Below are 141924 nucleotides of genomic sequence, written 5' to 3'. Positions count from 1 at the left end.
GAATTGTTCCCATTACACCTCTTTGTAGTATACCCCAACTTCTGGAGATAATGCTTACAAGCAGCTACGCCTTCAGAGAGCTTTTGCAGTCTTACAAGCACTTTGATTCAGGATTTTGCTTTGGAAATAGAAAGCAAGCCAGAGAGATTGCTCCTATTTCATAATGGAGGTGCTGAGGCACAAAAAGATGAAATGACCCACTATTTTTTTTTAAATCATGTTTTCGGACTGATGTTCCAGTTGTTCTCCCTGTCTTACCATCACCTCTACCCATAAGAAAACTTCAGCTTATTAAGGTTGTGAGTTTGGGGTACCTATTCCCCAAGTCCTAAGATTTCCTCCTGAGAGTAGCTAAGAGTTAGCAGGCTGCCCAAGCAGAGCTAACTTATATTCAACAGACCAGAGAAGGTAATTTCACTTTTGAACTGCTCTCTACTTTTCTGAAGTGGGACTCAATTGTGCTTGAAAAATGTCAAGCACAACCTAATTGCTCTTAGCCATCTGTCTAAACCCTGCTCACAGCAATGGGCCAGGGAGTTGTAAAAACACGTGATTCTGCCTGAGGGAGGCCTTGGGGGAAGCCCTTCAGAAAATAGAGACCTCTAATCACTTATTTCTTTATTCAAATATTTATTGAGCACTCACAAATTTTAAAACTTCAGAGTAGTAATAGCATAGGGGTTACTAGCACAGGTTCTGAAGGTCAGCTGCCTGGGGTCAAATCCTGGCTCTAATGACTGCTTATTGACTTTAGAGTCCCTCTTGGTAAAACAAAAATAATAAAATTACTCATGACTTAGGGTAGATACAAGGATTAAATGAGAGCTACATGTGAAGTGCCTAGCACATTGGCTGGTGCACTGAAAATATTCAATAAATGTTAGCTATTGGTGCTATTTGTGTAGAATCATAACAAACCTGTCAAGGATCAATGGATAGGAGTAAAATTTTACAGCTCTTCAGCCAGTTTCATGGGCCCATTGCTGGAACTGCTCTGGGGAAGAATCATGCCCCGAGAAGAGTGGTTGTAAAGGTACCATGGTTGGAGGAGTTAAGTAGAAATGATACTTAGATGCCAGAGAACTGCTTGTTGCACCACTGAAGTTTTAGAAGATTATCAACACTGAAGAAGATATTATTGGGGTGCCTGGGTGGCTCAGTCAGCTGAGTGTCTGACTTTGGCTCAGGCCATGATCTCACAGTTCGTGAGTTCGAGCCCCGCGTTGGGCTCTGTACTGACAGCTCAGAGCCTGGAGCCTGCCTCAGACTCTGTGCCTCCCTCTCTCTCTGCCCCTCCCCTGCCTGTACTCTGTCTCTCTCTCAAAAAATAAATGTTAAAAGAATTTTAAAAAGAGGAAATTATTGCATGCCAATACATTGTATTCTAAGGTAAATGATTCCTCTAATGTAGCCAGGCCTCGACCAGTCCTGTTTTCTATCACATGACAAGGAGCACAATGCAGACGTAGGGCAGTGATTCTTAGGTGCAAATCCCAGAACCTGACAAATCATTCCAACTTCTCCCAGTAGCATTTTACCTGGGATTAGTCCTGCAAGTTGGGGTACTCTAACTGACCCCAGGAAAAGGCAAAATTGTGGCCAAGAGAAGATCTAATCGATGAGCCAAATGAAGAGATGACTTATTTAGGACTACCTTGAGCAGGTAGAGGGTCTTTTGCTGGGGCATGGTTTGAAAAGAACTAGGGAGGGTGGAGAGTGGAGGTAATAACTGTTTTGACCAGGCTAATGGCTGTCAGGCAGGAATCTTTAACCCCATTCCTGGCTTTCATGTTTATCAATCATCTACTCTGTGCACAGTAGTGTTAAGTTTCACGAGAGGCACAAACGTAGCAATAAATGAGCTTCCTGCTTCCAACCTGTGATTAAACTGAAGTGGAAAAAATATTCTGTATTTTCTACCTATAGCTTAATTCCAGATTGGGGAGTACAATGATAACAGCTGCACTAACTGCTTTTATTTCACATGCAGCACTTAGAGTTAGGGCTTCTTGAACTCAATTCACAGAGTGACATTAAACCGTGCATAGGCACTTCTGTTTGTTTATAGGATTGTAGCCAGAACTGTACAAAATTCTACATTTATGTTCTCTCACTGGATGGGCATTCTATAGTTTTTAAACAACAACCAACCCAGTGAAGTATCTCGAGTCCTCCCAGTAAGGGCTGGAGGGCCCAAGGACATACACACAGTGGATTAACATCATCAGGCATTCCTGTGCTAGATGTGCTGTTTTCCCTTAAGTCCTTTTGCCAGTCGAAGGTCCTGTTTTTGTTTTCCACTCCTGATGGGCTGAACCTCAGAAACAGTGGGCTAGTGAACAACCATTTGTGAACAATCTAATTGTGAGGGAATCCGGGCAATGGCAGACTGAGCATAATGAACCCTAAGCACCAACCAGCTACCAACCCACGCACTGATACACTCTCCAGATTCCTGTGCCCAAGTTCCTCGTACCTCCCACTTAGGGTAAGAAGGCTAACAGTGAGGGGAGGTACCAGGCGAGGCAAGTACTTTTCTATGATTATTTTTCTCTTCTACAAGACATTCTCAAAAAGTTCTCCTTTGCTAGTCTAGGGTGGGTTAGGTGTAGTTCTGCTGAAAGCAAAGAGACCCTTTCTTCCAGCTACGTGAATCTCTGGTTCTGTTTCCTGACTCGCACATAGATGAGCCAGGTTTAGCACTCATGCTCTCTATCTAGTCTTTTCTTCTGTTCAAAGCCACCAAGGCCAAACTATCCAAAAGGTTTCTGCTTATTAAAGGTTGCTGCTACTGGTACTACTACTATTTCTGTTTATCACTGTTTCTCCTCTTAGAGAGAAGCTCAGCCTGATAGCACAGACTGAGAAATTATTTTTTTTAATCAAAATATATGTATATATTTTTCAGGAATAGAATTTAGTGATTCATCACTTACATATAACACCCAGTGCTCATCCCAATGAGTATTCTCCTTAATGCCCATCACCCATTTAGCCCATCCCCCCACCCAAAACCCCTCTAGTAACCCTCAGTTTGTTCTCTGTATTTTAGAGTCTCTTATGGTTTGTCTCCCTTCCTGTTTTTATATTATTTTTGCTTCTCTTATGTTCATCTGTTTTGTATCTTAAATTCCACATATGAGGAAACTCATATGATATTTGTCTTTCTCTAATTTCCCTTAGCATAATACACTCTAGTTCCATCCACGTTGTTGCAAATGGAAAGATTTCATTCTTTTTGATCACCTAGTAATATTTCATTGGATATATATACCACATCTTCTTTTTCCATTCGTCAGTCAATGGACATTTGGGCTCTTCCCATACTTTGGCTACTGTTGATAGTGCGGCTATAAATATTGGGGTGCATGTGCTCCTTCAAATCAGAATTTTTGTATCCTTTGGATAAATACCTAGTAGTACAATTGCTGTGTCATAGGGTAGTTCTATTTTTAGCTTTTTCAGTCATACTGTTTTCCAGAATGGCTGCAGCAGTTGGCATTCCCTTTAAGACTGAGAAATTAATTCTGACCTCAAGGAGTCACTGTGGGACTTCTAAGAGGGGCTGATATTTAAACTGATCACCAGACAGAGAAGGGCATTCCAGGGCTAAGGGAGCAGCATGAACAAGGGTACAGAGGCATGTAAGTGCGTGGCATGTTCAAGAAAACAAATAGCTGAGTTGGGGTGACAATGGAGGGTATTAGAGCAAGGAGAGTGATGTCCAAGAGACTGGATCAAGGTAGGGTGGGGGCAGATTGTAAAGAGCATTAAATGCCATGTTAAGGGAGAGGTGGACTTACTCCTCTAGGCAATGGGGTGTTCTAAGCAGATGAAACACAATCCAATCCACATTTATAAAATGAGCTCTGGTGGCAGAATGGAGGCTTAACAGGCAAAGGCAAGGAGGCCATTTAGGAGGCTCTACCATAGGGCTAGATAAGAAATAAGAGCCATATATAGAATAGTAATAGTGGGAACTGAAAAGTGGCAGATTTGAATAACACTAAGAAGTACTGGTATGCACGGGGGGGGGGGGGGGGCCCGGGTGGCTCAGTCGGTTGAGCGTCTGACTTCAGCTCAGGTCATGATCTCACAGTTCGTGGGTTCGAGCCCGCCTCAGGCTCTGTGCTGACAGCTCAGAGCTTGGAGCCTGCTTCGGGTTCTGTGTCTCCCTCTCTCTCTCTGCCCCTCTACTGCTCATTCTCTGTCTCTCTCTGTCTCAAAAATAAATATAAGCATTAAAAAAAAGCTTAAAAAAAGAAGCAGTGGTATGCTGGTAAACAACCGGCTCAGCAGAAAAGGAAAAACCCTTAATTTATAGTGTTTGCTGATTTCCACAGTGTAAATACTTCCCCGTAGCTGATTTCGAGCTATCAACTGGATGTCACTGGATGTGGAATTGAGAAGATCTCAATCAGCTCTTTCGAGCCAGCCAGTGTGCCACTATGAAGTGACCAATTAGATGTGGGGGGAGGGTAGCAACGTGGATGGAACTGGAGAGTGTTAATGCTAAGTGAAATAAGCCATACAGAGAAAGACAGATACCATATGTTTTCACTCTTATGTGGATCCTGAGAAACTTAACAGAAACCCATGGGGGAGGGGAAGGGGGAAAAAAAAAAGAGGTTAGAGTGGGAGACAGCCAAAGCATAAGAGACTCTTAAAAACTGAGAACAAACTGAGGGTTGATGGGGGGTGGGAGGGAGGGGAGGGTGGGTGATGGGTATTGAGGAGGGCACCTTTTGGGATGAGCACTGGGTGTTGTATGGAAACCAGTTTGACAATAAATTTCAAAAAAAAAAGATGTGGGGGGAGGCGAGGGAGAGAAATATCAAAGATTATGGATGTGTCTAATTTGAATGACTCCTTAGGCGTCAAATTAATGGAGAGAGGGAACTCAGAAGGAAAAACAGATTTTGTTTGTTTGCTTGTCTAGGATGGGGGAAGATAAGAGGTAAGAGGCATACCAGGAGGGAATTAATGACTTTGGTTTTCGACAATGTTGAGTTGGAACTGTTAGCCATGAAATCCAATTTTCAGTGAGGCTCTGCCTGGTAACAATAACTCATACTAATGGAATACTAACACTATACTAAGAACATTATGTATTTTTATGTTCTTTCCCCTTCATAATAACCCTATGGGTCTGGCAAAATAGCTGGAATATAGTAGTTGTTCAACAAATATCTATTAAGTGAATGAATGAATTAGGCACTCTTATTTTCTTTGGTTTATAAATAAGGGAAATGAAACACAGATTCATTAAGTAACTTGTACAATAGCACACAGCTGGGCTCAAGCCTGGATTCCATCATTTTTTTTAATGTTTATTATTTTTGAGAGAGAGAGACAGCGAGCAAGCAGGGAAGGGATACAGAAAGAGGGAGACAGAGAATCCAAACCAGGCTCCAGGCTCTGAGCTATCAGCACAGAGCCCCATGTGGTACTTGAACTCATGAACCGTGGGATCATGACCTCAGCCAAAGTTGGATGCTTAACTGACTGAGTCACCCAGGAGCCCCTAAGCCTGTGTGATTCCAAAACCACTTTGCGATACTATCTGTGTGCTGTGGAGACAAACCATGGCATGGAAGTTTTCTTTTTTATCTTTCTAACTCTAGCCCATCACAATGTCTATACATAGTGTTATGGACTGAATGTTTGTGTCTTCCTAAAATTCATATGTAGGAGCCATATCCCCCAGTGTGACTGTATTTAGAGATAGGGCTTTTGTGGAGATAGTTAAGGTTAGATGAGGTCATAAGGATAGGTCCCTGATCCAAGGAATTAGAATTGTCCTCATAAGAAGAGTAAGAAAGACCAGAGCACTCTCTTTCTCACTCTCCAATCCCTGCCTTCATGTATATCCGGTGAGGGAGGGCTTTTGAGGACAGAGCAAGAATGTGGCTGTGAACCAGGAAGAGAACTCTCATCAGAAGCTGAATCAGCCAGCACCTTGATTTTGGATTTTCCAGCCCTCAGAACTGTGAGAAAATAAATGTCTGTTGTTTAAGCCACCAAGTCTGTGGTATTTTGTTATGGTAGCCTGAGTTGACTAATACACAAGTACAGGACCATAAATATTTGTTGAATGAATGAGAACTGATCTTAACATTTATATTGGAAATACTATTTTTCAGAGATAGGACCTAGTAGGACATAAGGAAATTAGGAGTTAAAGAAAGCCCCCACATGATCTCTTTGATGGTGGACTTTTCTTTGATGAAAGCTTTGCTCTGTAGGATTATTAAGGGGTTTCTTGCCAGAATTTACAGCGTTATCCATAGCCAAGCCTCAGAAATATCTTCTCCTAAGGATCTTTGTACTCTATTTCCTCAATTCTTAATTTTCTTATGTCACTAGTACAATGGGAGAATTACAAAACTATTTATTACTTTAATAAAAATGGATTGAGTATCTTCTGTGCCATACAATATGTCCATTATAGTATTCATTTTTTACCACAAACCTTGGCGGTATTTCATGTTACCCCATTTATCCAGTGAGAAAATTGAGGTTGGTAGAAGGTAAGTAATGTGCTCAACGTTCTTATAAGTGAAATCACACATTTAAACTCCTGTTTGGCTTTTCAAAAAAATATCCTCTCCCTTTTTTTACCCTTACTAAACAGTAGGGTGCGACCTCTGATCAATAATCTTTTCTCTACCTCTTGGCTTCTGGTTATTTCCACTTGGGGGCACAGTGCTAACTATTAATGCATTCTCTTATTTCATTCTCACAACAACCCTAGGAATCTAGCCCAGTATCTAGCTCATAGTAAGTATTCAACAAATATTTTCTGGAAGGATTACTATGTAATAATAATAGGAAGCAATGGGTCAGCATCCATTCTAAATATTTTACATGCATTCACTTATTTAATTTCCACAACAGAATGAGTTAGTGACTATTCTTTTTCCACCTTTTAAATATGCCTACTGATAACTTTTTGGGTGTTTCACGGGCATCTCAAATTCAACATGCTTAAAATTGAGTACCTCTTCCCATAGCTCCTTTCCATACAGCCACCCTTCCCTCCCATCTTTCTCCTTCCCTGAGTAGACATCTCTCTGCCTAACATTCTATCAGCCCTGCTTCTAGAAAAAGCATGTATCAAGGCGCCTGAGTGGCTCAGTCAGCTAAGCATCTGACTCTTGATTTCAGCTCAGGTCATGATCTCACGCTCACGGGATTGAGCCCCATGTGGGAGATTCTCCCTCTCCCTCTCCCTCTGCCCCTACGGCCCCACCCCCCCCTTAAAACAGAGAAAAGCATATATCATTCTTTGATATTTATACGTATCAATGAATGATGGAAATTGGCCCTCCACCATTTCATTGGTTCTTGAGGAATTATGGATACATTACCTCCACTTTCCACCATAGCAGTGGACATGTGATCCAAGCAAGGTTGGATTCTCTTAGAAAAGTGATTCTCTTTTTGGAACAGCTTGCGAAGGATAGGTATTATCTCTGCTTGAAATGTCTGATAGAATTCCCCAGGGAAGCCATCTGGTCCTGGACTCTTATTTGTTGGGAGATTTTTGATAACTGATTCAATTTCTTTGCTGGTTATGGGTCTGTTCAAGTTTTCTATTTCTTTCTTTTTGAGTTTTGTAAGTGTGTGGGTGCTTAGGAATTTGTCCATTTCTTCCAGGTTGTCCAGTTTGTTGGCATATAATTTTTCATAGTATTCCCTGATAATTGCTTGTATTTCTGAGGGGTTGGTTGTCATAATTCCATTTTCATTCAAGATTTTATCTATTTGGGTCATCTCCCTTTTCTTTTTGAGAAGCCTGGCTAGAGGTTTATCAATTTTGTTTATTTTTTCAAAAAACCAACTCTTGGTTTCATTGATCTGTTCCAAAATATAGAAAGGGAAGGAAAACTTCCAGACTCATTCTATGAAGCCAGCATTCCTTTGATTCCCAAACCAGACAGAGACCCTGCAAAAAAAGAGAACTACAGGCCAATATCCCTGATGAATATGGATGCAAAAATTCTCAATAAGATACTAGCAAATCGAATTCAACAGCATATAAAAAGAATTATTCACCATGATCAAGTGGGATTCATTCCTGGACTGCAGGGCTGGTTCAACATTCGCAAAGCAATCAATGTGATACATCACATTAATAAAAGAAAAGATAAGAATCATATGATCCAGTCAATCGATGCAGAAAAAGCATTTGACAAAATTCAGCATCCTTTCTCAATAAAAACCTTCGAGAAAGTCAGGATAGAAGGAACATACTTAAACATCATCAAAGCCATTTATGAAAAGCCCACAGCTAATATCATCCTCAATGGGGAAAAACTGAGAGCTTTCCCCCTGAGATCAGGAACAAGACAGGGATGTCCACTCTCACCACTGTTTTTTAACATAGTGTTAGAAGTGCTAGCATCAGCAATCAGGCAACAAAAGGAAATCAAAGGCATCCAAATTGGCAAAGATGAAGTCAAGCTTTCACTTTTTGCAGATGATACGATATTATACATGGAAAACCCAATAGACTCCACCAAAAGTCTCCTAGAACAGACACATGAATTCAGCAAAGTCACAGGATACAAAATCAATGTACAGAAATCAGTTGCATTCTTATACACTAATAATGAAGCAAAAGAAAGACAAATAAAGAAACTGATCCCATTCACAATTGCACCAAGAAGCCTAAAATACCTAGGAATAAACCTAACCAAAGATATAAAAGATCTGTATGCTGAAAACTACAGAAAGCCTATGAAGGAAATTGAAGAAGATATAAAGAAATAGAAAAACATTCCATGCTCATGGATTGGAAGAATAAATATTGTTAAAATGTCAATACTACCCAAAGCTATCTACACATTCAATGCAATCCCAACCAAAATTGTACCAGCATTCTTCTCGAAGCTAGAACAAACAATCCTAAAATTTGTACAGAACCACAAAAGACCCTGAATAGCCAAAGGAATTTTGAAGAAGAAGACCAAAGCGGGAGGCATCACAATCCCAGACTTTAGCCTCTACTACAAAGCTGTCATCATCAAGACAGCATAGTATTGGCACAAAAACAGACACATAGACCAATGGAATAGAATACAGACTCCAGAATTGGACCCACAAAAGTATGACCAACTAATCTTTGACAAAGCCAGAAAGAATATCCAATGGAAAAAAGACAGTCTCTTTAACAAATGGTACTGGGAGAACTGGACAGCAACATGCAGAAGGAGGAAACTAGACCACTTTCTTGCACCACTCACAAAAATAAACTCAAAACGGATAAAGGACCTGGATGTGAGACAGGAAACCATCAATACCCTAGAGGAGAAAGCAGGAAAAAACCTCTCTGACCTCAGCTGCAGCAATTTCTTACTTGACACATCCCCAAAGGCAAGGGAATTAAAAGCAAAAATGAACTACTGGGACCTCATGAAGATAAAAAGCTTCTGCACAGCAAAGGAAACAATCAACAAAACTAAAAGGCAACCAATGGAATGGGAAAAGATATTTGCAAATGACATGTCAGACAAAGGGCTAGCATCCAAAATCTATAAAGAGCTCACCAAACTCCACACCTGAAAACCAAATAATCCAGTGAAGAAATGGGCAGAAAACGTGAATAGACATTTCTCTAAAGAAGACATCCAGATGACCAACAAGCACATGAAAAGATGCTCAACGTCACTCCTCATCAGGGAAATACAAATCAAAACCACACTGAGATACCACCTCACGTCAGTCAGAGTGGCTAAAATGAACAAATCAGGAGACTATAGATGCTGGCAAGGATGTGGAGAAACGGGAACCCTCTTGCACTGTTGGTGGGAATGCAAACTGGTGCAGCCACTCTGGAAAACAGTGTGGAAGTTCCTCAAACAATTAAAAATAGATCTACCCTATGACCTAGCAATAGCACTGCTAGGAATTTACCCAAGGGATACAGGAGTGCTGATGCATAGGGGCACTTGTACCCCAATGTTCATAGCAGCACTTTCAACAATGGCCATATTGTGGAAAGAGCCTAAGTGTCCCTCAACTGTTGAATGGATAAAGAAATTGTGGTTTATATACACAATGGAATACTACTTGGCAATGAGAAAGAATGAAATATGGCCTTTTGTAGTAACCTGGATGAAACTGGAGAGTGTTATGCTAAGTGAAATAAGTCATACAGAGAAAGACAGGTACCATATGTTTTCACTCTTATGTGGATCCCGAGAAACTTAACAGAAGACCATGGGGGAGGGGAAGGAAAAAAAAGAGGTTAGAAAAGAATTTTTTAAAGATGAATGCTGATCAAGAACTTTGGAAATATGGCCTTTTGTAGCAACGTGGATGGAACTGGAGAGTGTTTATGCTAAGTGAAGTAAGTCATACAGAGAAAGACAGGTACCATATGTTTTCACTCTTATGTGGATCCTGAGAAACTTAACAGAAGACCATGGGGGAGGGGAAGGAAAAAAAGTTAGAGAGGGAGGGAGCCAAATCATAAGAGAGTCTTAAAAACTGAGAATAAACTGAGGGTTGATGGGGGTGGGAGGGAGGGAAAAGTGGGTGATGGGCATTGAGGAGGGCACCTGTTGGGATGAGCATTGGGTGTTGTATGGAAACCAATTTGACAATAAATTTCATAAAAAAAGAAAAGTGTATCTCAAGTGTATATGGAGATGAAAGTTGGCTAGGATTTGGTAATCTAATATTAGCACTCTAAAGAGACATTCCATAATTTCCTGTTGCAGAGAAACTCATAGTTGCTTCTTTTTATTCTGTACTTTCTAAGGTCTGATCCAGCTCTTCCTTCAGTTGTGACCTACCCTTCAATGAATTCCATTTTTTGTTTAAGTGAGTTAGAGACTTTTCTTTTTTAATTTAATTTTTTTGCTGCTTGCCACCAAAGGATTCTGTTTAAACCAAACTCAGTGAATGGTACCATTTTATTTACCCAGTAGTTTAGGTTAGAAATCTGAGAATACTAGGCTGATAATGTATTCATCAGTCTCAAAGTCTGATATTAATTTTATATCTTATATCTTTTTAATCTTTCTATTTTTATTGCTACTGCCTTGATTCAGGCCTTTGTCTTGCCTTAAATGCAGCAAAAGTCTTCTTCTGGTTTATTCCCCTTCTGATATTTTCATGCTATAGTGAATGCTTTCTAAAAACCCAAATCTGATCATGTTAATCCACTATTTAATACCTTTTGTGCTTCCCCATCCCGTTGAAAATGAGTTTTAATTCCTTATCTTAATGCAAAGGGCAACTTATGACTAAGCCCCTGCCTACAATTCTGCCTCTAGAATAAAAGAAAACAAAACCACTATTTTTGTGTTAACATTCAACTACCCCTCTACCACATAGTGCAAACCAATAGGCAGGAGATATTTTCAAAATATTTCCTCAAAAGCCCTTAACTCCTGGAGGAGAATTTTTTTCATCTTTGTAATCACAGTGCCTATTCATAGACACATGATACTTAATTCTCTTCACTCTTTCTTATGCTGGATATTCTCCAATAATTCCTCACTGGAATTATTTCATTCTATTTCTTTGTTGCTTTGACCCTTCTGTACAAGCCAAAATGTATACATTATTTTCTTTCCTTCCTGTGGTGGTCCCCCAATGAGTCCATGCCTCCCTATATTCATGCCCTATGTGACCCATCCCATATCCCTTGAATCTTGACTGGTCTTGTGACTTTTTTTTTGACCAATAGATAGAACTGACTGTGTGAATGCTGAGGCAAGGTTAGAAGAAGCTTTACGGCTTTTACCTGAGCAACTTGGACCACTCCCTCTCAGAGCCCAGCCATTATGCTAAGCTCAGGCTGCATTGAAATGGCACATGCAGTTGCTCCAGTTGACAGCCCCAACTGAGTTCCTAGCCTACAGCTAGCATCAGCCACCAGTGATGTGAATGAGCTACCCTGAATATCCAGCCAATCAAGTCCTTTGATGAATCCAACCCCAGCCAAGAATTGCCCAGCTGAGCCTAGTCAGCTCACAAGACTGTGTGAGACAAAAAATAGTTTTAACTTTGTGGTGGGTTTGTTATACACCAAGAGATAATTAGAACACCGTTCTCATTCCAGCCTCTATCTAAAAAAAGTCTCATAGATAAACTAGCTCATGTTGTAGGATTGAACCTTCTTTCCTGGTTATACTATTGTCCAATCTACTAAATTTTTCCTCCTAGGACAAGCATTCAGAGAAACTAACCTAGATGACTCAGCCTTACTGTACATCTACAGTTCTGAGTTTCTCTAAAAGAAGTAATATATTCATTGAGATTGACTGATTGATTTTATGAGATAGAGAGAGGGTGTAAGTGAGCGAGGGCTGAGAGAGAGAGAGAGAGAGAGAGAGAGAGAGAGAGAGAGAGAGAAGTGGGGCTCACCTGAAGCGGGGCTCATTTTCACATGAAGCGTGGCTCATGCTCACCCAAAACAGGGCTCATGTTTACCTGATTTGGAGCTCAGGCTCACTCGAAGTGGGGCTCGATCTCACCCCATGTGGGACTCAAACTCATGAATCATGAGATCATGATGTGAGCCAAAGTTAAATGTTTAATCAACTGAACCACCCAGGTGCCCTGATTGGATTTTTTTAAAAATTAGGAGTATTACTGATTATGGAACTTCTGACATTCATCCTAAGTAATGGCTAGGTACTTTTTTCTTTCATCTCTAAATGTCTGTTCTTGAACTCTTCTATCGGTAGCTATAGAATCCACAGACATCTTTATCCCTACACTTGGTCTCCAGGAGTAAATCCCTCTTCTCTTTGCAATAGAAAGATACTGAACAAAAGTAGACCACTGACATCTCATTCCCACATTAGAAAAGATCTAATGCTTCCCTGTTTTTTCTTAGTGGCTAGTCACTGAATTGTCAATTGTGTCTTTGTGTTTTTTTTCTGGCAATATATATCAATGGCAACAATTAATAAGAACCAAGTTAACTATTTTCTCAATCTCACAACTTCTCCCTGCAAATCCTCAGCATCTTAACTAAAGATTCTCACTTCAAAGGAGAATTGCTAGATAAAGAATCCAGAGTCTATCCACTACTATCACTTTAGGCAAAATGTTTCCTTAGGTACTTATTGATGATAAATTGGGTGAAGAAGTGATAATAATAATGGTTAGCATTCATCAAGTGATCATTATATACTTAGCACTGTTCTAAGTGCTTTACATATATTAATTCATGTAATTCTTGTCACAACCCTGAAAGGAAGGTGGTATTATTATTCCTATTTTATAGATAAGGAAACTGAGACACGGATAGATTATTTAGGCCACATACCTAGAGTATGGCAAAGTCTAGATTTGAACCTCGGCAATCTAGCTTCAGAGTCCACTTTTTAACCACTATGCTATTAGGTCAAGATTTTGTTCAAAGCTTTCAGACACTCAAGCTTTAAAGAACGAATAGTGAAAGCAGAATTACCCAGTACCTAGTTTTTCTTCTATTTTCTTTGTGTTAGAAAAGGATTATTCATTGTTCTGGAAAGGGTAGAACAATTACTGGTATGAATGTTATATCCAAAAATGAGTAAGCAACCCTAAAGACAACATCTAAATTCTAGGGACCTGTGCCAGTAATTTACCCTCTGCTCCTCAACTTTACTCCTACCATTCTGTATTTGCTCTCTACAGTTCCCAGGCTTTCTTGCCAACTTAGGTCTTAGGGTCTGCCAATAGGAGGCATTAGCAGGAGATCAGAAGGCAGGAGGAAGAGAGATGCTTCCTGCTTTTGGCTCTGATGGGTAATAACTGCTGGCAGGAGCTGCAGTGCCAGCAATACCAGAGTTTCTAGCCTTGGTTAAGGTGATACTACTTTGGTAGATATATACTTGATTGTAATAATGTCTCTAACAGTGCAATAGTAGGAACAAGCTTATGAACTTCACTCCAGAAATATCAGTTTCTGATCTCTGTATCATCTCTTCCTCCTTTTTCCTCCGTGTCTCCCTTTTGCTCTACCATTCTTTTCAAAATCTTTGTAATTAATTCATTTTATTAAATTTCCTGTTTGAAACACTAGAAATAATTTTGCTTTATCTGGCTAGACCCTAAGACCTCAAAGAACTTACAGATGAGACTATTGGATCCCTATCAAAGATCTTTGAGAAAGTGACAATTACAGGAATGGCATCAGAAAACTGAAAGCAGTGAAATATTGTACTAAAAAAAACCCTTTTGTATTGTGAAGAATAACACATATAGAAAAGTGAGCATACATAAATATATAGCTTAATGGTTTACCAAGAATCAGCCATAAACCAGCACTCAGGTCATGAAACAGAACATTATCAACACCCCAGAATCCCTCTGCCAATCATTAGATTGTCTTTCTTCCACAAAAGCAATCATTAACCTGACTTTTATGACAATCATGTCCTCGTCTTTCTTTATAGCTTTACTGTCTAAGCATCAGTTAATCTTCAGGTAATGCCTGAACATTAATATTCTGTTTTTTTAACTATTATATACATGTAATCAGGGGCACCTGGGTGGATCAGTCGGTTGAGCATCTGACTCTTGATTTCAGCTCAGGTCATGATCCCAGGGTGGTGGGATCAAGCCCACAAAGGGCTCCACACTGAGTGTGGAACCTGCTTAAGATTCTTTCTTTCCCTCTCCCTTTGCTCTCCCCTGCCTGTGCTCTCTCTTTGTAAAATTTAAAAAAATAAAAATAAATGAACTATTATATACATGTAATTAAACAATATGTATACTTCTGTGCTGGCTTCTTTCACTCAACATCACATTTGTTAAATTGATCCATTCTGATGCAAGGAACTGTAATTAATACATTTTATTGCTCTATAACATTCTATTTTATGAACAAACATGGCTACCAAACAAGGTTTGATCTGAGGCCATATCAATAAAGTAGGAACCATTTGGTAAAATATCAATGAACTAGATGGCATGCTGTGAAGGATGACCAAGACAGTAAAGGTCTAGCTGTATATACTGGTTTGGAAAAAGAGAAGGCTTAGGGCATAGAAGGAAAGGAGCCACAGCTGTCATAAAATTTTTAAAGAGCTACCATGTATAAGAGGAATTGAACTTATTTTATGCAATTTCAGAGGGCATAATTAGGACCAATAGGTAGATGGTGTAAAGATTTCAGCCATCTTATCACTATATTCTTGCCCTTGTCTTCCATAAAGTTCTTGGAGATAAATAGGGATAAATTAAATGATCTTTATGGTTAGTTGCCTGAGCCCAGGGTTTTTAAATGCAATTAAATAGTTCTAGAAATAATCTTTATCTCAGCATTTTCTGCAAACTTTCTGTTGACAGAGACTTTTCAGCTGAAACAAGCAGAGGCAAATAAATATTAAAGATAAGCCAAAAACTGTATTATATACTGACCATATGAATCATGAGAACTAAATGATGTGAAGACTTCTGATTTGGAAAATTGCCATTTCAGTACTAATCTTTTTTTTTTTTTTTCAGTTTTACACTAATCTTAAAAATCAATTCCTATACTAGGTAATGCTGGGAACTTTCTAACAAAAAGGTTATCTCAAATATGAAAAGTTAGAGGAAAGCCAGCAGAAATTTCTGGGAGCTTCTGTGTGAGCATGTTTGTCTAACACTACTTGCTTTACAGAGTTACAAAGTTCAAACAAGATAAGGCATATATAAATACTTTATAAACTCTAAAGTGTATTAAACTAGAAGATGGGATTTAAAAGAAAACAAGGTTCTAAAGAACTCTCAGAAGAATCAGCCTAAAGTTCCAAACCAGGGCTTAGTCTGAATAAGTTTTTCAGAAATGAGGCTCCTAAAAATTTCCTGATGAGATTCTTAAACACAATTAAACACATAATAAGAATTAACCTCTAGAGAAGGAGTTAATTTGTGAATAATGAATAAACACAAAAGGATATACCATTAAACTTTAGACCCTCAGGTCAAAATTTTGCTAAGAAAAAGCCTCTTCTAATCTAACATCTCCTTAAATACAATATCAGAGGTTTTTCTTTTATAAGCTGGCCAAGGTACTAACAGGGTTGTTTAAGTGGCTATTGCAGAGATAACTAATAATGAAAGTGGTTTTTGCTAAACTTTATTCCCCAAATCTAAGCATATTAAAGAAAGATATGGAATCTGATATTATTAGCAAATGCTGGAGGAAAATCTCAGAGCTGTCAAATTCTATCTTAAGATTAAAAAAAATGTTTATTGGTGTGCCTGGGTGGCTCAGTTGGTTGAGCGTCTGACTTCGGCTCAGGTCATGATCTCACGGTTTGCGGGTTCAAGCCCTGCATCAGGCTCTGTGCTGACAGCTCAGAGCCTGGAGCCTGCTTCAGATTCTGTGTCTCCCTCTCTCTGTGCCCCTAACCCACTCGCATTCTGTCTCTGTCTCTCCCCAAAATAAATAAAAAAACATTAAAAATTTTTTTTAAATGTTTATTTATTTATCCTTGGCGGGCTGGGTGGAAGGAGAGAGAGAGAGAGAGAACAAGCGGGGTAGGGGGAGAGAAGGAGACACAGAATGTGAAGCAGGCTCCAGGCTCCAAGCTGTCAGCTCAGAGCCTGACCCGGGGCTCAAACCCACAAACCATGATATCATGATCTGAGCTGAAGTCAGACATTTAACCAACTGAGCCACCCAGGCGCTCCTATATCTTAAGATTTTTGATGGATGGGAATGCAAACGGGTGTAGCCACTTTGGAAAACAGTATGGAGGTTCCTCAAAAAATTAAAAATAGAACAACCTTACAACCCAGCAATTGTACCACTAGGTATTTATCCAAGGGATACAGGTATACTGTTTTGAAGAGGCACATGCACCCCAATGTTTATAGCGGCACTATTAACAATAGCCAAAGTATGGAAAGAGCCCAAATGTCCATTGGTGGATGAATGGATAAAGAAGATGTGGTGTGTATACACACACACACACACACACACACACACACACACGCGCACACACAAACATACATACATACATACAATGGCAATCAAAAAGAATGAAATCTTGCCATTTGCAACTGCATGGATGGAACTAGAGGGTATTATGCTAAACAAAATTAGTCAGAGAAAGACAAATATTATATGTTTTCACTCATATGAGGATTTTAAGATACAAAACAGATGAACATAAGGGAAGGGAAGCAAAAATAATATAAAGACAGGGAGGGGGACAAAACTTAAGAGACTCTTAAATATAGAGAACAGAGGGTTGCTGGAGGGGTAGTGGGAGTGGGGATAGGCTAAATGGGTAAGGGGCATTAAGGAATTGACTCCTGAAATCATTGTTGCACTATATGCTAACTAACTTGGATGTAAATTAAAAAATAAATAAATGATTAAATGATTATCAGCAAAATAAAATAATAATTAAAAAATAAAAATAATAAAAATACTTAGGAATATTTTAACATAGGAAGTTTAAGATTTGCACATTGAAAACCATAAAATATGGGGCGCCTGGATGGCTCAGATGGTTAAGTGTCCAACTTTGGCTCAGGTCATTATCTCACGGTTCATGGGTTCAAGCTCCATGTCAGGTTCTGTGCTGACAGCTCAGAGCCTGGAGCCTGCTTCAGATTCTGTGTCTCCCTCACTCTCCTCCTCCCTCACTTGTGCCCCCCCCCCAAAATAAATAAACATTAAAAAAAAAGATTTTTGATGAAGACTTTGTCATTTGTAATGAGTACAATGATTTCAGTTATACCTCTCTCAATTTACTATTAGCCATAGTATGATGTCTCATTGTGATGGGGAAAAGCCAAGTAGATGTGGTTGGGTGTTTTGATTTTTGTTTTGTTTTCTTGAAATTAGAAAAAAAAATGATTAAGACAAAATAGAAATAAAAAAATGTTATTTGAAAGTTACAGAAGACAGAAAATGACCAAATATTGCTGAAAAAACATTTTAAAACCTAAATAAATGGATTGATATACTATGTACATGGGTCAGAAAACTCATTATTTTAATATGTTAATTTTACCAAAATTGATATATAGATTTAATACAATAGCGATAGAATTGTCAACAAGGTTTATTGTGAAAATCAACAAGATGATGCTAAAATTTATATGGAAATGCAAAGGTTCTGGAAAAGTCAAAGCAATCTTAAATAAAAACAAACCAGGAGGGCTTACACTATCAGACATCAAGACTTGTACTATAATGCTAATAATACTATAATACTATAGTTAATAATTAAGACAGTGTGGTACTCACGGGAAGACAGTCACATACACAAACAGGAGGAGTGAAGAGTGACATCAATAAGATGGCCACATAAGATGTCCTTTGCTCATATTCCCCTCTCAACATCAGTTCAGAATACATCCACAGACAAAAGTGCCTTGGTGGGAATATGGGTTCCAAGTAAGAGACTGAAATCCTGATACAGTCTATGAATACAGACAGCTGGTTTGAAAAGACAGGCCCACACCCAGGCTGTTGACTCATCTACTATGGCCCCACCTATAGAACTGATACAGTTGTGTACCCCTAAAGATTTGGATACAGCCCCGTTTAGGTTTGGTTCTAACACCACTACCATACATCAAGGGACTCGAAAGGAGTCTTACTGTATCCATAATAGGCATACTGATTTTGGTCCAGACTGGACCTTGATGTGGCTTGTGAAATGGATCCAGCCCCTCTTGGTCACAGTCTGAGAACCCCTAGAGAGCACTGATTTAGATAATTACCTATGGATAAGAGAGCCTTTGTGAAAGTCAAGGAGTCCAGTGGAGAAGTTCCAGCATACCATTTAAGCAAAAGAAAAAAAAAATCCAAGATTGGACACAGTAGAGAGAGTAAGATAAACAATAGAACTTTACCTGCATTATTCCTCCCTGAAGACAGTATAGGTTAGGGCGAGAAGAGCACCCTTCAGCTCATGATTTCTCCCACAAGGGAAAACGAGAACATGTAAGTGAGCACTGATCTTACCCACCTGTGCAGGACACTGCCAAAGAGGCCCACATCTCTTTCCCTCCGCCCAGAGTACCAAGTCATGAGTTGTAAAACTTGGGGTTTGGTGAGTAGCTGGGAGAATAGGAGCTGGAGTTAAGAACATATCAAAGGGACATGGATCCTAATAACTGCGTCAGGAGTCTGTTCCCAAACTGCTAAGGACTACTCACCTGCAGATCATCCCAACTGGCACATAGACACCCTCAAAGCTCCATGCACTCCATGCACATTTCTCCCTAACCCCTTAGTTGGTTCCCTGTGCAAATTCCCAGTGACAGTGAGATCAAGCTTTTTCAGACAGCTAGTGAACACGTGCAGAAAGCCAGCCTGAATCACAGAAAGACAATTCAACAAAATCAGGAAAATAATATACAAACAAAATATAAAGTTTAATAAAGAGATAGAAATCATACAAAAGAACCAAATAAAAATTCAGGAATTGAAAACTACAATGAATGAAATGAAAACTGCAATAGAGAGTGTTAACATTAGACTAGATCAAATGGAAGAATCTGTGATGTAGAAGAAGGGACCTTTGAAATTATCCAGTCACATGAGAACAAAGAAAAAAATGAAAACATCCAACTTGAAATATGGGATATCATCAAAAGAAACAATCTATGAATTATTGCAATGAGTCCCAGGAGACAAGAGGGAGAAGGGAGCATAAAGTTTATTTAAGGAAACAAATGGCTGAGAACTTCCCAAATCTGGGTAGACATTTGGCTATCCAAGTTCACGAAGTACATAGGCCTTCAAACAAATTCAACTCAAAGAGATCTTCTCTAAGACACCTTATAATAAAACTGTAAAAAATCAAAGACAAAGAATCTTAAAAGCTGCAACAGAAAAGAATCTTGTCACTTATAAGGAAACACCCATAATGCATTCAGTGGATTTCTAATAGAACCCTTATAGGCCAGGAGAAAGTGGCGTGATTTATTTAAATTGCTGGAGAAAAAAACCCTGCCAACTAAGAATACTTTATCTGGCAAAGATATCCTGTTGAAATGAAGCATATATAAGGATTTTACAAGACAAACAAAAGCTGATGGAGTTCATCACCACTAGACCTGCATTATAAGAAACGTTGAAAGGAGATTTTCAAGTTGAAATTAAAAGATATTAATAGGTAACGTGAAAACATATGAAAATATAAAACACACTGACTGGTATAGGTAAGCATATGTCATATTCAGAATATTCTAATACTATAATATGATGCTGTGTAACCACTTAACTCTAGCAAAAAGGTTAAAGGACAAAAGTATTAAAAATAACTATACCTATAGTAATTTGTTAATATACAATTTAAAAGGGGGTAAATTGTGACATCAAAAACAAAAATAAGGGAAGGAGTTAAAGGTGAGAGTTTTTTTGCAAAAACACTAACTCAAAAAGATATCTGCACCCCCATGTTCATAGTGGCATTATTTACAATAGCCAAGATATTGAACAAGACTTAGGAGACAACTTAAGTGTTCATCAATGGATGAATGGATAAAGAAGTTGTGAAATATATATGGATGGACCTTGAAGGCATTATGGTTAAGTAAAATAAGTCAAACAGAGATGGGTGAAAATAGGTGAAGGGGATTAAGATGTCCAAACTTCCAGTTATAAAATAAGCCACAGAGATACAAAGTACAGCACAGTCATTTAGTCAATAATATTGTAATAATGTTATATGGTGACAGATGGTAACTATACTTATCATGGTGAGCACTAAGTAATGTATATAATTGTTAAATCACTATGTTGTACACCTGAAACTAATATAACATTATATGTCAACTATATTTCAATAACAAAAAAGAGAATATATAACAATCCTATATATGCACCCAACATTGGAGAACCTAAATATATTAAGAAAATACTAACAGATCTTAAGGGAAAAATAGACAACAATACAATTATAGTAGGAGACTTCAATACCTCACTTTCAACAATGGATAGATCATCCAGACAGAAAAACAATTTGAAAACTTTGAATTTGAACTACACTAAAGACCAAATGGACCTAAAAGACATATACAGAAAATTCTATCCAACAACAGAAGAATATACATTCTTCTTAAGTGCAAATGGAACATTCTCCAGCATAGATTACATTACAGTTCCCCAAACAAGCCAGCAAATTTAAGAAGACTGAAATCATACGAAGAATGTATTCCAACTACAACGATATGAAACCAGAAGCCAATTATAGAAGAAAAATTCACAAATATGTAGAAATTAAATGACACATTCCTGAACAACCAATGGATCAGAGAAAAAAATCAAAGGGGAAATTAAAAAAAATCTCACAACAAGTGAAAATAGAAATACAATATATCAAAACTATGGGATGCAGTGGAAGCAGTTCTTGGGGGTAAATAATAAATGCCTCCATTAAGGAAAAGAAATGAAAATAAAGGACCTACCTTTACACCTTGAAGAACTCAAAAAGAAAGAACAAACTAAGCCCACAGTTTGCAGAAGGATGTAAACAACAGAGATATATGAAGTAGAGACCAGAAACATAATAGGAAAGAGCAACAAAACTAAGAATTGGTTTTTTGAAAAGGTAAATAAAACTGGCAAGCCTTTAGCTACACTAACCAAGAAAAGAAGAGAGAAGACACAAATAAAATCATAAATGAAAGAGGAAACATTACAACTGATACCACAAAATATATAGCATCATAGAAGAATACTATGAACAATTATATTCCAACAAATTGGATAACTTAGAAGAAAGGGATAAATTCTTAGGAACGTACAACCTACCAAGAATGAATCTTGAAGAAATAGAAAATTCTGAACACACCAACAATGAGTAAGGAAATTAAATTGGTAATCAAAAGCCTCCCAACAGAGAAAAGTCCAAGAGGAGATGGCTTCACTGGTAAATTCTAAAGAATTTAAAGTATCTAATGATTAAATTAATTTAAAGAGTTCATGCCAATCTTTAACAAACTCTTCCAAAATATAGAACACTTCTTAACTCATTCTATGAGGTCAGTATTACCCCAATATCAAAACCAGTCAAAGATATCACAAGAAAATACAAACCAATATCACTCATGAATACAGATGTTGTAAATACTCAATAAAATACTATCAAGTCAAATCCAACCACATATAAAAAGTATTGCATTCCATGACCAAGTGGGATTTGACACAGGAATGTAATGTTGAGTAAACATATAAATATCAACCAATGTAATTCATGGTATTAATAAAATAAAGTACAGAAACAAAACCATATGATCATCTCAACAAAAGCAGAGAAACCAATACCTTTTTATATAATAAAAGAACTCAGCAAATGAGGAATAGAAGGGAATTTCCTTATAAAGAACATCTACTAAATGTCCATAGCTAACATCATACTTAATTCCAAAACAATGAAAGCTCTCAAAGGGGCGCCTGGGTGGCGCAGTTGGTTAAGCGTCCGACTTCAGCCAGGTCACGATCTCGCGGTCCGTGAGTTCGAGCCCCGCGTCAGGCTCTGGGCTGATGGCTCAGAGCCTGGAGCCTGTTTCCGATTCTGTGTCTCCCTCTCTCTCTGCCCCTCCCCCGTTCATGTTCTGTCTCTCTCTGTCCCAAAAATAAATAAACGTTGAAAAAAAAAGGAATGAAAGCTCTCTCCCTGAGTTCAAGGAACAAGAAAAGGATGTCTACTCTCCCCATTTCCATTCACCATTCTACTGGAGGTTCTACTAGCCAAGATAAGTCAAGAAAATGAAATAAAACACATCAGATGGGAAACGAAGTAGTAAAAAAAATCTCTATTTGCAGATAGCATGATCTTGTGTATAGATAATCAAAATAAATCATCTAAAAAACTATCTGAGCTATTAAACAAGTTCAGCAAGGTTGCAAGATACATGATCAAAATACTAAAATCGGTTGTATTTCAAAACTGCTACAACTGAACAGAAAAAAAAAACAACCCTGATTTTTAAAAAAGGGCAAAGAAACTGAATTGACATTTCTTTGAAGACACAGAAATGGCCAAAAGGCATATGAAAAGGTGCTCAAATCACTAATCATTAGGGAAATGCAAATCAAAATCATAATGAGATATCACCTCATACCTATTATGATAGCTATTATCAAAACAAGCAAACAAACAAACAAAAACCCAAAGATAACAAATGTTGTCAACACTAATGGACAAAAAAGAACTCTTACAAAGTATTGGTGAGAATGTAAATTGTGTACTACTATAAATAACAGTATGGTGGTTCTTCAAAAACTTAAAAATACAATTACTATGTGATCCAGCAATCCCACTTCTGGGTATATATCCAAAGGAATTGAAATCAAGTTCTTGAAGACATACCTGCACTTCCATGTTCACCGCAGCATTATGCACTATAGCCAAGACATGGAAACAACCTAAATATCTATTGATGGATGAATTGATAAAGAAAATATGTTATATACATACAATGGAACATTATTCAGCCTAAAAAAAAAAACAAGAAAATTCTACCATTTGTGACAACATAGGTGAATATAGAGGACATTATTCTAAATGAAATAAGCCAGCCACGGGACAAACACTACATACCATATATATGAAGAATCCAAAACAGTCAAATTCATAGAAGCAGAGAGTAGAATGGTATTGCCATAGGCTGGAGGGAGGGGGAATGGGAAGGTAATATTCAAAATGTACAAAGTTTCAGTAAAAAAATAAAATACAGATAAAATCAGTTGTATTTTTATATACTGATAATGAACAATAAAAAATGAAATTAAGAAAACAATTCCATTTACAATATCACCAAAAAGAATAAAATACTTAAGAATAAATTGAACAAAGAAGCATAAGACTTGTACGCTAAAAACTACAAAACATTGTTGAAATTAAGTAAAGCAGACTTCAATATATGGAAAGATATCTGGTGTTTATGAACTGAAAGATTTAAAATTGTTAAGAGGACACTACTCCCCAAACTAATCCACAGTTTCAATGCATTATCACAATTCCAATTGTCTTTCTTTGCAGACATTAACTAGTTAATCCAAACTTCATATGGAAATGCAAGGGACCCAGAATAGCCAAAACAACACTGAAAAAAGAGAACAAAGGGGATTATCCATACCTCTCAATTTGAAAGCTTACCACAAAACTACACTAATCAAGACAGTGTGGTACTGACATAAGAACAGACGTATAGATCGTTGGAACAAAATTGAAAGTATAAACCCATACTTCTATAGCCAATTCATTTTTGACAAGGATGCGAACACAATTGAATGGGGAAATAATAGCCTTTTTACTAAATGCTATTGGGATAAATGTGTATCTTCATGCAAAATAATGAATTTGAACCTCTAACTCAGACCATATAAAATAACTCAAAATTGATGAAAGGTCTAAGACTGTAAAACTCTTATAGAAAAAAATATTGATGTAAGGGTAGATGGGGAGGTGGGGGAGAGTGGAAAGCAGGTGATGGGCAGGGAGGAGGGCACTTGTTGGGATGAGCACTGGGTGTTGTATGGAAACCAATTTGACAATAAATTATATTTAAAAAAATATTGATGTAAATCTTCATGACCTTGGTTTGGGCAACAATTTCTTAGACATGACATCAAAAGACAAGCAATCATGGGCGTGTGGGTAGCTCAGTCAGTTAAGTGTCCATCTCTTGATTTCGGCTCAGGTCATGATCTTGTAGTCATGAGATCAAGCCCCGCATTGGGCTTGGTGCTGGGCATGAAGCCTACTTAAATTTCTCTCTCCCTCTCCCTCTCCCCCTGCCCCTCCCCCATCTCTCTCCCTCAAAAAAAAAAAAAATACAAGTAACCAACGAAAAAAATAGATTGGACTTCATCAAAGTTGAAAAATTGTGTGTACTAAGGGCACTATCAAGAAAGTGTAAAGGCAACGAAACATTTGCAAATCATATATTTGATAAGCATCTTGTATTCAGAATATATAAAGAAGTCTTCCAACTCTACAACAAAAAAGACCAACAACCCAATTTTTAAACATGGGCAAAGGACTCAAATAGGCATTTCTCCAAAAGATACAAAATGGCCAACAAGACACAAAAAGAAGCTCAAATTCATTAGTCATTAGGTGAATGAATATCAAAAGCCACAATGAGATACCACTTCACACCCACTAGCATGGATGTAATTTTTTAACACTGAAAAATAATAGGGATGCCTGGGTGGCTCTAGTCAGTTAAGTGTCTGACTCTTGGTTTTGGCTCAGGTCATGATCTTGTGGTTCATGGGTTCGAGCCCTGTGTCAGGCTCTGCACTGGCAGCATGGAGCCTGCTTGGGATTCTCTCTCTCTCTCTCTCTCTCTCTCTCTCTCTCTCTCTCTCTCTCAAAATAAATAAATAAACAAAACTAAACAAAAATGAAAAATGTTAGTGATTATGTGGAAAAAATGAAACCCTCATACATTACTGATGGGAATGTAAAATGGTGAAGACTCTTTGGGAAACAGTTTTGCAGTTCTTCAATAAGTTAAACATAGAATTACCATATGACTCTGTAATTCTATTCCTAGTTATATACCCCAAATAACTGAAACACAGGTGTTCAAATAAAAATTTGAATGTTCATAGCAGCACTATTCACAACAGCCAAAGGTGAAAACAACCTAAATGTCCATCAACTCATAAATGGATAACAAAAGATGGTATATCCATACAATAGAATATTATTCAGCCATAAAAAGTAATGAAGTACTGATACATATTGCATAATGTTGAAACCATTAAGCTAAGTGAAAGAAACCAGACCCACGTATTGTATGATTACATGAAATATCCAGCATATGCAAATCCATAGAAAGAGACACAGATTGGTGATTGCCTGGGGCTGGGAGAAGAGGGGAAAATGAGGAGCAACTGCTTAACAAGTACATTTGGAAGGGGTGATGAAAAAGTTCAGGAACTAGATATTGGTGATGGTTGTATAACATTGCAAATGTATTTGTTGCCACTGAATTGTACACTTCAAAATGGATAATCATAGATTTTGTAGTAATAACATGGAATTCTAAACATGATTAAGATTTTTTATACAGAGTATATTAGAAACTGGGTTAACTTTTTGAAATAAGCGTAATTTTTACAAAAAGATGCTCAACATCACTCGTCATAAGGGAAATACAAATCAAAACCATGATAAGATACCACCTCACACCTGTCAGAATGGCTAAAATTAACAACACAAGAAAAAACAGATGTTGGTGAATATGTGGAAAAACGGGAAACCCTCTTACACTGTTGGTGGGAATGCACACTGGTGCAGCCACTCTGGAAAAAATTAAAAATAGAACTACCCTACAACCCAGCAATTGCACTACTAGGTATTTGTCCAAAGGATACAAAAATACAGATTCAAAGGGGTACATGCACCGTGATGTTTATAGCAGCACTATCAACAATAGCCAAACTATGGAGAGAACCCAAATGTCTACCAACTGATGAATGGATAAAGAAGTGGTATATATATATATATATATATATATATATATATATATATACACACACACACACACACACATACACACATATACACAAAGGAATATTACTCAGCCATAAAGAAGAATGAAATCTTGCCATTTGCAACAATATGGATGGAACTAGAGTGTATTCTGCTAAGCAAAATAAGTCAGAGAAAGACAAATACCATATTATTTCACTCATATGTGAAATTTAAGAATCACCTGAAATCAAATATATACAATTATCCATCTAAAAACGTGAGATAGCTCCCCAATTTTATACAAAATACCATTCACTGGGACACCTGGGACTTCCTGGTTCATAGACAGTCATCTTATAACTTTACTTGATGAAAGAGGCAAGGGAGTCCTCCAGGGCTTCTTTTTACAAGGGCACTTAACTCATTCATAATGGTTCTACCCTCATGACCTAATCACCTCCTAAAAGTCCCACCTCCAAATATCACATTAGGTTTCAACATCTGAATTTGAAAGAGGGGGGCACAAACTTTCAGTGTATAGTACACCCCATTATCTGCCTCCCTTTCCCCATCAGCCCTATAGTCAACCACATTATTTTCTGTCTTTATAAATATTTGCCTATTTTGGACATTTTCATGTAAACAGAACCATACAATATGTGCTCTTTTGTGAGTGTCATGTTTCACTTCACGTAAGTTTTTGAGTTTTTTTCCATAGTATAATATATATCACTTCTTCGATCCTTTTTTTGTTTTGTTTTGTTTTGTTTTGCTTTGTTTTTGGCCAAACACTATTCCATTATATGGAGATAGTGGGTTTTATTTATTCACTCATCAGTTGGACATTTGGGTTGATTCTTTTGGCTATTATAAATAATGCTGTTATGAACATTTGTGCACACATTTTTATGGGGACATGTTTTCATTTCTTTTGGGTTATATACTCAGGAGTGGAATTACTCATACAGTATCTCTGTTAAAAATTTTGAGGAACTGCCAAATTGTATTTCAGAGTGGCTATACTATTTATAGGTTAGTCAGCAATGTATGAGTCTTTTAATTTTTCCACATACTCACTTGTTCTTTTATTATAGCCATCCTAATGGTTATAAAGTGGTACCTCATTGTGGTTTTGATTGAATTTACCTAATGACTTTTAATGTTCTTATTATCCATTCACAGACTTTTCTGGGGAGAAATATCTATCTGGATCTCTTGCCCATTTTTTAATTCAGTTGTCTTTTTACTATTGACTTACAAGAGTATACTCTAGATACAAGACACTTCTCAGATACATGATTTGCAAATTTTTTCTTCCATTCTGTGCATTTTCTGTGCACTTCCTTGGTGGTCTCATTTGAAGCACAAAGTTTCTAATTTTGATGAAGTTCATGAATTTTTTCTTTTACTGTTTGTGCTTTTGTTATCTCAAGGTCATTAAGATTTACAGTTTTTATCTAGTTTTACAGTTTTAGATGTTACATTTAGGTTTTTGATCCATTTGAGTTAATTTTTGTATATGATGTGATATAGGGGTCCAACCAGATGGTTTTGCATGGGGATATCCAATTGTCCCAGCACCACTTTCTGAAAAGACTATTCTTTCCCCATTGACTGTTTTGTCATACTTGTTGGAAATCAAACTGACCTTACTTGAATGAGTTTATTTCTGGACTCTCAATTCTATCCCATTCTTCTATGTGTATCCTTATGCTAGTATAATACTGTCTTGATTAGTGTAGCCTTGTAGCAAACTCTGAAATAGAGAAGTGTGAGGACTCCAACTTTGCTCTTTTTCAGGGTTATTTTGGTCATTCATGTCCTATTTCCATTTGAATTTTAGAATCACCTTGTCCGTTTCTGCAAAAATGCCAGCCAGGGTTTTAATCGGGCTTGCATTGAAACTAGATCAGTTTGGAGAGTATTGCCATCTTAACAATATTCAGTCTTCTGATCTATAAACATGGAATATCTTTGCATTTATTAGATGTATTCTTACTTTAAACCGTTTTGATAAGGTGTATAGCACTGATGTTAAACCAATCTTACAGGACTGGCATATATCCCAGTTGGGGAGTATAATCCCTTGTATATTGCTGGACTTGATTTGCTAGTATTTCCCTGAGCTTGAATGTATAGACTGTTTTCATCAAATTTGGTGTATTATCAGCCATTATTTATTAAAATATTTTTCTATCCCTTTGTCTCCTCCTCTGCTATACCCATTATGAGTGTGTTTGTGTGCTTAATGATGTACCACATTTCTCTAAGTTTCTGTTCATTTTTCTTCATTCAAGTCCATGATTTCCACTTGGAGTGCGTGTGTATGCATTCTATCCCTTACAGACATTTTCCTTTGGATGTCATTATCATCATATATTCCTTTTAATTATTTTAAACATGGTTGACGTTCCTTTTTTTTTTTAAGTAGGCTCTATGCCCAATGTGGGGCTTGAACTCATGACCCTTAGATCGAGTCGCACTTTCTACTGGGCCAGCCAGGCGTCTCAAATATGGTTGAAGTTTTTTAGACATATTTATAATAGCTGCTTTGAAGTCCTTGTCCACCAAGTCCAGCATCTGATGCTTTCAAAGGAAATTTCTATTTTTCCTGTGGATGGGTCACATGTTCCTATCTCTTTGCCCCTTATAACAGTTTAGATAATATATTGTAGCAGCTCTGGATACTGATTGTCCCTGTTCTGGGGCTTATTGCTGCTGTTTAGTAACTTGGCTAGACTAATTCTGTGAAGTCTGTTTCTCCACAGTATGCAGCCTTTACTTTTCCTGTTTGGATTTTTTCTTGCCTTTATCTCTAAACCTGGCATCCTAAGGGTCATCCCTGGGTCATTACAGTTTAGCAGTCAGTTACTGATTGACCAGAATTGTGTTTAAGTTCCTGAGCCAGTAAGGTTTTCATTTTTTGCTGTGTGATCTGTGTGGCTTGGAGACTGCTTTCACATTACAGGAAGTTTACAAGTTTGTTCCACTGAGGACTAATAGCAAAGCAGTTTCCTCTCCAGTTGCTGCTGAGAGAGTGTGGCCTTAGGTATCAGCACATTATTCTATATCAGGCCTCCTTTGCTGTCTCTTTCTGATCTCCCTGTTAAACTTCAGATCTGCTTCCACTGGTATTACACCATGCTTTTGCTCTCTGGTAACTGTTACCTGATTTTTATTTTGAACAATTCCTTGGAGGCATATATTGCTCCACTATCCAAATAAAGTCAGACCCCTCAGACAGGGCCAGGATGTTGCCAATCTTTGAGGTTTTCTCTTACCTCTCCATGGCAGAACCTCTGTATTATAGACCAGTATCTGGGACTGATGGGAGTTGCCATTTGGTTTCTAAGTGCTAGAACACCTCTTCTGAAACAAATTTGGGAGAGAGAATGGGTGTAGCCTCTACCACAAATGTTATAGCCTCCCTACTACTATTACTGAATCCTATATGTTTTGAATAAATTGTTCTCAATTTGTTGTAAATCCTTTTATTATTCTCCAGAGACTTTGCATGATTGTCTTTGCTAATTGTGACCAATTAGACAGATACTCCTCTGGGAAGATATCACAGTTCGTGGGTTTGGGCCCTGCATCGGGCTCTGCTGACAGCTCAGAGCGTGGAACCTGCTTTGGATTCTGTGTCTCCCTCTCTCTCTGCCCCTCCCCTGTTCATGTTCTGTCTCTCTCTCAGAAATAAACAAACATTAAAAAAATTTTTAAATGTAGTCTTGTTCAATATCATGTAATATTAACTGTGTTATTGTATCCAGGGCTGGAATACTCACAAATGACCAGGATATTAAACTCTTGAATAAATGCTTATTCATAGTTTCAGCACTTTTTCCAGAAAGGGTCAGGCAACCTGTGTTCACCCAGAATGTAGAGTATAACAAAATGCATATTACTTCAATATGCTACTACCTTCTGTGACAGTCTTCAATTGCATTCTGTAAGTTATACTTTGATTACATACACTTCAAAGGTAAGAAAAACTTTGTATCTTTTTTCCTCCTTTATGGCTTTCAATGAAATTTCACAGGTTTTCTATCATTTTATATGCCAAATCTTTGAAAGACATACATTAGAGTCTAAATTTTGCCAAAGAGGGAATCAAGATGCAAAGTACTTAAGTGACTTCCAAGGTCATACAATTCATTAATGATAAACGTAAAACTAGAAGCAATGAAAGGATTCCTCAATATCCAGCCTTCACCTCTGCGCACCAAATCTAGTTAGATAAGCTAAGATTCCTCCTAGAAAGATAAAAAAAAAATTGCTCTTCTGCTACATAACTAAAAGTAGACTTTAGGGCACCTGGGTGGCTCAGTTAAGCATCCAACTTCGGCTCAGGTCAGGATCTCACAGTTCCTGGGTTCGAGCCCCACATCAGGCTCTGTGGTTACAGCTCAGAGCCTGGAGCCTGTTTCAGATTCTGTGTCTCCCTCTCTCTCTCTGCCCCTCCCCTGCTTGTGCTCTCTCTCTCTCAAAAATAAATAAATAAACATTAAAATAAATAAATAAATAAATGTTAACTTTAATTCACATGTACTTATTATGCTTCTGGGGAAGACATCCTTTTCTGGTATTATAAATATAAAGCATTGATTATTCAGATCAAAAATATATTCTGTTAAACATTGTTGGCCATTGTTGCTATAACATTATTTCTCACAATTCTGGAGGCTGAAAGTCCAAGATCAGGGTGCTATAACATGGACAGGTCTCGTCCTCTTTCTAGCTTGTACATGGCTACCTTCTTGCTGTATCTTCACAAGGGGGAGAGAAAAATCGGTATCACCCTTGTTTCTTTTTTTTTTTTTTTTTTGAGAGAGAGAGAAAGCACGCGAGTCAGGGAGGGAGAGAGAGAGAGAGAGAGAGAGAGAGAATCTTAAGCAGGTTCTACACTTACTGCAGAGCCTGACGTAGGGCTTGATCCCATGGTCGTAGGAACATTACCTGAGCCAAAATGGAGTCAGACGCTCAACCAACAGAGCCACCCAGGTCCCCTTCTTGTCTCTTCTTATAAAAGTACTAATCTCATTTATGAGGACTCCACTCTCATGACCTAATTACCTCCCAAAGGGTCCACCTCCAAATACGATCATGCTAGAGGTAAGGGCTTCAATGTCTGAATTTGGGGGAAAAAACATTCAGTCCATAGCATCCATCTTTATCAAAAATAGAATTCTTATGTGACAAAAATATAGGCTTTCTATAATAAAAAATTAAGTAAAAAGTTACATCAATTGAAAAGAGATGGTAAAAGTATAATATCAATTTTAGAGAATATTTTTTCTTATTTCTAGTAAACCATTGTGTGACATAAAATGTATCTGATTTAGAGAGAATGTCTGCTATGTTAACAGAAATTATGTGAGATATCATAGACTTATCTAAACTTTTCTTTCCAGGTCATCCTCAAGACCAAGAGGAAGAAGTTGTGATAAAAAGAAAAATAAAATGTTAGAAATCTAACAGAAATTTAGTATTGAACATTATTAAGTCAATATTTATAACATCAACAATGTTACATAAATACTAGGTAAAGAAAATTATTGTTATTTTTGTACAATTGGGATAATAAACCAAATTTTCTACTTTTCTCTTCTAGACAACTTTTGCACTAAAGCAAAATATTCTTATTTAAATCTTATTTTTGTCATGAACATTCTTCAAAAAAGAGTTTTTAAATAACTAGATTTGGCTTATCTGCACATCCATTTATATAATCTTAAGTGGGTTAAAAAAATTGATCAAGAGAATAATATGGACTAAAAAGATCCCCAGGGAATCCTTACTGAACAAAAAGACAAACATAAAGGAAAATAGTTTTTTTCCTGGGTCAAAAACTTAGGTTTAGAAATTTCTTCCATGACTGGAAGACTGTTAGGGGTTAAATTTTAGGAAAAATAATCAAATCCCTTCTCACAATTGAAAGTTCCACATGACCTTAAAGACAAAAATATCATGTCCTGAGTAACAATATGGAAAGTTATTTAGAACACAAACTTAAAAACAAAGAGAACTCTCTAAATGAGAAAGGGTATCTATTGGGGATGCTATCACATTTACTTCAAAGTGGCTAAAACTTTTTTACCTGGGTATATAGGCAATATTCCACACCAATAAATACTCCTTCTTGTTTGACACACTTTTTTCACTTGGCTTCCAGTCTCCGACTTTTCTTTAGCCACCAGTGGGTCTTTCTGTCATTTGCTGGTTCCTCCTTTTCTCTTCTACTTTTTAATGTTGGCATATACCATAGGGCTCAGTCCTATGCTGTCTTTATCTGCTCTTTTCTAGCTGCACTAAATGATCTTATATGATGTCATGTCTATTCACTAATGACACCAAAATTAAGTCTGCCAGTCCCAACTTGTACCCTGAATTCTAGACTTGGGATATCCAACTGCCTACTCCATCTTCAACCTAACATGGCCAAAACAGAACTTTTGATTGAACACTCCTCCAAATCTGTTCCTCCTCCAGTATGCCACATCTCTGCAACCCAGAATTCACCCAGTTGCTCAGTCAAAAACCTAAGAGTCACCCTTTTCTTCTCTCTTTCCCTCTCATATCCAAGCTAACAGCAGATCCTATCTTCTCTACCTTTAAAGTAGAGCCTAAATCCAATACCTAACCATCTCCTCATCATTTACCATACTAGTCTAAGACTCTTTCCTGGAACTCTAATAAACTTAACCGGTCTCTCTGCTTTAACCCTTAATTCTCTTCAGTCTAACTAACCTTCAAACAACAGCTCCCATACAGGTAAGCCAAAGTATATCACTCTGCTCTCAATCCTTCTAATGACTTCTTATTGTATACCACATTATTAGGGCCTTTATGAACTACTCGATGGTTTCTTTCCTATGTCATTCCTTACTATTCTTCTCCTTTAATTACTATGTTGTAACCTGACTGGTCTCTCTGCTAGCTCTCAAAAGTATGCCAACTAAGTTAACATTTTTAAGCCCTTCACAACTTGCCTTTGACTCTGCCCAGAATGCTCTTCCCCCAAATATTCACATGGCCCATATACTTATTTCATTAGGGCTTCTGCATAAGTCACCTCCTCCAATAGGCCTTAGTCCCTAACCACCTTATCTAAAGTAGCAACCCTCTAAATATTCTCTCCCTATTCCTTGTTTCTTCTTTATAGCACCTCATGTTATATTTCTGCTTACATTTTTATTGTCTGCCTTCTCCAAAAGGACGTAGTAAATTTCACAAAAGCAATACTTTGTATTGGTCACAGCTATATAACCAGCACACAAAAGAATATCTGCCACATAGTAAACTAGATAAATATGTACTGAACCCCAAAAATGAATGAATGGGATTCGAGTCTGAGCACTACCCAATAATATAGTTTTATTTTGCTTTAGAGGAAAAACAAAAGCCACAAGAATGTGCCCTTAAAACCAAAAGTAAACTCAGCTTAATTTCTCTCAAATGACATGAAATTTATTAAAAGGAGAAGAGTTACTCAGTAGCAGTGAATTTTAATTTTCAGCAAAATATTCTAGCTATGATAAAATTTTTTAAAAGCTTCAGAATGATCCCCCCAAATAAAGTCTCGGTTTATTTAAATGAGCCTGAACATGTAAAAATGGGACATGTAACATATACATATATACACATACACAAAATAGTACAGTTTTATGAAATCAAAGTGGAATAAATGGGAACATTTTAGATTATCCCACAATCCTCTCCGCTTCCTTCTCTCATCAAATTGCTACCAGTGAAGGCCCAGGAAGCTACCAATTAGCTAGAGCTGGCTTTAAGCATTAGAAATGTATCCTGTTAACTTGATGCTGACATTGTTGTTCACAATAAGGAAAATGGCAATATCCCCAGAGGTTTCAGAAGCGGCAGGGCTTTTTGCACGAGTATGTCTGTGGCTTAACTGCCACTATATGTTATCTGCTCTCTTCCACTGATGCAACTTAGAGTCCACAAGAATGTGAAAAATTCCACCACCTAATAGATGAATCTCTTTATGTATAATCTGGTGGAAGGCTGAGCCTGAAGATGAAGTCGGTTTTCACTAGTGGGCTAAAGAATCTAGATCTTGAAAAATAAATTTAGCCACACTGAGGCTCTCCTGAGCCATGCACAGAAGGCCAGTCCAAGTGCTCCGAGGATGGCAGTCTGTTGGTGAACAGATTATGGCAACTCAAGTTGAGCCACTTGGCCTCTCTAGCAACAAGGAAAAGAATTTAGTCCGGTATGGTCAATTTGTTTCAGTCAAAACTCATTTAATGTTGATGATGTGGTTTATGCTCTCTGGTCAGGGGGGTAGAAGAACGATGAATACTACTCCTTATGAAAAGTTTCAAGCCTTGTAACCCCTCTGAAAATAAATAGTCCAAATACCAGTTCCATTTCTTTCCCTGCAGGCACAAAAAGGGGAAAATTACTTATCAAATATTTACTAGGCTTATTCTCTACCTCCTGATCTTTGCCTAGGAAAAGTTCCCAATGTCCTGAATGCACATACCAAGAGTTAGCTCAGAGGAGCCAGGTTTATAACTGGAACTCAGGCACTAAGTAATATTCAAACCAGAAAGTACCCATAATTTAAGGGCTAAACATTCCTTTTATTATACTGGCAAAAAAATTTTTAGCTGTTCAACTGAACAAGTACTATGAAATGGAAATGGGTCATCATTCGCACATTCTAGAAATTTAACATTTAAAATAGCTAACATGGGAGCAGACATTATGTTACTGCCTACATTAAATATGTACACAACAGAGTTTCTGTAACAATGAGACAACTATGTTAGGTTATGTTGAATCAGCCTCATTACAGTCACACTTTGAATACATGCAACTGTATTATAAAATGAGAAAATGCACAGATACAACAGCAAGAGTCAAACTATGAATAGCTGTATCTTAGAGAAGACTGTATAGGGTATGTGACAATAAATGCACATCAAAGTCACTGGAATGAATTCAGAAGGCAAACACTTCACTTTGACTTTGTGGAGGCAGCAGGATTAAGGTTGGGAGAAAAGTGAAGGTATAAATTTTTTGATGAAATGAAACTGTAGTAAATCCCTGAACATGATGAATATAAATTTATTTACCCGAACAGAGCTCATGTTTACTCTCCTTTCTTCTGGCCATTCCTTAAAAAACAAAAGCAAAAAAGAAGTGGGGAGATATGAGGATGGAAATATTTGGTTAGTAAAAATTACTAGAAAATTAAGATAGCTCTTCATTGTCTGATTCATTTGCTACATTTTATTCCTGCTATCGCTTTTGGATTCCTTTTGAATAAACACCCACAATAGCCTTCGATATTGCTCCCTAGAGCACACACAGAAGGAAAATAAGATCACAGTGAAGAAAGTATACATCATTTTGCTAATTTATGGCCTCAAATATGTACTCAGTCACTGGGGTGAAGATGAAAGATGTTAGAGAAGGCTTCTTCTGAGGTATAGGACACCCGAACAGAGTCCTGAAGGATGAGAAGGAAGTCTGGTGAGGCAGTCTCTGTACACAGTAGATTCTATAAAAACTGTGATTCTTTATGAAAACTCAGATCTAGGTGATCTCATTTATTTCCTATCTTTAACTATAACCCACTATACTTCAATGAAAAGTCATTAATTCTAAAACAAACATTTTTATATATTACTAAGAAAAAACTATGCCTATTAAACTATATATAACACAACGTCTTCTAACACTTAAAATTTAAAATATTTTTATTTTATAATGATTGAGTTTTAGATGTAGGCAGATTTTGATCATATATCCTTTTTATAAACATGAAATGATAAATATAAACAAAATTAAGTAGGGAAAGTATTCAGAGTCCTACTCTTCTGAATTATTTTTCTACTCAAGAGCTGTAGATAACTATGTTTTTTTTTCCCACACAAAGTCATCTTCTGTGCCAGAGTGTTGGCAATGGAACATTTCTTATAAGAACTAAAAGATACTGGTACTGGGATCCCAATTACATAAACCTAACCTACTTTTGGCACCTGCTTCTAAGAAAGTCCATAACATGTATGGTTTACTTCTTCCCTCCCCTCTTCCTCCAGGACATTTGGTTTTTGGGGCTTAAAAGAGTGTTCCAATATTTCCTGAAAGTTTTTTCCCCAAGCTTCTGACAACCATCCCACAAGGTCTGATTTTGGCAACCCCCCGGGGCACACTCAAAAACAGCAAATGATGGGGCACCTGGGTGGCTCAGTAGGTTGAGTATCTGACTTCGGCTCAGGTCATGAACTCGCGGTTTGTGGGTTCGAGTCCCATGTCAGACTCTGTGCTGACAGCTCAGAGCCTGGAGCTTACTTCCGATTCTGTCTCCCTCTCTCTCTCTCTCTGCTCCTCCACCCTTGCACTGTCTCTCTCTCTCTCAAAAATAAATAAACATTTAAAAAAATATAAAAAAAACAGCAAATGACAACTATATCTTGATTGCTGCCTGGCTGACACTGATCACAAGACTCATCCTGATCTCTAAGAAGTTCAAAAGTGAAAAAAAAATGTGTTTTTACTGATTAAATATACTCTCAACTCCATGCTGATGAATTCCATATTTATATCTCTAGTTCTAACTTCTCTCTTGTGCTGCAAGTCCAGCTACAAACTGACTACTTACACTTCTCTTAGATATCTAACAGGTATCTCAAACCTAAGTAGGTCAAAACAGAACTTGAGTCTCAACTTGCCCTCCCCCAAAACCAAAATAACTTCTCCTATTCTTTCATCAGTATTCCTGTTATTAATAAGTGGAACCAACATCAACCCAGTTGCTCAAGTAAAAAAACTCAAAAGTCCTTTTCTTTTCCTCATTCCCACTTCCAATAAAATCATCAAGTCCTGCCTGTTCTACCTCTGCAATATATCTCAAACCAGTCCACTTCTATCCATCTCCACTACCACCACATATATACAAATCTCTATTGCTATCTCCTGTATAGACTCCACCAACAGCCTCCTAATTGGTGCCCCTGCAGCCACTTGGGCCTCCTCTTATAACTCTGTCCTCCACCAAAAAGCCAAAGTGATGTCTATTAAACATAAACTCAGACCATACTACAACCCTGCCTTAAAATTTTTTAATTGTTTCCCATAACACTCCTAACAGACTCATAAGAGAGATGGCCCCCGAATCTCTGCCACCTTATTTCATTCCATTTTCCCTCTTTTCCTTAAGCTCTAAGCCAAACTGGCCTTCCTTTTTCCCCTGAACCTCTCGAGCCATTGTGCCATTCCCACTGCCTAGAATGCTCTTCTTCCAGCTATTCTTAGGCTGGCTTATTCTCATCTTTTAGAAGAAATCTCAGACCAAATACCACCTTCTCAAAAAGCCTTCCTTAAACACCCATTCCTCACAACTCCCCAGTCACTTTCTCTCACCCCACCCTGTTTATGTTCTTCATAGCATTTCTCAAAATTTATAATTATCATGTTTATTTACTCATTACTTGTTTATTGTTTGTTCTCATTAGAATATAAACTCCATTTAGGCAGAGATATTGGTATTTGTCTCCATAGGCACTATACTCCCAGTGTGAGAAGCACAGTAAACACAAAATAAATATTTGTTGAATGAATAAAGAAACAACGATTGATTCAAAGGTAATTATGATAATAAAATGTAGAGCTTCAGAACTGCCTGAAATGAAGGCTCTACAAATGTTGAAAATATTTTGACTCATTAAGTAAACAGAGCTCTTTGACACTGAGAACTGATTGGTCAAATTATATTTACTAAATTATCTCTAAAAAGCTGACTAATTTGAAACATTAACAATGTTAAAATTCAGTAAAATCAAAATGTCAGAATCAAATCATACTACCATGGTATCAGAGGTTATTTTTACCATCTCAAAGGTAAGATACTTAGATAATGAAGAGTTAGTTGGTGACAAGGGCTCAAAAAGGCGCTCTTTTTAACACAAAAATTGACATTAAAGCCTAGTACTTTCAGAACCATATAGAAACATCATCAGTTTAAAAACTGGCAGTTTCAGGGGCGCCTGGGTGGCTCAGTCGGTTGAGCGTCCGACTTCAGCTCAGGTCATGATCTCGCAGTCTGTGAGTTCCAGCCCCGCGTCAGGCTCTGTGCTGACAGCTCAGAGCCTGGAGCCTGCTTCAGATTCTGTGTCTCCCTCTCTCTCTGCCCTTCCCCCACTCATGCTCTGTCTCTCTTTGTCTCAGAAATAAATAAACATTAAAAATTTTTTTTTAAAAACTGGCAGTTTCACATTTTGCCAAATGTGCTCTATGCCACTAGAATTTAAATCTTCTAGTCAGAACCAACCTTCCTTAATAAACATTTTAAAAACTGTTTTCTGCTTTAAAAGAATGTATCAATTCCTGATCTTTCAAAATGAGTTTGCTCACTTATGTTCTAGTTAATAATATTTACTACTTTAGAGACTGAATTTTATAACACACACGGTCTAGAAGAAAAAATTGTTTGACTTATGAAAATCATTTCTACTTTATCTATGGTTTATTACATGCTTTGCCAAATAAGAACTGGGTGCAACATTATTGACTGGGTATGGAGAAACCAACAACCATTCATGGTTAGCAGTAATGTAAATCTGTATGAATTCTACTGAAAGGAATTTAACAACACCCAACAAAATTAAAAAGACATAACCTTTGAGAACAATTCCACTTGAGAGCAATTTTATCCAGACACACATGTATATGTATGAAATGATGTATATGGTTTAAGAATATTCATTAGAGGGACACCTGGGTGGCTTAGTCAGTTAAGCATCTGACTCTTGGTTTCAGCTCAGGTCATGATCTCACAGTTCGTGGGTTCAAGCCCCGCATCAGGCCCTGTGCTGACAGTGTGGAGCCTGCTTGGGATTCTCTCTCTCTCCCTCTCTCTCTGCCCCTCCCACAGTCAATCTCTCTCTCTCAAAAATAAATTTTAAAAATTAAAAAAAGAATATTCATTAGAGTATAATTTCAAAACAGAACTAGAAACAACTTAAATGCTCAACTTACAACTTACATGCTTAACTTTAATATAGATTCATATGATGGAATACTATGGAGACAACAAAAAGAATGAGGCAGCCCTTTGCATACAAAAATGAAACAAAGCCAAGATATTGAGTCAAAAATTCAAGAGGCAGTAGATATCATATATAATGTTGTAAAAGATCATTTACACAGAAATATACAATATATCTCTAGAAGGATATTCAAGAAATTGAATGTGGGTGCTTTATGATAAAAAGTGTCCATATGGAGTTTCACTCCCAGGAGAAGATCATGAGTTCTATGGACACACTCCCCAGAAAATGAGAAAATTTGGCAAAGACCATTTTTAAAAACCCAGCACTTACAGTATCTGGAAATTGTCCTAAGGGTATATTAATGTACAAATATAACAATATTTATTCAAGAAAATCTACTAAAATTCTGTAAGAACAGCAAGTGTCTGGGGCATGTGACCTGATCTTTCCTATGTGAGTGTGGCTGAAAGGTCAGGGCTGTAAATACCTACATTAAGAATGAAGGAGGGCCACCTGGGTGGCTCAGTCAATTAAGTGTCTGACTTCAGCTTAGGCCATGATCTCTCGCAGTTTGTGGGATCCAGCCCCACACTGGGCTCTGCACTGGCTGTGTGGAACCTGCTTGGGATTCCCTCCCTCTCTCTCTCTGCTCCTCCTCCACTTGCACTCTCTCTCTCTCAAAATAAATAAACTTAAAAAAAGAATGAAGGAAGATTTCAATTCAATAATCTAAACTACTGCCTTAAAACACTAGAAACAGGAAGGCAAACTAAACTCAAAGCAAAAAGAAATTACAGGTGACCCTTGAATACAGGGGGTTAGGAGTGCCAACCCTGGCACAGTCAAAAACTCTGTGTATAACTTTGACTCCCCAAAAACTTAACTACTAATAGTATACTGTTGACCTGAAGTCTTACCAATAACATGTCAATTAACACATATTTTATACACATTATATATTGTATTCTTACAATAGAGTAAGCTAGAGAAAAAATGTTATTAAGAAAACCATCAGGAAAATACATTTACAGTACTGTACTGTTATTGAAAAAAAAGGGGGTGCCTGGGTGGCTCAGCTGAACCAAACTCTTGGTTTCAGCTCAGATCATGATCTCACGGTCGTGGGTTGGAGTGGGCTCTGTGTTCACAGAGCAGAACCTGCTTTGGATCTTCTGTCTCCCTCTCTCTGCCTCTCCCCCACTCAGGTTCTCTCTCTCTCAAGAATAAATAAATGTTAATTTTTTTTAATTAAAAAAAGAAAAAAAGAGAAAGAAAAAAATTCTGCATTTAAGTGGACCCATAGGAGTCTCAGACTTCCTAATTCCAAAACTTACTCCAAAGTTACAGTAATTAAAACAGTATGGTACTGGCATGAAGACAGACCTATATACCAGCAGAACAGAACAGAGAGCTGAGAAATAAACCCTCATGTAGAATATGGTCAAATTATCTTTGAAAAAGGTTTCAAAATCATTTAAAGGGGAAAGAACAGTCTCTCCAACAAATAGTGCTGGGAAAACCAGATATACACAAGCAGAAGAATAGAGGTGACCACTTTATACCATATACAATAATTAATTCAAAATGAATTATAAACCTACACATAAGACTTAAAACTATAAAATCCCTAGAAGAAGACATAGGAGGAAAGCTTTATGACAATGTATTATGCAATGATGTCTTGGATATGACACTGAAAGTACAGGCAACAAAAGCAAAAACAGAAAAAAAGGCAAATGGGGCTACCTTAAACTTGAAAACTTCTATATATTAACAGGCACAATTAAAAGAATGAAAAGGCAACCTATAGAATGGGGAGATATTTTGTAAATCATTTATCTGATAAGGGGTAAATATCCAGATTTTTAATTTTTATTACCTTTTTTAAAAGTTTATTTATTTATTTATTTATTTATTTATTTATTTTTTAAAGTTTATTTATTTTTGAGACAGAGAGAGACAGAGCATGAACAGGGGAGGGGCAGAGAGAGAGGGAGACACAGAATCTGAAACAGGCTCCAGGCTCTGAGCTGTCAGCACAGAGCCTGACGCGGGGCTTGAACTCATGGACCGTGAGATCGTGACCTGAGCCGAAGTCGGACGCTTAACCGACCAAGCCACCCAGGCGCCCCAAAAGTTTATTTATTTTGAGAAATACAGCATGTGATATGAGTGGGGGCAGGGGCAGAGAGAGAGAGAGTGAGAATCCCAAGCAAGCTCCATGCTGTCAGTGCAGAGCCTGACACGGAGCTCAATATCACAGGCCATGAGATCACGACCTGAGCTGAGATCAAGAGCCAGATGTTTAACCAACTGAGCCACTCAGGCACCCCCAGACTTTTTATATAAAGAACTCATACAACTCAACAACAAAAAAATAAATAACTTGATTTGAAAAAATGGGCAAGGGACTTGAATAGACATTCCTCCAAAGAAGATATACAGATGACCAATGAACACAGGAAAAGATGCTCTACATACTAATCATTAGGGAAATGAGAATCAAAACCACAATGAGGTACCACTTCACATTCATAGGATGGCTATTAAAGGAAAAAGGGAAAATAAGAAGTGTTGGTGAGGACATGGAGAAATTGGAACCCATGTGCCCTGCTGGTATGAATATAAAATTAATATGGAAACACCTATGGAAAACACAGTGTTTCTTCAAAAAAATATAAATAGAATTACCATATGATCCAGCAATTCCACTTCTGGCTATATACCCAAAAGAACTGAAAGCAAGGACTTGAACATACAATTTTATAGCCATGTTCATAGCAGCATTATTTTCAAGAGCCAAAAGTGGAAAGTAATCCAAATATCCATCAAAGAGCAAACAGACATGGGTGGATCTAGAGCGTATTATGCTAAATTAATAAGTCAGACTGAGAAAAACAAATACCATATTTCACTCATATTGAATCTAAAAAACTAAACAAATGAACAAACAAACAAAAAGCAGAATTAGACCTATAAATACAGAGAACTGATGGCTGCCAGAAGGAAGGGGGAATATGAGGGATAAGCAAAATGAGTGGTGGGGAGTGGGATATACAGGCTTCCAGTTATCAAATGAATTAAGTCATGGAAATAAAAGGTACAGCATTATATGGTGACACATGGTAGCAACACTTGTGATGAGCATAGCATAATGTATAGAAAGACTGAATCACTATGTTGTACAACTGAAACTAATGTAACATTTTGTAAACTGTAACCTGCTTCAGATTCTGTCTCTCTCTCTCTCTCTCTCTCTCTCTCTCTCTCTCTCTCTCTCTCTGCACCTCTCATGCTCATGCCCTGTCTCTCAATAATAAATAAATGTTAAAAAAAAATTTAAAGGAAAAGAAGTCTTTTCAACAAATGGTGTTAGGAAAACTGAAGCGCCACATGCCAAAAAAATAGAGTTAGATACCTATATCACATCCTATGCAAAAATTAACACAATTTTTTAATCTAAAAAAATCACAATTTTTAATCTAAAAAATCTAAATATAAGAGCTAAAATTATAAAACTCATACACACAACATGGGAATAAATTCATGATCTTGGGTTAGGCAGTGATTTCTGAGCTATGACATCAAAAGCACAAACAATACACTAACAACCAATTATCCAAAAAGGAAATTAAGAAAATCCTATTTATAATAGTTTTCAAAAGAATGAAATATTTAGGAATAAACTTAACCAAAGGATATGAAAGACTTATACACTGAGAAACTATAAAACACCAATATAAGAAATGAAAATATATGTAAAAATGTTTGAAAGACATCCTGTGTTCACGGATTCTGAGAATATTGGTAAAATATACATACTAGCCAAAGTAACATACAGATTCAAAGATTCAATGCAATCCCTACCAAAATCCTAATGGCATTCTTTACAGAAAGAAAAAAAAACTATGAAATTCATAGAGAACTATAAAAGACCCTGAATAGTCAAAAGAATTTTCAGCAAGAATAACAAAGCTAGAGAAATCATACTTCCTGATTTCAAAATATATAGCAAAGCCTCAGTAATCAAAACAATATGGTACTTGTATAAAAACAGACACAAACCAATGGAACAGAACAGAGCTCAGAAATTACAAGGGTGCCAAGAATACACACTTGGGAAAGGAGAGTCTCTCCAATAAATGGTGCTGGGAAAACTGGGTATCCATATGCAAAAGAATGAAATTGGACCCCTACCTTACACCACTTACAAAAACAAACTCAAAATGGATGAAAGACCTAAATGTAAGACAGGACGACATCAAAATCCTAGAGGAAAAAACTGGCAAAAACCTCTTTGACCTTGGCTGCAGCAACTTCTTACTCAACACGTCTCCGGCAGTGAGGAAAACCAAAGCAAAAACGAACTACTGGGACACTTCATCAAAATAAAAACCTTCTGCACAGCGAAGGAAACAATCAGCAAAACTAAACGACAAGTGACAGAATGGGAGAAGATATTTACAAATGACCTATCAGATAAAGGGTTAGTATCCAAAATCTATAAAGAACTTACTAACTCAACACCCAAAAAACAAATAAGCCAGTGAAGAAATGGGCAAAAAACATGAATAGACACTTCTCCAAAGACATCCAGATGACCAACCGACACATGAAAAAATGCTCAACATCACTCATCATCAGGGAAATACGAATCAAAACCACAATGAGATACCACCTCACACCTGTCAGAATGGCTAACATTAACAACTCAGGCAACAACAGATGTTGGCGAGGATGTAGAGAAAGAGGATCTTTTGCACTGCTGGTGGGAATGCAAACTGGTGCAGCCACTCTGGAAAACAGTATAGAAATTCCTCAAAAAATTGAAAATAGAACTAGCCTACGACCCAGCAATTGCACCACTAGGTATTTATCCAAGGGATACGTAAGCTGTTTCAAAGGGGCACATGCACCCCAATGTTTATAGCAGCACTATCAACAATAGCCAAAGTATGGAAAGAGCCCAAATGTCCATCAATGGATGAATGGATAAAGAAGATGTGGTATATATACAGATAAAGAAGATGTGGTATATATATACAATGGAGTATTACCTGGCAATCAAAAAGAATGAAATCTCGCCATTTGCACCTACATGGATGGAACTAGAGGGTATTATGCTAAGCAAAATTAGCCAGTCACAGAAAGACAAATATCATATGACTTCACTCATATGAGGACTTTAAGATACAAAACAGATGAGCATAAGGGAAGGGAAGCAAAAATAATATAAAAACAGGGAGGGGGACAAAACACGAGACTCTTAAATATAGAGAACAGAGGGTTGCTGGAGGGGTTGTGCGGGAGGGATTGGCTAAATGGGAAAGGGAGGGGCTTAAGGAATCTACTCCTGAAATCACTGTGGCACCATGTGCTAACTAACTTGGGTATAAATTTAAAAAAACAAATAAATTATAGAAAGAAAAATTAAAAATTAAAAAATCTATAAAAAATTTTTAATTAAAAAAAGGAAGAAATCCTGCCATTTATGACAACATGGATAAACCTGAAGGAAATTATGCTAGGTGAAATAAGCTAAACACAGAAGGACAAATATTACATGGTACCACTTATATGGTGAATCTAAAATAATCAAACTTGGGACACCCGGGGGACTCAGTTGGTTGAGTATCCAACTTCGGATCAGGTCATGATCTCTCTGCTGCCAGTGTGGAGCCCGCTTCAGATGCTCGGTTTCCCTTTCTCTCTCTGCACCTCCCCCACTCGTGCTCACTCTCTCTCAAAAATAAACATATAAATAAATAAACAAACATACTCCTAGAAATTGAGAGCAGAATGGTGGTTACCAGGTGCTGGGGAGACAAGGACATACAAAGTCATTTTTCAAAAGCACAAATGATAAAGGAAAAAATTCATAAATTAAAAGTTCAACAAAATTAAAAACTTTTGTCCTTCAAAAGATAGCAACAATGAAAAGACAACTCACAGAATAGAAAACTTTTATAAATCATTTCTCTGATAAGTAATCTAGAATATAGAAATGATTCTCAATGAGTCGATAATAAAACAAATACATTAAAAATAAACTAATTTATTTTTTATTTTTCTAAATGTTCACCTATCTTTGAGAGAGAGAGACAGAGCACAAGTGGGGGAGGGGCAGAGAAAGAGGGAAACCCAGAATCTGAAGCACGCTCCAGGCTCTGAGCTGTCAGCACAGTGACCTTTGCAGGGCTCGAACCCACAGACTGGGAGATCATGACCTAAGCCGAAGTCACACGTTTAACTGAGCCACCCAGGCACCCCCAGAATAAACCAATTTAAAGTAAAAGTAAACCAAAAAATGGTCTGACTCTTGATTTTGGCTTAGGTCACGATCTCATGGTTCTTGAGTTCGAGCCCTGCATCTCGCTCTCTGCTGTCAGCACAGATCCCGCTGCACATCATCTGTCCCCCTCTCTCTCTGCCCTTCACTTGCTCATTCTCTCTTTCTCTCAAAATAAATAAACTTTAAAAAATGGGCAAAAGGTCTGAACAGACCTTTTTCCAAAGAAAATATATAATGGGCAATGGGCAATAAGCACATAAAAAGGTGCTGAACATAAAGAGCTATCAGGGAAATAAAAACTGAAACCACAATATGGTACTGTATCACACCCTCTAGGATGGCTAGAATAAAAAAAAGAATAACAAGTCTTGGGGAAGATATGGGGAAAACAGAACCCTCACACACTGTTGGTACAAATGCAAAATGGTACAGCTACTTTCAAAAACAGTCTGGAAGTTCCTCCAATAATTAAACATGGATTATACCATATAATCCAGTGTTCCCACCTCTAAGTATATCCCCAAGAGAAATGAAAACATGTTCACACAAAACCTTGTATACAAATCCTTATAGAAACATCATTCACAATAGCTAAAAAGTGGAAATAACCCAAAAGTCCATCAACTAATGGATAAGCAAAATGAAATATATCTGCCCCAAAAATATATTATCTGGCAATAAAAACAAATGAAATACTGATACATGCTATGCCATAGATAAACCTTGAAAACATTATGCTAAGTAAAAGAAACCAGTCACAAAATAACATATATTTTATGAGTTTATTTTTATGAAATTCCAGAATAAGTGAATCTACATAGATATAAAAATAGATTAGTATTTGCCTAGGATGGGGGCAGGGAATGGGGAGACAGAAGTGACAGCTAAGGGGTGCAGATTTTCTTTCCAGGATAATAAAAATATTATAAAATATATTGTCATGAAGGCAAAGCTCTGTGAATAATCTAAAAGCCATTGAACTGCATACTTTAAATGTGTGGATTATACTGTATTTGAATTATATCTTAAGCTGTTTTAAAAAGACTAATTTTTTTAAAGTGTCCTATCTTTTAGAGGTATATAATGAAGTATTTACAGCAAAATTGTATAACATTTGGTATTTGCTTCAAAGTAACTGGGTGGGGTGAGAGGGTTAAAACCGGTTGGGAGTAGAGTCTGAACTGGGTGATGGGTATGTGGGGATTTATTTTACTATTCTCTTTACTTGTGTATGTTTGAAATTTACAACATGAAAAAAGTTTTGTAAAAAAAAGTAACAAAGACCTAATGCTATGGTAAGGAATGCCAAAATCTATGGAAAGGTAAGCCAGTATCTAGAACATGAGAAGCCAGATGGGTAAACCTCATTCTCAAAGTCGCTCTTGGCTTTTCTTCCACAGCTTCAAAGGGTAAAGGTAACTAAAGTCAAAGCACAGGTTCCGCCAAAGTAGGAAGTCTTATAACCCAACCCCCAATTTAAACTAGAGACCCAAAAGGCTATACCTTCAAGGTAAGAGTTTATCAGAAGTAAATTCGCCTTCTCAAAGGCTGGTCTATCCACCTATGATCAAGGGAACCTTAGGCATAGTACTTGGATTAGGGTAGTCCCAGACAAAGAGCACTCCTAGGTATCTATGGAAGTAAATGAAAAGTTCTCTCTACAGGAAGATCTCACTCTAATCTGATTCCTTCTACAGATAATATTCCAGGTATCCAGCACATGGCCAAAGATAACCAGACACACAAAGAAATTAAGCAATATGAGGAAGAAGCAGCAGAAAAAGGAGGCAAGCAGTACACACAAACACTTCTGATACTGGAATTATCAGACAGATTATAAAACAATGTTTACTAAGTTAAAGAAAGGAAACACTGGATGGTTAAAACAAGAAGCAATAAAAATGGCTACCTAAAGACAAAGAAGAGAGAAGAAGAAGGAGACAAGGATGGAAGAGACATTTCTACAGTTTAGATTTGGAACTAGGTAAATGTTTTACATATTCTATGTTAAAAGTAACCTCTAAAGCATGAAAAGAAACTGAAACAAATATACCTAAATGTATATAAAATACAGTACATGCTCTGTACAGTTTTAGGATTTAGTCCAGAAGCAAAAAGAACTAAAATTATTTCAAATTTCATCCAGTAGTCTCATTATTAATAGTAATATATGAAGATGAGAAAAACAGAAAGAGAAGAACGAGTATCAGAAAATCACTAAACTATACACCTCTGAAATCCCTCTATGTACTTAAAAATATAATTTTAATTCAAATACTGAAATCATTCAATATGTTTCTGAAGGCCTACATACTAATTTTTTCACCATCTGGTCCTTGACTACACTTCAAAACCTCATATCCTATAATGCTACAGTCTAAACTAGTGGTTCTCAACCCTGGTTGTATATCACAACAATTATATTAAAAAAGCAGATTCTGGATGTCACCACATTGTTATTAGATCAGAATCTCAGGGTGGGAGCATCAAGGATGTATACTTTAGAAAAGCACCCTGGGTACTTCTTCTCAGTTAAGGGAGAATCCCTGCTCAAGCCCTACAATTCTACTTAAGTTCCCCAAACGTGGTAAGCTCTAAAAGAGGGGTCAGCAAACCACGGCCCAGGTCTCACATCCAACCCAATGCCTGTTTCTGTAAATAAATTTTCATTAGAACACAACTCAGCCCATTTGTTTACCTACTGTCTATTGCTACTTTCATGCTACAATGACAAGGCTGAGTAGTCTTGATTGAAACAACATGGCCTGCAAAGCCTAAAATATTTACAATCTGGGCCTCTAATGGAAAAAGTCTACTGACCCCTTATCTATCTTTGCATTTTTCTTCAAATACTTCATCTTGGCAAGATCATGCTCATCACTCAAAGCTCTGACTGGCACCACTTCTGTAAAGCCTGAACTGGGTTAGTACCCCTGTATATTTTTTTCAATGTCCTCTGTACTTTCCCTATATTACTCATCATTCTTTATTCGAAGATGTCTATTTAATGACCACCACCCTATCTAGACCACAAACACTGAGGACAACACCCAGATGTGTCTTGTTTACCACATTGCCTGATTCATTACATGCATATATTAAGCATTTATTCAATAAATATCTCCCCCCTCCTGTACATTTCTTTTCCATCTTATTAGATTTCTCAGTGTTCCAATCTGTTAAGGGAATTCTGAATTTAGATTCTATCAGTGTATCTGTAATCCCATCATATTGTGTCATTTACACATTTGATATGCACACCATTTGAATTCCTCAAGTCACTGATAGTGGTGAAAATGACAAGGCTGATAAAGTCCTAAGAAGACTGGACCCCCTCCCTGCCAGCACAGTGACAGCCATCAAATCAGCAGTCTTTAGTGTAGCCTACATTTTCCATCTTGTCTAGAAGGATTTTATGAGAGTTTCCACTTCTTCACAGCCATTTCTTACCTGGTACCATCTGTACCCAAGTAGAACTGAACTAACAATCACTCCCCCATCTTTCTCACAACGGTACCTTTTTCTCATTTCACCTCACTATATTGTAATAATGTTTATAAGTCTGTCTTTGCCACAAGCCCAAGCCTGGAGGATAATCCTCCTTGGGAGGATAGAAACTTACTTAAATTAACTTTGAACCTCCAGAATGTCCAAAAATCGAGCTGACACCAAAAAAGGAATGAATGAACACGTCTTACAATTCAGACACAATTTATTGCATTTCCTATTTCTGCCATTATAGCACTCCTATATAAAATCTAAAAATCCTTTAAACGTCCTTACCTGGAGCAGAAAGGAAACTGTATAACTCAATAGAGCTGGGTGATGAACTAAATTTAAACTGCTTTTATACTCTGCTACTCCAGCTTTTTCTATGACTTCATGGTCAATATACAATCCTTTCTGGAAAGGTTTGGATGTCCACAGGCAACCAACCATCACTGTCAAATAGTGATTAAATTCTTTATAGGTCTTGGTACTGAAATTGAACTCTGATTTTGTCTGTTGGGAAAGAAAAGAAATATTCTCATTATAATCTTTTCTTCCTTTCCTTCTTATTCCCAATAGATCATATACATCCAAACTCAATTTTTCAACAATGGTGATTTAACACAGAGCTTTGTCATCTATACCTTTTGTACCAACTCATTTTTCTTTGCAGCAGTCAAATTTTTACGATACCTAAAATGGAGAACAGAATGAAATTTTGAACATTGAATGCTTTTGAAATGTGTAAACATAAAGGTGTACATTAAAATTTTTTTAATGTTTATTTATTTTTGAGAGAGAGACAGAGCGTGAATGGGGAAGGAGCAGAGAGAGAGGGAGACACAGAATCCAAAGCAGGCTCCAGGCTCTGAGCTGTCAGCATGGAGCCTGACGTGGGGCTCAAACCCGTGAACCATGAGGTCATGACCTGAGCCGAAGTCAGCCGCTTAACCAACTGATCCACCCAGGCACCCCAAAAGTGTCCATTTTAAATGTAAATATATGCAGATGTGACATACACAAATAACCAGCTGCCTAGTTAAGGTTTTTATTCTTCTGTGCTACACTCCTCTTAAAGATAAAAGTTAATAGAGGCTCAAATATTGAGTTGTACATTTAAGATATGCACTTAACTATATGTAAATTTTAGCTGCCTGAATAAAAAAGAAAAACCAATGAAGGAAATACTTTTAATGTTTCACTATAAAAAATTAATAGAGGCTCAAGAGCAGTCACTAATATAAAACATGTTCTCTTAATGTAGAAAAAAGGTACAGTAGAAAGGATAAACGGGAAACTTATAAATTTATTTTTTTCTTGCCTGGGAACAATTAGTAATTAGTTTATAAACATTCTAACCTTGGTATAATCCTTAAAGTTATGCCAAAGGGGTCTACGACAATTGTGAACTAAAAGAGTAATTTCAGGGGCACCTGGGTGGCTCAGCCGGTTAAGCATCCGACTATTGATTTCAGCTCAAGTCATGACTTCACAGTTCGTGGGATCAAGCCCCACATCAGGCTCTGCACTGAAGGGCCAGAGCCTGCTTGGGATTCTCTACCTCTCTCTCCACCCCTCCCTTGCTCACATGCGTGCTCTCTCTCAAAATAAATAAATAAACATTTAAAAAATAAAAAGAGTAATTTCAGTCTGTAAGTGAAAGAATTAGAGGGGATCAGAAACTCCTCTTACAGTTTCATATAATTGGCAATAGCTCCCCTCATCTACCAGAAAATGTTCACTTCTTTTAAAGTTTATTTATTTATTTTGAGAGAGATAGAAAGCAGGGTAGGGGCAGAGAGAGAGGGAAGAGAGAGAATACCAAGCAGGCTCCACACTGTCAGCACAGAGCCTGATGTGGGGCTTCAACTCACAAACAGTGAGATCATGACCTTAGCCAAAATCAAGAGCTGGACGCTTAACCAACTGAGCCACCCAAGTGCCCTAAAAATGTTCTTTTTACCAGAGATACTACATAGAACTAAACTAGTTGTCAGCAACTAACTAATTTTTCTTTAGGACACAGCAATGAGAATGGACAATGCTGAGGGCACCAGTACCACTGCACAAAAGATTTGTTAACTAAGAATGTTTTTTTTTAATTTTTAAAATTTGAGTGTGGCTGACACACAATGTTACATTAGTTTCAAATGTACCACACAGTGATTTGACAAGTACATACATTATGCTATGTCTACCACTGTAGCTGTCACCATACAATGCTATTACAATATCACTGACTATATTATTCATGCTGTGCCTTTTATTACCATTAACTATGAATTTTTTAAAACCATATCCCCCATGGTGACATTTCAAAAACACAGTTAAAATAGTCCCATATCAGAAGGTCATTACCAAAAGAAAGACATGTTTCCTATTTCAATAGGTTCTGGCAGGAAATAAAAATAGTTTTATTGTCTTTAATATTTTATTGTATACAATATATTACAGGGTATAAATTATAATTTATTGTATAGTTGAAAAACAAAGATAGAAGTATGATGTGTTAATTTATATAAAACAGTAAAAATGTTTTGTACCTGTCCATGATATAACACAGCTGGTTCAGGATACTGGAATCTAGACTGAGGAGAGCAGGATAGAAGATCCCCGGAGGAAACAATACCACTAGTGGAAGGTTATAATTTACATATATGTCACATACCTTTTGGGAAGAATGATAACATCAGTATACAAATTATTTCCCAGAACCCCTCAACCAAGTTCACCCAAAGATTTATCAATAGAGAATAAGCAATAATAGAACATCAGATTTTGGTCTGCCTGATTCATAAATTGAATAGGTAATCACAGCCTGCTTAAAAATGTACCTGACTAAACATCAAACTTGCCATAGAGGATTATTTCTACAATGTCATTACTAAAATATTCCATTTTTTCCTGGGGAGAGGGCTTTAAGTTGGGAAGAGAGGAGAAGGGAGTCCTTAAAGGGAGTATTCATCCCATTAATAGTGATTTATCATATTAGTTAGCTATCAACATGGAAAATGAGCATGCTTCTAAAATATATAGCACAAGACAATTAGTGCAGGGAGGAAGCCAAGAAAACTGAGATTAGTAGGTACTTCCAGGATAATAGTTTTGTCCACATCAAATACTACAAAATATAAGAAGACCATAATCATAGATGTTTTGAAAGGTAGAAGTGGATATATGAAGAAACAACAGGGTGTTTTTTGGGTTTTGCCGGGAGTGTGGAATGTACAATGAATGAGTAAAAAGTGATGCTATAGACAGACTTCTGCCGAGGGTCAGCATTCTTCAGGGGAATGTCTATTAAAGCAGTACCTGAACTTTTCACCAAAACCATTTGTTTCTCCATTTTATGAAAATCAGTTATTCAGGTGATAATCTAATCATGAACTTCAAAATAAGAAGCTTATTTTAACTGTGTTAAACATAGTCACAGTCCAACTTAATAGTTGTACATAAAATTTAAATAATAGACCAGTAAAGCAGACAGCCAACACAAAAATCAAAATAGACAATATGGGATGTGTACTACCTTCTCATAGAAATCCAAAATAAAGTGCAGTAAGAAAGTATTGTTGCTTTCCAAGCGCATTGCAGTAGTGGACAGCCACCCTATGTAGTCAATCAGTTCAGACACAGTGTTCACGGATCCACCTAAAGTGGTATCCCTGCAATAAGAAACCATGACACTGAGACCCACATTCGCAAAAGTCTTCACAATTTCCAAGCTACAGTTAAATAATATACAGCAAAAAGTTTTTTAAGGATTTCAGAAAATGATCAGTGCTCCAATGTATAATTGAGGTTTTTTTTAAACCACAGTGATTAACCATAAAACTACACAGTGCTCCAGGGAACCATTAAGATAAATTCACAGAACATGCCTAGCAACTACTCTACTAGTAAACATCAGAGAAAAAAGATTAAGCTCCAGACAGACTTTAGATGTCCAGGAACCACAGAATTCAGCAAATTAGTTTCTAAGTATACAAACCAAGACTCAGTTTTACCTGAATTCCTGAGTTGAAATGCTATTAAAACTAATTTCACTTTAACTGGAATTCAATTCAATCCTAAAACTGAATTAGTATAATTTTTGGCATCTTTCTTCCAGTAATAACCAAATGTGGTTATATTATATCCTTCCCAAATCAATAAACTGTGTCTCTTTATTTTTTTTAAGATTTTATTTTTACGTAATCTCTACACCAAACATGGGGCTTGAACTCACAACTCCGAGACCAAGAGTTGCGTGCTCTACTGACTTAGCCAGCCAGGTGCCCCAAACTGTGTCTCTTTAAATCACACTTAAACACTGACTCCTGATTTCACTTCTCTCTCTCTCTCTCTCTCTCTCTCTCTCTCTCTCTCCCCCACCCACCTCCCCTACCTCTCTCTCTCACACTTTTTTTTTTTAAATATTAACTTAAAATTTTTTTTAATGTTTGGTTAGTTTTGAGAGAGAGAGAGAGAGAGATAAAGACACAGCCTGAGCAGGGAGGAGCAGAGAGAGAGGGAGACACAGAATCCAAAGCAGGCTCCAGGCTCTGAGCCATCAACACAGAGCCCAATGTGGGGCTCGAACCTAAGAACAATGACATCATGACCTGAGCTGAAGGCAAAAGCTTAACTGACTGTGGCACCCCCTCCCCCAGACCTTGTGCATGCATTCACTCTCTCTCTTCAAAAAAAAAAATCACAAAAATAAATCTCAAGAAAAAAGGGAATAACAAGTTCAATTCACCTATCCACTCACCCTGTTCTTCAATCCACTGTTGAGTGGACTAGGAAAAGACTTACAAATGTGATTTCATACCTTTACCCTCTGATCTAGGTGGCCAACAATGGTTATGCACAAGAAATAAAGAATGGCAGATAGTCTTAGAGCCTGAGAAATGATTATGACTCTACCACCACCCACTGATGGATCAGTGTCAGAGTGAACAGGGAAAAGATCAGGAGACCATTCACAAAGGTGGGCATCCATATTGTCAACTGGCTATTTGCAAACTATATTTTAACTATGATTTTTGGCAGCACCTGGCAAATGTTTCTGAAATAATTTGAGCAATGATGATTGCTTACAACAGCACACTTTGAAGTGCTTCTCCACAGGACACAGAGGCACTTAAAAAAATTTTTTTAACGTTTATTTATTTTTGAGACAGAGAGAGACACAGCATGAATGGGGGAGGGTCAGAGAGAGAGGGAGACACAGAATCGGAAGCAGGCTCCAGGCTCTGAGCCATCAGCCCAGAGCCCGACGCGGGGCTCAAACTCTCGGACCGCGAGATCATGAACTGAGCCGAAGTCGGCCGCCCAACCGACTGAGCCACCCAGGCGCCCCGAGGCACTTTAGATGAAACAATATTCTGTTCAGGACTGCATCCTACTCCCCACACACAGCAACATGTTTACCATCCTTGGCTACCACTCACTAAATAATGGTAGCACCCTCTTCCCATTCACAGTGCCAACCAAAAACGCCCAATGGAGAACCACTGCTGAGAATGGCTTCCTACCCTTCCCTCCTTATGATCTACAACTACAATTTACTCCCTCTTTGACAGTCATGTGGCATATGGTCATATGAGAGGGACATGGCATTATATCCATATTGCCAAACAGGAGTTACTGAGAGCATAAGAGCTATATTATACAATGCCAAGTGGTATTATGACACTTAAGTTATCTACACTTATGTCCATTTGTTTAAGACTTTTAGAAAACTCCTTTTTAACTGCCCTGACGAAATTCATGACACTAGTTTAAAAAGGATCCTAGGGGCCCGCGGAAGAGGGTACGAAGGGCGGAGAGGCAGTGCATGCTACACGAACTGCAGGAGGGAGCCAGGGTGGTAGAGGGGCAGCCCGCCTGGCAAGGTGGAATCCCAGAGTCTGGCTTGCAAAAGCGGAGGGACCAGACTGTGTGAGTTCTGACAGCCAGCGGGACTTAACATCTGGAACTTATAAGTCAACAGCTCTGCTCTCAGAGAGCGGGGAGGGTGAGAGGATGCCAGGAGGGAGAGGTGTTGAGCCCTGGAAGACAGAGCTCAGCTCGGTGGGGAACAAAGGCGTTGGACAGCGTTATCTCCCTCTCCCATCCCCCAGCCAAAATCCCAAAGGGAACCAGTTCACAGCACCAAACTTGCTTGCACCACGCAAACACCCAACGCTGTGCTCCTCTGGATCCATCCCTCCAACGGGTCTGCCTGCCTCCCTCCCAGTGCTGCAGGGCACCTCCTGCAGGGGACCACCAGCAGCAAAGCCAGCTAAGGCTGCCCCTCCCACCCCTGTGCACCCTGCGGATCCACCACGGCTAATACTCCAGATCCCATCAAAGCAACTCCACAAGCCTGGCAGTGTGCAGGTAGCCCAGACAGGGGCTACACCACTCCACAGTGAGTCCTGCCCCTGGGAGAGGGGAAGATAAGGTACATAGCAGTCTGACTGTGGCCCCATTGGTGGGTTGGGGACAGACATTGGGTCTGACTGCAGCCCCACCCACCAACACAAGTTACTCCAAATAGCACAAGGGAAGTGCCCTGCAGTTCCGCGCCACCCCAAGGACTATCCACAATGACAAAATGGAAGAATTTGCCTCAAAAGAAACTCTAGGAAATAGCGACAGCTAACGAATTGATCAAAAACAATTTAAGCAATATAATGCAACAAGAATTTAGAATACTAGTCATAAAATTAATCACTGGGCTTGAAAAAAGTATAGAGGACAGCAGAGAATCTATTGCTACAGAGATCAAGGGACGAAGAAATTAGTCATGAGGAGCTAAAAAATGCTATAAATGAGGTGCAAAATAAAATGGAGGTGACCACACTTGGATTGAAGAGGCAGAGGAGAGAATAGGTGAATTAGAAGATAAAATTATGGACAAAGAGGAAGCTGAGAAAAAGAGAGAGAAAAAAATCCAGGAGTATGAAGAAAGAATTAGAGAACTAAGTGATGCAATCAAACGGAACAATATCTGTATCATAGGAATACCAGAAGAGGAAGAGATAGAGAAAGGGGCTGAAGGTGTACTTCAACAAATCATAGCTGAGAACTTCCCTGATCTGGGGAAGGAAAAAGGCATTGAAATCCAAGAGGAAAAGAGAACTCCCTTCAGACGTAACTTGAATAGATCTTCTGCACCACATATCATAGTGAAACTGGCAAAATACAAAGATGAAAATTCTGAAAGCAACTAGGGATAAACACGCTCTAACATATAAAGGGAGACCTATAAGACTAGTGATGGATCTATCTACTGAAACTTGGCAGGCCAGAAAGGAATAACAGGAAATCTTCAATGTGATGAACAGAAAAAATATGCAGCCGAGAATCCTTTATTCAACAAGTCTGTCATTTAGAATAGAAGGAGAGACAAAGGTCTTCCCAAACAAACAAAAACTGAAGGAATTCATCATCACTGAACCAGCCCTACAAGAGATCCTAAGGGGGACCCTGTGAGACAAAGTACCAGAAACATCACTACAAGCATGAAACCTACAGACATCACAATGACTCTAAACCCATAACTTTCTGTAATAACACTGAATGTAAATGGACTAAATGCTCCAACCAAAAGACGTGGGGTATCAGAATGGATAAAAAAAGCAAGGCCCATCTATTTGCTGTCTGCAAGAGACTCATTTTAGACCTGAGGACACCTTCAGATTGAAAGTGAGGGGATGGAGAACTATCTATCATGCTACTGGAAGCCAAAAGAAAGCTGGAGTAGCCATACTTATATCAGACAAACTAGACTTTAAATTAAAGGCTGTAACAAGAGATGAAAAAGGGCATTATATAATAATTACAGTGTCTATCCATCAGGAAGAGCTAACAAGTATAAATGTCTATGTGCCAAATACAGGAGCCCCCAAATATATAAAACAATTACTCACAAACATAAGCAACCTTATTGATAAGAATGTGGTAATTGAAGGGGACTTTAACACTCCACTTACAACAATGGATATATTATCTAGACAAAAGATCAATAAAGAAACAAGAGCCCTGAATGATACATTGGATCAGATGGACTTGACACATATATTTAGAACTCTGCATCCCAAAGCAACAGAATATACTTTCTTCTCGAGTGCACATAGAACATTCTCCAAGATAGATCACCTACTGGGTCACAAAATAGCCCTTCATAAGTATGAAAAAATTGAGATCATACCATGCATACCTTCAGACCACAATGCCATGAAGCTTGAAATCAACCACAGGAAAAAGTCTGGAAAACCTCCAAAAGCATGGAGGTTAAAGAACACCCTACTGAAGAATGAATGGGTCAACCAGGTAATTAGAGAAGAAATTAAAAAATATATGGAAACAAATGAAAATGAAAAGACAACAATACAAATGCTTTGGGATGCAGCGAAGGCAGTCCTGAGAGGAAAATACATTGCCATCCAGGCCTATCTCGAGAAACAAGAAAAATCCTAAATACAAAATCTAACAGCACACCTAAAGGAACTGGAAGCAGCACAGCGAAGACACCCCAAACTCAGCAGAAGAAGAGAAATAATAAAGATCAGAGCAGAAATAAACAATATAGAACCTAAAAAAACTGTAGAGCAGATCAATGAAACCAAGAGTGGGTTTTTTGAAAAAATAAACAAAATTGATAAACCTCTAGCCAGGCTTCTCAAAAAGGAAAGGGAGATGACCCAAATAGATAAAATCATGAATGAAAATGGAATTATTTCAAACAATCCCTCAGAAATACAAGCAATTATCAGGGAATACTATGAAAATTACATGCCAACAAACTGGACAACCTGGAAGAAATGGACAAATGCCTAAGCACCCACACACTTCCAAAACTCAAACAGGAAAAAATAGAAAACTTGAACGGACCCATAACCAGTGAAGAAATTGAATCAGTTATCAAAAATCTCCTTACAAATAAGAGTCCAGAACCAGATGGCTTCCCTGGGGAATTCTACCAGACATTGAAAGCAGAGATAATACCTATCCTTCTCAAGTTGTACCGAAAAATAGAAAGGGAAGGAAAACTTCTAGACTCATTCTATCAAGCCAGCATTACTTTGATTCCCAAGCCAGACAGAGAGCCAGCAAAAAAAGAGAACTACAGGCCAATATCCCTGATGAATATGGATGCAAAAATTCTCAATAAGATACTAGCAAATCGAATTCAACAGCATATAAAAGAATTATTCACCATGATCAAGTGGGATTCATTCCTGGGCTGCAGGGCTGGTTCAACATTCACAAATCAATCAATGTGATACATCACATTAATAAAAGAAAAGATAAGAACCATATGATCCTGTCAATCGATACAGAAAAAGCATTTGACAAAGTTCAGCATCCTTTCTTAATAAAACCTTCGAGAAAGTTGGGGTAGGAGGAACATACTTAAACATCATAAAAGCCATGTATGAAAAGGCCACAACTAATATCATCCTCAATGGGGAAAAACTGAGAGCTTTTTCCCTGAGATCAGGAACAAGACAGGGATGTCCACTATCACTGCTGTTGTTTAACATAGTGTTGGAAGTGCTAGCATCAGCAATCAGACAACAAAAGTAAATCAAAGGCATCAAAATTGGCAAAGATAAAGTTAAGCTTTCACTTTTTGCAGATGACATGATATCATACATGGAAAACCTGATAGACTCCACCAAAAGTCTGCTAGAACTGATACATGAATTCAGCAAAGTCACAGGGTACAAAATCAATGTACAGAAATCAGTTGCATTCTTATACACTAACAATGAAACAACAGAAAGACAAATAAAGAAACTGATCCCATTCACAATTGCACCAAGAAGCATAAAATACCTAGGAATAAATCTAACCAAGGATGCAAAAGATCTGTATGCTGAAAACTACAGAAAGCTTATGAAGGAAATTGAAGAAGATATAAAGAAATGGAAAAACATTCCGTGCTCATGGATTGGAAGAATATTGTTAAAATGTCAATACCACCCAAAGCAATCTACACATCAATGCAATCCCAATCAAACTTGCACCAGCATTCTTCTTGAAGCTAGAACAAGCAATCCTAAAATTTGTGTGGAACCACAAAAGACCCCGAATAGCCAAAGCAATTTTGAAGAAGACCAAAGTGGGAGGCATCACAATCCCAGACTTTAGCCTCTACTACAAAGCGGCAATCATCAAGACAGCATGGTATTGGCACAAAAACAGACACATAGACCAATGGAATAGAATAGAAACCCCAGAATTAGACCCACAAAAGGATGGCCAACTAAACTTTGACAAAGCAGCAAAGAATATCCAATGGAAAAAAAGACAGTCTCTTTAACAAATGGTGCTGGGAGAACTGGACAGCAACATGCAGAAGGAGGAAACTAGACCAATTTCTTGCACCATTCACAAAAATAAACTCAAAGTGGATAAAGGACCTGAATGTGAGACAGGAAACCATCAAAACCCTAGAGGAGAAAGCAGGAAAAGACCTCTCTGACCTCAGCTGCAGCAATTTCTTACTTGACACATCCCCAAAGGCAAGGGAATTAAAAGCAAAAATGAACTATTGGGACCTCATGAAGATAAAAAGCTTCTGCACAGCAAAGGAAACAAGCAACAAAACTAAAAGGCAACCGACAGAATGGGAAAAGGTATTTGCAAATGACATATCAGACAAAGGGCTAGTATCCAAAATCTATAAAGAGCTCACCAAACTCCACACCCGAAAAACAAATAATCCAGTGAAGAAATGGGCAGAAAACATGAGTAGACACTTCTCTAAAGAAGACATCCAGATGGCCAACAGGCACATGAAAGGATGCTCAATGTTGCTCCTCATCAGGGAAATACAAATCAAAAGCACACTGAGATACCACCTCACGTCAGTCAGAGTGGCTAAAATGAACAGATCAGAAGACTATAAATGCTGGCGAGGATGTGGAGAAACGGGAACCCTCTTGCACTGTTGGTGGGAATGAAAACTGGTGCAGCCGCTTTGGAAAACAGTGTGGTGGTTCCTCAAACGATTAAAAATAGATCTACCCTATGACCCAGCAATAGCACTGCCAGGGATTTACCCAAGGGATACAGGAGTGCTGATGCATAGGGGCACTTGTACCCCAATGTTTATAGCAGCACTTTCAATAATGGCCAAATTATGGAAAGAGCCTAAGTGTCCATCAACTGATGAATGGATAAAGAAATTGTGGTTTACATACACAATGGAATACTACTTGGCAATGAGAAAGAATGAAAGATGGCCTTTTGTAGCAACGTGGATGGAATTGGAGAGTTTAGGCTAAGTGAAATAAGTCATACAGAGAAAGACAGGTACCATATGTTTTCACTCTTATGTGGATCCTGAGAAACTCAACAGAAAACCATGGGGGAGGGGAAGGAAAAAAAAAAAGGTTAGAGAGGGAGGGAGCCAAATCATAAGAGAGTCTTAAAAACTGAGAACAAACTAAGGGTTGATGGGTGGTGGGAGGGAAGGGAGGGTGGGTGATGGGCATTGAGGAGGGCACCTGTTGGGATGAGCACTGGGTGTTGTATGGAAACCAATTTGACAATAAATTTCCTATTTAAAAATAAATAGATAAATAAAAGAATCACCTTTTAACAACAACAAAAGAAAGGATCCTAGGGGGGTGCCTGGGTGGCTTGGTCAGTTGAGCATCAGACTCTTGGTTTTGTCTCAGGTCCATGATCTCATTGTCTTTGGGATGAAGCCGCACATTGGACTCTGCCTTCCCACTCTCTCTGTCCCTCCCCCGAACTCACGAACTCACTCTCTCTCAAAATATAAATAAATAAACATCTTTAAAAAAATAAAAAGAGGTTCTTTGTTTGGAATTTAGTATTTTTGAAAGAAAATATAGAAATGGAAGGCTCCTCTATCGGGTTACCTGAAGATTTACACTGCAAATTGGCGAAAGATTATAAATGCAAACACAGTGTCTTTAATAGAACTGAGATGTTTGAAGAGGTTAAACATTTAATTTCCTTATGATCGTGGTTCTCAATCTTTAGCTAGCATCAAATTATCAAAGTTTTTGTTAAAACATAGATTACTAGGCACTACATCCAGAGCGTATTTCAGTTGTTCTAGGATAGATTCTGAGACTTTGCATCTCTAAAAAGTTTCCAGTGATGCTGATGCTACTGGTCCCCAGACATCACTTTGAGGAGCACAGCCTTACAAGAAACTTTCACTACCCATAATATTCTATTTCTGTCTAAAAGTTACCAGACATATGTGATATATGGACACACTACAACAATGAATATGAATAACTAAAAACAATTTCTAGGCAACTCCCAAGCTTTTATTCACCATGTTCCTCTCAAAGGAGGAGATCACTATAGGTATAAGAACACATAGGAAAATAGGAGCTAATCTAACCAAGCTAACCACTAACCACGTGCAACTGAAGCTAAGAGATCCCTATACTTAAATAAACTGTGACTGATAATGTAAGGAATTTGAATGCTAATTAGATATTTGAAGATATTAACTAATTTTATAAGTCACAGAAAGACAAATACCATATGATGTCACTTAGATGTGGAAAAACAAAACAAACGAACAAAGAAACAAAAAACAAACAGAAAAAGCCTCATAGAGAACTGATGACTGCCAGAAGAGATGGAGGTCAGGGGGATGGGCAAAACAGGTGAAGGGGATTAATAGGTACAAACTTTCTATTATAAAATAAGTCATGGGGATGAAAAGTATAGCAAAGGGAATATAGTTAATAATATAGCAATAACTTTGTAGGGTGACAGATGGTAACTACACTTATCTTTTAAGTTTATTTATTTATTTTGAGAGAGAAAGACAGCATAAGCAGGGGAGGGGCAGAGAGAGAGGGAGAGACAGAGAATCCCAAGCAGGCTTTGCACCGTTAGCACGGAACCTGATTCAGAAGCTCAAACTCACAAACCATGAGATCATGACCTGAGCCGAAATCAAGAGTTGGATGCTTAACCAACTGAGCTCCCCAGGCGCCCCATAACTACACTTATTGTAGTGAGTACTGTATAATATATAGAATTGTCAAATCACTATGTTATACACCTGAAACTAATATAATGTTGTGTGTCAATTATACTTCAATTAAAATTTTTTAAATGATGATAAAATAAAGCTATTAATTTTTTGGTGTTATACTGCTATAATTTTTCAACAGTTGAAATGATGTGTGGGTTTTGCTTTTTCCTTAAAAAAAAAAACCTAGAACAAAAGAAAATGAGGAGTGTTATAAATTAGAAAAAAAAATTAATCATGACCTGATAACTGTTAAAGCTGGATGATGCATACATAAGGATAACACTGTACTATTTTCTGTCCTTTTGAATATGTTTGCAATTTTCTATAAGAGTGCTTTTAAAATTAATGTTAAAAAATAATGTGGCTGATAATATAGGAGAAGCCAAAGATTTTATGTAGAAAGAGTAAAAAAGGGCACATTTAACAATAATCAACATAATGGAAAGCTGGGGTTCTTTTTTTATTTCAAAGTGAAAAGAAATTAATGTACATAACCAAAATACATCAGAGAAACCAAAACCAAAACTGTACAGAAAAATTACAGATTTTCCTAACCATCATCAGAACTGACTTTACATGTAAGTAAGAACATATTTTATAAAGTGAGCTAAACTGAATGGAAGCCAAAGATGCAAGTTTTAACATCAGCTCTCCAATGTTTTGCTATAGTAACTCTTGTAAGTCACTTAGAGGATTAGGGGTTGCTTTCTGATTTATACAATTGAACTTGAAGAATTTAGCCTCCCTCACAGGATTACAGGGAAGAAAAGCGAAAAGAAACAAAAACATTTTTGTTAAGAAAGCTATGACTATGTATTTACAATAAGGTCTCGTGCCATACTATTAAACTCTATCTGCAAACATTTTAATGCAGATCATCTCTTGTGGAGTGTTGTAAGAGAACTCACAGAGGACTGTCCATCACAGGTTTCATGTGGATGTCCGTAGAAAGCCACAACAGCCAATTCTGCAATAGTTCTTTCAAACTCTGGAGAACACTACACTGAGGAATCAAAACAAAAAAAAAATCATTCATAAAACCATTCAGACACACTACAGTGTCAAGAACAAATTAAAACCAGAGGCTTGGTGGTGGAGATGACTGCATCTAATTCAGAACCTAATAGCTGCTGCTCCAGCCTGATCAGTCTCCAAGAGACAGATGAATGCCAAGTTCAAGTTTATATTGCCATTTTCTCTACAAGACTGCCGCCAGCTTATCAGCCCAGGAACAGACTCTTGTTTCTCTAAATTACATTCATTTATAACATATATTACATCTTCAAATAAAGTATCACCCACCCCTTGCTGTCTCCCCTTAGATATCCTTTAAAGTTGCTATAGAAATGAGTTTCCCATCCATTTCACCTTGTGTCACAACTACAATTTACTCCCTTTTTGACAGTCATAAACTTTATCTTACCTTCTGTAACTGTGGAAAACAAACAATTCTAGTCATTCTCAGGCTTTGCCTTGATTTCTCAGGGTCTCATTTACATACAAATACAGTCTTGACAGAAGTGTGCCCAGAGCATTAATGAGGATAAATCATAGTATCTATAAATTTGAAAGCTATCCATATCATCCCCAAACCTAATACAGGAAACCTTTATTACATATCCTTAACAACAGGGGGAGAGCATTCGCACATATCCTTAACAAATAATGGCCTAGATACTATTTGAATATCTCCAGTGATAGGATGCTCACTTCACAGAACAGTTCAATTAATACTTTTTAAAGAAACTGACACCTTGCATTCAGGTTATAAATATGTTCAAGTTTAAAGTGACCTTGGAATCACCTAAAACAGTGTTCAATTTTGGTGTCAACCAAGGATTTAAACATCTGAGAAGGTAGTAAATATTACCATGTCATATTCAGAAAACTAAATCCTTTCATTCCCCACTCACTTATTCTAATCCACGCAGTCCCCACATTAAAGTCATGAGATTTTTATGTTTATGAGAGGAACATGGGTTAAAAAAAAAAAAAGGTTGAGAAGCACAGCTCTACCCTATATAAGAACCTTCTCTACATAAATATCCCCAGTAGATACACCCACTAAGCCTATGCTTGACCTTATTCTAACACCAGGAAACATACTACCTCTTAAAGTCCTTTATTCCATTTTGAGTTTCCTCTACCTATAATGAGATACTGCCGTGGGGTGCCTGGGTGGCTCAGTAGGTTAAGCAACCAACTCTGGATTTCGGCTGAGGTCATGATCCCAGGGTCGTAGGATCGAGTCCCACATTGTGCTCCGTGCCGAGTATGGAGATCTCGCTTAAGATTCTCTCTCTCCCTCTGTCCCCCACCCCACTCTGGCATGCACACACATTCTCTCTAAAAGAAAAAAGTTTATTAAAAAAAGATACTGCCCTATATCTAATACTGCCTTCTGAAGTCACATAGAGATCTGCTCTTTCCATGGGACAATCTATCAATTATTTGAAAAGAACCACAAAATATTCATCTTTTTTCCTCCAGGCACAATATTCCTGGTTCCTTTACTATCCCAAGCTAGAAATCTCAAAGTCATCTTGTGTCCTTCATGCTTCATTTCATCACCAAATCCTATCATTTTTTCTTTTCAAAATGCCCAACTTTTCCATTCCTTCCAATCCCCCTGTAACTACCTAGCCCAGGCCTTCACATCTCTAAGATTACTTTATCCTACTAGTCAGTCTTCTTTTTCTAGTCTCATCTCCCAAACCCCCATTCTTTCTCTATGGCTACCAGACCTTTGTTACTTAAGTACTCTACCCGTTATATCCATCTTCCCTCAAAGAACCACGTATGGCAAAGGAATAGCAATACATAACAAGGTCTTAAAAATGTTCAAACTCTTTCCTTTTACCCAGTAACTTCACTCCTGGAAATGGATACCAAGAGAAGAAATCTGTATTATGAAGATGAGCAATATAGTTATCTATACCTACAAAGAAACAAATTAGAGATAATAACAGAAAAAGGATTAAATAGATTTTTGTGAACTATGACTAGGTATTGACTATATTTGACGAATTCCGGATTGATTTTTTTGAGAGAGAGAGAGAGAGGGAGAGAGCACGTGCAAGTTGGGGAGGAGGAGAGGGAGAGAAGACATCTCAAGCAGGCTCCATGCCCAGTGTGGAGCTTGATCCCACGACCATGAGATCATGATCTGAGCTGAAATCAAGAGTTGAACACTTAACTGACTGAGCCATCCAGGCTCCCCTGTATTCTGATTTTTAAATTTATGTCCACTGTTTTTGTAATTATATAGGAGATATAAATCAATGTGGACAAAAATTAGAAAATTAACATGTCAAAATGAAAAAAGCATTGTTACAGTGGATTTGTGGGATTTTCTCAACCAAAATTCTTCAAGAAAAAAGTTGTTTACTGATAGGCACAACTAGCTAAGCACAAACAAAAGCACTGAAGATGTGAAACTATTAGAGTTTTAAACATTATTTATTATGTTAAGCTGGGTAATCAAGCTATACAATAGCTAAGGTGATAATAAGTCATTAAAAGCCTCATAAACTCTACTCTGTTTTCTCTTTTGCCTTTTAAAAGCCTCAAAAACTGGAGCACGTGGGTGGCTCAGTCAGTTAAGTGTCCAACTTCCGCTCAGGTCACGATCTCACAGTTTGTGAGTTTGAGCCCTGCATTGGGCTCTGTGCTATCAGCACAGCTATCAGCCTGGAGCCTGCTTCAGATTCTGTGTCTCCCTCTATCTCTGCCCCTCCATCCCTCCCTCTTTCTTTCTCTCTCAAAAATAAATAAACATTAAATAAATAAAATAAAAGCCTCATAAACTAACTGAATTTTTAGCTAATTCTACCACAGGTCACATTGCTGTTATCCTTAGCCACTTTCCCAGAATGAAAACCCTTTGATCACTTATCCTTTCTTGTACCCTATACTTCTCTGTGCTTCTTTCCCTCTTTCATTGATCTCAACCTTTCCAAATCTTTCAATTACAGTTTCCACAACTTCTATTCCATGATAATCTAAACCTATACCTTCCTATTCTTCGAAGTATGCTTTCCAACTTCTTATTCTAGTCATATCCTGGCTCTCCCTCCCCACTCGAGGACACTTTTCTCTGAATACATTTCCCTATCTCCCTTCAACACCTGGAGGTAAGCAATGCCCTAGCTTCCTTGCTAACATGAGAAAAGAATGTAAGCCCATTCTTTGAGAAGGTAAATATAAAATCAGAAATGAATCTCCCTTTAAAAGGAAATAAATCTGGTTCTGCCCCCATGATTCCACTGAAACTCCTCACAAAGGTAGCACAAAACTTCTGTATTATCAATTCCAAAAGAAACTTTCTTTGGTCCTTATCTTTCTGGATCTTCCTGGGATATACGGCAACATTCTTCCTTCACTACTTCTTGATATCCTGTATTCCTTTTGTTTCCTTGGCACTACTGTTCTTCTGGCTCTTTTCATAGCTCTTGAGAAGGTTCCTTCATAGACTCTCCTTTTCAGCTAAGTGTTGAGTATTCCCCTGAGTTCTGTCCTTGGCCCACCATCTGTTTCCTTTCCTCTAACCCTTTCTCTCCCCAGCCTCCCACTCTCAAATATAAATATATGTATGTGTGTATAAATGCATATATACTTACTAAGTTGGACCATATGAAATTAACACTGATCAAATACTTTTGACCTACAAAATGGCAATTTTGTATGGTTCAACCTAATATTTATAGATAAATAGCTCCCTAGAATGATGGAATAAGAGAAGAGATAAAGAATGACCCAATTACAAGATAGGAAGAAAATCACAAAAAGCTGCAAAATGAAGTCCCTGAAGATGTATTGGCTGGGGAGAAGTGGTAGGTATTGTCATGTGAATGATGATGTTGGTCAGGTAATAAGTACAAATAATATAAATTAACCTCAAATCCAAGTTAATGTGACAGGTAGTTAATAAAGTACCATTTCATTATGACAAATACTAAGCAGGACAATACATTTTTACTGTAAATGTGGCCAACAGTAAGTGACTTAAGGTGAAAACAATGTTACAAAAGAAATACTCTTTATATTGTCACTCTTCTGAAATAGGAATAACCATTCTATACAAAAGTGGCTCTCAGACTCAGTTGGGTAGAACTCTTGGAACTCAGTGGTCTTTTTGGAGAACACACCAAAATAGTAACACATTTTAATTTTATATAAGGTTGGAACAATTTTATTAGCAGAAAATAAGAATGTTATAAATATACAGTATGAATGTCACAGGGGATTTTGTTTGTTTTGGCCATTACTGTATTCCCAGTGTCAAGAAGAGCATCTAGCACATGGTGGGTGTTCAATAAATATTTGTAAAATGAGTAAGGGTATCTATAAAAATATCAACCACAACAATCAAACTAAGTATGGTTAAGTATTTCCCAGTTTGTTTTTATTAATACTAATTTGCCACCTGTTCATTTACTTTGTCACCTGCTACAAGTGGAAGCAGTTCAGGAAACTGTATGCAACAAAACCTTTACAAAAGAAAATTCTATGCATTAACTTTGACTTGAGTGATGTAGCATCTCAAATCCAGATCCAAGGGAATCCTGGTAGAAAACCACTGCTTTAATGTGGGTTTAGAATCATGTACCACTGACCATAAAACCATACTTCCTATTTAATCTAAGCAATACAGTATTTTCTTACCTTGAAATAAATGGTTGATATAAAGAATAGCTGTGCTAGATGGTCAAAAAGAAGTGGTTTCACCTCTAGGAATTGAAGAAAAAAGATTATTCAAGATTCCTTTAATTAATATTACAATGAATTAAAGGACTCCAAATTTTCATGATACATACCAGAGAAGCTACTAAAAGGAATCCAGGTCACAAGCTGAAGGAACTGTGATCGACAACAGAGGCCATCCCAGAGGGGAAGGCTCTTATACAGGAATGTTTCACAGGAATAGAACCCCTCCTACAACACAAGTCCATAGTAATAACTCATATAAACCTCTTCAGTCCATAATTACTCTCTAAACAACCAGTTTATTCTGTGCTATAGTTCTTTTAGACCAAATTTTTTTGTCATCAATATAATAAAAGCCTTGGGTTAAGTGCCAGAGTTCCTCATAAAAAGGACCAGATGATTAATATTTGGATACATTACCATCTTCACCAACATAGTTTTCAAATACCATAAAACATCAACTAGAAAGAAGGTAAAAAGACAAGTTATGTAATGTTTTGAAAGATAAATGAAATTGTACTACTCTGGAGTATATGCAGTCACTTGCACAGTCAATAAGATGTACACAATGTTATAACAGGGCTGTAATTTCTTTAGAGGCCATAGACCAAATTCAAACTCTGGGCAGCTCCATCAGGAGGAATACTGAATGTGTATGTTGCTTATATTCCCACCAAAGAGAGGATCCAGGGCTTTCCTTTTTTTTTTTTTTCTTGTGTTGCCCTGAGCCTTAAATAATGGCATGCACCAGGACGCCATCTTAGAACTCCTTCTCATGACATGAGTTCTCTGGACAATATCATCTATAACATAGCTAAAACCACCACCTATATGAGGAGTCCTGTAGTTTAAATCTCATTCCTCAGCACTAGACTCATTATCTAACTGCCTACTGGGTATGACCTTTTAGATATCCAACAGGCATCTTTTAAGTCAAAATTCTTTCCTTCCAAGCCTGCCTGTTCCTTCTACATTTCCCTTTCTCACTGAATGCCATCATCATCCTCCCAAGCAGGAAACCTAAAAGTCAACCTAAATTCATCCCTTTACCCTCACCACCATAAAAATCACATCCAACTTCCAATTCAATGGCCTCACACCAAATCCTTAAGATTTATTCAACACATTTATTTGGCATCTTTTTTGTACCACATACCAAGATGAGCAATTGTACGGGAAGAAAATTTAGACATAGTTCCCCCTGACCAGGAGCTTATGTGTGAAAACAGAGATGCTGCAAGAGACAGGATACAGGTAAACACAGTGAACTAAGAGCACATAAAACAAACATCTGAACCAGACTAGGGCAATGAGTATAGGCTTCTTGATGGTGCTGAGTGGCAGCTTAAAGTACAGCTAGGTTACTTACGTAGGCCAAATAATTAATTGGCTAGTAGATTAAAAAATATTTATTGATTATGAGAACACAGTAACCCTATGAGGTCTTACCAATGAATTCAATTGAATGCATTCAGTTATATCTTCAGTTTGTTCTCTTAAATTACAGCCCTTTCTCTCTTATTCGCATGATTTAACAAATTCTTTCTTCAAATCCAACAGTACAGAGATAAACATCAATTCAATTCAACTCTATTTATAACGAGTTTTGAAATGAGTAAATACAGTTTACGAATGATGCCGAGCACTAAAGAAAAGGTATTCAGTGGATATCTAAATAAATTTTAGAAAGAAGTGGTGGCATGAATATGAAGCAAGTGGAATCTTACTTGTAAGAAGTACTCTGCCCTGATGATAGTGTCCAGTAAGTTGGCAAATTCTTTTCCATGTTCATAATTATTCACCTTATACCAAATACACTCTGGAGCAGAAATATTAAACATAAGCAACTGGTTGCATGACAATAAAAACTATACAAAACATAATTACCACTACTCTAAAATGGCAAATGATAAATATAAACAAGTAATCAGTCTTATACATCCTTATACATCCTAGCCAACCTGCACTGCAGACTGTAACAGTTATGAGGAGTGAGATCGATGTTCCTCAAGAACTTCATGACATAGGGAAATCTTACAGTGAAAAAATAAACTAATAAAATTAACATACAATAAATGTGATTAGCTTAAGTCACATAGTAGTCCAAGAGAGTATAAATGTGTGAATTAAAAGTTTGAGTACAACCCAAATTTCAACTAGGGTGAGATGGGGATAATCTCAGAGTGGTAGGACTTTAGTAAGTGGTAATCTAATAAAATATCACATCTTATCTAAAGAAAAACTGAGCAGGAGAAGGAGAGTTAGCCTGGAACTGACTAAAACCAATTTTGAACACTAGAAAAAAGTCAGGAGTTGCTTACCCAGGAAAGAAATGATCTGGCCAACAGAAATACGATCTCTAAAGAAACTGATCCACTTGGAAAAATTAAATTCTCAGGTCTTACTAGGGCCTGGATGAAAAACTCCCTAACTGCTCTTTCCTTCAATTCTGTAATTAAGAACTCCTCTGATGACTAATTTGGCTCCCATCTACACTGACAGCAGAGATGAGATATTATTGTTGGCAGAAATATGTAACATGAACATGTTACCAAAAATAATTCTTTAATTTTTTTAATTTACATCCAAGTTATTTAGCATATACTGCATTAATGGTTTCAGGAGTAGATTCCTTAATGCCCCTTACCCATTAAGCCTATCGCCCCTCCCACAACCCCTCCAGCAACCCTGTTTACTCTCCATATTTAAGAGTCTCTTCTGTTTTGTCCCCCTCCCTGTTTTTATATTATTTTTGCTTCCCTTCCCTTATGCTCATCTGTTTTATATCTTAAAGTCCTCATATGAGTGAAGTCATATGATATTTGTCTTTCTATGATGGGCTAATTTTGCTCAGCATAATACCCTCTAGTTCCATGGAGTTGCAAATGGCATGATTTCATTCGTTTTGATTGACGAGCAATACCCCATCATATATATATATATGTGTGTGTGACACACACACACACACACATATATACACATATATATGTGTGTGTGTGTATATACATACACACACACACACACATATATATATATATATATATATATATATATATATATGCCACATCTTCTTTATCCATTCATCCATCGATGGGCATTTGGGCTCTTTCCATACTTTGGCTATTGTTGATAGTGCTGTTATAAACACTGGGGTGCATGTGCCCCTTTGAAACAGCATACCTGTATCCCTTGGATAAATACCTAGTAGTGCAATTGCTGGGTCACAGGGTAGTTCTACTTTTAATTTTTTGAGGAACTGCCATACTGTTTTCCAGAGTGGCTGCACCAGTTTGCATTCCCACAAGCAGTGGAAAAGAGACCCTCTTTCCCTACATCCTCGCCAACATCTATTGTTGCCTGAGTTGTTAATGTTAGCCATTCTGACAGGTGTGAGGTGGTATCTCATTGTGGTTTTGATTTGTATTTCTCTGATGACGAGTGACATTGAGCATTTTTTCATGTGTCAGTTGGCCATCTGGATGTCCTCTTTGGAGAAGTGTCTATTCATGTCTTTTTCCCATTTCTTCACTGGCTTATTTGTTTTTTGGGTGTTGAGTTAGTAAGTTCTTTATAGATTTTGGATACTAACCTTTTTTCTGATATGTCATTTGCAAATATCTTCTCCCATTCTGTCAGTTGCCTTTCAGATTTGCTGTTTCTTTTAATGTGCAGATTTATTTTCATGAGGTCCCAATAATTCATTTTTGCTTTTGTTTCCCTTGCCTCCAGAGACGTGTTGAGAAGTTGCTGCAGCTGAGGTCAAAGGAGTTTTTGCATGTTTTCTCTTCTAGGATTTTCATGATTTCCTGTCCTACGTTTAGGTCTTTCATCCATTTTGAGGTTTTTCTTGTGTATTGTGTAAGAAAGTGGTCCAGGTTCATTTTTCTGCATGTGATTGTCCAGTTTTCCCTGCACCACTTGTTGAAGATACTGTCTTTATTTCATTGGATAATCTTTCCTGGGTTGTCAAAAATTAGTTGGCCATACATTTTGGGTCCATTTCTGGGTTCCCTATTCTCTTCCATTGATCAGAGTGTCTGTTCTTGTGCCAGTGACATAGTGTCTTGATGATGACAGCATTGTAATACACCTTGAAGTCTGAGACTGTGATGCCTCCTGCATTGGTTTTCTTCTTCTAGATTACTTTGCCTATTTGGGGTCTTTTCTGATGCCATACAAATTTTAGGATTGTTTGTTCTGGCTCTGTGTAGAATGCCTGTGTTATTTTGATAGGGATTGCATTGAATACGCAGATTGTTTTAGGTAGTATTGACATTTTAACAATATTTGTTCTTCTTTCCCAGGAGCATAGAATATTTTTCCATTTTGTTGTGTCTTCTTCCACTTCTTTCATAAGCTTTCTATAGTTTTTGGTGTATAGATTTTTTTACCTCTTTGGTTAGATTTATTCCTAGGTATTTTATGGGTTTTGGTGCAATTGTAAATGGGATCAATTCCTTGATTTCTCTTTCTGTTGCTTAACTGTTGGTGTATAGGAATGCAACTGATTTCTGTGCATTGGTTTTATATCCTGCAACTTTGCTGAATTCATGGATCAGTTCTAGCCATTCTTTTGGTGGAATCTTTTGGGGAATTCATGGATCAGTTCTAGCCATTTTTTTTTGGTGGAATCTTTTGGGTTTTCCATATACACCATCATGTCATCTGCGAAGAGCTAAAGTCTGAACTCCTCCTGGCTGATTTGGATGCCTCTTCTTTGTGTTGTCTGAATGCTGAGGCTAAGACTTCCAATACTATGATGAATAACAGTGGCAAGAGTGGACATCCCTGTCTTGTTCCTTAGGGGAAAGCTCTCAGTTTTTCCCCATTGGGGATATTAGCAGTGGGGGTTTTATATATGGCTTTTATGATCTCAAGGTATGATCTTTCTATCCCTACTTTCTTGAGGGTTTTTATCAAGAAAGGATGCTGTATTTTGGCAAATGCTTTCTCTGCATCTATTGAGAGGATCTTGTCCTTTCTTTTATTGATGTGATGTATCTCATTGATTGTTTTGTGGATATTGAACCAGCCCTGAATCCAGGTATAAATTCCACTTGGTCATGGTGAATAATTTTTTTAATGTATCATTGGATCCGGTTGGCTAGTATCTTGTTGAGGATTTTTGTGTCCATGTTCATCAAGGAAATTGGTCTATAGTTCTCCTTTTTAGTAGGGTCTTTGTCTGGTTTTGGAATCAAGGTAATGCTGGCTGCATACAAAGAGTTTGGAAGTTTGCCTTCCATTTCTATTTTTTGGAACAGCTTCAAGAGAATAGGTGTTAACTCTTCCTTAAATGTTTGCTGGAATTCCCATGGAAAGCCATCTGGCCCTGGACTCTTGTTCTTTGGGAGATTTTTCAACGTTTATTTATTTTTGGGACAGAGAGAGACAGAGCATGAATGGCAGAGGGGCAGAGAGAGAGGGAGACACAGAATCGGAAACAGGCTCCAGGCTCTGAGCCATCAGCCCAGAGCCTGACGCGGGGCTCGAACTCACGGACCGCGAGATCGTGACCTGGCTGAAGTCGGACGCTTAACCGACTGCGCCACCCAGGCGCCCCGGGAGATTTTTGATTATTAATTCAATTTCATTACTGGTTATGGGTCTGTTAAAATTTTCTATTTCTTCCTGTTTGTTTTGATAGTGTATATGTTTCAAGGAATTGGTCAATTTCTTCCAGATTGCCCATTTTATTGGTGTATAATTGTTCATAATATTCCCTTATTATTGTATTTCTGCTGTGTTGGTTGTGATCCCCTATGTCATTCTTGATTTTATTTATTCGGTCCTTTCCTTTTACTTTTTGATCAAACTGGCTAGGGGTTTATCAATTTTGTTATTTCTTTCAAAGAACCAGTTTCTGGTTTCATTAATCTGTTCTACTGGGGTTTTTTCGGTTTTGATAGCATTGATTTCTGCTGTAATCTTTATTATTTCCTGTATTCTGCTGGTTTTGGGTTTTATTTGCTGTTCTTTTTCCAGCTGTTTAAAGTGTAAGGTAAGGTTGTGTATCTGAGATCTTTCTTCCTTCTTTAGGCAGGCCTGGAGTGCTATATACTTCCCTCTTATGACCACCTTTGCTGTAGCCCAGATGTTTTGGGTTGTGGTGTTATCACATTGGCTTCCACGAACTTTTTAGTTTTCTCTTTTACTTCTTAGTTAGCCCATTCATTCTTTAGTAGGATGTTCTTTAGTCTTCCAGTATTTGCTACCTTTCCACATTTTTTCTTGAGGTTGATTTCGAGTTTCACAGTGTTGTAGTCTGAAAATATGCACGGTATGATCTCGATCATTTTGTACTTGTTGAGGGCTGATTTGTGTCCCAGTATGTGATCTATTCTGGAGAACGTTCCATGTGCACTGGAGAAGAATGTGTATTCCAATGCTCTAGGATGAAATGTTATGAATATATCTGTTAAGTCCATGTGGTCCAGTGTGTGATTCAAAGCCATTGTTTCCTTCTTGATTTTCTGTTGAGATGATCTGTCCATTGTTGTAAGTGGGGTGTTGAAGTCCCCTACTATTATGGTATTGTTATCAATGAGTTTCTTTATGTTTGTGATTAACTGATTTATATATTTGGGTGCTTCCACATTTGGAGCATAATTGTTTACAATTGTTAGAACTTCTTGGTGGATAGACTCCTTAATTATGATATAATGCCCTTCTTCATCTCTTGTGACAGTCTTTATTTTAAAGTCCAGATTGTCTGATATAAGTATGGCTACCCCAGCTTTCCTTTGTCGACCACTAGCATGATAGATGGTTCTCCATTCCCTTACTTTCAATGAAAGTGTCATTAGGTCTAAAGTGGGTCTTGTAAACACTACATAGATGGATCTTATTTTCTTATCCATTCTGTTACCCTATGTCTTTTGATTGGAGCATTTAGTCCACTGACGTTTAGAGTGAGTACTAAAAGATATGCATTTATTGCCATTATGTTGCCTCTAGAGTTGGAGTTTCTGATGATGTTCTCTTGCCCTTTCTAGTCTTTGTTGCTTTTGGTCTTTTTTTTTTTTTTGTCTTTCCCCCCCCCTCAGAGAGTCCCCTTAAAATTTCTTGCAGGGCTGGTTTAGTGGTCACTAACTCTTCATTTTTGTTTGTCTGGGAAACTTTTTATCTCTCCCTCTGTTTTGAATGACAGCCTTGCTGGATAAAGAATTGTTGGCTGCATATTTTTCTGATTCAGCACACTGAATATATCCTGCCACTCCTTTCTGGCCTGCCATGTTTCGGTGGATAGGTCTCCTGCAAACCTGATCTGTCTTCCCTTGTAGGTTAAGGACTTTTTTCCCTTGCTACTTTCATGATTCTTTCCTTGCCTGAGTATTTTGTGAATTTGACTATGATATGCCTTGTTGATGGTCGGTTTTTGTTGAATCTAATGGGGGTTCTCTCTGCTTCCTGTATTTTGATGTCTGTGTCTTTCCCCAGGTTAGGAAACTTTTCTGCTATGATTTGCTCACATAACTCTTCTACCCGTATTTCTCTCTCTTCCTCTTCTGGGACCCCTATTATTCTGATGTTGTTCCTTTTTAATGAGTCACTGATTTCTCTAATTCTTAAATCACGCTCTTTTTCCTTAGTTTCCCTCTTTTTTCCTGATTCAGTGGTCTCCATAAGTTTGTCCTCTATATTGCTGATTTGCTGCTCTGTCTCATCCCTCCTTGCCACTGTGGCATCCATTCGAGATTGCAGCTCAGTTATAGCATTTTTTATTTCATCCTGAGTAGCTTTTATCTCTGCAGAAAGGGATTCTAATCTGTTTTCAATCCCAGCTAGTATTATTATTGTGATTCTGAATTGTGGTTCAGACATCTTGCTTTTATCTGTGTTAAGTCCCTGGCTGCCATTTCTCCCTGTTGTTTCTTTTGGGGCGATTTCATTCGTTTCGTCATTTTGAAGGAAGAAAAGTAATTAATAAAGTTAAAAAAATTAGAATTAAAAAATTAAAAACAACATAAAAAAATCAAATAAAGGATGCTAGATCCTAGGTGTGATATGGTATTGTTTGTGATAGGAGCTTGACAGATTAGAGAAAAAAGGGAAAGATAAGAAGAAAAAAGGAAAATGTTTGAAAATTTGAAAAAAATGAATGCAATGAAATAGAATAAAATGGTGGAAGTAAAAAAACAGAATTTGAAATATTTACAAAAAAGTAAAAAATGGAAAAAAATTTAAAGAAAAATATTTTAATAGAAATGGGAAATAAAAATATATTTTTTCTCTTTTTGTATTCAAGAATAAGAAAAGAAAAACATTGAATAGATGGACCAGCAAACAGACAGAAGTATGATTGAAATTACATCGGTTTCCCCTAGAAGGCAACTATGAAGCACTTTATAGTCCATATACTAAGCAGGCAGAGAGACTTGTGTTGTTCCTGAAGAGAGAGGTTGGTCCAATTGGGTGGGGTTTAGTGTAACCGCTCCATTCTCCACTAGATGGTGCTGCTTAGATTACTGGGGTGGATTGCTGTGGCACCTGCAGGTGTGTATGCACATGTGTGCAAAGGGTGAAAATGTTGTCACCTAGCTACCCAGTCTCTAGTATCAGAATTCTGTGCTCTCCCCCACCAGCAATCGTGTACCCCTCCTTTGTCTCCAGCTTCCATCCACTCCCTGCTTTTACACTGTCCGTGACCTAGCCATCAGGTTGCCAGGCGGCACCTCCCTCCTGAGTTTTATCTCAGATGTGGCTGTGTTTTCCAACCCCTCACTTCTGAGGGACTACAGCTTTGACCCACTCAGACTGTCTGGGAGAGGGTCTCACTGAGCAATGGCCAGGTACCCGCCCGCCCCCAGTAACGTTCGCAGGACCATGCTGCAACTGATGCCCAGAGACTGCAGCTAGGTGCCAACCTGCCCCAGAAAAACTTCATGCGATTGTGTAGAAGCAGCGTTTCAGGGACTGTGGTAAATCACAACACACATCTGGCACCAGGCTGCCCCCTTAATGTCTTTGTTCCAGCACCAGTGAATATGGTTGTTCTCCAGGGTCCGCTGGGACCCTTGCCTTTGGGGTGGCCACACAGCCTCTACCAAATGTCCTCCCAATAGGGGAACTGCGTCTCCCCATTTGGTCCTCTGCTCCTGGGGATTCGCCTGTCCCACCAGAGAATCGCTGGTTATTGAGCTGCAGATTTTCAGACTCTGCACTCCCCCAGTTTATAAAGTGTTAATGGAATTTAAACCCTCTTCTTTCTCCATTCTCCCTTTTTTTGTTCAGTCCCTGTGGCTTTTTCCACATTTCCACTTCCTCCTCAGCTGCTTTTGTGGGGCTTGTTTTCTCCTGTACTCTCCCCCAGCTCTGTACTCTCTCTGCAAGCAAAAACAGCTCCTTTCCCTCCACGGCTTCTATCTCTCTCAGTTCACCTCTCCACACTGTGTACCTGTGGAGTTCTGTGGTTCATGTTGTGCAGATTATTGTTTTAAACATCAAATCAGTTTTCTAGGTGTGCAGGATGGTTTAGTGTTGATATGGCTGTATTTCATGGATAGAGACATAAAAAAAACTTCCATGCTGTTCTGCCATCTTAAGAATTATTTCTAGTATGAAGTAGTAAGTTGCTATCCTGACATGTATTAGTCTTCTCGAGTGTGGTTAGCATTAATCTGATTATTTTGTGGGCTGAACAGCAAGTCTCTGGACATACAAAGATGAAGAGGTTTTGGGATTGTGATGGTCATCAAAATGGAGCCACCCAGTGAGTTTGGGTGGCCATCTAGCAATGTTTCCTTAACAACATACCTCCTTTATTACTGTATCTTAAAATTAGTATAAAGGAAGCATACCAGCTCTGAATATATGATTATTAGAGAGATAGTTACAACATATGAAGGCTCCTCCTATTTAGAATTTGTCACCCTTATAAAAGATATAAGCTATTTGGTTCCCTCCTCATGCAATCAATGAGTTTAAATATCAATTTTTACCTTCCTGTAATGTTTGACTCAACCAGTGATAGAGTCTCAGTAAGATGGACTCGTCTTTGACAATGTTAATATAGTGAAGCAGCAGAGAGTTGTTCAACACTGCACCCATCTGAGAAGGCAGCTGCAAAGACAGAACAATCAAGTGTAAGTATATGAAAAGGAGTAAAAGGAACATAGCAACAAGGAAATAATCAGATAGGAAATACACAATAAAAATAAAGGCTGTGAAGATTGAATGGAAAATATAGATAAGCACATGGTCCAGTCACATACCTCTAAGCAATGGATGTTCTTTAAGAGTTGAGGGAAGCTTTTAAGCTGTTCTAGTGGAAATGATCCATTACTATGGAGATAATCAGAAAGAGCCATCCCTTTTTTCCCACATTCTTTACTGCAGCTACTAGAATTCAGCATGGGTATAACTGAGTAAGAATTCCATTTCTAAAGAAGAAAGACAGTAAAACAATCTATCAATGGACTAGACAGACTACAAACTAAATGTAAAAGCAGTTGTTAAGTTGTTCAGTTAATGAAGTCTAAATGTGGTTCACACAGAATTCTAGGTAATTAAAATGTATTTAAATTTCTATAATCTCTTGAATCATCTGAATGGTTACTGTTTGGCTTTAAGAAAAGAAACCTGCACAAATCATTTGGAGTTTTAGACACTTACTCTTTTTACAGGATGGACATTAGCTGGACCTAACATTAATTTTACAGGTTCAGGAGGGGGTCCCTGAATCCTTTGCCTCACAGCAAGTAGAGCTGTCTCCCACAGATTCTCTGAATTCCTAAAATAAATCTACAAGAAAATTGGATTAAAGTACATAAATAGGTACCCATAACATGAAGCAATATAAAATACAAAATTCTTAATTGAAAATGTATTAATTATGATACATTTCTCTGCCATGCAAATGGTTTTTTTCTGATCAAGAATCTATTTTATACATTAAATAGAATTAAAACAAAATGCCAATCCCTTAGAAAACTTCCTAGAAACAACGCCATAATACTAGATTTTAAAACGGTATGCTGTAGGGGGTGCCTGGGTGGCTCAGTCAGTTAAGTGTCTGTCTTCAGCTCAGGTCATGATCTCACAGCTCATTGGTTCAAGCCCCACATCGGGTTCTGTGCTGACAACTCAAAGCCTGGAGCCTGCTTAGGATTCTGTGTCTCCCTCTCTCTCTGCCCCTCCCCTGCTTTCACTCTGTTTCTCTCTCAAAAATAAATAAACATTAAGAAAAAAATAAAACAGTATGCTGTAAACATTTCATTTCAAATCTGTAAATTAACTTAATAAAAATATTTCGATCTAAATATGACTTATCACTCTTTAATCCCTCACCTTTTTCCTTGCAGGCAAAGATACAGAAATCAAAGTAGGAGCAAAGAACTTATACAGCGATAACAAAGCCTGGAGGTGAGGCTGCATTCCCTGAAATGAAATAAGAGTTCTCAATTTTCAATTCTTTGGCATAAGAAAGAAAAGTAACAATAAAATAAACAGATTAAACATATATTCCAACCCTAATTTTACTATGTGATATGGCTATTGGAAGATGCTATAAAAAAATCAAAGAATAAATAATCAGACATTTTAAGTCAACTATCATAAAACTACCCTCATGAGCCTGTGGACTTCTTTTATGACCTTTTCTTTTTTACTTTTTCCTTAATATTTTATCTTGTCTTCTATGCCCATGCCTTAGGTCTACAGTCATACTTACTAGCATGGCTTACTTTCACTGGTAGCATACTCAGGACTCAAAATTGACTCATTCTTGATTTAGACAGAAAGGTGGGAAGACAAAAAGGGAAGCTAAGAAAACAGGGCAAGGAAATATTAATACGTTATCATAATTCCTGGAAAATTAACTAGGAAATCCAACAACAGGTACGCAGTAGTCAAGCAGCTTGATATGACTAAAACAAGTCTTAACAAAAATATTAATTTTAGAATGACAGAAGTCATTACTGCTGGACACCTGGCTATCCAGGTAGACATATCTGGCTATCCAGAGAAAGCATACTACTAAAATGAATTCCAAGAAGGGGCACCTGAGTGGCTCAGTCAGCTAAGCGTCTGACTTTGGCTCTGGTCATGATCTCACATTTCGTGAGTTCAAGCATCAGGCTCTGTGCTGACAGCTCAGAGCCTAGAACCTGCTTCAAATCCTATATCTCCCTCTATCTCTCTGCCCCTCCCCTACTCATGTTCTGCCTCTGTCTCTCTCAAAAAAATATTTAAAAAATTTTTTAATGAATTCCAAGGAAATAACCAAATTGTTTTGTTATATTACAATTTTGTTGAATCAAATATTGTACAAAATAAGACAGGCAGAAATTGGGGCTTAGAAATACAGTGTTCCTATTTTTGTAACAGCTTCTTGAAATTAAATTTGTTATAACAAAGCCAAAATAATCCAATTTATCTACACCAAAATATCTTCTGATCTCTGTACTAATTGTCAATTAGTATCAGAGTTTGCTTTGAGTTGGAATGCTTTTTGATAGAGAAAATATTTAGTAGAGGAGAGACCTTTAGAACGTACTGTCTAGTTAACTAAACATATCTTTGTTGTTAAAAAGTTAACACTCTTTTCTTTTTTAAAAAGAATTCCAGTTAAATATGACATATTGAAAATAGATGTTTAACTCTGGGTCCTCCCAAAGCCCCACTAAAAAGTAAAGGAATGAAAAAGGCATAAAGCACAAGTTCAAAGAAAACAAGAGAGGATACAACAGCAAATGAGACATCCCAACAAGATTTTGGAACCTAGAATAAAAATGGACAAATAGTAACCAACTTGGCAAAACAGAGAAAACAAAATCTAAGGTAGTAACAGAAAAAGGCTCAAAAGCAGCAGATTCATGTTTTAGAACTCTCAAAAGGACTCAGGAATTTGAGGGACGAGATACCTCTGAAAAGTGGGGGCAGCAGAAGTGCAAGAAAGGCAGCAAACAGGAGGATTGGTTGAAAATCTAAGTAAGAAGCAATTAGAACCCCAAATTCCTTCACCACACTAACAAACATCAAGATTTTACTCTCTTAAGATGAAACTGGAATTAGATAACAGGCACAGCTGAGGGAGGGTACCAGGACCCTTCCTCACCCCTTTCCACTGCCTGCAACCCAGAGTGCTAGGAACCAAGCTGATAACCTGTGATGGTTAACTGTATGTGTCAACTTGGCTGGTCCAGAGTGCCCAGATACTTAGTCAAACATTATTTTGGGTGTTTCTGTGAGGGTGTTTTAGATTTTAAATTGGTAGACTTTGAGTAGATTGTCCTCTATAAAGTGGGTGGACCTCATTCAATCAGTTGAAGGCCTATAAAGAACAAAAAGACCAGCCTCCCTCAAGCAAGAGAGAATTCTTAGCATCCTGCCTTCAGACTTCACCTGTAACACCGGCTCTTTCTGGTTCTACAGGAGACTGTCTTTGGACTAAAACTGAGACATCAGCTCTCCAGTGTCTCCAGCCTGCTGGCCCACCCTGCAGATTATTGGCTTCCTAGCTTCATAATCATGCAAGCCAATTCCTTATAATAAATATCTTTCTACATATCTATACACACATCCTATTGATTCTGCTTATGGAGAAGCCTGACTAATATATGCCCTAGGCAGGAAACAAGAGGATTCCTCTCTGGGAAAAGTGACACAGCAATCTGTGGGGCTCCCCAGTGAAACATCAAGATCCAGCAATGAACAAGACCTGCTCACATGCAAAAGTTTCCAATCACCATTTTAGTTCTTTATTATTAAATATGGACAAACAACGTTTTCCAGGCATTTGAGAAAAGCCTCTACTGTGAAGCACCAAATTAACTAAAGAAAGGAACTCTGAGGAAACAAGAGACCAAGCTGGAAACAGGAAAAGAATCTCAGCCAAAGTCACATAGGCTCACGCCTAGCAGAGGGTACAATCCTAGAAACCATCCTCACCAACTCCCCACCCCTGTTCCAAAGACTATTCTCAACAGGGCCTGGTGTATATATGATAACAACATGCCTGCACCACTTCCCACCAGTCATGCCTGCCACCACAAAGACAGTTGCTATATTTTGTTTCTTTCACAGATCAGGAGTTATAGGGTATGAATGGGTATAGAGAGGTTACATGCCTTTGCAGGTGTCAGAAATCCACATATCCAATATATTTTCTCAAACACACAGATTATGCCTGTTACTGCTATACACGTTGTGCTACATGTAAGCACAGCCACGATTTCTTGGTTTGATACTGTTGGACTTGACCAAAATCACCAAAATTCAGCTAATCAAAACAATTCTAAATGCCTCTTTATATGGCTGCCTAGGTGGCTCAGTTGGTTGAGCATCTGACTCTTGATATTGGTTTAGGTCATGATCTCGTGGTGGTGAGAATGAGCCTTGCCTCAGGTTCTCTGAGCATGGAGCCTTGATATTCACTCTCCCTTTCTTTGGATTCTCTCTCCCTTTCTCTCCCCGTCTCCCACTTACAAGCATGCACATTCTCACTCTCCTTCTCTCTCTGTCTCTCTCAAAATAAGTATTTAAAAAAATAAAAAATAAACGAATCTTTATAAATGGGCATGGATAATGGAATAATAATGTACTATATAAAATGTTATTAATGAAGCCATATATTTAATGTCTGGGTTTAAAATTTTTACACAATCAGGGGCACCTGGGTGGCTCAGTCGGTTAAGCATCCAACTTCAGCTCAGGTCACAATCTCATGGTCCATGAGTTCAAGCCACATGTTGGGCTCTGTGCTGACAGCTCAGAACCTGGAGCCTGCTTCAGATTCTGTGTCTCCCTCTCTGTCTCTCTGCCCTTCCCCTACTCACGTTCTGTCTCTCTCTCTCAAAAATAAACATTAGAAAAAATAAAAAAAAAATTTACACAATCATGTACTAAACCATTTTTTAAACTTGAACATAACACTATTGTTTCAATTAATACATCAGCAAGATATTTTTTAAGTTTATTTATCTTGAGAGAAAGAGAGGGAATGCGAGGGGGGAGGGACAGAGAGAGAGGGAGAGAAAGAATCCCAAGCTGGCTCCATACTGTCAGTGCACAGCCCGACTTGAGGCTCAATTCCACAAGCTGTGAGATCATGACCTGAGCTTAAATCAACGGTTGGATGTTTAAATGACTGAGTCACCCAGGCACCCCCCAAATCAGCAATATCTTACTTATGCTAAGAATTTTCTTATTCCATTGAAATGCTTTGCTGTTAACATGAAGAAACTTTATAACTTTTTCACAATTTATATTACTGTAAAATAAAATTCAACTTGGACAAAAACATGATCATTAATATATTCAGAGAGCTAAGAGAAGACACTGGACTGACACAATGAAAACAGGAAGCTATTAAACAAGAACAATCAAGGGTGCCTGGGTGGCTCAGTCAGTTAAACATCTGACTTCAGTTCAGGTCATGATCTCACGGTTTGTGAGTTTCAGCCCCGCATCGGGCTCTGTGCTAACAGCTCCGAGCCTGGAGCTTGTTTGGAGTCTGTGTCTCCCACTTTCTCTCTCTCTCTGCCCCTACCCCGCTCATGCTCTGTCTCTTTCTCTCTCAAAAATAAATAAACGTTAAAAAAAACAAATGTAAAAACAAGAACAATCATTGAATTGTACTAATGGGAAGCCTCACACTGGAGAAGCATGTATGTGCACATTTGTTTGTATTTTTCATTAAACTTGCATGCCTTTTGGTAGGTCATGCAGGCTTCAGCAGTTAAGACAGGTACTACAACTTCCTACTGTTTTATACCCAAAACTTCACAGACTTGTTACCAGGCAGGTATAGTGAAAATAACAATGCAAGAAAGCTGTAAGGATAAGAGGTAATGGTCGGGGAATATACTAAAGTCTATGTGTCAAGAAAGGAATGCTTTCCTAGATCACATCCACAAAAACATAAATAAATAAACTAATACTTTACTTTAATAAAGTAGTCATTTTTGACTACTCTCCAACACTTATTTTCCAGCCATAACAACACAGTTTCCTAAACAGTCTTGCTGCTTAACATCCATATATGTCTTTTCTTATGTTGTTCCCACCGCCAGGAGTGCCCTTCTCTTCCTTCTTGGCCTGGTTAAATCCTATCAATCTCTTAAAATTTCTCTTAAGAATTACCACTCCTCCTTGACCCTCATCTATTTCTGATTTTTTTTATTTTGTTTTCAAAGCTCAGCAGATAATAAGCTCCCTGAAGATCATGATTCACTCAATTTATATCCCCAAAGCTCAACTCAGTACCTAGCACAGATACACTGGCCAATTTTAGGTCTTTTTGGTACTCACCATTTTGGCCTGAAGACCAAGCAGTTTTCTCACACGAAATGGTTTGACTAGAAAAGATAAAGAAAAGTACAATGCATGAGGTTCATAATAAAAACAAACCACGTGGCTCATAAAACATCTTCGTACAACACATCAAAAATATAAACACTCTGTTCAATTAAACATTAAGCAGACACTCTTAGATAAAAGCACAAAAAATAATTCCCACAAAATCTTGTCATTGAACTAATGCTACCAGTTAACTTTATAAAGGCCAATAGAAATGTTAATTCCAGATACTCTGTCGAACAGAGAGGACGATGGTGGCGTAGAAGGACACAGTGATAACCTCCTGCTGATTGCTTAGATTCCACCAACATCCGCTTAAATAACCCAGAAAACCACTGCAAGACTAGCAGAACGAACTCTCCAGAGCCAAGCATAGACAAGAGGCCCACAGAAGAGGGTAGGAAGGGTGAAGAGGCAGTGCGTGCTACAAGGACTGGCGGGAGGAAGCCGGGGCAGTAGAGGGGCAGCCCACCCGGCAAGGCAGAGCCACCGAAGTCTGGCTTGCGAAAGCAGAGGGGGCAGACTCCATGAGTTCTGACAGCCAGCGGGACTTAACATCTAGAATGTTAAAAGTCAACAGCTCTGCTCTTGGAGGGTGGGAGGGTGAGAGGACACCAGGAGGGAGAGTTGTTGAGCCCTGGGAGGACAGAGCTCAGCAGGGGAACAAAGGTACTGGCAAGAGTCATTTCCCTCTTCCATCCCCCAGCAGAAATTCCAAAGGGAACCAGTTCTCATCACTGAACTTGCTTGCACCACGCAAACACCCAATGCTTTGCTTCTGTGGATCCATCCCTCCCACAGGCCTGTTTCCCCACCCCCCACCCTCCACCCCCGGTGCTGCAGGGACCCTCCCAAGGGGACCACAGACAGCAAAGCGAGCTAAGCCTGCCCCTCCCACCCGAGCACCTTGCAGATCCACCCCGTCTAATACGCCCTTGGCCAGATCCCACCGAAGCAGCACCACAAGCCTGTCAGTGTGCAAGCAGCCCACACAGGGGCCACACCACTCCACAGTGAGTCTTGCCCCTGGGAGAGGGGAACATAAGGTACACACCAGTCTGACTGTGGCCCCAGTGGTGGGCTGGGGGCAGACATCGGGTCTGACTGTGGCCCCACCCACCAACACAAGTTAGTCTGGACAGCACAAGGGAAGTGCCCTGCAGTTTGGACATACTGCAGGGACTAACCTAAATGATAAAACGGAAGAATTCTCCTCAAAAGAAACTCCAGGAAGTAGTGACAGCTAACGAATTGATCAAAAACTATTTAAGCAATATAACGGAACAAGAATTTAGAATAGTCATAAAATTAATCACTGGGCTTGAATAAAGCATAGAGGATCTTGCTACAGAGATCAAGGGGCTAAAAAATAGTCATGAGGAACTAAAAATGCTATAAATGAGGTGCAAAATAAAATGGAGGTGACCACAGCACGGATTGAAGAGGCAGAGGAGAGAATAGGTGAATTAGAAGATAAAATTATGGACAAAGAGGAAGCTGAGAAAAAGAGAGAGAAAAAAATCCAGGAGTATGAGGCGATAATTAGAGAACTAAGTGATGCAATCAAACAGAACAATATCTGTATCATAGGAATTCCAGAAGAGGAAGAGAGAGAGAAAGGGGCTGAAGGTGTACTTGAACAAATCATAGCTGAGAACTTCCCTCATCTGGGGAAGGAAAAAGGTATTGAAATCCAAGAGGCACAGAGAACTCCCTTCAGACTTAACTTGAATCGATCTTCTGCATGACATATCATAGTGAAACTGGCAAAATACAAGGATAAAGAGCAAATTCTGAAAGCAGCTAGGGACAAACAGGCCCTAACTTACAAAGGGAGACCCATAAGACTAGTGGCAGACCTATCTACTGAAACTTGGCAGGCCAGAAAGGAATGGCAGAAAATCTTCAATGTGATGAACAGAAAAAATATGCAGCCAAGAATCCTTTGTCCAACAAGTCTGTCATTAAGAATAGAGAGATAACGGTTTTCCTAAAGGAAATAGAAGCAGAACAGCAAAGACACCCCAAACCCAGCAGAAGACAAATAATAAAGATCAGAACAGAAATAAACAATACAGAATATAAAAAAACTATAGAGCAGATCAATGAAACCAAGAGTTGGTTTTTTGAAAAAATAAGCAAAATTGATAAACCTCTAGCCAGGCTTCTCAAAAAGAAAAGGAAGATGACCCAAATAGATAAAATCATGAAAGAAAATGGAATTATTACAACCAATCCCTCAGAAAGACAAGCAATTATCAGGGAATACTATGAAAAATTATATGCCAAAAAACTGGACAACCTGGAAGAAATGGACAAATTCCTAAGCACCCACACACTTCCAAAACTCAAACAGGAAAAAATAGAAAACTTGAACAAACCCATAACCAGCGAAGAAATTGAATCAGTTATCAAAAATCTCCCAAGAAATAAGAGTCCAGGACTAGGTGGCTTCCCAGAGGACTTCTACCAGACATTTAAAGCAGAGATAATACTTATCCTTCTCAAGCTGTTGCAAAAGATAGAAAGGGACGGAAAACTTCCAGACTCATTCTATGAAGCCAGAATTCCTTTGATTCCCAAACCAGACAGAGACCCCGCAAAAAAAGAGAACTACAGGCCAATATCCCTGATGAATATGGATGAAAAAATTCTCAATAAGATACTAGCAATCGAATTCAACAGCATATAAAAAGAATTATTCACCATGATCAAGTGGGATTCATTCCTGGGCTGCAGGGCTGGTTCAACATTTGCAAATCAATCAATGTGATACATCACATTAATAAAAGAAAAGTTAAGAACCATATGATCCTGTCAATCGATGCAGAAAAAGCATTTGACAAAATTCAGCAATGTTTCTTAATAAAAACCCTCGAGAAAGTCGGGATAGAAGAAACATTCTTAAACATCATAAAAGCCATTTATGAAAAGCCCACAGCTAATATCGTCCTCAATGGGGAAAAACTGAAAAATTTCCCCTGAGATCAGGAACAAGACAGGGATGTCCACTCCCACTGCTATTGTTTAACATAGTGTTGCAATCAGGCAACAAAAGAAAATCAAAGGCATCAAAATTGGCAAAGATGAAGTCAAGCTTTCACTTTTTGCAGATGACATGATATTATACGTTGAAAACCCAATAGACTCCACCAAAAGTCTGCTAGAACTGATACATGAATTCAGCAAAGTCACAGGATACAAAATCAATGTACAGAAATCAGTTGCATTCTTATACACTAACAATGAAACAACAGAAAGACAAATAAAGAAACTGATCCCATTCACAACTGCACCAAGAAGCATAAAATACCTAGGAATAAACCTAACCAAAGATGCAAAACCATAGAAAGATTATGAAGGAAACTGAAGAAGGAAACTGAAGGAAACTGAAGAAGATATAAAGAAATGGAAAAACATTCCGTGCTCATGGATTGGAAGAATAAATATTGTTAAAATGTCAATACCACCCAAAGCAATCTACACATCAATGCAATCCCAATCAAACTTGCACCAGCATTCTTCTTGAAGCTAGAACAAGCAATCCTGAAATTTGTGTGGAACCACAAAAGACCCCGAATAGCCAAAGCAATTTTGAAGAAGACCAAAGTGGGAGGCATCACAATCCCAGACTTTAGCCTCTACTACAAAGCGGCAATCATCAAGACAGCATGGTATTGGCACAAAAACAGACACATAGACCAATGGAATAGAATAGAAACCCCAGAATTAGACCCACAAAAGGATGGCCAACTAAACTTTGACAAAGCAGCAAAGAATATCCAATGGAAAAAAAGACAGTCTCTTTAACAAATGGTGCTGGGAGAACTGGACAGCAACATGCAGAAGGAGGAAACTAGACCAGTTTCTTGCACCACTCACAAAAATAAACTCAAAATGGATAAAGGACCTGAATGTGAGACAGGAAAACATCAAAACCCTAGAGGAGAAAGCAGGAAAAAACCTCTCTGACCTCAGCAGCAGCAATTTCTTGACACATCCCCAAAGGCAAGGGAATTAAAAGCAAAAATGAACTATTGGGACCTCATGAAGATAAAAAGCTTCTGCACTACAAAGGAAATAACCAACAAAACTAAAAGGCAACCAACGGAATGAGAAAAGACATTTGCAAATGACATATCGGACAAAGGGCTAGTATCCAAAATCTATAAAGAGCCCACCAAACTCCACACCCAAAAAACAAATAATCCACTGAAGAAATGGGCAGAAAACATGAATAGACACTTCTCTAAAGAAGACATCCAGATGACCAACAAGCACATGAAAAGATGCTCAACGTCGCTCTTCATCAGGGAAATACAAATCAAAAGCACACTCAGCACCTCACGCCAGTCAGAGTGGCTAAAATGAACAAATCAGGAGACTATAGATGCTGGCGAAGATGTGGAAAAACGGGAACCCTCTTGCACTGTTGGTGGGAATGAAAACTGGTGCAGCTACTCTGGAAAACAATGTGGAGATTCCTCAAAAAATTAAAAATAGATCTACCCTATGACCCAGCAATAGCACTGCTAGGAATTTACCCAAGGGATACAGGAGTGCTGTTGAATAGGGACACTTGTACCCCAATGTTTATGGTAGCACTTTCAACAATAGCCAAATTATGGAAAGAGCCTAAGTGTCCATCAACCAAGGAATGGATAAAGAAGTTGTGGTTTATATATACGATGGAATACTACTTGACCATGAGAAAGAATGAAATCTGGCCTTTTGTGGCAACGTGGATGGAACTGGAGAGTGTTATGCTAAGTGAAATAAGTCATACAGAGAAAGACAGATACCATATGTTTTCACTCTTATGTGGATCCTGAAAAACTTAACAGAAGACCATGGGGGAGGGGAAAGGGAAAAAAAGTTAGAGAGGGAGGGAGGCAAACCATAAGAGACTCTTAAAAACTGAGAATAAACTGAGGGTTGATGGGGAGTGGGAGGGAGGGGAGGGTGGGTGATGGGCATTGAGGAGGGCACCTGTTGGGAGGAGCACTGGGTGTTGTATGGAAACAAATTTGACCGTGAATTTCATATTAAAAAAAAAAAAGAAATGTTAATTCCACAGAATAAATGTAGTAAAACTGGAATAAAAATACTCACCATTCTCTTTTCTGGTAAGTAAATACAGCAAATGGCACACATAAGGGCACTGTTATAATATAAAATTTTAAAAAGAAATGACAATATATCTTGAACAGAGTGGCAACGCATCTTCCTCAAATGTCAATTTTATCCTGATTAAGTAAAAAGGCTGCAGAATTTTGCTGAACAATAGCTCTTAAAGCTTCCCTTTTTCATACTACATAGTAGTGGCAAAAACCAATAGCTTTAATTGGTATCTCATTACACTATTTTTAAGTTTCTTTTGGAATATAGAAACACTGCAGACAAAGAGAAAAAGATCTTCTAGGGGCACCTGGGTGGCTCAGTCAGTTAAGCATCCAACTTCAGCTCAGGTCATGAGCTCATGGCTTGTGCGCTCGAGCCCAGCATCAGTCTCTGTGCTGACAGCTCAGAGCCTGGAGCCTGCTTCAGATTCTGTCTTCCACTCCCTCTGCCCCTCCCATGCTCATGCTCTGTCTCTCTCTCTTGCTCTCTCTCAAAAATAAATATTAAAAAACTTAAAAAAAGATCCTTCTACCTAACAAAAATTCATGCATTCCTTCCAGTAGTCCGTATTTAAGATACAAACTTAAACTTTTATCTTGTTTCCCACTTAAAAGCATTTTCCCATGTTGCTTTGTCTTCAAAATAATCATTTTCAATGATCTTAATATGGCAATGAGTGGATACTCCATAATTTAATTAACCATTTAGCTCTCAGTTTGGCAAAGAGCACACATTCAATAGATTTGTTACTTAAGTTACTGAATGACTGGTTCCTTTATAACATTTCATTTTGAGTGTCCATTTATTGAGATTTTATTCTAGATTAGGGGTCAGCAAACTGCAGTTCATGTGGTTTTGTAAATGAAGTTTTAGCAAAACATAGCTACACACATTTCATTTATGAACTCTCTATAGCTGCTTTCCTGCTACAACAGCAGAGCTGAGTAGTTGTGACAGAGGTCTATGGCTCACAGAGCCTAAAATATTTACTATCCTGGCTCTTTACAGGAAAAGTTTGCCACTACCTGTTCTAGAAGAAAACATAGGAGAATATCTATTTTTTTTAACCTTTCTTTTTGAAGGAGAGACAGAGCATGAGCAGGGGAGGGGCAGAGAGAGAGGGAGACACAGAATCTGAAGCAGGCTGCAGGCTCTGAGCCATCAGCACAGAACCCAATGTGGAGCTCAAACCCACAAACTGTGAGATCATGACCTGGGCTGAAGTCAGATGCTTAACTAACTGAGCCATCCAGGTGCCCCTAGGAGAAAATCTTTAGGACCAGAGGGCGGCGTTATTTTTTTCTTTCAGAAAAGAAAATGATAGCCACAAAATAAAACATGAAAGAAAAAGCCTCCATAAATTGGAGATCATTCAATTTAGAACATCTGTTTATTGGGCAAGTAAATAATCTATCACAGGGATGAGTAAACAATAACCTGTGGGTCAAATCCAGCCCATCACTGGTCATTATAAATAAAGTTTTATTGGAACATTGCCACAGTCGTTTATGTATTGTCTATAGCTGCTTTCACACTACATCAGCAGAATGAGCAGTTGTGACAGAGACAGTATGGCCCTTAAACCTAAATATTTACTAGTTGGCACTTTAAGAAAAAATTTGCCAACACTTGCTGTAGAAAAAAAGTAGGGGCACCTGGATGGCTTAGTTAGTTAGGTATCTGACTCTTGATTTTGGCTCAGGTTATGATCCCACAATTCATGGGATGGAGCCCCACATGGGGCTCGATGCTGATAGCGCAGAGCCTGCTTAGGACTTTCTCTCCCTCGCTCTGCCCCTCCCCTGCGTGTGCACATGCTCTCTCTCAAAAATAAACATTTTTTTAAAAAGTAAGTGATGTAATGGAATTAGAGAAGGCAACAAAAGCAAAGACTTTCTTTAAACAAATTTGTATTTTGGTAATCATGAATCTAAACTTTAAAATCTGACCTACAACATTCCATATTGCTTGTCCTCTACTTAGAAATGGGTTCACATTCTGCACATACTTGTAAGAAGCATGAATTTAGATACAGGGTTTTTTCTTAAGGAAAGGACATACATTATGACCAAGTCTGATATAATCTACACAAAATACAGTAACATTGAGTAAAAAACTCACTACCTCATATCCCTAGGATATAAGCCATTAGCAACACTATTTGTCATGCTGGGTATGAATGAGTGTCACACAATCACTTGCTCTGGGCTCCAACATTATAGGAACTCTGACATTCTTTTTCAATCACATCTAAAAAGTAAAAACTCATATACATCTAGGACTTTACAATTGTCTTTCTGGCAAATGGTAAGCACTGCCTCTGAGTCACTAAAGAGTCAGGCTCCCACCAAATTATATGAAAATAACTTTCTGAAGTAATGCTTTTAAAAGTTAGGTTCCTTATTTCTTGATGTGGGTGATATTTACACAAATGTGTTCAGTTTATGAAAATTAATTGAGCTGATCAATTATGATACAGTCAATTTTCTCTACATATATACTTCAATAAATATTTTTAAGAGACAGAAAAAGGGTAAAGAAAAAGAAAAAAAGTAGGTCCCCCTCCCTCTTGCCAAGCTGATCAAGAAACTCATCAGCATCATGAAAACCATTCAAGTACAGGTATATGATCTGACAAACATTTATGAGTATCTTGTGTTCATTCATTCATTCATTCATGAAACAAAAATTTATTGAGCAGTGACTAAAACAGACAAAAAGGCCGGCTCTTATGAAGTTTATATTCTATGTGCCATGAACAGTGTTACTAAATACTTGGGTTATAAAATGCTCAGTCTCTGCCTGGAAGAACTCAGTCTATTAAGCTATTACAAGAAAGAGGAAAGCATGCTTTAGTATTTCCCACTCTTAACAAAGTATGCTTAAACATAGAATTCATTTGTTTTGTATTTTGATTAGTTTAAGAACAAAAACCATATGAAGTTAAGAGAGATGTCAAAGGTAAAGGAGAATCGATCACATACTACTTACCATTCATCCACTCCTGTGTACCACAGGACAAACAAAGGGATGAACATTAGTTACTCTTGTTATTCAAGGTACTTCTCTTTCATTCTTGCATAGAAAAATACTTCCTTTGACACTTAGTCCACCCAACTTCAGTACCTCCAACTTACCTATACTCTATCTGCTCACTACAAACCTCTTAGTGACTTCCAGAAGTTCGCTGAGGACTTACACGTCTGACTCAGTCTTCTACTATAACCCTAATCCCAACCGCATGTCAGAAGATTTTAATGTCTCTATCAACAAATCACCTTGTCCTTACAGCTTATTGACTTCTGAATTCCAATGACCTGATCACCATTTATAGAACTACTGTATATTAGATACCCTGATTGACCCTGCCTGCTTTCTTGCCAACTCAGAAATGTTGTTTTACATTGTATCCAGCTGTTTAAGTACATTTCTGAGCTGGCATGAAAGCAAAGAACTGCAGCTCCCAAAAACAAAGTGAAAGAGAGAACACTGAATATTGAACAAGTTCTCACCCCAAGATTTCTGCCAAACCTTAAAAATCTTGAACTTACAGCTTTAATAGCTACAAAGGGAGGTAGGAGACGGGTAGGCAGGTGATAAAGCTTAGGACCCACCCAATGTGTGGAATATACAAGGGATCTATTAGAAAACTAGAAACCATCCAATGTGTGGAATATACAAAGGATCTATTAGAAAACTAGAAACCTCAGGGCACCTGGGTGGCTCAATCGGTTGAGCATCTGACTTCAGCTTTGGTCATGATCTTGCTGTTCATGAGTTTGAGCCCCACATTGGGCTGTCTGCTGTCAGCATGGAGCCCACTTCAGATCCTCTGTCTCCCTCTCTCCCTGCCCCTTCCCTGCTCATTCATTCTCTCTCAAAAATAAACATTATAAAAAATTTTAAAAAGAAAGAAAACTATGAACCTCAAGAACCACACCCTAAGCACCCAGGTATGAAATAAAAACAAATCCCACTGTGCTGAAGAGGACGGCAAGTAAACTTGCCTGTCCTGGCCTTGGGGATGGGTGAAAGGAAAATAAAGCCATTCCAAAGAATATGTAACCACAAGCCAATCATATATAGGTCTACAGTTTGAATTTACACTAGTGATATGACCCGGAAAACCTCAAGTGAATAATTTTAAGTGGTTCCAGCTTGTATTTCCCAGAAAAAACATATCTGATAAGGGACTTATACCTAAAATATACCAAGAACACTTACAACCCAGTAATAAAAAGATACCCAATTTAAAAATGGGCAAAGGATCTGAATAGACATTTCTCTAAAAAAGATATATACATAGCCAATAAGCACATGAAAAGATGTTCAACATCACTAATCATTAGAGAAACACAAATCAAAACCACAACTAAATACAACTTTACATCCAGTAGGATGGCTGAAGTCAAAAAGTCAGACAAATTAAGTTGGTGAGGACATGATGAAATTGGTACCCTCATACACTGCTAGTAAATGGTCCAAACAGCTTGGTGATTCCTCAAAATTCTAAACATAGAATTAACATACAACACAGCAATTCCACTGCTAGGTATATATCCAACAGAATTGAAAGCAAGGACTTGAACAGTTACTTGTATGCCAATGGTGACTGCAGCATTATTCATGGTAGCCAAAAGAGAAACAACCCAAGAGTCCATCAACTTGTGAACAAACAAAATGTGGTATATACACACAATGGAAAATTATTCAGTCATAAACGTGAATGAAAATCTGATACATGCTATAACCTGGATGAAACTTGAAGACATTATGCTAAGTGAAAGAAGCCAGACACAAAACGACAAAAATTGTATGATTCTACTTATATAAGGTGTATAGAATAAGCAAATTCATAGAGACAGAAAGTAGATTAGAGGTTACCAGGTGCTGGGGGAAGGAGGAATGGAGAGTTAGTGTATAACGAGTAGAGTTTCTGTTAGGGCAATGAAAACATTTTGGAAATAGATAGTAGTGATGCAATTAATGCCAATGAACTATACACTTAAAAATAGTTAAAGTGGTAAATTTTATGTTATGGAAAAAATATAACAGGTTAAAAAAATGAAGTATTGATATATGATACAACATGGATGAACCTTGAAAACATTATGCTAAGTAAAAGATGCCAGTCATAAAAGACTACATATGATTCCATTTATATGAAATGTCCAGAATAGACAAGTCTCTGACGACAGAAAATAGATTAGAAATAGGCAAATCTACGAAATCTTGCCATTTGCAACAACATGGATGGAGTTAGAGAATATTATGTTAAGTGAAATAAGTCAGTCAGAGAAAGGTATCATGATTTCACTCATGTGTAGAATTTGAGAAACACAACAGATAACAGAGGGGAAGGGAAGGAAAAATAAGATAAAAACAGAGAGGGATACAAACCATAAGAGACTCTTAAATACAGAGAACAAACTGAGGGTTGCTGGAGACATTGGGGTGGGGGGTATGGGCTAAATGGGTGATGGGCATTAAGGAGGGCACTTGTTGGGATGAGCACTGGGTGTTACATGTAAGTGATGAGTCACTGGGCTCTACTCCTGAAGCCAAGATTACACTGTATGTTAACTAACTTGGAATTAAATTAAAAAAACAGGCAAATATTTAAAGTCAGAAAATAAATTAGGAGTAGTTTAGGAACCCCTAAATAGAAAGATGGGGGAATGACAGATAAAGGGTATGGGGTTTTGGGGGTAATGAAAATGTCCTAAAATTGACTATTCTCATGGTTGCAAATATCTGTGAACATACTAAAAACCAGTGAATTGTATACCTTGAGGAGGTAGACTGTATGATATGTGAATTATATCTCAATAAAGCTGTTCTTAAAAAGTACCCAGAGAGAAAAGAAGAAATGACAGATTACAATTAAACAGACTCAACAACAAGAGAAAGAAAGAGCCAGTGGAATAATATTTTCAATGTCCTGAGAGAATTTAACTGTCACCCTAGAACAGGGCACTCTAAGACATTTTCAGACAACAACAGTTTATTATCAAAAGATTCTCACTGAAAGAATATTCTAAAGGAAATTGATCTCAGATTGAAGGTCTGAGATGCAAAAACAAAAGGTAAGCAAAGATATTGGTAAAGAAGTGGGCAAATCTAAACAAACATCAACTGTGAAGATAATAATGATGTCAACTTCATGTGTATGTGGAGAAGGGTGGAGAAGAATGAGATAGAACTAAAACAAGACAATAGCATATAATCTGGAAAGGCTTTGATCAGAGGTAAAGCGTTCTTAGGACCTTGCCTCATTTAAGATGAAGGTAAAGATACTGGTTACCTTTAGACTCTATGAAAAATCATATTAGAAATTAAAACTGAGAAAAATTGAAATGTTTATCAATTCATTAAAAAAATATGCCCATTACATGCTAACATAAATAACATATTCTATGAAAAATAACTATTTTCCAGAAGAAAAACAGTAGGAAGAGTGACATTGTTGTACATTTTTACAATAAATATGCATGTTAAAATAGATACAATAACACCTAAAAGAACACACACAGAATGTATAACTAACTTCCAAACAAGAATAGTGGGAAAACCACAATCAATCGAAAATAACAGAGAAAGGGGGGGGGGGGGGGGAAGGCAGAAAAAAGCCAATCATTTAGAAAGTTTCAAATAAGATCTTTGAATTTATTCCTAGTATATCAATAATCACTACACAGGTAAATAATTGTCTATATTAAAGACAAAAATCATCAAACAGGATTTAAAAATAAAATCTAGTTACATACTATTCAAAAGAGGCATCTAAGACATGAGGACAAAAAAGAAAAAAGATTAAGTAAAACCCCAAAAGATGGAAATATACCAAGCAACTACCATCCAAAATAAAGCCAGAGTAGCAATGTCAGTCTCCTACAAAACAGACTAAAACAAAAAGCATTTCCAATAACAAAGAGTTACTCCATGTTTATTTATTTGGGGGGTGGGCAGAGAAAGAGGGAGGGAGAGAATCCCAAGCAGGCTCTGCACTCAGAGCAGAGCATAATGGGCTCAATCTCATGACAGTGATAACACGATGTGAGCCATATCAAGAGTCGGACACTTAAGCAACTGAGCCACCCAGGCACCCCAAAGAGTTACTCCATGATAACAGGTTTGATTCATCAGAATGATAAGAAAGCTATAATTGGGCAAACACCTAATAACAGATTCAAAATAAATAAAGCAAAAACTGACAGAACTTTAAAGAAAAACTGACAAATCTTCCATCACAGTGGGAGATTTTCAACATACTTTACTCCATAATCGATAGACAGGCAGCAACAACAAATCCATAAGGAAAGAGAAAATGTCAATTCCAATAACCTTATTCCCTCACTCTACTTCAACAACTCTCTCGCCATGGTCACTCTGAATCTTGTCATCACACTGAACCATGGACTCCTGAACCTTAAACTCCAATGCAACAATTTCCTATTATTCCAGCTTTTAACCCCACTACAGGTCTTGACAATCACCAAAGCATTCCAAACCCCTGCTGTGTATGTTCCCAGTCTGCCCTCTTCTGTCTTCACCTACTTCCCCTTTCTATCTAGACTCCCTGGTCCATCAGCTCAATCATGCTCTTGTATTCTTATCTGACCTATCCTTTGCATATTAGTAACATCACATATCCCTGCTCTCTAACCCCATCTGGGCCTTCAAAACTTCTGTCTCTAATCATCTCCCATTCCCATTTCCATCAGAAGCTATTTCAAAATGTATACTGTCTCCTCAAACATAGCATTTTATCTTCCCCTCCTCACTGTTAGAAAACTTTGCCTCCTACTTGAGTGAAAACTTGAAAAAAAATTACCACTGGGCAGGAACTCCCTCAACTGTGTCCCTTACTAACCCACACATGTATTAGCATCAACACCCATCCTTTTTCCTTATTGTCAGGAGAGGTATCTTGCTTCCTACAGAAAACAAATTCCTATAATTTTAACTCTGATCCCTAGTCTTATTTTGATGCCTTTCCTCTATACCACCACAGAACCCTGTGGATACTCTCATAGGATTTATCACCTTGTACTTATCTTTTCCCCTACTACCTTTAAAGATCTTCCAGGCTAAGTCTCTTACTAGGTAGCTTACCTCAGCAAAGTTATTTAGCTCTTCCATGCCTCAGTTGTCTCTTCTCTAAAAAGGGAATGCTGGGGCGCCTGGGTGGCTCAGCCGGTTGAGCGTCCGACTTCGGCTCAGGTCATGATCTCGAGGTCCGTGAGTTCGAGCCCCGCATCGGGCTCTGTGCTGACAGCTCAGAGCCTGGAGCCCATTTCAGATTCTGTGTCGCCCTCTCTCTCTGACCCTCCCCCGTTCATGCTCTGTCTCTCTCTGTCTCAAAAATAAATAAACGTTAAAAAATAAATAAATAAATAAATAAATAAATAAATAAAATAAAAAGGGAATGATACAATTTTGCCGTAAATCCTGGCTCTAGTCATGTGACCCTGGGTAATTATTTGACTTCTTTCTGCCTCAAGACTTCTCATCTCTAAAATAGAAAAACAGGGGCGCCTGGGTGGCGCAGTCGGTTAAGCGTCCGACTTCAGCCAGGTCACGATCTCACGGTCCGTGGGTTCGAGCCCCGCGTCGGGCTCTGGGCTGATGGCTCAGAGCCTGGAGCCTGTTTCCCATTCTGTGTCTCCCTCTCTCTCTGCCCCTCCCCCGTTCATGCTCTGTCTCTCTCTGTCCCAAAAATAAATAAACGTTGAAAAAAAAAATTTAAAATAGAAAAACAAAGGGGCGCCTGGGTGGTTCAGTTGGTTAAAGGTCCAATTTTGGCTCAGGTCATGATCTCACGGTTTGTGGGTTCAAGCCTGCGTCAGGCTCTGTGCTGACAGCTCACAGCCTGGGGCCTACTTTGGATTCCGTGTCTCCCTCTCTCTCTGCCCCGCCCCTGCTCACACTCTGTCTCTCTCTCATTCTCTCTCTCTCAAAAAATAAAATAAAATGGGGGCACCCGGGTGGCTCAGTCTGTTAAGCGTCCAACTTCAGGCTCAGGTCATGATCTCGTGGTTCATGAGTTTCAGCCCCATGTCGGGCTCTATGGTGACAGCTCAGAGCCTGGAGCCTACTTCAGAATCTGTGTCTCCCTCTCTCTCTGCCCCTCCCCCACTCGTGCTCTGTCTCTCTCTCAAAAATAAATAAACATTAAAAAATTAATGGCACAAAAACAGACACTCAGATCAATGGAACAGAATAAATAAGCCAGAAATAGACCCACAAACATATGGCCAACTAATCTTTGACAAAGTAGGAAAGAATATCCAATGGAATAAAGACACTCTCTTCAGCAAATGGTGCTGGGAAAACTGAACAGTGACATGCAGAAAAATGAACCTGGACCACTTTCTTACACCATACACAAAAATAAACTCAAAATGGGGGTGCCTGGGTGGCGCAGTCGGTTAAGCGTCCGACTTCAGCCAGGTCACGATCTTGCGGTCTGTGAGTTCGAGCCCCGTGTCAGGCTCTGGGCTGATGGCTCAGAGCCTGGAGCCTGTTTCCGATTCTGTGTCTCCCTCTGTCTCTGCCCCTCCCCCGTTCATGCTCTGTCTCTCTCTATCCCAAAAATAAATAAACGTTGAAAAAAAAATTAAAAAAAAAAAAATAAACTCAAAATGGATGAAAGACCTAAATGTAAGACAGGAAGCCATCAAAATCCTTGAGGAGAAAGCAGGCAAAAACCTCTTTGACGTTGGCTGCAGCAACTTCTTACTCAACACATCTCCAGAGGCAAGGGAAACAAAAGCAAAAATGAACTATTGGGACCTCATCAAGATAAAAAGCTTCTGCACAGGGAAGGAAACAATTAGCAAAACTAAACGGCAACCGACAGAATAGGAGAAGATACATGCAAACAAGATATCAGATAAAGGGTTAGCATTCAAAATCTATAAAGAACTTATCAAATTCAACACCCAAAAACAAATAATTCAGGGAAGAAATGGGCAAAAGACATGAATAGACACTTCTCCAAAGAAGACATCCAGATGGTCAACTGACACATGAAAAAAATGCTCAGCATCACTCATCATCAGGCAAATACAAATCAAAACCACAATGAGATACCACCTTACACCTGTCATAATGGCTAACATTAACAATTCAGGCAACAGATGTGACGAGGATGTGGAGAAAGAAGAACACTTTTGCACTGCTGGTGGGAATGCAAACTGGTGCAGCCACTCTGGAAAACAGTATGGCAGTTCCTCAAAAATTAAAAATAGAACAACCCTACGACCCAGCAATTACACTACTAGGTATTTATCCAAGGGATACAGGTATGCTGTTTTGAAGGGGCACATGCACCTCTATATTTATAGCGGCACTATCCATAGCCATTGATGGATGAATGGATAAAGATGTGATATGTATGTATACATACACAATGGAGTATTACTCAGCAATCAAAAAGAATGAAATTTTGCTACTTCCAACTATGTGGATGGAACTAGAGGGTATCATGCTAAGCGAAATCAGTCAAAGAAAGACAAAAATCATGACTTCACTCATATGAGGACTTTAAGATACAAAACAGATGAACATAGGGGAAGGGAAGCAAAAATAATATAAAAACAGGGAGGGGGTGAGGCACCTGGGTGGCTCAGTTGGTTGAGCATCCACTTTGGCTCAGTCATGATCTCACAGTTTGTGAGTTCGAGGCCTGCGTCGGGCTCTATGCTATCAGCTCAGAGCCTGGAGCCTGCTTCAGATTCTGTGATTCCCTCTCTCTCTTCTCCTCCCCCACTCACGCTCTGTCCCTCTCTCTCTCTCAAAAAATGAATAAACATTAAAAAAATTAAAAAAAAAAACAAAACAGGGAGGGGGACAAAACATAAGAGACTCTTAAATATGGAGAACAGAGGGTTACTGGAGGGGTTGTGGGAAGGGGGATGGGCTAAATGGGTAAGGAGTATTAAGGAACCAACTCCTGAAATCATTGTCACACTATATGCTAACTTGGATGTAAATTAAAAAAATAAATTAAATTAAAAAAATTAAAGCATTAAAAATTTTTAAAGAAAAGAATAAAATAAGGATAAAAGCCTATATCTTTTAAGGTTGTCAAGAGACTTAAATGGGTTAAAACCACATTTTATCTGGTGTATATTTTATACTTACACACATTTTAGTTTGGCCCAGCTAACTTTCTAGTGTCCACTAGTCACATGAGGTTAATGGCTACCATATTGGACAGCACAAGTACAGAAAATAGTAGGTGCTCAATAAACATTTTTTGAAAGTAAGCTCTGTGTCTAACATGGGGCTTGAACTCATGACCCAAGATCAAGTCACATGTTTCACTGACTGAGCCAGCCAGATGCCCCTCAATATTTTTTTAAAGGAATATTGATGTAAAAAAAATATTGAATTTTAAAGGAATATTTCAGAACCCCAGGACTAGAAAAAATACTTTACATAATCCAATATTTTTTTTTACATTTTAAATCTCTGAAAATAGGACTAATCTTATAATTGATGCCATATGACAGTTTTAATGACAGCACTTTTTAGTAGTGGTTCATAAGATAATGATGTCTCTTACAATTGATGGCATCTTAGAGTTGATAAAATAACTGTATATAAAGCACCAAATGCCTAGCATATAAGCCTCACATATATTATTATGTCTTACTGTTATTTGTATTTTCAATTCTAAATTCAATGTCTGGCATAGTATGCAGTTAATAATGTTCATTAAGTGAATTTCTACAGGATGCCTTGTGCTCTCAAACTTTGTACATCTAAATCCAAATATATTATATGCCTTCCAAAACTACCTCCTTCCCTTTCATGTTCAAAGGTACCATCATTCTGAGCCATGCTGAGAAATGGCTCAGATCTTGATCTCCTGATCCTTTCCTTAATCCAATTTAGGTACCAGATCCTGTCAACTCTTCCTTTATAATTTCCACCAAAACCTGTCCTTTCACTTTTTCATCCCCACTGCCACCTCCTTAGTTTAGGACAGTGGTTCTCAAACCTTTTGGTCTCAAGACTCTTTACGTTCTTAAAACTTAGAGGATCCCAAAGAGCTTTTGTTTATCTGGTTTATATCTATAGATACCCACCATATTAGAAATTAAAACTGACAAATTTAAAAATGGTTATTAATCCATTAAAAAATAATAAACCCATTACATGCTAACATAAATGACTTATTTTATGAAAAACTACTAATTCTCCAAAAAAAAAATGACTAGAGTGACATTAATGTTTCAGACTTAATAGAATACAGCTGGATTCTCTGCTTCAGCACTAAACCTGGTTTGTTTTCACTGAAGTAAATGAAGAAAATCCAGCCTCACAGACATGTAGTTGAAAAAGAAAGGAATATTTTAATAGCCTTTTCATAAAATGGTGTATATTAGTCTTGATAAGTGGTAGTCTCTTAAGGGTTAGCTGCAATGTGGAATCTGAAACCTTATCAATAAACTCTTTGTACTGTTCTATTAAAATTCATTGGTGTATAAAATTAAAGTCTATTGAAAAAACATTAAAGAAATAAAGTCTTTTGAAAAAGTATTATGTAAATAAATAAAATTCATTGATATATCTTGCATTTTGAATGGATCTTTTACCCATGTATAATTTTATAACATCATACTTAGTCATCTGGAAAAGACTGGTTTATTGAGTTATACCAAGCTTCCAAATATTGACACATTTCATTACAATTCACATTTATTATTATTGTTACCAATCTCATCAGAAAAGTTTAACTATTGGGAAGCTGTCAAGTTCACAGTGGTAGATACAAATTTTCCCAACTCATAATTTTCACTTGAAAGCTCAAATCAGTGGGAACAAATACTTCAAGTTGTTTCCTTTGAAATGACAGACTGGCTTTTCATTTTTGAGAAAACATCTGCCAAATACCCACATCTGAATAACCATAGTTTAAACGTCAGTCATTCAAGTAAAAATGGTATTCCATGAAGAAAGCAGCTAGTTTAGCTCACAACTCAATCACATAAGTGCTATTCCTCAGGACAACAATTATACTTTAGTACACAGACGGGATTTATTTGTACTTCCTATTTCATCACACAGAATATGAAAAACATGTCTCAAAGGGGGCGCCTGGGTGGTGCAGTCGGTTAAGCGTCCGACTTCAGCCAGGTCACGATCTCGCAGTCCGGGAGTTCGAGCCCCGCGTCAGGCTCTGGGCTGATGGCTCAGAGCCTGGAGCCTGTTTCCGATTCTGTGTCTCCCTCTCCCTCTGCCCCTCCCCCGTTCATGCTCTGTCTCTCTCTGTCCCAAAAATAAATAAACGTTGAAAAAAAAATTTAAAAAAAAAACATGTCTCAAAGGTTGAAATTTAGTAAAATTAATGCATAATTTTTTACTGCTTCATTTGAGACATTAAGAGAAACTAGCATTTTTGTTTTTTACTACAGTGAAGAACAAAATGACCATTAATACAGTTTGGCCCCACTGCCCTGATTCTGGCTAAGGCACCAGTGAGAGAGAAACAGAGACAGAGCACAAACTGGGGAGGGGCAGAAAGAGAGGGAGACAAAGAATCGAAGCAGGTTCCAGGATCCAAGCTGTAAGCACAGAGCCCAACGTGGGGCTCGAACTCACAAACCATGAGATCATGACCTGAGCTGAACTCAGACGCTTAACCAACTGAGCCACCCAGTTACCCCTCAGGCACCAGTTATATTCACCATTACTTTATAGCACCATCAGTGCAAATGCCAACACAATGAAAATAGCAGATAATATCTTGACATTGCTATGAAAATAATTTTGACTTCTCAGAACTCCTGAATCAGGGAGACTCAAGGGGCCCACAAATCATATTTGAGAATTTCTAGTCTAGGACTTCATCACTTTATACCTGGATTATCATATTAGTCTCCTAACTATTCTTCCCAACACTAGCCTCTCTCCTTATTCATATTGTTTGGCATACTAAACACAACTTCCAACAATTCTGCTTTCAACATGTTCTTCCCAAAAATTATCACTGATTTCCCCATTGGATAGAGGATAAAGTTCAAATTCTTTAGCATCACCTTAAGACCTCTACAATCTTTCCTCATCCAACTTTTTCATCCCTACCTTCCCCCACTGCCTGACACAACTGTAGTTAAGTCAGACTGATCTATTGAAGTTCTCTGGGAACAAAATTTACACAGCTAACAACTTTGCTTGAAATGTTCCTGTCATATGAAATAATATTTCCTTTTATCAAATCTCACATCCTATTCAACCTTCAAGGACTAGCTTGACGCCCACATACTTTATTTATGATGTTTTTTCTAATCACTCTGGTTTACAGTGCTCTCTTCCTTCCTGGAAAAGTCACAGCAATTATTATCCCCACATTGTCATATACTATCTTTGATAATTTAACTCTTAAGGTATTATTTAACTTTATGCACTTTCCTTAATCCCCCAACTGGATTTTAAATCCCTGGAATACAGAAACTCTCTGCTAAACTTTTAATCTTCTACAGTGCCTAGTACAATGCAACAAATACAGTGAAAACATCAATTTTTAAAAGTAAAATCAATGAATGAATTTCCTTTCCAAAGCCAAGAGGAATTTGGTTAAATGAATGATTCACATGGTCTACGAACTACTGATGGCCCTTGAAAGTCTTCCAGGTGGACAGCAGATTGATTTCTTAGAGTTACTAATGTTTTCAAAGGGAATAATTATGCTATTTCATCAAAATCAGTCCACTAGCATCTCATCAAAAGCAATCCTCTCCTCATTAATTCTGATGAGGTTTTTGCAGTGGTAATACAAGAAAATGTAGAATAAGTGACCCACAGGACTCTGTTAAAGTGGTTTTAAAGGGAAAAGATTACAATCACTGCCCTAAATTAGCAGAGACTCCAATGTGGAGTCGATTCTATCTGTAACATTTTATTTCCTTAAAAGAAAATATAAAGCAAATATGGTAAAAACTTTGTTAATATGAAAGACAGGTGCAAGAGTGTTATGCTTTATACTTTTCTATATGTTTAACATTTTATTTTTAATTTTTTTAATGTTTATTTTTAATTTTTTTGATGTTTATTTTTGAGAGAGATAGCACAAGCAGGGGAGGGGCAGAGAGGGAGACATAGAATCCTAAGCAGGCTCCAGGCTCTGAGCTGTCAGCCCAGAGCCCGACGCAGGGCTCTAACTCACATGTTGTGAGATCATGACCTGAGCCAAGGGGAACACTCAACCAACTGAGACACCCAGGAGCCCCCCTTTTTAAAAAATGTTTATTACTTATTTTTTGAGAGAGAAAGAGAGAGAGAGAGAGAAAGAGACAGAGACAGAGCATGAGCTGGGGAGGGGCAGAGAGAGAGGGAGACACAGAGTCCAAAGTAGGCTCTGGCTCTGAGCTGTCAGCACAGAGTCCAACATGGGGCTCAAACTCACGAACCATGAGATCATGACCTGAGCCAAAGTCAGAGGCTTAACCAACTGAGCAACCCAGGTGCTGCTGACTATTTTAAAATAAGGAAAAACAGGGGCAACTAAGTGCCTCAGTCGGTTAAGCCTCCAACTTCAGCTCAGGTCATGATCTCACGGTTCATGAGTTCAAGCCCCGCATCAAGCTCTCTGCTGGCTATCTGCTGTTGGCATAGACCCGGCTTTGGATCCTCTGTCCCTCTATCTCTCTGCCCTTCCCTGCTCGCGTTCTCTCTCTCTTTCTCTCTCTCTCTCTCAATAAACAAACAAACAAACAAACTTAAAAAACTTAAAAAATATTTAAAATAAGGAAAAACAGGGCACTGGGGTGGCTCAGCCGGTTGAGCATCCAACTCTCAGTTTTGGCTCAGGTCATGATCTCATGGGTTCATGAGTTTGAGCCCTGTGTCTGACAGCGCAGAGCCTGCTTGGGATTTCTCTCTCTCTTCCCTTCCCCAGCTCATGCGCATGCGTGCTCTGCCTCACTCTCCCAATAAATAAATTAACATTTAAAAATAAATAAAAATAAGGAAAAACTCATTGTGTGGCACTTTGACGCACACATCATGTGTCAATATACAAGAGCGTACCATTTGATTGATGCATAATGTTGTCCAATTTTTACTTACCAGTGCATCATCTTCCAATGAGGCAAAAAAGAAGCCATAGAGTAAGTTAATTTGCTCCTTGTGATCAATGAAGTCAAACATAGCAACCAGCCAACGATAAAAAAGTACCTACCAAGAGACAAAATGCTTATCTTTAGAGAAATGTAACTGGCACAGGAGAGAGCTTAATTGCCCACTCAGGGCTATTTTAGAAGCCTCTAGCACAAAGTAGGATAATAGATTTTATATCTCAGTAAAAAATTTCTGCTTGAGCAGAGTCCCTGCATCAAGTTATATTGTTCCAAAACCACAGGCTTTCCACAAAAAGCCACTGCCATTACTCCATAAGTGGCTCTTCCTTGCCAGCCCTTAAGTGGTTCTGAAGGACTTATCATCAAAGAGTTTAAAAAGATTACCTTGGTGCTACCAGAACACTTGCCAACACAAAGCCAGGAAACCGCCTTAACCACAGAATCTTCTGATATTAGAGTTGTTGGAATCATGCACTTCAATATCCGAGTGTTTACAACATTTCCTGGAAAGCAGACAAAACTGCAAATTAAACTACATTTTAGAATCTTGTTTATTACTTTACTATTATTCACTTAGTCCAAAAAAATCTCACTGTATACTGAAGGCAATAAACAACAGTGAGTAATATTTGATAGATCTCTTATTATCATTTCAAAACATAGTTTCAAAAAAAAATGTACCTTTAACTTCTAATATAAACTATAAAGCAAATTCTTTGACTCTATATTTCTATTTAAAAAGGGAGGATGAGTACAGGGTTTCTCTTTGGGGTGATGAAAATGTGTGGGAATTAGAGAGTGGTGATGATTGTACAACTCTGTGAATATGCTAAAAAAAAAATCCTGAACTGCATACTTGAAGAGTGAATTCTATGGAATGTGAATTATACTTCAAAAAAGCCTTATAAATTTCAAAGATTATTTTTTATTTAGTTATTATTTTTTAATGGCACAATAGATTCTTATTTAAAGCTACAGACAGACATCTTGCATGAGCTGCTTCATTTAAGAATAAATATATTTGTATTCTCCATCCCTCCCAAAAAGTGGGGAGGACAGCAGAATGAAACAGCTATTCTTGGAATTAGCTGGCAGTAATATCATTCTATACTGGTCCAATCTTTCCATCATACTCTCTGGCTTCCATGGTATTCTCCCATCTGGTAATAGAAGTGATGCTGCAGGGGCACCTGGGTGGCGCAGTCGGTTAAGTGTCCGACTTCAGCCAGGTCACGATCTCACGGTCCGGGAGTTCGAGCCCCGCGTCAGGTTCTCGGCTGATGGCTCGGAGCCTGGAGCCTGTTTCCGATTCTGTGTCTCCCTCTCTCTCTGCCCCTCCCCCGTTCATGCTCTGTCTCTCTCTGTCCCAAAAATAAATAAACGTTGAAAAAAAAAATTAAAAAAAAAAAAAAAAGAAGTGATGCTGCAAATAGCTTTGTATACACCCTATATCAATTTCTGCTTATGAAGGTTTAAAGAATTAAATGCATATCTCATCAATTTTTTTGGTACGTAAACATTGTTTCATTTGCATTATAATGTGGTAATCACACCAGTCACTGAAAAAACAACTATTCTCAACTTCTCATGCAAATAGAATTTTCAAAAGCATCTTGGATCCATGTCTTTAACCACTGTTTCACATGCATTACAGTGTGCTGATCACATCCATTCACTATAATAACACAGTTCTCACTTCTGCAATTAGCATTCTTAGAAATTATCTTATACAGTTTGTTTTAGATGTATTCTAGGATGATGATCACATCCATTTATGGAAATAACACTGATCTTAACTTGGCCCATAGGTAACATCCTCAGAAATATCTTACACACATCTTTTTTTTTCCCTGAGGGTGAAGACCTCTATTTATTTTTTAAATAAAAATTACATATATTTAAGATGTATAGCATGATGATATCATACGCATATACATAGTGAAATGATTACTACAGCCAAGATAATTTACAATTATCTCCTCACATTGTTAACATTTGTGTGTGTGTGGTGAGAGCACCTGAAATCTACTCTCTGACCAAATTTCTCGTATTCAATACAATATTATTAACTATTGGGGCACCTGGGTGGTTCAGTCAGTTGAGCATCTGACTTTGGCTCAGGTCCTGATCTCACTGTTTGCGAGTTCAAGCCCTACATCAGGCTCTGTGATGACAGCTCAGAGCCTAGAGCCTGCTTCAGATTCTGTGTCTCTCTCTCTCAGTCTCTCCCCCACTCACACTCTGTCTGTCTCTCTCTCTCTCTCAAAAATAAATAAACATTAAAAACAATATTAACTATAATCATCATGCTATACATTAGTCTCTAAATTTATTCATTCTACATATACCTCAATTTCTACTCCATCATTCTGTGGAGAAGGAAGGAAGCAGTGATGGCAGGTGATGAATCACAAGAATAAAAATCTCTCTATTCCACTATGGTTCCTTGTTTTCATTTCTCTTTTCTCCCTTACTCCCATCCCCAACTCTTCTAAAGTTTAAAACAGTCTGACCACTAACACTTCACACATGTACCAAATTCAAAGGGTGAATTCAATAGACTTAATACTTACTTCCCAGCAACTTTTTAATTTCTAAAGTGTCTGAAGTCCTTTTTTCAAAACTTTATTAACTTTGAGAGAGAGAGAGAGAGAGAGAGAGAGCGCAAACAGGGGAGAGGCAGAGAGGGAGAGACGGAATCCCAAGGAGGCTCTACACTATCAGCACAGAGCCCAACACAGGCTCAATCTCATGAACCATGAGGTCATGACCTGAGCCAAAATCCAGAGTCAGAAGCTTAACTGACTGCACCCCAAAGTCCTTTTGTACTTAACTATGAAATTTGTAGCACACCTGCCCCTGAATATGCATTTCAACTTAGCAAAAGAGCTATATGTAAAGATATAGTAGTGATGGAGGGTATCACAGAAATAACGAAAAGGAGAAAAACAATTAAGGAGGCCACATATGACATCTCCAATTCCAGCTTAACAGAAAAATGAAGTTAGAATAGAAAGAAAGAGATTATTTTTAAAATTGCCATATACTAGTTTCCAAGGCTGAGGCATGCATTTGCCACAAGACCTGACAAACATCATGGAAACCTTCTAACCATTACTTTCTAAGATATCAAAAAAAGAGAAATTCCAAAATAGAAAATACTTGTATATTCCATACATGTTTTAAGGGGAGAAGAAATAGAATTGACAATAGACACTGATTAGTTAAACATGGATTCCTGGAGGGGCGTCTGGGTGGCCCAATCGGTTAAGTGTCCAACTTTGGCTCAAGTCATGATCTCCTGGTTCATAAGTTCGAGCCCTGCGTCAGACTCTGTGCTGACAACTCAGAGTCTGGAGCCTACTTCAGATTCTGTGTCTCCCTCTCTCTCTGCCCCTCCCCAGCTCGTGCTCTGTCTCTCAAAAATAAATAAAACATTTAAAAAATTAAACATGGATTCCTGGAAAGATATTAGAACCAAAAAATTTAGGGGCACCTGGGTGGCTCAGTCGATGAAACATCCAACTTCAGCTCAGGTCATGATCTCGCAGTTCATGAGTTCGAGCCCCAAGTTGGGCTCTGTTCTGACAGCTCAGAGCCTGGAGCCTACTTTGAGTTCTGTGTCTCCCTCTCTCTCTGCCCCTCCCCCACTCTCATTCTGTCTCTGTGTCTCAAAAATAAATAAAACGTTAAAAAATAAAAGAACCAAAAAATCTGAAACCGCTTAAAAGAAGAGCCAATTTTATCAGGTCAAATTTAACTTTGTGGGAAAACACAGAGAATTAATCAAGTAAAGGTAGAGAACTAAAATACCTGGGAGTCATATTTTGGTTTCAGCTAGTAATGTGTTGTTGCTTTAAAACATACACCCCTGAAAACATGATGCTAGGGCATACACAAAGGAACCCAGTACGCAAGGGCCAGGAAATAACATATAAAGCAACCAGTTTTGACAGATGTCTTAACAGTTCAAAAAAAAAAAAAGTAGAAAGCCCAATTAGCAGTGTGGTACAGTATAAACACTAGAAGGGGAGTTAGAAGATCGAAGCTCCCCAGTTCTAACTCTGACATTAAGCAAGTCTCTTTAACCACTCGGAGTCTCAGTTTCCTCACCTTTAAAATGAGGATGTTCAAGGCCTTAAATACCTTCCGAGTCTGAATTTGGATGAGAGTAGGTTAAAAGGTTCTTGTCAAGTAAAAAAGAATACGGGTCAGGTGTTATTTCTTTCTAAGAACCTCTCCCCCTCCATTCAAAATGCACTTAGAAGAGGAAAGAAATAATTTCCACAAAAACAAAAGCATATTGACTGTTAGATCATAGACACTATAAAGGAACCAGTATCAACAGGGACTTGTCATAAGCAAGTAAACCTAAAAGCAATGAAACAGATCAAGTGATCTCTTAAGCTGCCTTCTAGCAGCATTATTTAAAGTATTATCTATGCTTCTTAAGAGAAATACTAAAAATGACTCCCATATATTTGGAGATAAGAGTCTATACATTCTATTTGTAAAGTCATGTGATAACTAACCATTCTCAACATATGCACACTGAAACTTTTGGTTCATAAGGTAGCTTGAACACAAGAAAGGTCCATTTTATAATCTTACCAGATTGGCTTTATGAAGAGAATAGTACAAATAAGGAACTACAGCTGATACCAATAAACAATCTAATTCAAAGTCTGGAAGGCAAAACTAACTGCAAACTGATGACAAATGTATCCCCTTGACATACCAAATTTGCCACTAAGTGCCACATTTAGTAGAATGTCAATTCCTTCTGGAGCTAACCCACTCTTCCAAGCCACATTTTCCACAGTTTTCAAGTGTTTTTCCAAGGTTTTATCTCTACTCCGTGAAGTTTCAACAGGACCTGGAAAAAGGAACAATATTAAATAGTGGGACCTTTAAAATTCTTTCAGTCTTCAACCTCAACAGTTGCAACTTGGGATACTATAAAGAAATAGCTTTATGTTAAAAATGTCTTCCCCAAAATGTTTCAAAGCCTTTAAAATTCTACAATATTTAACAGCAATGGAGCAATAGCACCTTCAGTGAGGAAAACTGAATCATGCTCTGGCATCTCTGATCTAAAGTAACTAAAAGCACTGAACTTAGACTATAAGCTGATCCAATACTAGAGCAGTAGTTCCCAAACTCTGCTGCAAATTGGAATCACCTAAGGAGACTTTTAAAAATCCTGATGCCCAGACTGCATTCCACACCAATAAAATCAAAATGTCTAAGACTGGATGCCAGGCATCAATGTTTTTTTAAAGATTCTCAGGTAATCCCAATGTGCAGCAGTTTGGAAACCACACTGCCAAGAGTTTGTTTTGTTGTTGTATCCCTAGTACCCAACATACTGACATTAGTAACTGCTCAATAAATGCCTATTAAATAAAAAAAAGCATGAATGAACAAAAATATGCTTTCCTTTAAAAACCCATAAGGGAGCACCTGGGTGGCTCATGGGTTGAGCATCCCACTCTTGGTTTTGGCTCAGGTCGTGATCTCCCAGTTCATGAGTTTCAGCCTCACAATGGGCTCTGTGCTGATGGTGCTGGGCCTGCTTGGGACTCTCTCTCTCTCCCCCTTCTCTCTCTGCCCCTCCCCTGCTCATGCTTTCTCTCTCTCTCTCAAAATAAATAAAGTTAAAAAAATATTTAAAAAATTAAAATCCATAAGTAAAAGGTGTAGGATATTTTTTTTACAGAAATAGAACTTTGATAAGAAAAATTATCTGTCTTACCTTTCTCAAAGTATCTCACTGCTCTTTTCAGAGCATCTTCTGCTTCATCATCAGCATGTCCATAATCTTTCACTGGATCGTTTTGTCCATGTTTTAAGCTGCACTTTGAGTCATTTAGGTCCTCTTCTTTCAAGGCCAAGAGATTAGTCTTATAACTATCACTATCTTGTGAAGTCCTCTTTTGTGCCTTAGAGTCCTTAACTCTCTTTTGAGGTGACATTATTGCACATGTTCTATACAGAAACAAGTGTGAAGTTACCATTAAACAGGCAAAGCATCCCTTTTTACTCCACAAAGACAGGAACCATATCTGCCTGGTATTCCCAAACATTCAGTACACAATAACTATCACACAAGCAGCATACACACAAAATACCTGACAACAATCCTGGCAACAAAGTCTATAGGTTAACTTGCACAGAAAGCCCTTGACCGAAATAGGAATAGGGAGAAACAACTCTCCAAGGTAACATTTACAAGTTGAACTTGACTTATTGTGGAAAAAAAGAGTACAAGCAACATAGCAAGCTCTCTTAAAATGGCTCTATCACACAATAAGTCCAAAACTATTCCATCTCATACATTCAATCTCACTTTCTCCACTCACTCCTATATTTCTCCACCCTCCTTGATTTTGCTTTTAATCTTTTATGCTCGCCACTTTGTGAGTGCTAAATTAAAACTGCACAGTTCAAAAGTCTAACTGGTGACCAAACTAAGGATTCTCACAACAGAATTATTCCCCGTGAACTCATTTATTCCATAAACAATTGTTGATCAACTACATGCAAAGCACAGTTCTAGTTACCAGGGATAAGATAACAAAACAGTCAAGGTCTCTACCCTAATGAAATTTATGGGGGTAGCGTGGGGAGGAGTGTGAAAGAGGGGAGTGATACCATCTGATTTGTTCTAAGACCGTTTCAGCTGCAGTGTGGAGAAAAGAATGTTAGGGGATCAAGGAGTGAAAACAGACCAATTTTTAAAAGTCTTGCAGAAGTCCAGAAGACATATAACTGTAGTCTGAACTAGGCCTAAAACAGCGGTGGAAGAGGTAGAAAATGACTGATATGTTTTGGAGATGGACTGGGCAAGGCTGTGATAAAAGAACTGGATGTAGGGAAAGAAAGGCTAAGAGAGGAACCCAGAATGCCTTTTAAGTTTTGGCCTCAAATAGGAAAAACTAAGGAAATGGTCGGAAAGACAGTTACTCAAACCCACCTCCCTACAACATACGAGGCCGGAGCAGGAGAGCAATACGTATATCTAAGCCAATGGGAAGTTCTAGGTTCTGAGTAGTTTCCTAGGGTACTAGAAAAGAAGCGAGGGATAGCAGCTTCTGAACCCATCCAGTTGAACCGTCCTATCATCGCTTCCCATGAACCCGGCCCTTCACAGCCTGCCCCAGCAAAGAGCGAACTTGGCCATGGCGACTCACCCACTAGACAGATACCTGGGCTGGGGAAAAATCCGACCCCAGCCACACCTTGTAGGAGAGTCCTGCTCAGAAATCAGGAGATTCCCTCCGCTCTGAGGGCCCCCATTCCGCGCAGCCTTTAGAAGTACCTCACCTGTTCGAGCCCCGTGTCGGGCTCTGTGCTGACAGCTCAGAGCCTGGAGCCTGCTTCCAATTCGATGCCTCCCACTCTCTCTCTGCCTCTCCCCTACTCACGTTCTGTCTCTCCTTAAAAAAAAAAAAAAAAAAAAGGAAAAGAAAAAGAAAAAGTACCTCACCTAACACGCTCCTTCTTCAAAGCCTCCAGAATTCAAACACCGCCTCCTAGATTCAAATAAATGGGCCCCGCCCCGCGCATGCGCTTCTGCAGAGACCCAGTCCGCGGCCAGGCAGAGAGGCGCGCTTTGCTGAAGTCTGATTGGTTGCGTTTCAACTCAAGGACGCGAGGCCGTGAGCGGGCTGACGCAGACCCAATTCCGGAGGGCCGCTCCCCTCTCCCCCACGCCCCGGGCAGGGGGGGCGTGTGGGCCGTTGCTGCCAGAGCTAGCTGATTGGCCGTTGCTGCCAGAGCTAGGTGATGGCTAGCGCTCCCACTGTCTTAATAATGTTTGCCTTTGTTATTTTGCTTGAAACCCGACAATTAGTGTCTCGATTCCTGAATTTAACAAGAGCAATTTAGTTATAGTGATCATTTTGCCCAGATTGACCCCAATGTCGGGACTTTGTAGAAAAACATGAAACTGCAAACTTAGCAATAAAGGCTGCTTCTCCCTTGCTGTACAAGAGACTTAGGTTATGAAGCTGTCGCTTTTCCCAGGTGAAGCAAGGGTGTGGGAAGAAAGGACAGCTGGATCTGCCCTCTTTATACCGAGGTTGGGCAGCCATATCTTCCAGGGTTTGCTAGAAACCTGTGTCCTAAAGTAGGTGTGGCACCTTGCACGTAACCCGCCAGGCAACACGTAAAGATTTCTAACTTTGGGGAATCAGTGAGTTTTAAAGAAACTGGCTAAAACAGCAACATGGGCTTAGTCTGAGACCTGAGTTTGGTCCCTAGTTTAATCTCTTAACTAGAGTAGGAATTAGAGAGGAAAGGTAAACTGAGTGGCTCTTACTGATTTTTTTTTGAGGCCAAAGCATACCCATAAACTGTAGGCAAAACTGTAAGAGAAAACTGAAATCTTAGGAAGAAATGACGAATCAAAGATTAAGTTGATATATTTTGGAAAGATGACACAGAAATTACTATTGACTGCATCTCATGATTTTCGGAGTACTTTCATGAACTGTTGTTTAATCATGCGTAAGAATTGAATGTTTGATATTTGCTATGACAGCTGCTCCTATCTAGTAAAACTGAAAATTTCTCAAGAGTCATTTTTCATACTTTTAATGATTTCATAGACCCAAATGTGAATTGGAAGGGATTTTAAACCTTCAATCCCCTTCCCTTTTGTAGATGGTGAAACTGGGGCTCTGAGTGGTGAAATAACTTTACTAATATTACAGGTCTGTGGCATTGGAATTTGTGCCACTTTGTGGACACACACAGTGAGAGAACACTGGTTCACCTTTATTTAATATACCTGCAATTTTCTCTGAAATCACTCTTCCACCTTCCCTTGGCATCATCTAGTGAAACAGAACTCCAAAAACCTGAAAATTGTATTGATCCTAATTCTATGGCTTTCTGTTTTATATGCTGACATCACAAAATTGTGGGGAAACTTAAAATGAGATTGGAAAGTTGATAACCTCGTTAGTATATTAAGTGATTATACTTCTCCTTCTCTTTCTTCTCCCTTATCCAGAATCAGAAATAAAAGAGCCTGAATCGCTTGATATGACCCTTTCTTCCCAGATTTTCATTATTTGTCCAGGCAGTTTCCTCCAAATTTCAAAAATTTTTATTTTGAAAGAATGAGAGAAATAAGACAGAGGTATCAATTAACAAGAACAATGACACTGAAGAAAATACAATAATTTGTACTCCCCACACACACAACACCCCCACCCCTCTCCCCATCCCTGGCACAATAATATTAAAACCATCAAAGTACATCTAACAAGGAGAAACAGCAGTATGGAATGAAGAAAGCAATGTTTCATACTGCTCAATCCAACTAACCCATATCAAATGTCCTTCCCCCAGATAAATTCCACCCACCAGAATTGATAAAGAGGTGTAGAGGAGACAACCATGGGAGTAACTTGGATATCTGCTTACACTTGCAAAGTTCAGTGAAGATTCAATAGGAGTAGTGAGTCTGGCAGGGAAACACTGGTTACAGCTCCTCTGTCAAGTTTCAGATGATCTAAGAGAACAGCTAGAGTTTGAGATTCACAGAATTCTAACAGGACTAATCCCTGCTCCCTCAACTGCAACAGTGGAGCAGCTGCCAAATCCTGGTTAGCTGCTGAGAATAGTAGGAAGTGAGACAGCTTTTGGCTTAAGAAAATCCAAAAAAGAGGTCTGGTGACAAGTTACTGTGTCAAACTGTGAGTAAAGGAGCTTAGTAGGTTGGATTGGGGCAAAGGAAAGGTGAAACTTCCAATTTTATAACTTGAAGAATTAGATTATGTACGGACTGCATATATCCCTTCTTTTAATTAAACTGAATATAGAGTATTTAAAATTTCAACAACTGTTACAGTGGAGGCTGATCAGTATAACTCAGTGTCTCAAATTGAAGGAACTTTTTCCTAAAGTGATAAATTGGTTCTCAGCTTAATCTATTGAGAGAAATTCCCTCATGCCACAGAAACATATCACTTGATTTATACCAGAAGTAAGTAGGATTCTCTTTATAGGAGGTTTATTTTATTCTGCCCTTACTAGAATCAGTCTATAAAGGGAAGGATACCTGTGCAGGATTAGTTTAAGATCAGAGCCTTCTCCTCGCACCTGCATGCACGCGCACACACACACACACACACACACACACACACACACAGTAAATACATTTTCCCACATATAGTCTTACAGTCACATGCTTGCTGGAGTCCATCTCACAAATACACTTCAATAGTTAGCCATATACATGTGCATGCAGCAAGATGTGAGAATTTCCCCGGAGTGATTAAAGGTGGTGCACTATGTCTATGTGGGGAGGTCATTTTAGGGTATAGGTGTACACAAGCCAATAGGGCCATTAACTTGCAGATTATATTGTTTCCTTTCCCTCAAGATAAATAAATCAAATGAAAAACACACACTGACATCTTCCTGGGTGTGATGGAGGCAACTGCCTGGAAGGTCCACTTTTTGCACTTTTGCTTTCCTATGATAACTTCATTTTGCCCTGAGGGGCCTTCTCATATAAGGAGGACTGCTCCTCTGCATTCCCGGAATTCCCTGCTTGCCCTGGTGGTGGTGAGGGCTTCTTCTCAGAAGACCGGTCTTCTGGCTTGCGAGCAATCAACAGGCGGCAGGTGAGCAGGATTCCAAACACCAGAGCATGGGCGTAGCGTTTGAGAGGATCACCAACTAGCTGATGGAAGAAGAGCACAGCCAACACGAGCAAGAGTAGGAAGAAGTTGGCCACATCTTTGGGACGCCCAGGCACAAGGGTCATGACAATGCCACAGGCCACCTCAAGAGCACCAATGCTTTTGCGGAGGAGAATGGAATTGATCCCCATTTTCTTCAGCAGAGGGAGGGCTCGGACATAGCTCTTGTAAGCACGTTTCTAGAGTGAAATACCATAAGGAATGCCACATTAACCATGATTTTAACATTAGAATGAAGAAAACACAAGCAAGGTCCTACTTCCCCACCATTCCCTTTCTATGTCCCCACTAGGTCCCAATTTTTTTTTTACTGTGGCCCCTAAGTAAAATCTTGTAATTAAGATGAGAAAAAAGCAAGCAATCTTCTGAGGACCCTGTGATCTGAACCTTAGTAACAGCACAAAAGAGAATTTGGCTTTATTGTTAGAAATTATTTTCTGATTATAAATCATAAACAACACTAAAAGCATTTAAAAAAAACTTAGGGGTGCCCAGGTGGCTCAGCCAATTAAGCATCCAACTCTTGATTCCAGCTCAGTTCATGATCTCTTGGTTCTTGAGAACAAGCCCCTCATCGGGCTCTGTGCTTACAGCATGGAGCCTGCTTGGGATTCTCTCTTTCCCTTTCCCTCTGCCCCTCCTGATTGTGCTCTCTAAATAAATAAATAAATAAATAAATAAATAAATAAATAAACATTTAAAAAATAAATAAAAGAAATTTTATTGGGCCCATAAAATCTGGTATGGATTAGCCATATCTACATTTTCTAGCGCTTGCCTCATCCAAACCCAGTTGAATATGAATACCAACCAAAATGAAACAAGGCAAGGCACATTATGGTAAAGCTTCACTAATTTAGACTTCCCTAATTTGGAATCTGATAAGTCAGACAAAAACTGAGCTAGAGTTTATATCTGTGTAATCTGTAAAAATTAAAAAGTGAGTGCTATGTGAATAGAAAAATACAAATGTATGCAAATACTAGACCCTTATATATCTTTAAAATATAGTAAGATAAAAATCATTCTCATGGCCATTGAGATAAATCCTTAGGCCTTTACAAGACACTACTTTGATTAGCCTGGTGCAAGTTCATTAATTTTAATTCAACAAATATTTATTGAACACCTACCATGGATTATGCAATGGAGATAAGGAGGTAAATAAGACAGGGTCAAGAAGCTCTTGGTCTAGTGGCAGGAAATAGATACATAAAACACCAGTAAAGAGCAGTGTGGTTAACAGCACATGATAGAAGCCTGTACAAGGTCTAATTATAGCCCAAAGTGAGACATCATAGAACAGAGAAGGGAGTCATTGGATACATTACAAATCAGTAAGATTATATTGACCTTAGAGTAATAGATAATCATATTTTTCACTGTATTCAGATTGGCCTGATCCTCATTTTTTAGTAAATCAATGAGATTTCATCAAATGTCTTACTAGGTGGGCCCACTGCTTTGTTTTTAGTAAGTATCCATTAATTCATTCAATATTTATTAGTGCCTCCTTGTGCTAGGCGCTGTACTAGGTACTTTGGATACAGATGTCAATCATTCAAAGGCCCTGCCTTCCTGAAGCTTGAGTTTATATGATGAAAAGTAATGTAAATACAGAAGTGCAATAAAGTGTAATGGGTGCTGAATAAAATCATATAGTGGATAGAGTAGAGGCAAGCCAGAGTGGTGAAGTCTCCCTAGATGGAAACTGAGAAAAGCTAGAGTGGAATATTAAAGGAAGAGCAGGTGTTTGCAATATCAACAAGGGAAGCTCATTGGGGCACAGGAAAATGGACGAGCAAAGGCCCTGAAGCACAAAACTGATGTGTGTGTTTCAAACACTGCCCCAGTTGAGTATAGGTTGGAGGAGGGAGAGGTCAGAGTAAGACATGAGACAGGGGAGATAGATATGAATAATGGATCATGAAAACTATATATATCCTTTTATATATGTCTATATGTGTGTCACCGTGAGATCATGGAGAACTATATATGTTGTGTTGGAGAGGTGGACTTTATCCTATAAGCCAGGAGGAGTAACATAATTTGCTTTTGAGAAAGGTCCCTTTGGAAGTAATGTGGAGGATGGATTGGGAGAGGTATGCTTGGAAGCAAGGAAACCAAATAAGAGTAGGGTAATGACAGTAAGGAGAGAGGGAAGGGACAGTCTAGGATACTTTTAATGCAAAATCAACAGAATTTGGTGTCATATTGGATGTGGACACTGAGGGAGAGGGATACGTCAAGAAAAATTCTCTGTTCTCTGGATTGGGTACCTGCATAGAAGAGTGTTACCATTCTCCAAGTTTGGGGATGCATCTGGAAGAACAAGTTGGGGGTGGGGCAAGGGGTAGGAAGGAATAAGGGACTCAATTTGGGGGTTTTTTTAGTTGAAGTATCTCTAAGACATCTAAGTGGGGATGTCTGGTAGGCAGCTCAGTATGAGAGATCTGGGATAAAGATACAGAATGGATAGTCATCAGTATCCCAGATAGAATGTATTCAGTAGGGAAAATTGTGTGACAGATGTTTAAGAAATGGAAAAAGGAAGAGAATCCACAAAGTAGACAGAAGAGAGTGTAGTCAGAAAAGTATGGAGAAAGCCAAAAGACAAGGTCATGGGGCCCAAGGTTTTCAAGAAGAGAATAATCAAAAGTTCCATATGCAAGGCAAGGATTATAAGAATCAGGAAGAAAGCCAACTTGACCTCTTAGAAGCATCTGGCACTTAGAATATGTTCACACAATCTAGGTTTGGAACAAATGTTAAGTCATTTCTCTCACTTCTGGATAAGTGAATACACCTTATTTCATGGATTAATTATCATGAGTGGCACAAGATAATCCTCTATGAGGACTGTTAAAAGACCAATGGTTCAGTGGAAAATACCCCATGGGTTTTGATTCAAACAGACTTGCCTTTAAATCCCATCTCTGTCGCTTTCTACTTGGGTGTCCATAGGCAAATTATTTTACCTCTCTGAGCCTCATTTTCCTGGCCAGGGTTAAGATTAAAGTGAAATGAGCAAGGCTATTTGCCTGGAATGCAAAATTTAAGAGGGCACAAAAAACACTTCTTGATTAAGGTAGATAATATCTGTAAAGAACAAAATATCAAAACTTTAAGTAAAGGCAAGATCCAAGTCAGCACTTGCACAGCTCTGCCTCACTTACCTCTTCCTAATCCTGGCCCTGTCAGATCCTGTGTTTAACATTCCACCTCACCCTGTCCCTGAGCACATAAAGAAACACAGCAAGTTAGACATTCTTCCTCCCTCATCCCATTTTCGGTTAATCAGGGATTTTGACAGAAATTAGGGGAGAGGTTCACCAGTAAGCAGTGGAAAACCCTGGGCTGAACTGAGCCCAAATGGAGCAGAGCATAGATGAGGGTTAGGGCACCTGGTGGTGGGGAAAAGTATGCCTGTTTCCTCTTGCTCTTAAACTAGATGCCACCTGCCAACTCTTTCCACTCTGCACTCTGGTGACAATAGCAGGGCAACATTAAGGAAAGAAACCTAAACCCAAGAGGCTTCCTTAACACTTTTAAGTAAGGACCATTTCTAATTAACAACACAAAGCTTCCCAAAAGGCAGTTCCTAATCCTAAATGTAAGCTTCTGACAAGATGAATGCAGGAGATAAGAAGAATTTCTTACAGTCAAGTTCAGAGCCAAGACTTTCAGATGCTGGCTGAGTGGCTTCTGGAAATGGTCCTGTTTTGGCTCAGACTAACCACCCATCATTCAATAATAGATTCTTAACTATACCAGAGTGGAATCTGTAGCATTCGGCCAAATTCCAGGTCTTTAAATAAAGTTCCTAAGACTTCAGCGACCTTTATTTTCTTTTTTCTTTTTAATATTTATTTATTTCTGAGAGATGGAGACAGAGCACGAGTGGGGGAGGGGCAGGGAGAGAGGGAGCCACAGAATCTGAAGCAGGCTCCAGGCTCTGAGCTTTCAGCACAGAGCCTGACACAGGGCTGGAACTCACGAACCATGAGATCATGACCTGAGCCGCAGTCACCCAGGCACCCATAGTGACCTTTTTTTTTCTTTACATTTGCTGTAACTCCTTATTACTTTTTCAGTTGTTTATCTAACTTCTTAAACAACAGCTGTGGCTCTTTTATGAGGCTATTGCCTCTTTATTTCCCTTCTTTCCTACAGAGGAAACTGCATGACCATAAGTCATTTCATCAAATCTTTAGTTCAAAGTTGAGTAGGTACAGATAGCACCTATTCTCCAGGACTCTAGACAGGGAGTGTTTAATTTGTTAGAGATGGGACTCAGCTTGGGTGGGGTCTTGAAATTATAGGAAGCCCTTTATTCTTTCTCCTGTGGAGTAGGATGGAGACATCAAAAGAATCCTACTTTGTTAGCCCCATCAATGTTTGGTCTGGGCCACTTCAGTTCTAACAATAGAAGGGTCGCATGTCTTGAGTCTATTATAGTAACTAGATCTCTAAAGACTTTAATTGTTCTAATAGTAAGAATAAAGAGAGTTGACCTAGTCACTCTCCCAAAAGGCTCTCACAGATCACTTTGTTAGATCTGTTTCCTTTCCATTGCAACGACCTAGACCCTGTAACCATAGTTTCCTTATAGGGCAAGGAAGCAAGAAAAGAGGAGTGTTTAGTCAAATGTTTCAAATCCCTTCAATGGGAAGCATACAGCAATATCCTTGGGCTGAGATTCTTAAGATAAGCTAAATTTCAATTTTAGTTTTGCCCCTAAGTTGCTTGGAGAAAATTATTAAGTATTTTATTATCTGGGTTTCCCCTTTTATAAATTAAATGTGCAGTTTGGAGATTTAATAAAAAATCACAGCATCATGGCATCAACCAAGGGCCACAAACACACATTTCATAATTAATGAACCACACAATGAGAAGACCATGTGTTTGTAAGCCACAGTGATTATTTTAATGGTAATAACAATGAATCAAACAGGTCTATTTTTATTGTATGAGAAAATATGATTCAGACATGAGTCAAAAACATATGGAGCCTTTCTTTAGTCATACTTTTTTTTCTTTTTGTCATTTACTATTCACAACACACCAGGGTCCATGATCTCATGTTAATGATATTAAATTTGAACAGCTCAAAACTGCCTAATTACAAAGCACCAGAGTGGTTCAGTCAGTTAAGTGTCTGACTCTTGATTTCAGATTGGGTCATGATCTCACGATTTGTGAGATCGAGCCCCACGTCAGGCTCTGCACTGACAATGCAGAGCCTGCTTGGGATTCTCTCTCTCCCTTCCTCTCTGTCCCTCCCCTGCTCTCTCTCTCTCTCTCTCTCTCAAAATAAATAAATAAACATTTTTTAAAAACTGTCTAATTACATTCATCTTCAAGTGCAATTAATAACTGGTCCAAGTCAGCTAACAGGACAAAATGCAAACAGAGGCCAAGTGGTTTGGTCCACTTCAGTATATTTATGCCAGTTAGGTAAAAGAAAAAAAAATGGCTAATCTACTGTGTACCTCCATTTATATAAAGTTCAAAAACAGGTAAAACTAACTTACATTTTTAGAATTCAGGAAAATAATTACTATTGGGGAGGTAGTAGCTGGAAGGAGCCCCAAGGGGGGTTTCTGGGGAGCTGGTAACAGTCTGTTTGTTGATATGGGTGCTGGTTGCACAGGAGTATTCTGAAAATTCCTTGAGCAGTTCATTTATGTTAGGTACACGTTTCAGAATGCTATTCTTCACTAAAATTTACAGAGAAAAAAACTATATGAAAGCCAAAGAGGGCACTGACAAAAATATATTTTGGCTAAAATTCTCAGCCTGGTTGCTATCTTAGACAGTAAAGGCTGTCTTAGACCATAACCGCTGCAGAATATACTGACTCAAGTATGATTTTCCTGCACCTCTGTAGGGAAAAAGTGCCATATGTGAATTATTATTTCCTAAGGGCAATAAAAAACCATCACGTGTTTAATTGTCAAATATCCATGTGAATGATAAACACATTTTAAGCAATTCTCTTCCCCACTGTTATATAGTACATACCTAAAGAGGAAGCTGGGAAACCTGGTCCTGCTAACCAAACTGCATTTTAGGGCAGAAGAATCTGACTTCAACTGTTAAAGAAAGGTAGCTCTGAAACAAGCACAGCTGTTGGCCATTGAGGGGCTACAAGTTCCTTGGCATAAACTCCAATGTAGTTTAGCGTGGGATGGCTAGTTGTATGAACTAAGTAAAGTCACTTCACATCTCAGGGTCAGTTTCCTCTCTGACAGAATAAAGGTACTGTACCACCTCAGAGAGCAGTCTAGGCATCAGTGAATTACTGTCTTATTACCTAGCTGGAAAGCAGTTAATGGAGGTGATTGGAAGCATAAAAGATTACCTAAGGGCATTAAATAAACTGCCCAAACATGAGGGCATTTGACTGTAAGATAAGCAAATCAATCAAATCAACAAACCTTCCTTATGAGGGGATGCAAAGAAGCAGAGACTTGCCCTGTTTTCCTTAGGGCCACAATCCCTTGGCTTCATTGTGACAGGAATTTGGCATTTTCTTACCATTCTACATGGGGCCCCTTTTGACTACAGAATGGAACCACTGCTACAAAGAGCTGAATACCAAATTTAGAGCAAGTCAACCATTTGTTTGTTCCCCATCACTGCACAGGAAGCTGCTTAGCAACATTTGTAAGCGTTGTCTCCTAATTTCAAGTGAATTAATGAAGGTATTTAGTCAAGGGAGTGATCAGTCATATTGAATTCACGTGGGCTTTAGAGTACTCTATAATGATACTTGCTAAATTTGGAGGAGGTATGGGGCGACACACACCAAATGGGCAATTCAGAGAGACATCTGGAAGTTCTGCATGGAATCCACTGTGCATTACGCAGCAGCAAGTGTGGAGTTTTCAATATTAGCTAATTGCATAAATGTCTGTTCACCAGGGCACATGAAAATAGCATCTTGCTCTTCTAAATGCCTGATTTCAATCCCTTAAACTGACCATTCAAATTAGTCAGGAAGCCACTGCATAATGTAGAATCCATGATCATCATTACTTCACCCAGAGCATTTCTTAAACACTCACTATATGTAAACACTATACCAGATGCTTCCATATATAATCTCGATTAATATTTGCAACAAATTTCTGAGGTAAAGTTGAGGAAATGAGGAAACTGAGACACCAAGAATGTCAGGACTCAAGCCCAAAGCTATCTGACCAAAAGCCTATGCTCCATCCATTAACTTTTCCTGGCTTCTGCAGTATACAGGAAAGAAGTTCATAGTCATGTGTCCATTTGGTTCTTAGCAACGATTCTCCATGGAGGGGACAACACGTAGGCATAACACTAATGGTTTTAGAACAGGGGAAAAATAGTGGCAGAAAAGAAAAAAACCAAAATTCTAAATTTGAAAAATTGGTTTCAAAGTAAAAATATGGATTGGTGCAATTGTACTGTTACAAAAAAGAAGCAAGAATGTGCCAGGTATTTTCAAGAATCAGTTGTAAGTTCTGACATCCAAAAAGGCAGTTGTGATCATTAATGACTCCTCTACTGAGAGTACTGAGTCATGGACTTGGTTTCTAATCTCTGCTCCCACAACAGTTTACCCTAAGATATTGGATCAGTTTAATCCATCAGTAAAATAAGAATAACTAATTAAATGAATTTACCTCACTGATATGTTTTAAAGAACAAATAATCTTTAAACTACCACACTTTGAGATCTTGTAAGAAAAGCCACTGCAGGCAATGCATGACTATCAATGCAGAGGAATCACTCCTACATGGAAAACAGAAAATTCCAAATAATCATCACAGCTGATCTAGAGTTGGGGTCCTGAGGGGCCATATGCCCTTCTAAGAGCAAGAAATGGCTCCTGTACTACATAATCAAGATCCAACCAGAGAAATCTGAAGGGTGGTGACCAGCCAAGAGAATGCTCCAATAATTCATTCATTTGCTCATCCATTCAACAAATATAAACTGAGCCCCTTCTTTGTACTAGAATTGAATTTTTCCCATTTCCTATGGATTCAAGAATAAAGCTAGGCCAGCCCAGGACTGGTGCAGTGGGCCCTGTGCCCATCTCCAGCCTGGGGCCCAATGTTCAATGCAGGAGGGGACCTTGGAAAAGGCAATCTGAAAATCCTCCTCAAGCTTCACATTACTGTGAGGTCTACCTCCCAGCTAGATACAGTTCTTCCATTCCCTCCAGATGCCCCTAAACACATAATTATAGAATTGTGTGTACACACACACACACACACAACACACACAATGTTTCTGTCCTGCTGTATTAGCTTACACCTATTTAAACATGTTCCTTTATATGATATGAAAATTTGATATTGGTTTCTTCTGACTTTCATTAGACTGCAATAAACAGCTTGACCCCCTAGGAAGAAACCTACTATAAACCCATTGGTGGCTGGTCCTCCTCAGGAACTCCTGCCAAGCTGGCAGAAAGCTTCCTGGGTGACTCCATCTTAGTTGGATTGCCTGCAGAGCCTAACATTGTACTTAGGGTGCATCTTGGGGGAGGGGGCTCTAAAACAGCTGAGGAGGGCCTGGGGGACAGGGAGTATACTGAAGAAGCGTACTATGTCCTGAGGAAACGGAAAGCTCAAAAATACCTAAGGTGCACACACAAACATAGAAATATCTGCACATACTAAAAGTAAAGAAAAGCAAGAGCATATTCACGTATTTATAATCTAACACCAAACTACTACCACCAAGACAAAAATATAGTGGCATGTCCCTCCCACCCTGTCCCTCTGCCTTTGGTGGCTTCTGCTACCCCACCTCCCTGCCCCTCCCCAGTGCAGGCTGCCTTGGATACTCATTTTGACCTGATTTCAATTCCATCTGGTCAAGCGTGATGGGAGGAGGGGAGGGGAGAAGAAGAAATATATTAGGATTTGCCACTGGGGCTAGACCTAGACCCTTGAGTCCCAGCCACCCTCCCCCACCTCAGGGTGATCCTGTGATGAGAGAGACATGGAAAGCACCAGCTTAAACCCTGACACAGAAGCCAGAGCTGCCTGCAAACATTTTCTGAGCATCTACAATTTGCCAGTCTCCATCCATTTGCAGCTCCCATTGAGGAGCCCTCGAAGGCTCCGCAGTGGGCTCCAGGAGAGCTATTTATTCCTGTCAACGTGTGGGGCTATTCCTCCTTGCTTCAGTCCTAATGGGGAGTTCCTCTTGCCTCTTTTCTCTCTCCCTTCCTGTTCCTCCCCTAAGCTCCTTTCCTTCTTGACCTTGAGAGCTCAGTAATGGGTTCCCTCCCATTACTGGCAGTCTGGCAAAGGCAGTGAGAAACAGGTTCTCTTCAGCTGGGGCAGGTAAATGAAGAGGCAAAGTGACGGGGAGAGGCGAGAGACAGAAAGTGCTGGAAACATCCCCTGCCATCCCCTAGCACTCTACAGCATAGGAACAAGTCCTCTTCACGTCCAACTAGGGAGAGCAGCCCAGCCCCCAGGTTGCAGAGGAAATGTTTTGACCAGTCACCTTTGGTTATTCCAACTCTGCAGAAGGGAAAACCTGCAGAGGACCTGGCCCTGAGCATCCACAGGGCAAGATGGGGATTATGGATTATTTCGCAGGAGCGAAGAGGCAGACTTTGCAGATTTTGCAGATTAGCCCACAAACACAATACAACACAACACAACACAACACAACACAACACAACACAACACAACATCCAGGTCTCCCTTGAGTGTAAGGGAGGAAGCAGGTGCTCAGTGACCTTTATTTGGGCCAAGACTGCTTTGTTTCAAGCATACAGACACAACACACCCAGGGGGCTAGGGGATCAGTTCTCCTCCTGGAATGAGGAATACCTTTCCTGCCCCTAAAAAAATCACCAGTTTTAGTAGCCCTTTCTCCTCCAGCTGTTTCCCTCCTTCCCCTTTGTTCTTCCCGAAGATGAATAAACTCTCCAGCTTGCTAAACTCCTAGCTCCAGGGGAAGGAATCAGACTTGAAGACTGGTTGCCCACACTTTGGGTGTGCTAGAAGGAGGGAAGGGTTCCTGCCAAAGACAGGTGCTACGCAGGTCTCAGCCTTCTGGTTTATTTGGAGGTGGAGGTGTACTCACTGGGCAACCCCTCCCCCATCTGGTGTTCAGTAGCTCCAAAACAGTTGCTCCTGGCATAGCCCACATCGCTCTTGCCCAGATGCTCCTTCAGAGCTGCAAAGTTGTTGGGGAGAAGGGATGGTTCGGGGTGGGGGTAGGGGTGAAGGGGGTGGGACCACGGACGGGGAAGAAAAGAAGGGGAGAGGTACTCGCAATCCCTCGGGGGTGCGTCCCTCATCACCCATTTGTTTCACTTACCATCTCACTGTAGGCATCTTTGCTGAGCCTGGGGGTCAACTTGATAGTTCCCATGAAAACAAAGAAGAGTCCCAGGGCCACTGAGAGGGCCACGACAGTTACGGTTCTGGGGGACGCCATGGGGTTACCAAGGCAGGTCCCAACCAATCCTTCGGCTTTGCGCACCCTGTCTAAGGCGCAGACAGCACAGGGAGAGCTAGAAGGAAGGAGAGCTAGAGGGATGCTGCGGAGGCAGCAGGCAGCTAGAATGACAAAGGAAGAGGAGGGAGCTCGGGAGAAAAATTGAGAGATTGAGATTCAACCTCTCTCACTACAACAATCGCTGGGTCCTAATGCCCTACGCTTACTCCTCACTGGCCAAAAGCACAGTCTAGAAGTTAAATGGAGCCCTCCACGGAGGTGGAAACTTAAAATGGGGAAGTCGTAAAATTAGGAAAAGGTAGGTTATGGTTCGAGTTCAGTCCCTGGGCTGTCTCCGGAATGAGGAATCAGGGAAGACCTCCTTTCCACCACTTCCCACAAGGAGCACTTTTCATTTCTATAGCCCTCTAGTTAATTCACTCCACTCTCGTTTTTTCAACCTCCCTCCTTCTCTCCCCTTTTCCTTTCCTTCAGTTGAAAACATTACTCCTCAGTTTGCTGGTTTCTGCAGTGGGTAACATTCAAGGATAAAACTGCAAAGTTTCCAGCTCCATTGCTGCTGAAGAACGCTTTATCTTTCTCTTCCTCAAAACTTTTAATGGCTCCCATTGCCCAGTGGTTAACTCCAGGGTTTTAAATTAGGCATTTGAGGCCCTCCACATTTTGACCCCTGCCTCTCTTTGGAGGTTTATCTCCCAATAGCTCCCATGCCACCCCTTATCTCCTATCTACTCATGGCCCCATAAACCTGAGCTTTCCCACCTCTCCCTATTCCATCACTCTTCATTAACATTCAACCTTTTCCTCAATGTCACCTCCTCTGGAAAGCCTTTCCTGATCCATTCCCAGCTGGATATCGTTTCTCCATCCTCTGATTTCCTGTAACAATAACCAATGTTTGTTGACTGTTTACTAAGTGCTAGACACTGCCCTTTACTTGTATTAACTCATTCAGTCTTTTTATTTATTTATTTATTTATTTATTTATTTATTTATTTAGAGAGAATTCCAAGCAGGCTCTGTTCTGTCAGTGCAGAGCCCAACACATTGCTCAATCCCACAAACCATGGGATCATGCCACGAACTGTGAACTGTGGGATCATGACCTGAGTCGAGATCAAGAGTTGGAGGCTTCACCGACTGAGACACCCAGGTGCCCCAACTCATTCAGTCTTTACAGCAACACTGTAAGCTAGGTATGAACTCCCCACCCCACACACACCCTTTTGATGAGGCAGTGTTCATTAATAGTCTAGAGTCAGGTCCAGAAGGTCCAGGGTTTAAATGCCACCTCTGCAACTAACTAACTAACTCTGTGAACTTGGATAAGTCTCCCAACTTCCCCAAGCCTCCCATTTCCATATTTGTAAAATGTCTGTGAAAATTCTGCCTCAAAGGTTTGTTATGAGAATTCGATATAAGTAAATTGCCTAGCACAGTGTCTAACATATAATGATGTAGCTCCTTTTTTGCTTCTTTTGCTTTCCTAATCTACTCCACAGTTAGCTTAGGTTATAAGCATTTCAAAGGTAGGAACAACTTCTATATATTCCCCATAGTACCTAGAACAACACCTTTTGTGCACGAGATCCTAATAAATCTTCCTTGCAAAAAAAAAAAAAACTGACGAATTTAAATGCACATATCCCTGGGAGTGGTAACACTTTAAGTTTAGCAATCATTTACATCTTATTGTGGAAGAATTTCAATCTTTCGTGATTATGATTTGACCTATAAATTAATGAGTGACTACAATGTGCACACAAGTGAATTAGGCACTATAGGAATATGCAGATAAATGAGGCATAGACCCTGTTCCCAAGGGGTTTGTTCTATAGTAGAGAGTAGGATTTGTTAGAGAGGAGCAAAATGAGCACGTTGGGAAGCCCATTCACATAGTTAAGCAACTTATCATATATATATATATATATATATATATATATATATGTATATATACCATTTTCCTTTCAAGTTACATGATAATGGGAATGATAATATTCATTATAAAATGTGTAAAATACTGAATAATAGAAATACTAATAATAAATATAAGGAAAAAATAACTTGTGATCCCAACGTGCAGAGATGAACATTGTTATTCTGATTGGTCAATATTCTAATTGACCTTTTTCCTAAATGCCTCTCTATGTACAAAATATATATAAATTAATTTTTCAAAATTTGATCCTACTAAAGAATCAGTTTTATACCGTTTTTTTTCTTTTGTTAGCATTTTTCCGTATCATTAAACTATCTTCAAAAACAGAATCTTTTCAAAATGATTGTATAATACTTCAGCATAATTTGAATGTATTATACTTCATTTAACTATTCACATGCTAGATATTATTGGTTTAATGGTGTTTGCTTCTGTAAATAAAGATGCGATGCACATCTTTGTATGTCAATCTTTGTCTAAATTCCTGTATTTTTCCTTAGGATAAATTTCTAGAAGTTGGATGGGTCAAAATTATGAACTTTTCATATATGTATATTCCTTTTTTTAAGTTTTTTTTTTGAGAGAGATTGAGAGCATGAGCAGGGGAGGGGCAGAGAGAGAAAGGGAGAGAATCCCACGCAGGTTCTGTGCAGAGCCCCACAGGGGTGGCTCCATCTCACAAACCGTGAGAGCATGACCCAAGCCGATCAAGAGTCAGATGCTCAACAGACTGAGCCACCCAGTCACCCCTATACATATTCATTTTTATATGTATATATTTAATAATAGCTAACATTTACTTATCATCTAGAGAATACCAGACACTATTCTAACTGATTTGCATGTATTGTGAGATTAGTACTATTAATTCCCTCCATTTTATGAATGAGAAAACAGAGCAAGGAGTGAAGCAGTGACGCAGGTCCATAGCAGGGCTGCCACCTATTGGGGTATTCAACTTAAACCTGTGTTGTTCCTCCATTTGCTGTTGCTGCTCCTTTAAATCATTTGAAGAGATGAATGCTTAAAAGACTCTTGATACATATTACTTATGTGCTTTCCAAAAAGCAAATTTACCTTCCCATCAGCAGTATAGAATATGTATGCATCACCACATCAGATCTGCATTGAGAATTTCAGTGTTTTTTATCTTCATCAATTTCATTCATAAAAATGTTTTGTGTATTATTAGTGTGTTAGGACATTTTTTCATATATTTGTTGGTCATATGTATATCTTCTGTTTATGTCCTTTTCCATTTTTATTTTGAGTATTGATGTTTTTTTATTGACTCTAAGAACTTTTCATATCATACTAACATCAATTATGTTTTAAATATTTTCCCTAGTTTGTGTTTGCCAATAAATCTGGTGGAGTCAAATCTAGCAATACTTTTTTACAACTTTTTCATTGTTTTTACACTTAGAAAATTCTTCCCAATCTAGTGGCCGCTGAGTGGTTCAGTTGGTTGTGCATCCAACTCCTGATTTTAACTCAGGTCACGATGCCAGGATCATGGGATTGAGCCTCATGTGGAGCCCTGCATCAAGCGCACTAAGTGTGGACTCTGCTTAGGATTCTCTCTCTCTCTCTCTCTCTCTCTCTCTCTCTCTCCCTCTCTCTGCCCCTCTGTCCCTCTTTCCTGCCACTAATTCGTGCTCTTTCTCTCTCAAATTAAAAAAAAAATTCTTCCCAATCTCAAAATTTAACATTTGCTTATACTTTTTTTAAAAATTTTAAGTTGATTTATTTATTTAGAGACAGACTGAGACAGAGTGAGTGAGAAAGCAGAGAGAGAGAGAAAGAAGAGAGAATCCCAAGCAGACTGCACAGTTCACACACAGCCCCATGTGGGGCTCAAACTCATGAAACCTGAGATCATGACCTGAGTCAAAACCTAGAGTTGGATGCTTAACCGACTGAGCCACCCAGGCACCCCCAACATTTGTTTATACTTTTTAAAGCTGTTTTAGGCTTTCATTTTTTTTCATTTACTATTGTTGATGAATTCTGTCTTCACTGGTTTGTGATGCTTCCTTTATTGTATATTGGGTTCTTATCTTTTTATTAGGTCAGTCTCAAGGCTTATGTTCCTTTGATTTGTTTGTTGATTCCTGTGACAATACTATGTTTTAAATATTATAACTTATGTGTACATTTTAATATCTTATAAGCCAAGTGTCCCATCATTATTATTCTTTTTTGAAAATTTCTTTGCTATTATCCTTATTCATTCTTTTAGGTGAATTTAGAATCACTTTATCAAGGTAAAATAACTTTGAATCTTGACTGGATTGAATTAAACATATAATTAATTTTTAAAGCTGTCATCTTACAAAATTTAGCTTTCCCATCCAGAAATATGGCATCAATTTCCATGTTTTCAAATCCCACTTGCTAAAAGATAGACAAATATCCTTGTTTTCTTTGTGTAAAGCATATGCATTTCTTAAAAAATTATTTCCAGGGATTCTGTGCTATTTTTTGTTGTCATCACAAATGGATTTTTTTCTCCATTATATCTCCTAACTGGTTGTTGCTGGCTTACAGGAAAACTATTGATTGCTATTCAACCACTTTATTGAACTCTTATCTGAACTCTCTCTTTTCTGAGTTAAATCTGAGTGTTTCAATTGATTCCCTTGGGTGTCTTCTGGCTAGACAAACGAATCAGCTACAAATAATGATGACTTTTGTTTCCTTTCCAATAGTTATACTTCATTTCTTTTTCACATCTTACTGTTAGCTACAGGCCAGCTAACATTTGCTTGGCCTTGGGCAAGAGTACAAATGGAGGCCCACTTACCACATGTTAAGAAACCATGAATTGGAACACAAACAGAAGGAAGAAAGCCAATGCTTGTTGCTACTGGGACACAATCATTGTTATGGAAGAATCTATTGTTATTGAGAGAGGAAGGACTTGACACGTTGATTTGTCTTTTCTCTTACTAAGCACTTCAGCTGCTCAAATTCTCCCTGAACACCAAAGCAGCAGCAGAAGTCACAAACCTTTGTGGCATTCAGATGCATTTGCCTTTTGTTTCAAGTACACATGGCAAGCAATATGAAGTATTCCCCTGACATTTGAATGATGTTAATTATGACACCAGGGGTTTAAGGTTGTGTGTTGTGCCAACACTGAGCACTGGATCCTGAATGTCACAAGTGCCCATGTCTTCGTTAATAAATGTATTATTGTGTATTTGTAATATGAGGGATCCTCTAAACTATGCCCAGGTCTGATGATGGTGCTGGTTACTCAGAACACTTCTAAGCACTTTTAAAGACTAGTTTTGTCTTCAATCCTAGTTAGAATAGTTCCAGTTAATAGAGAGCTATCATTTACTGAGGGCTTGCCATGTGTCAAATGCCATTATAAGTGCTCTACATACATTATCTTATTCATTCGTTACAACAACACCCCAAAATAGGAACTCTTGTTATTAAGCTTTGCTTGGCTAGGTAACTTTCTCAAAGTCACATGTTTGTATGCTGCTGAGCTGGGATTTGAAACCCAGGTATGTCTGAAAAAGGTTCATTTTATCAACTGCCACATTATGCAAACTTGTATTTAGTCATTTATCATAACATTAGCTATTGGTTTGAGATGATTCTTTGTCTTTAGTTGGCTCTGGAGGCAAAATAGAATACTGGATTTAAAATTTTTTTTTAAGTTTATTTTGAGAGACAGAGACAGAGAAGGAGGGGGCAGGGTCTGAGAGAGGAGACACAGAATCCAAAGCAGGCTCCAGGCTCTGAGCTGTCAGCACAGAGCCGGATGAGGGGCTCAACTCACGAACTGTGAGATCATGACCTGAGTCGAAGTCAGACGCTTAACCGACTGAGACACCCAGGTAGGTGCCCCATGAATATTGGATATTTAAACTTGAACTTGAAACTGAACTGAGATCCAATAGCTGGTTCTTAGAAAGAGGTGGCTCTCCTTATTGTCTCATAGGGGATGAGAAATTTTATTCTTTATTCATACCGTTCCTTACATCCTACCATTTGCATATTTGTAGGTTTTCCTTCCAACTGCAGAGGTCTCTGGGTGGTGACTACACTGGGGTCACAAACTCACATGCCTACAGAGGGTGAAGACTTAATGTAAATGTGTAAATTCCATGAGACATTAGACAACAGATACTAAGTTTTTTTTGTATTGTGACCCCTTCATGCTCTGGAAAATTCTGAGGTAACTGGTAATGAGACCACCAGTTATGTAAAATACAGATCATCTTGAATTATTTTGGTGATATTCAAAATGTGACCTGAGGGGCGCCTGGGTGGCGCAGTCGGTTAAGCGTCCGACTTCAGCCAGGTCACGATCTCGCGGTCTGTGAGTTCGAGCCCCGCGTCAGGCTCTGGGCTGATGGCTCAGAGCCTGGAGCCTGTTTCCGATTCTGTGTCTCCCTCTCTCTCTGCCCCTCCCCCGTTCATGCTCTGTCTCTCTCTGTCCCAAAAATAAATAAACGTTGAAAAAAAAATTCTTTAAAAAAAAAATGTGACCTGAGAACCCCAAGTGGTCTGTTATTTCCTCGAGGTACTTTGTGGGTTTGTCTCTTAGAGACTCCATCTCAGGTTATGATCTCATGGTTCATGAGTTCAAGCCCCACATTGGGCTCTCTGCTGTCAGCACAGAGCCTGCTTCAGATCCTCTGTTCCCCCCCCCCCCCCCCCGCACCTCCCCTGATCGCTCTCTTTCTCTCAAAAATAAACATTTTTTTAAAAAAGCTTTCCAAGTGATTCAAATGTGCAACCATACTAATGAATATTTCACTCTGCTTTGTTGCCTCAAAACTCAGTGACCTCAGCTGTATCTTGGGGAAACACAAGGCACATGGTGGAAAAAGAGTGAAAAGTGAAAAGAGAAACAAGGTTATGGTGGGGTGAGTGTCTCTGTCTACTGTAGGCAACATATGTTCTTTATAAGGTAGGTGTGAACAACAAATTCTGAGAACAGCTTACATGGTAATGACTCTTTCCTCAGCTTCACAAGTAGTGCTAATCGAGACTCTCTACAGCCTCAGACTGAATGTGTCAGTTATATCAAAATACCAACTGACAGGTAGCTGTACTTGGGAAATACTGCTCTTCAATTTTAACTCTTTGAGTTACTTCCAAAAAATAATCAAGATCATACTCTATACATATCAGGGGTTTTTTTTTTGTAGCTGTTAGGACCAAGTTAGAAACTGAGCCTAACCCAGGATATGACTGTTTCCAGAAATAGTGTGTTCTGTGAGCACAGCCTATGCACTGTGTTGTCCCCCAGGGTGCAGTTTCTTGTTTCATCTTACTGTAAAGGCAGAGGCAGGCAGTGACTGGAACCCGCAGTTCAGAACATCCCCAAGGACCCTGAGCACTGAGCCATAAGGAGAGTGCAAGCTTTCTGCATGTCTTTACAGCTCTTCTTTCTGAGAGGGAAGGCAGTAGAGTACAGAGTGCAACAACAGCATCAACAACAGCAACAACAGCATCACTTGGGAACTTGTTAGAAATGCAAAATCTCATGAAAAATAAGATAAAAACAGGGAGGGAGGCAAACTATAAAAGACTCTTAAATACAGAGAACAGACTGAAGTTTGCTGGAGAGGGGTGGGGTGGGGAGATGGGCTAAATGGGTGATGGGCATTAAAAAGGGCACTCTTCAGGATGAGCACTGGGTGCCACATATAAGTGATGAATCTCTGGCTTCTACTCCTGAAGCCAATCCTACACTGTATGTGAACTAACTCGAATTAAAAAAAAAATGCAAATTGTCTGGTCCTACCCTATACCTACTGAATCAGAGACTCTAGAAAGGGGCCCCAGCAATCTGGTCTATCAAGTCCTCCAGGGAATGCTGATGCACACTAAAATTTGAGGACCATTGATTAAAAGTTAAAAGATTAGGAGTGGAGACACAGGCATCAGACAGCTGAATTCAAGTGCTGGTTCCACCACTTACTGTGTGACTTTGGGCAAGTTATTGACCTGTCACTAAATGTCAATTACCTCGTCTGTAAAATACAGCTACCAATTTTCTTATCTGGAAAATAGGTACCTACATGGGATAATGCATATAGAGCACAAATCATGGGGATGGGGCAGAAAGTATTTCATTTATGTTTCTTCACAGAATCATGGAACATAAAAGCATGGAGGGGTATCTTAAAAACAATCTAGTCCTACCATTCCATTCAACTTAATAATGGCTCTTAAAAGAATTCCAGGTGCATAGCATCCTGAAAAGAAAGTAGAGATACATGTCATTATTATTAAGGGTTTGCTGGTGTTGGTGAGTTAGAGAGGCTCAAAATTGTAGCCTCTAAGTTGTTGTAGAATTTGTGCCCTTGAACTGAATCCCAGGCATGAAGCTGAGGTGCATGTATTGATGGCATTCCAATGTGGAGCAGGACATGGGATGATTGTCCTCTGTTAATTCCTCTACATTAAGCTCTTAAGGAAGAGATTCCAGTATTGGAATGCTATTAATATTGAATTGCAAACTTCAACACTATAAAAAGCAAAGGGCTGGGACCTTATTAAGTGAGAAAATGAACATTAGCACTAGCCATGTAAATATGAGGTACTAAATATCTGTGTTACCTTAGAAACCAGAACATAAAGGTAGCTAGGTAGTTTGGTGACAGTTTCCAGGGTAATTCCTCCCACATACAACATAAGAGCTTGCCTATTATGTTAACTCCTTCTCTACATGCCCACTGGACCCTCACTCAATGTTCCACTATCATCTCTCTCTCAAAAAAACAAAAAACAAAAAACAAAACAAAACAAAAAACCTCCCTTTCTGATTTCCCTGTTTTTGTTAGTGCTGATGCCATTCTCCTAAGTACTCTCTTCAAAAGCCCTTGATATTTATCAGTGAACGGAAGGGCCCCATAAGCCCTTGGATACAAGCCCTTGGATATGTATCTCCAAACCTAAGAGATACAGTTTAGAAAAAATTAGACAAATAAATGATAGACTCTTCAACTGAAATTTAAAAAAAAAGCTCAAAGTGGATGAGACTAGCCATGTGTGACTTCCCTGAAGCAACTTCTTGTAAATATAATTTGTAGATATACTGCAGATGAGATTGAGATGCCTACCAATATCTCATCTGGGAACTACCAATCTAGAATGTAATTCAGGTTAAGATGAGCTGTTACCTTGGTAACTGTGACATGTAATGAGGATAGGAGGCAGGTAATATTGTAATGACAGAGAATTCTGGTAACTAGTTGGAGGTGATGGAAAAAAGAACAGTGGAGAGTCAGTGTTTATCCAACACCGTTCAAGTAACAGGGATACTGGTCTGATAGACATGTTACAAATAACCCAAAGAATTCTCTCAAAACCATTCACCATCATCTGTTTAAATTGAAAGTGATATTCTGATTGCTAGTTTGGTTTCTCTGGTACATAAATAGCTGGTGAGTATCACCCTATATAGAATATTTCAGTCACTAGAAACTATTCCTCACTGGCATTTGGCTTGTAATCCAGTATCCTATAAATCTGCTTCTTGTAAGTTAGTCCCCTCTGAGTCTAAATTCCTTCCATAGGAACTGATAAAATCTCTGTTTCACAGTCTGGAATATGAGGGCTTTACCAAGGTGCTTCAATTCACTTTTTTTTCTCTGATATTTTACTATTTTTCCTTGTTATCAATGTAATGTATATCCATTGTAAAAAAAAAATTTGGAAAGTACAGAAATGTAAAAGAAGCTGACAAATGAGTCATTCCTAAGCCTGATATCTAGAGGCAACAACTGTAAACAGTTGGTGTATTGCCTTCCAAAGCATTTTTTGTTTTATACATTTATGATCGTACTGAATGCATAATTCCTTATCCTGCTTTTTTCATTTAAGGTTGACTTCTACACATATTTCCACGTCATTACAAACTTTTCCAAGGCACAATTTTAAGTTAAATTTTTACTAAAGTGTAATCTACATACAGAAAAGTGCACATATTAAGAGTACAGACTGATAAATTTTCACAAAGTGAACACAACTCTGTAACCAGCACCCAGATGAAGAAATAGAATATTATTGGTACCTCAGAAGCCCCCACATTCCCCCTGCCAGCCATTACCCACACCCAAAAGGTAATGCCATTCAGACTTCTAACACCATACCATAAGTGTCATTTTAGTGTCTCTGCGATAGTCTATGAATAGACCATATTTTATGTAATCATTTTGTGTTTTTCTAATGTTGGACCTTGAAGATGCTTTTTAATTTGTAACTGTGAGACCCTTTGGGCATATATCATTGTTCACATCTCTATCTCCTTAGAATAGATTCCCAGAGGTGAAATTTCTGGGGCAAATGGTGTGATATTTTAAAAATTCTTGAGGGGAGCCTGGGTGGCTCAACAGCTCTTGATTTGGGTTCAGGTCATGATCCCAGGGTCATGGGATCAAGCTCCGCATCAGTCTCTGTGCTGAGTGTGGAGCCTGCTTAAGATCTCTCTCTCTCTCTCTCTCTCTCTCTCTCTCTCTCTCTCTCTCTCTCTTTCTCTCTCTGTCTCTCTCCCCTGCTTGTGCTCTCTCTCTAACTAAAAAAAAAAAAAACAAAAAAAAAACAAACAATAAATGATTCTTTAAATTTTTTTTTTCAACGTTTATTTTATTTTTGGGACAGAGAGAGACAGAGCATGAACGGGGGAGGGGCAGAGAGAGAGGGAGACACAGAATTGGAAACAGGCTCCAGGCTCTGAGCCATCAGCCCAGAGCCGGACGCGGGGCTCGAACTCACGGTCCGCGAGATCGTGACCTGGCTGAAGTCGGACGCTTAACCGACTGCGCCACCCAGGCGCCCCATTTTTTTTTTTTTATTAAATTTTTTTTTCAACGTTTATTTTATTTTTGGGACAGAGAGAGACAGAGCATGAACGGGGGAGGGGCAGAGAGAGAGGGAGACACAGAATCGGAAACAGAAATGATTCTTGATTCTAATTGCTTTCCAGGAAGTTTCTATCAGTTTAAAATCCCACCAGCAATGTGTGAGAGCATCTGCCTCACTGTCCATGGTCTACTTCAAGGAATAACAGATCTTTTAAAATGTTTGCCAATCAATATACTTTGCATGTTCTGGCATTACTAGTGAGGTAGAACAATGTATTTTTTGACTATTTATGTTTCTTTTCCTGTGAATTATGTCTTCAAACCTTTGCCAAGGTTTCTATTAGGGTCACTGTGTTTTTCTTATCAGTTTATATAAGCTCTTTATACACTCAAGATAATGACCCTCTGCCATACTTCTGTATTTTTTTCTGTTTGTTGCTTATTATTTAATGTGCTAATTGTATCTCTGTCATATAGAAATTTTTAAGGTTTATATAGTAATCTCTACCTACTTGGTATTTTTTTTCCTACTGGTTTTCAGTTTAGAAAAGTCCTCCTATAAACAAATTTCAGATGCATAATTATCTATGTTCTATTTTAGGGATTTTATGATTTGATTTTTTTGACTTTCAACTAATTCATCTGGCATTTTAGTTGATGCATGGTGGGAAGACTCAAATTTTAATGGACATCAGCTTCGGTGCTTGTTACAGACCCAAATATTTCTGAGCCTATCCCCCTGAGATTTCTATTCTGTAGGTGTGGGGTGGGGCTCAGTAATCCCCATTTTTTACAATCATCCCTGAGGATTACATTGTAGATGAGCCCTTGCCCACATTTTGAGAAATTCTTGCAGAACTCAGTGCTCTGTGCTCTGCCTTGGCACATAGACTTAGCACCTCCCATCTGGATAATTGCAGCAGTCTCCCTCAGCTTCCAGATCACTGCACCCTAAAATCTATCCTACACACAGCATCTAGAGTTCTGTTTCAGAAACATCTCATGCAAAACTCTTCATTAGCTGCCTATCGTGAAGGAAACTAGATCAAATCCCTCATCCAGCACTCCAGGCCCTTTATTATCTTCCCTGACCTATTGACCTGATCAACCAGATCACTAATGACTTCAGCACAACTCTCCTGTCTAGCCTGGCCTGCCTCCTCCTGGGCCTTGGACACAAATTGCTCATTCTTGTTTTCCTGTTGCAGCTCCTACCTCTCCTCGGGCTACTCAAATCCTATGCATTCAACTCAATTTTCACATTCTTTTCCTTCCCTGACTATTAAGATGATATACTGCTTTGCTAGAATTACCAAAGCCCAAGGCTGTGTAGTCTTCCGTTGTGAGTCTTCCCATCAGGTCACACAATTTAGAGGTTGTGGTCTGTACATTTATCCCTCACAACCTCTAATGAAGTCCTAAGGTCAAGAATGTGATTAATGGAGAATCTGGTTAATGGAAGTGATTTTTAAAAAATGTTTATTTATTTATTCTGAGAGAGAAAGTGCTCTTGCACACGTGAGCAGGGGAGGGACAGAGAGAGAAATAGAGGGAGAGTCAGAGAATTCCAAGCAGGGTCCATGCTGTCAGCACAGAACCTGACTCAGGGCTTGATCCCATGAACCGTGATCATGACCTGAGCTGAAATCAAGAGTCAGACGCTTAACCGACTGAGCCACCCAGGTGCCCTTAGAAGTGATTGTAATACATGTTATTTCTGAATGCTAATGCTGTAGCCTCTCAGAAATCTTTTCTTTGGATCAAAATGAGAACATTTGACAAATTTCTAGAGACTTCACCTTGTTGTGATTTGGTTTGCTGATAACAAAGTCAAGCAAAGGTTATCTCGGTTTCAGCTCTTATTTAATTTAACAATATTGCTTGTCATTTATGACATGTCCATTTATTGACTTTCCAGTTGAACAGTCCAACCTTTACTATAATATGGGATATTTCTTTCCCCTCTTACAAAGCTAATGATTTCTCTTTTATAGAATAACATGCTTTATCAGATTAAATAAATATAAAAGGGTTAAAGGCTAAATAATTACATTATAGCTTCCTTAATCTCTTTTCTCTCTTTACCCTCAGGGGTCTACCTTCTCAAATGACAGACTTGCTTTAAGGAGTTCGCTTGGATGCTCAGAAAAGTAAGGTTGGGAGTGAGTGAATATATGCCCTTTCCCTTTCAGGTAGACAAGGGGAGGAGTCAAATCAATTCATCAAATATTCATTGAGCTCCTATTAGGGAATCTGACTTTGTGCTAGGCACAACAATGAATGCCAAGATGAGAAACTGATAATGGAGCAAAAGGGCATGGGAAGGAGAAGAAAAAAGAGTGAGGAAAGGAATAAAGCCAGTTATATGCATAACAGGGGACTAAAAGAAGAGAAAGGGAGAAGAGAACCAAAGGTACATTCTCCAGCCTGGTCTCACTTGATAGCAATGTGCAGGCCTAGAAAGCTGAAGCAATGGTTTGAGTTCTAATAGTGCTTAAGAACCACTAGAGTGGTTAGGAGGACCATAAATAGAGTCAAGCATTTACCTACGCAAGTTTTTGGAATGGAAAGTAAAAGTTCTCTCTTTCTCTCTTTTTTTGAAATGGTATATACCCACGTATGCATGTGTGTATACATACACAGTATATAAAATTATTTTTGGGTGATGATAGCTAACACTTACTGAGTGTGTACTTACTGTGTTCTAAGTACTTTGCATATATTAACTTATTTCATCTTTATCACAGCCCTGTGAGGTAGGTGCGATTTTTATGGACATTTTTTTCAGATGAGGAAATTGAGGCACTGAGCAATTAAGTAACTTTCCCAAGTTCACACAGCTTATGACTGGTGGGTCTGGGCTTTGAAATTTGGTCTGGTTGACTTAATGTTTGCTGTTATTTGAGGTCCTTGGCCATGTTTAACTCACTACTGTACTCACTAGGGCTAATGCCTTGCACTTAATAGGCATGTTATACTTTGAATAAATAAATAACTGAAATGTTGGCTATAAAGTGCTTTCCAGTAAAGCCCAATTACTATTAAATATAAAAATTGGGGAGCCTGGGTGGCTCAGTCCGTTAGACCTCCGACTTCGGCTCAGGTCATGATCTCATTGTTCTCGGGTTCCGAGCTCCACATCGGCACCTGTACTGACAGTGTGGAGCCTGCTTGGGATCCTCTGTCTCCCACTCTCTGCCCCTCCACCGCTCTCTCTCTCACAAAATAAATAAACTTAAAAAAAACCATAAAAATTAAGTGTCATTTAATGTAGATTTACTTTGCTGTAAATCTTAATTCTATTCAAAACAATTTTTTTCCAGCACACATGTGTGTGCATACTTCAACGTTCTCTTACCCCTTTGGCTGGGCTCCTGACCTCTGTAAAAATTAGAGGAATCACTGAATGTAGTCCAGGAGCTGGCAAATGAATTAGTGGTATCTAGCTAGCCTCCTTCTGTATTTTGAAGTTGAAAAAACAATTCTTGTCCTGAGGTTTTAGGATTTAATAGCCCTGCGTGTGATCCACTTCAGAAACCAGGTTTACCTTGTCATAAGAACTTAACACTTTTCTGAAGCAATATAAAATAGGGGAACGAATGCCTGAAAACCATAGGGCCCCTAATAGGGCCGACTTTTACTAAAGGTTGCGATTTGAAGAAACCACCCCGCCCTTCATCTCCCAGTTTTCCAACCCGTCATGGATCTGAGCCCGCAATTTTGGTTGAGTTAAATTGCAAGCACCCCAGAAGTGGGTAGCACACTGTTCACACTTATCCAGATCCACCAATGGGGCGAGAAGTGCAGACGGTGGGCGGGGTCGCTGGGAGGGGAGGAGAGGGGACCTAGGGCAGAAACCTTAGGGAGGGCAGGTGGGGGGGGCAACGGGGCGTTTAGTGATTTTGAGGAAGGTCTCTAGAGAAGTGCCCCGGCAAAGTAGACAAAAGGACCCCCCGAAACTGGCTGCCCAGGGCAGGGGCGGCTGCCCGGCGCCTGGGAGGAGCGCCCCGTCGCGCACTGCCCCGGGCTGGCTGCGTGTGCGTCTGGAGTCGAGCCGCCCTGCGTACCAGGAAGTGACTCTCACTAGCGGCAGCCATTCAGGCCGTTGGCTGGCTTTTTCGTTCGCCGCCTCAGGTTCGTAAGAGGATTTATTGGTTACAAAGGTATGGGGGGGGGGGGTACGTGGAGAGCTCAGAAAGCCCGATTGAACCCTCACTGTATAGAAAACTGCTTACTGAGCCAGTCTGCCCGCGGGACGGGGCATTGAGCAGGCAGGCATGGACACGGAAGGGACCTGCCTGTATGAGGTTGCGTGCAGCCCTGCGGCAGCCGGTGCTCTGACCTCAGCCCTCCCCTGGCCCTGCACCTCTCGCCCTAATTCAGTGACAGTCTTAATTACAGACAAGGTGGGTAGAACTTGCCCGAAGAAGAGGGGGATGGAGGGGCTGGTGAAGCGGTTTGGTGGGGGAAGGACCTGATTGAATGTGGGTTGCCGTGAGGACTCAGCACTACA

The 141924-nt window shown here is 38.7% G+C and overlaps 2 protein-coding genes across 2 annotated transcripts; both read right to left on the bottom strand.

Moving 5' to 3' along the window:
- Positions 1–33762: 33762 nt before the first annotated feature.
- CENPI (centromere protein I) lies at positions 33763–112884 on the bottom strand. Its single transcript, XM_043569583.1, has 20 exons — positions 111196–112884; positions 110179–110316; positions 105825–105943; positions 105430–105537; positions 89341–89389; positions 84181–84227; positions 79219–79308; positions 78544–78672; positions 78144–78311; positions 77871–77991; positions 69657–69748; positions 68040–68157; positions 67888–67952; positions 63132–63226; positions 52738–52873; positions 51752–51876; positions 49853–49901; positions 49503–49721; positions 35507–35548; positions 33763–34804 (listed from the first exon to the last, which is right to left on the bottom strand). Exons 1-20 carry the CDS (start codon positions 111524–111526, stop codon positions 34670–34672), a joined length of 2376 nt encoding a protein of 791 aa, XP_043425518.1. The 5' UTR covers positions 111527–112884; the 3' UTR covers positions 33763–34669.
- Positions 112885–114532: 1648 nt separating this feature from the next.
- On the bottom strand, positions 114533–127012 carry TMEM35A (transmembrane protein 35A). Its single transcript, XM_043569582.1, has 2 exons — positions 126492–127012; positions 114533–116337 (listed from the first exon to the last, which is right to left on the bottom strand). The coding sequence occupies exons 1-2, from the start codon at positions 126609–126611 to the stop codon at positions 115930–115932; spliced, it is 528 nt and encodes a 175-aa protein (XP_043425517.1). The 5' UTR covers positions 126612–127012; the 3' UTR covers positions 114533–115929.
- Between the last annotated feature and the right edge of the window lie 14912 nt (positions 127013–141924).

The sequence above is a fragment of the Prionailurus bengalensis genome, chromosome X, assembly GCF_016509475.1.
Source record: "Prionailurus bengalensis isolate Pbe53 chromosome X, Fcat_Pben_1.1_paternal_pri, whole genome shotgun sequence".
NCBI lineage: Eukaryota > Metazoa > Chordata > Mammalia > Carnivora > Felidae > Prionailurus > Prionailurus bengalensis.
The sequence above is the reverse complement of the archived record's forward strand: the minus strand, read 5'-3'. Positions and strand labels throughout refer to the sequence as shown.

Coding starts and splice junctions, on each gene's coding strand:
- CENPI (XM_043569583.1), bottom strand. CDS start 111,526: ATGTTTGGGAATACCAGGCAGATATGGTTCCTGTCTTTGTGGAGTAAA. Junction 84,228..89,340: donor ACTTACCAGAAAAGAGAATG/GTGAGTATTTTT, acceptor TATCTTTTCTAG/TCAAACCATTTCGTGTGAGA. Junction 52,874..63,131: donor CCTGTGATGGACAGTCCTCT/GTGAGTTCTCTT, acceptor TTCTTATTGCAG/GGATACCACTTTAGGTGGAT.
- TMEM35A (XM_043569582.1), bottom strand. CDS start 126,611: ATGGCGTCCCCCAGAACCGTAACTGTCGTGGCCCTCTCAGTGGCCCTG. Junction 116,338..126,491: donor AAGATGCCTACAGTGAGATG/GTAAGTGAAACA, acceptor ATTTCACTCTAG/AAACGTGCTTACAAGAGCTA.